Genomic DNA, 144,179 nt, shown 5'->3' on the forward strand with positions numbered 1-144,179 from the left:
CCCACAACCTCTGACTCCCAAGCCCGTGCTCTTGCCACTAAGCCATGCTGTTTGTGATGATGAGACCGGTGACAAAACTAAAGTACAGGACCCCTGTGTGGAGAATGGAACCCTTTGCCAGTGAGATCCCAAATGTTTTTGGTGCCTCAGATCACAGTTACAAGCCTAAAGCTGCCATTGCTACAAATGTAGACTCCCAAACATTTAATACAGTGGTCTCCACACAATAAGTGCTGAATAAATACCACTGATTGATTGATGTGGCACTAAAGTGGTCTACCAGGATTAGTGGTGGAGGAACCAGAGAAAAATTCACAAAATCGCCAAACATTTCTCAAATACTTGGAGCTCGAGACATAGAAGTCTAGCAGGGTGGGGGAAAAGGAGATACCTAAGCCAGGTCAGAGTGCTCTATGCAGGCTTCAACACATATGAGGTGCTCATAAATGCACTGGCAAATTTCCTTAGGTGCCCATAAAAGTTTGGAGCTTAGTAGAGCACAGCCCACAAGAAGCACTTCAAACAAAAAATTCACAGATTGAGTCTATTTACTTACAATTCAGCATGTAAAGCAAGACACCCAACAAGGTTGCTAGAGTGTAAGCCCATCGGAGAGAAAAAGAGAGAGTAGGAATTCCCTCTCCTGAATTTAAATCAATCAATTGATGGCATTTATTGAGTGCTTTCTTTGTGCAGAGCACCATCTTTAGTGTTTGGGAGAGTATAATACAACACAGTTGAAAGACCTGTTCCCTGCCCATAATTTTGACTGCCCAGTTTGCTACTTAGATTTAATTCCCAGAGGATTCTGGGAAAGTACTCCACTATCCATTAAGAAATGCACTTCCTAGGTGACAGGTGCTATAAGATGAAATTTCCTACTTACCCCTCTGGCCATTGACCTCTGTTGTGTCCCTACTAGGGCCTGAACATTGCCACAACCCAACTCTGCCCATGCTGCCTAAGTTGCAACACCCTGCCAAATCCACATTTAAGAGTCATCTGTACCCTTCAATTAACCCCAGTAATGTTGCTAGCATTCAAATAATGGCTTTGCAGGTAAAAGAAATAACTACCAACCTTCTGACATATCTATTGCCACAGTTCTTAGGCACTTAAATAAGTAGAGAATCTTAATAAGGCAAAAAACGGTAAATGAGTTGGGGCGAGGAAAGGGAAGAAAGAGACCATTGTTATTTGCTTTACATTTCAGGAGGCTCTGGGGTCAAGATCTGGAAATGCCACATAATCCTGGGGACACTGAGGTGCAACAAGCTTTGCATATCTTTTTGAACATCTGGATGACAAGACCACCATTTGGTGGAAGGCTGGGGATGGTCAAACAATTTCAAATCCAGTCTTCCACTGATCCCCTAATGCTCTCATTCCATCCAAACACACGGTCTTCACTGCTTGGTCAGGTTGAAAATGAAGATTTTGGAAGCACAGGCAGCGATTCTGACCCAGAATCTGAAGCGAAGGACGACAGATTACAGAAACTCGACTTGGAACCCTTCACAGGCATTAGGTACCGGAGATTCTTCCAAAATCTGGAATTGTGAGGTAGAGACTTTTCTCCTTTCCATTTTAAAATGCTGTGAGGCTTCAGAAGTTCCAGGGATTGAGGCAAGTAGTCAGACTCATTAAGTGGCAAGAATTCGATCAGGATGATTTGAATTTTTTTTTCCACCAGCGCATTATGAAGCCCACTGCTAAGCTCATATTTGGGCCCTCTCATGTACTTTTGACTTAGAACAATGATTAGCCTCCTGCTTTTTTCAATAAGTGACTGGACACCATCAACCACGGCTGTAAATTCAAGATGCAGTTCATTAATTATAACAGTAAGAACGCTGTCATCTAATTATGAAAGCAGGACAAACATTTCTCTCTGGACCGTGTTTCTTATTCTAACCCCCTAGAACTATGCATTCCTTTTTTTGAAGTCACAAGCATGAATATCAGCATCTCTCACTGGATCTCTCAAGGGGTCTGGGAGAGAGCACATGGAGGGCTCAATGCAATCAATCTATCAATCAGTGGTACTTAATGAGCACATGTGCAGAGCACTATACTTGGGAGAGTACAGTATAACAGAGTTGGTAGACATGTTCCCTGACCAAAACAGCGCTCACTCCTCCTCCTCTCCAATGAAAGCCCTTTGTAAGAGGATTCCCCAGTACTGGTCTCATAACCAACACTGGATTCTTTACCTCACGAAACAGCTATATAGATACCCTCTAGACTCTGCATTCTCCCAAGCACTTAGTACAGTTTGTAGAAACCGTAAGCACTCAATAAATACCATTCCTGGATTGATTGATTGATTGATTGACTGAGCCCTGTTCCATGCCACTGTGACCCTGGTGGCTGTTGCCACTCCAACTCCCTCTAAGCTATAAGCTCATTTTGGACAGGGAACATTTCTACCAAATTTTATATTGCATTCTCCCAAGTGCTTAGTACAGTGCTCTGTACCTAGTAAGCATTCAATAAATACACTTGATTGATCTGGACACCTCCATTTAGGAACATCTTCCTTAGAGGTTAGCAAAGAGGTTACAAAAGCAGTGTGCCTAGTGGAAAGAGCATGGACTGGGACACAGAGGACCTGGGTTCTAATCCTGACTCCACCATTTCCCTGCTGTATGACCTTGAACAAGTCACTTAGCTTCTAAGCCTGTTTTCTCAAATGTAAAATGAATATTCTATGCCTGTTCTCCCTCTCACATAGACTGGGAGCTTTGTGTGGGGCAGGACTGTGTCTGACCTGATTATCTTGTATCTACTCCAGTGCTTAATACAGTGCTTGACACATAGTATGTGTTTAAATACCACAATTATTATTATTACAGGTGTCATTTTTCTTTAGGGAGTATGGTTGTCAAGTCTTTCTTTCAGTGATACTCAAACATATGGATGAAATTCTACCATCAGCACCGCTATCTTCGAATAAGACAGTCCTTTTTTCTCTCGTTAATGTGTTGCCATGTCTATGTTTCCAGGGAAAAGAAGGTAGCAAACTGAAAACAACTTTAGATTATCTTTGATGGCTCTCTTAAAATCAATGCATCTTTTTTCTAGTTGAAATATGACTCTAACCATCCATTACTTATGTAAGAACTGAAGTGTTCTAAAAAAAAATTGCACAACAGGAACCAGGACCTTCTGTGGGGTTTTAAAAAAAAAAACAAACACATCTGGAAACAAAACTGAACACAACTCATTCCTCAAAGCCTGAATGTAAATTTGTATAATAATAATAATGACTGTGCTATTCTTAAACGTTTGCTATGTGTCAAGCAGTAAGCTATGCACAGGGGTTAGATACAAGATAATCAGGTCCCACAGTTTAAGTAGGAGGGAGAACAGGTATTTAGGGAACTCATTTTGAAAATGAGGGAACTGAGGCACAGAGAAGTGAAGTGCTTGCCCATGGTCACACAGCAAGCAGAGCCAGTATTACATTCCTGATCCTCTGATTCCCAGGCTGATTCCCATGCTCTTTCCACTAGGCCCACACTGTTTCACCTGCATTTTATCTGAAATCTAGAGTCAGCAAATAACTGTTAAATAATACATTCTAGGTATGTTTCTTACATCATAAACTGAATGAACTATAATATAAATGAACATTAGATCCTAAAGAGAGCTGTTCTTTGAGAGACAGCCACAGTGGTAGAGAAGCAGTGTGGCCTAGTGGATAGAGCACAGGCCTGGGAGTCAGAAGGATCTGGGTTCTAATCTCAGCTCCACCATTTGTCTGCAGTGTGAACCTGGGCAAGTCATTTCACTTCTCTATGAACCCATTACCTCATCTGTAAAATGGGGCTAATGACTGTGAGCTTCACGTGGGACATGAACTGTGTCCATCCTGATTACCTTGCATCTACCCCAGTGCTTAGTACAGTGCCTGGCACTAATAAGCACTTAACAAATACCATTAAAAAAAACTTTTCAAGGCAGCCGATCACACGATCATCACAAGATCAATCAATCTATAGTATTTATTACTGCATACTGTGTTCAGGGCACTGAATTAAGACACTGGGAAAGTACAATATAATAAGAGTTGGGAGATGCAAATCTGCCCTCAAGGAGCTATGAATTCATGGGTATAAGTGGTGCAGAAAGAATCTCTTGCAAATTTGCATACCGTGCCAAATGAAAATACCAATTCTGCACCCTTTTGCTGTCTGGGATAAGCATTACTCAGGGGTGTCTCACCATCAGCAGGACATGTGCCTGTGCTGTTTTGGCAGTAGTGTTGATTGTTAGCACTGAGCCATCCATGATCTCTCACCTGTGGCATCACAAGATTTGTCCAGTGGCAGATATTGTGAGACTACTGGTTGGGATAACAGTAGCAATGCGTATGTGGTCACAGAACAGAAAATGTGTGAGATCTAAACAGCAGAAGACTCTACTCTGCCCTCATTAAGTGACCTAGAAAGGGCCAGGGGAATTTTTTCCTCTTTCTAGCAGAAAAACAATAAAAAAAAACAAAAAAACACCCCCTTTCATGTTAGTTAGGGGTCATTGGGCAGGGGATACACTTCTCCCAAAAGCTCCTATTCCTGGGCTAAGCCGGTGTGTGAAGACCATGAAGGTGTAAAGCACCTTTCTTAAGGCTGGAATGTTTGATGGTTTTCTTTGAACTTCATGGTCTTCCAGAAATTTTAAAAGTGAAAAATGTCTGTTTATTCCTCATTTATCTGATTGCTTCCATGGTACTCAATCCCGCTAAGCAGCTAAACTGTGATATGTTCCTTTCCTAATCTGCTGCTTAGCTAGACGAAGGGAAACACGAAACAAATCAGATAAATGAGGAATCAACAATTTTCATTTTTAAAATGTTTCTTTCTATACCACATCAGAGCCCTGATTTCATTTCACCTAAAAATTAGCATGCTGGATTTCAGAGCACAGTCTACTAGACCCTCCTAAGTGCATAGTACGGTGCTTTGCACATAGTAGGCCCTCAAAATACTAACAATCAAAAGCATTTACTGTCTACTGTGGTAGTGGTAGCAATAGTAGCAGCAATTAACAAGCACATGCCGGGGTGGTCCGGTCTGGACACCCACACTTTCCTCACTATCCTGATTTTCTGTTTCTCGGTCCCACTCCCAGATTCTTAGGATTGCTAGAAAGGCAGTGAGAGGAAACTGTTGTGTGGAGGGTGGAAGGATGTTGAAAAGAGATGAGAAAGGGAAAAGACAAGAAGAGAAGGAGGAGAGGACAGAAGAGGGAGACATCTCAGCTCTTTGGTTCTGCCTGGACCTCACTGGCTAGCTCCTTATGTTGTTTGCCACGAGCAAGGCAATATATTTAGGGTTATTCCTAAATAAGAGAGGAAGCACGGCCCAGTAGATAGAGCACAGGTCTGGGAGACAGAGGACCTCGGGTTCTAATCCCTGCTCTTTAGTGCTACTCCTAAATAAGAGAAGCCACATGGCCTAGTGAATACAGCACAGTCCTGGGAGTCAGCAGGACCTAGGTTCATATCCCAGCTCTGCCACTTTCTGCTTTGAGACCTTGAGCAAGTCACTTAACTTCCCCGTGCCTCAGTTTACTCATCTGTAAAATGGGGATTGAGACTGTGAGCGAATCTAGAGTCAGCAAATAATTGTTAAATAGTACATTCTAGGTTTGTTTCTTACATCATAAACTGAATAAACTATAATATAAATGAACATTAGATCCTAAAAATAGCTGTTCTTTGATGGACAGCCATATTGGTAATAATAATAATAATGTTGGTATTTGTTAAGCACTTACTATGTGCCAAGCACTGTTCTAAGCACTGGGGGAGATACAAGGTCATCAGTTTGTCCCACGTGGGGCTCACAGTCTTTATCCCCATTTTACAGATGAGGGAACTGAGGCCGAGGGAAGTTAAGTGACTTCCCCGAAGTCACACAGCTGACAAGTGGTAGAGCCGGGATTAGAACCCATGACCTCTGACTCCCAAGCCCGGGCTCTTTCCACTGAGCCACGCTACTTCTCTAATCTGCTTCTCTAATCTGGTAGAGAAGTAGTGTGGCCTAGTGGACAGAGCATAGGCCTGGGGGTCAGAAGGATCTGGGTTCTAATCTCAGCTCCACCTCTTGTCTGCAGTGTGAACCTGTGAGCCCTATGTGGGACATGGCTGTGTCCAACCTGATTGCCTTGGATCTACCCTAGCTCTTAGTACAATGCCTGACACATAAGTAAATGCTTAACAAATATCATTAAAAAATATACTCCACCTCATGAAGCCTGTCTCCCTTTTCCCAAGCTAAACTGAGGTTGGAAGGGACAGGCAAAGTTAATATAAAATCTAATTCCTTGCCTCTACACACATAGTGGAAAGAACTACGATTATTAAAGTGTGGCTCAGTGGAAAGGGCCGGGGCTTGGGCATCAGAGGTCGTGGGTTCTAATCCCAGCTCCGCCACTTGTCAGCTGTGTGACTTGGGGCAAGTCACTTCACTTCTTTGTGCCTCAGTTCCCTCATCTGTAAAATGGGGATTGAGACTGTGAGCCCCAAGTGGGGCAACCTGATCACCTTGTATCCCCGCAGTGCTTAGAACAGTGCTTCACACATAGTAAGTGCTTAACAGATACCATCATTATTATTTCAAATTACAACCTTTTTTTTACCACATTTTAACTCTATGCCCCATATTCAGCATGGCCAAGATAACACTCATTGTGGTGAGCAAAGTAACTCCAAAGATTACCCACAAATGTAGCAAATGTGGGTTCATTTTCATTCATTGAACTTTAACAAACATCTCTGAGAAACATGTCCCTTGCTTCAGATCTTAGCTAGTGAAAAGGCAAGTTTATGCTACTAGTGGGGTGCATTCTTAAAACACAAAATCTCCTATGGGTTCAGAGAATTATTAAGCCCTGTGAAATGAGTTCCTAGAAAGGAAGCTGGGGGTGACACTTCGAGAAGTTACCCTGAGTTAAAACCACAGATAACTTGTTTTTCATCTTTTGAAGAAGCTCTGAGCATACAATCAGAGAGAGGTTTAAAAAACAAAAACAAAAGATCAATCCACTCAGAGTATGAAAGAAGAAGCAGGCTTTGGCTGCACTGTGGATGGGATGGTTCTCAGAAATAAATGCCCTGAAAAGCTACGTCTCTGACAGTCCCATTGCTTACCTCCTCCTGGAGCAACATCCCTATCAACTAGGCATAACTTATACCTAAAGTGGTCTTCTAAAATCCTGGCCAAAATCTCTAGAACAAATATGTTCTCCTCTTGATTATCACTTTGGTAGGATACGAAAGCGTCGTAGGTTTTTCCATCTGAAAAAAAGAAATTTTCCCTCTGAGTGACTAGATCACTATTGCTTGGTAGTCATGATTAATGTACAGTTGAAGGTTATTTGATAAACCACAAATGATGACAATTTCATAGCATTGAATAATAATGAAACGGCTCAATTCTATCCACCGAGACGTCCCTACATCTCTCATTCTTGTCTCTCATCAATCTCTTGCTCGTGCCCTCCCTCCGGCTTAGAACTCCCTCCCCCATAATAGCTGGTGGACCACCATGATACCCATTATCAAATTCCTATTAAAATCATAACCTCTTCAGGAAGTCTTTCTTGACTTATCCATCATTTCCTCATTGTATCTCCCCCCTACCGTGTTGCCTATGTAGTTGAGTCCATAGACCTAAAGCACTTAGGCATTCAACCTGCCCTTCCCCATCTCCAGCACTTACATACATATCTTTATGTTCTGTTACCCCCTTACTTGTAAAGTATTTTAATGTTTCTCTCCCCTGTTAGATTATAAACTCGTTCAGGGCAGAAGTTGGGTCTACTTAGTGCTTAGAACAGTGCTTTGCACATAGTAAGTGCTCCATAAATGTCATTATCATTATTATTATTATATTGCACTTTCCCAAGTGCTTAGTAGAGAAGCAGCGTGGCTCAGTGGAAAGAGCCTGGGCTATGGAGTCAGAGGTCATGGGTTCAAATCCCAGCTCCACCAATTGTCAGCTGTGTGACCTTGGGCAAGTCACTTCACTTCTCTGTGCCTCAGTTTCCTCATCTATAAAATGGGGATTAAGACTGTGAGCCCTCCATGGGACAACCTGATCACCTTGTAACCTTCCCAGCGCCTAGAACAGTGCTTTGCACATAGTAAGCGCTTAATACATGCCATCATTATTATTATTACATTGCTCTGAACAGAATTAGTGTTCAATAAATGCCATTCATTGATTGATTGCCTTTCTGATGTGGGCCTGGCTGGCTGCCCTTTGTTGACTTAGGAATGGCTCAATGGACAGTTCTGAGTCACAGGTTGCAGGGAACTAGTAATGCTGGGAGGGTTAACTAGGTAACGTATGCACCCTCTCCGTGAACTCTTTGGAGGGAAGATGCTTCAAATATCACATTTACCAAGGTTTATATTGTCATTTTATTTCAAGTCTCTTATAAATCATTTATGACAGAAAGCACATGCTTTCGGCCCAGTTAGGAAATATTTCCCGCTTCGACCCAACCCAAAGATAATACGAGTGCACAGTTCATTAGGACTGGAGGATCGTCCATTAGATTGTAAGGTCCTTGAGGGCAGGGACTGTGTCTCTGACTTCCATTGTATGCTCCCAAGTATCTGGCACAGTGCTCTACACACTGGAAGTGCTCAATAAATACTAATGACAATGACAAGAAGAGATGAAACCTAGAGTAAAATATGGGAGGCTTTATCCTTGGCTTTCCTTCTTCCTGTCTCTGCTCAGAGACTCCCGCTAGGGTACTAAGACCATACTTACTACCCTAAAATTCTTTATGTTCCGGACTCTTTCATGCTCTTTGTGCATATTCCTCTGGCTTTCACCTTTCTTTCCCCCAACTTTCCTGTCCACCTTCACCTCTTTTCATCCAGCCATGTTCAAGGAAAATCAGGGCATAAACAGGCAGCACTGATTAGAGAGAAAAGCAGGAACCTGGAAGCTGGGAGACCTGGGTTCTAGACCTAATTCTGACCCCTCCTGCCTGCTCTGTGACATCATGAAAATTATTTAACTTCTCTGTGCCTCTTTCCTCATTGAACATGGAGGATAATAATGCTGCCTCTCCCTACAGCACAAGGATAGGGGGAGGATAAAGTGACATAATTAACACCACAAGGCTTTGGAAAAATAAAAACACTCTACAAATTCTAGGTATCAAGACTTGAATATAAGGATGATTTTTAGGGTGACATTTACCAAGTGTAGAAGGACCATTCTCCCTCCTCAATCCTGGTTCTCCCACTTATTGAAACTGTGAACCTCACATGGGACAGGGAACATGTCCAACCTGATTACCTTAGATCTACCCCACCGCTTAAAACAGTGCTTGACACATAGTAAGCACTTAACTAAAATAATGATAATGACAATAACAGTCATGATAACAATAACCCTGCCCCTCCACTTCCCAACTCCCCTTGCTCTGGATACCCTGCAATTATCTAGATGATAACTGGATAAAGACAAGCAATAGGGAAAACCTTACCTGCTAAGGTCTCATCTTTTCCAGCTAGGTCCCTGTACAGTAACACTAGGTCAACTCTACAAATGACACATAAAACCACTATAAACACAAGTACAGCCGAAGAAGAAACTGCTGCGATCATTCCTGCTGTGAAGACAAATTTAGGGATGTCTGCAGGAACTTGTGGGTAGAGGGAGAAAAAACAAACAAGTTTTAAAAGCAATGATTTTAAAATCAACAGATTTCTCCAATATACTATTACAGTCAGTCGGTCATATTTATTGAGCGCTTACTGTATGCAGAGCACTGAACTATGTTCTTAGACGAACACAATATAACTGACACATTCCCTGCCCACAATGAGCTTACAGTCTTCTACAGTGAAACTGTAATTTGGCTTTGGTTACAAGCATAACTTTTTCAAACAATAATCCTGCTGTGTATTTCTAATGAAATATTTTCTAATAGAAGAACCAGATTTGGAAGTAAAAACATGATTTTTCTACAAGTGTACTAGCCACTCAAGGAGGGGAAAGGCTGAAATAAGCCTTTTGGACCTCCTGCTCCCAGGGAAACAAGCCAAGTGCTTAGTACAGTGCTCTGCACACAGTAAGCACTTAATAAATACAATTGAATGAATGAATGAAATGTATTATTAGTAATGTCCTTCCTGCCAAATCCACAGGCCACTACTCCATCCTAATCCTCCTCAACCTTTCTGCTATCTTTGACAGTAGACCATCCCTTTCTCCTGCAAATATCCAACCTTGGCTTCGTCTGCACTGTCCTTTCCTGGTTCTCCTCCTACCTCTCTAATCTCTCCTCCTCATGAGCTTCTTTTTCATGGGCTTCTCCTCTGCCACCCACCTAAGTGGGGGTTTTCCTCAAGCCTCAGTTATGGGTTCCCTTCTGTTCTCCAACTACACTCACTCTCTTGGAGAGCTCATTTGCTTCCATAGCTTCAGCTAACGTCTCTACACAGATGATTCCCAAATCAACCACTTTAGCCCAGACTTCTCTCCTCTGCAGTCTCACATTTCTTCCTCTTTCAGTACAACTCTACTTAAAATTAAAATCTTCAAAGCAGTCCTCCTCATCTTCCCACTGCAAACATTGTCCTCCCCTGGACATTCCTATTACTGTAGACAGCACTATCACTCTCCCTGTCTCACAAGCCCAAAACCGTGGAATTATCCTCAACTCATCTGTCTCATTCAATCAACATGTTCAGTCTATCACAAGATTCCATAGGATCTACCTTCACAACATCACTATAATCCACCCTTTCTTTTCCATCCAAACTGCTACTACTCTGATCCAAGTGCTGGTCATTTCCCGCCTTGCATCAGACCACCCACTGAACTTTTCGTCTCCTGTAACTCCCCCCTAGAGCCCATACTTCACACTGCTGCTTGGATCATTTTTTTCTGAAAAATCTTTCAGTCTGTATCTCCCCACTCCTTAAAAGCATCCAGTGGTTGTCCATCCACCTCTGCCTCCCACCTTCCTTACCATTGACTTAAAAGTACTCAATCAGCATTCTCTCCTTCCTCCCTAACCTCACTTATCTCCTTCTACAACCTAACCTGCACACTTCACACCTCTAATGTCAATCTACTCTTTAAATCGCAATTGCACCTATCTGGCCACTGAATGCTTACCCAAGTCCTCCCTCAGACCTGCAACTCTCTCTCCATTCCTATTCAACAGTTAATTTTCAAAGCCTTATTAAAATCTCCTCCAAGAGACCTTCTCAGGCTAAGCCCTTTATCTCTCCTTCCCACCCTCTCTTCTGTGTCACTTGGCTGTGTACCCTTAGGCACTTTGATACTCACCCCCAGCCCCACAATACTTATGTAAATATTCCTATAGTCACTATTTCCCTAATACACTTTAATGTCTGTTTCTTGTTCGCTTCATGTGGGCATGATCGTGTCTACCAACTCTGTTGTACTGTCCTTTCCCAAGCACTTAGTACAGTGTTCTGTACATAGTAAGTGCTCAGTAAATACCACTGTTGATTGATCAGCCTCCTGTTGGCCTCCTTGCCTCCTGTCTCTTCCCCAGTCAGTCTTTACTTCACTGTGCTGCCTGGAACATTTTCCAAAAAAAAATCAGTCTCTGTCTCCCCACTCCTTGAGAACCTCCAGTGGTTACTCATCCATCTCCACATCAACCAGAAATTTCTTACAATCATTTTTAAATCACTCAATTAGTTCTCCCTCTCCTACTTTACCTCCATGATCTCCTCCCTTACCCAGCCTGCACACTCTGCTCCTCTAACTCCAACCTAGCCACTGTATCTCAGTCTTGTCTATCTCATTCCCAATTCCCTACTCACTTCTCTTCTGCTCTAGAACTCTCTCCCAGATCACCACTCTCCCCATCTCCAAAGGATTACTAAAATCACATCTCCTCAAAGAGACCTTTGCCATCTAAACACTCATTTCCCTTCCACATCACCTCTGAATTAGGATCTGTACCCTTTAAGTACATATTCCCTTTAGACATTAAATTCCTTGTAGGCAGGGAATAACAATAATCATAATAAGAATGATGAGAATTATAATATTTGTCAAACACTTACTATGTGTCAATCACTGTTCTAAGTGCTATGGTAGATATAAACTAATCTAGTTGGACACAGTGCTTGGCTCACAATCTTGATCTTCATTTTACAGATAAGGTAACTGAGGCACAGAGAAGCTAAGTGACTCCTTGCCCAAGGTCACACAGCAAACAAGTTTCTAGACTGTGGGCCAATTCTTGGGTAGGGACCGTCCCTATATGTTGCTGATTTGTACTTTTCAAGTGCTTAGTACAGTGTTCTGCACACAGGAAGTGTTCAATAAATATGATGAATGAATGAATGAATGAATGAATGAATGAATGAATGAATGAATGAAAGTGGCAGTGCCGGTATTAGAATGCAGGTCCTTCTGAATCTCAGGCCCATGCTTTAGCCACCAACTCTGTTCCACTGTATTCTTCCAAGCATTTAGTACAGTGCTTTGCACACAGTAAGCAGTCACTAAATACCGCTGATTGACTAATAGTTAGATAGGCTAACAGGCAAGGACATTGGTTTACAAACTTGAAGAGATCCAACAACAGACAGTCTATCAATCTGACAGGGGTTCAGCCATACTGAGGGGAAGTTTCCAGACAGAATCTCTAGCACAAGGCCTTTGGTAGTAATGAACTCAGTGCCATCTCTGTTCTACTTTGCAGTGACAGAGCTAGGGGCCCTATGGAAAAAAAATTAATCCTAATTTACCAACTGTCATGTCTCAACTTTAATTTCTGCCCTGAGTAGATAGTTGTTTTCTAAGTCTTTTTCAGGCAAGGCCTAACATTTCTCTTCAGAATGAGAAGTGTAGCCTAGTGGAAAAAGCACAGGCCTGAGAGTAAGAAGGACCTGGGTTCTAATCCCTGCTCTGCCACTTGTCTGCAGTGGGTGATTTTGGGTGAGTAACTTTTAACTTTCCTTGGCCTCAGTTACCTCATCTGTAAAATGGGGATTAAGACTGTGAGCCCTATGTGGGGCAGGGACTATGTTCAATCTAATTACCTTCTACCTACCCCAGTGCTTAGTACAGTGCCTGGAGCATAGAAAGTGCTTAATAGCACAAAAATTTGAAAAATAAAGTTCAAATTTTGTTATCTATTTTGAGTCCTCCCCTTATACAGAGTGAACTACTGACGTGAGTCATTCAACCAGAATACTCTAGCTCATAGAAAGAAAAGAGGCAAGAACTGAGTGGGGAAACCAGCAGAGAACTTCATTTATCTCTAGCACATGGCTAACAAGCTCTCATTACAGTGCTCTGCACACAGTTAAGTGCGCAGTAAATATGAGTGATTGGTTGATTGGCTGATGGTTCCTTCTCAGATTGTCAATGCTGCTCCAGAACACAGATATAGATCTTAACAAAGGATCTGACACCACCAGTAGGCCTGATCAGAACATTAACTGAAAATGTATAGCTTCCCAGAGAAGTGTATCAAGAGCTTATTACTGCTCTTCAATGCTGTGTCTTAGACCTAGTTAGTTCAACCTGTTTCCTCACAGGCATGCTACAGGATGCAACAAAGAATTTTAGCTGGTGCCAAAATATAATTTCAAATCTGGGAAATTATTTTAATTCAACATGTTGAGAATTACTTTATCACTCCTACAGATCTTAACATATTGTCAGAGGTAGGTGCCTCAACTTCATTTTGGCACTACAATTAGGGAAGCAATGTTCCCTATTGGAAAGAGTCCGGGCTTGGGAGTCAGAGAACCTGGGTTCTAATCCCAGATTCGGCCGGCAGTTCCCTGTTGTGTGGCCTTAAGCAAGTCACTTACCTCCTCTGTAAAATGGAGATTGAATCCTCCTCCCTTTGCCTTAGATTGTGAGCCACATGTGGGACAGGAGCTCTGTCCAACCTGGTTATCCTGTATTCATTCATTCAATCATATTTATTGAGTGCTTACTGTGCAGAGCATACAGTATCTACACCAGTGCTTAGAACAGTGCCTGGCACACAGTGAGTGCTTAACAAATACCTTAAAAAATTACAGCGGCATCAGGATGGAGCTCCTGAAGGTCTATTTTAACCACCAACCATAATATCCACCTGCACTGCAAATCCCCTCTTATCAGACTCCCATAAGGGTATGGGTCTGGGAGTAAGAGGTTTGGGGTTCTAATCCTGGATCTACCAATGACCTGCTGTGTAACTTTGGCCAGTCACTAAACTTCTCTGTGCCTCAATTTCCTCATCTGTAAAATGGGGATTAAATATCTTTCTCCCTCTCCATTAGACTGTGAGCCCCATTTGGAACAGGGACTGTGTCTGACATGATTATCAAGCAGATAATCAGAGAAGCAGAGAAGCAGCGTGGCTCAGTGGAAAGAGCCGGGGCTTTGGAGTCAGAGGTCGTGGGTTCAAATCCCAGCTTCGCCACTTGTCAGCTGTGTGACTTTGGGCAAGTCAGTTAACTTCTCTGTGCCTCAGTTACCTCATCTGGAAAATGGGGATGAAGACTGTGAGCCCCACGTGGGACAACCTGATCACCCTGTAACCTCCCCAGCGCTTAGAACAGTGCTTTGCACAGAGTAAGCGCTTAGTAAATGCCATTATTATTATTATCTTTTTATCTACCCCAGTGCTTAGTTCAGTGCTTGGCACTTGGTAAGTGCTTAGCAAATACCATAATCATTATTATTAACTCTTGTTAATTAGATAATTATTATTATTATATTATTACAGTGCCAAGTGCTTAGTCCAGTGCTAAGTGCTTAGTACACTCTACTGCACATAGTAAGCACTTAATATTAATCAATCAATCACATTTATTGAGCACTTACTGTGTGCAGAGTACTGTCCTAAGCTCTTGGAAAAGTACAGTATAAAGGTTGGTAGGCACATTCCCTGCCCATAATGAGCCTACAGTCTAGAGGGGGAGACAAACATATATATATATATATATTATTTATATGTATATTTATATATATATGTATATATATATATATAAATTATGGATATGTATGTAAGCGCTGTGGGGCTGAGGATGTGGACAGCAGTTTGTGCTGTCTACATGTTTTGTCACATGTCTACATGTTTTATTTTGTTGTCTGTCTCCCCCTTCTAGACTGTGAGCCCGTTGTTGGGTAGGGATCATCTCTATATGCTGCTGATTTGTACTTCCCAAGCGCTTAGTACAGTGCGTTGCACACAGTGAGCACTCAATAAATATGATTGAATGAATCAATGAGGGAAGAATGAATAAAGTGTGCAAATACAAGTTCAAGGGTGACCCACGAAGGAAGAGGAGAAGAGCAAATGAGAATTTAGACAGAGAAGGCCTCTTGGAGATGTGTCTTCAATAAGGCTTTGAGTGGGGAGAGTGATAGATATGAAGATTGAGGGTGATACCATTGATTGATTGATTCATTGACTGATTACACTCTGAGAGCTTCCAGCACGCTACCAGTCTCGACTATGGGAGGGAGAGTCAAGCAGAGGCATATCCATGCCATTCCTAGGTTGGGCAGTGGCTAGCAAGTGGAAGGCAATCTGCTACAAGTCAAAACTCACCCATGCTGGGCAGCAGCAGCTTGGGAGAGAGTGGAGGGTGGAGACTCAAGTTTACTGAGTGGAAGGAGGCAATGGTAAACCATTTCCATATTTTTCTCAAGAAAACTCTATGGATACGCTACCAAAACGACTGCAGATGGAGGTGGAGTATTCTGGGAGAGATGTTTCCGTGGCGTCGCTATCGGTCGGAGATGACTAGACAGCATAAGGCAAGACAAGCGCTGTATTATGCTGGCTCCTTTCTCCTGAGTAGTGTCTATAGTATGTGTAGAGCCACTGTAGTAGGTTATTGGGAAGTAAAGATGCAGTCTCTGCCTTTTTTTAAAAAAATGGTATTTGTTAAGCACTTAATATGTGTCAAACCCTGTTTTAATGCTGGGATAGGTACAAGTTAATTAGGTCAGACACAGGGAGAACAGGTATCCCCATTTTACAGTTGAGGAAACCGAGGCACAGTAAAGTTAAGTGACTTGCCCAAGGTCACACAGCAAACAAGTGGCAGAAAAGAGGAATTAGAATCCAGGTCCTTCTGACTATCAGGCCCAGGCACTCTTCATTAGGCCATGCTGCTTCTCACAGGGCTGCCTTTGAGAGGGCTATCACTCTAATAGGAAAGATTGTAGACATTCAGTGACTTTAGGGACTCATTCAACTCTCTCCCTCCTACCTATCCACTTTCTTCTCTCACTCCACCCCAACTTGAACTTTTCATTTCCCTCATGCCAACCTACTCACTGGGCCTCATTCTCTTCTTCCTCCTTGCCAATCTCTTGCTCATGCCCTTGTTCTTGCCTGGAACTTCCATCTTTGAATTTGTCAGATCACAGTTCTCTCCATCTTAAAAGCCCTTCTAAAATCGCATCAATTTCAGAAGGCCTTTCCAGAGACTGAAAGCTCCTTGAGTGCAAGAATTGAGTCTACCAACTCTAGCATTCTGTACTCTCCCAAGTACTAAGTTACTGTGTTCTGCACACAGTAAGTTCTCAAAATGTACCGTTCATTGATCAATTTCTAAACTCCCTTCAATCTATCCTCCAACTGCAGTAAAAGTACATTTGCACAACCCAAGCACTGCTGTACTCACAACCTGCTTAGCACTGTCAGACAATCATATCTTATGGATTTAATAACTTAAGCATTATCTCATGAACATACCCCCATTTCTTCTTTCTCCTGCAATTATTTTAGTGTCTGACACCCACACTATATTTTCATTCATTCATTCATTCTATCATATTTATTGAGCACTTACTGTGTGCAGAGCACTGTACTAAGCGCTTGGGAAGTACAAATTGGCAACATTTGGCAACATTAGAGAAGCAGCATGGCTCAGTGGAAAGAGCCTGGGCTTTGGAGTCAGAGGTCACAGGTTCAAATCCCGACTCTGCCCCTTGTTAGCTGTGTGACTTTGGGCAAGTCACTTAACTTCTCTGGGCCTCAGTTACTTCATCTGTAAAATGGGGATTAAGACTGTGAGCACCCCCGTGGGACAACCTGATCACTTTGTAACCTGCCCAGCGCTTAGAACAGTGCTTTGCACATAGTAAGCACTTAATAAATGCCATTATTATTATATAGAGACGGTCCCTACCCAACAACGGGATCACAGTCTAGAAGGGGGAGATTTTAAATTCAGGGATCACATGTAGTTTATTGTAGTTTCTTGAGTGCTTAGTAGGGTGCTCTGAACACAATAGGCACTCAAATACTATCATTTGATTTGATTTGCCAAGTTTGGCCTGGGCTGAGAGCATGGGATCAGAAGGATCAAAAATCTATGAGCATGATTTACAGTGAATCATTGACTTTTCAAAATAATATTTTTAGGTCATACCTTTTTTGATCAATCTAAATATTCTGACTTGCGTAGTTGATGCAGACAGCAAAGTGCAATTAAAGTCAGTATTAAAGTCCTTCTCTTCCACATGTTTAATTCTCAGGATACTTGAAGCATAAATTTTGTCATTCATATACCTGTAAGAAAGGTGAAGCTAAGGTGAACAGTATTTTTCTGGATTTTAGTTTAAATAAAGTTATATCAGTATGCAAATCTTCAACAGAAGGAGACTATAGATGCCCCAACAATAGGCTTTCTGGTCTCTTCATTAAGACTCATCTCTGCGTAGTCCTTGGTGTCAATAGTGTGTCTGGAAGTCAGAGGAACTGTGTTCTAATGTAGGCTCCACTATTGTCTGCTGTGTGACCTTGGGCAAGTCACTTAACTGCTACTCTGACGACAGGACTACCACTGCATCTATTCCCACAATGGTCCTTTGCCCTGTTAAGGATGCACCTAGCTTTTGTTCAATGTATTTGTTAAATGTTTATTCTATGCTGAGTATTGTACTAAGAGCTGAAGTAGGTACAAGATAACCTTCACAGTATTGCTAAAATCTGCCCTTTCCTCTTTATCCAAACTACTTCCATGCTGATCCAAGCACTTAACCTATCCTGCCTTGATTACTACATCTGCCTCCCCACTGAACTCCCAGCCTCCTGTTGCTTCCCACTCCAATCCATACTTCATTCTGCTGCACGAATCATTTATCAACAAAAATTTTCAGTTCATGTCATCCCATTCCTCTAATGGTTGCACATTCACCTCCATATCAAACAGAAACACCGTCCATTGGCTTTAAAGAACTCAATCACCTCATCCCACCCTACCTCACCTCATTAATCTCCTACTACAGCCCAGTCTGCAAACTCCACTACTCTAGAATCAGCTTACTCACCGGACCACCACTTTCTCCACCTTCAAAGCATTACTAAAGTCACATTGCCCCATCACCCCATCTCTCTCCTACCATTCCTCTCCAAACTCTTTGATCATATTGTCTGCACCCATTGTCTCAAATTCCTCTCCTCCAACGTTCTCCTTGACTTCCTCCAATCTGGCTTCCATCCCCTGCATTCCACAGAAACCACCCTCCCAATGGTCACCAATGAACTCCTTATTGCCAAATCCAAGGGCCATCCTAATCCTCCTCAACCTCTCGGCTGCCTTGGACTGTTGACCACCCCCTTCTCCTGGAAACATTATCCAACCTCAGCTTAATTTACCCTGTCCTCTCCTGGTTCTCCTCCCATCTCTCTGGCCACTCATTTTCAGTTTCTTTTGTGGGCTCTTCCCCTGCCTCCCACCCCGTAACTGTAGGGGTCCCTCAAGGTTCAGTTCTGGGTCCTCTCCAACTTCATCCATACCCACTATTCTCCCTCGAAACCCATTCCCTTGGAGAGCTCACTCATGGCTTCAACAACCACCTCTATTTGATACCCAAATCTACATCTCCACTCCTGATCTCTCTCCCTCTCTGCAGTCTCACTTTTCCTCCTGCCTTCAAGACAACTCTACTTGGATGTCCTCCTGTCACCTCAATCTTAACATGTCTAAAATAGAACTTCTTATCTTCCCACCCAAATTCTCTCCTCTCTCTAACTTTCACATCACTGTAGATGGCACCACAATCTTTCCTGTCTCATAAGCCCATAAACTTGGGGTTATCCTTGACTTCAATCTCTCATTAACCCACATATTCAATCCATCACTGACTCCTTTAAGTTTGACCTTCACAACATTGTTAAAATCTACCTTTCCTCTCCATCCAAACTACTACCACATAAATCCAAACACTTATCCTATCCCACCTTGATTACTGTATTAATTTCCTTGCTGACCTCCCTGAATCTTTCTCCACTCCAGTCCATACATCACACTGCTGCCAAGATCATTTTTCTTTAAAACCATTCAGGCCATGTTTCCCCACTCCATGAGAAACTCCAGTGGTTACTCATCCACTTCCACAATAAACAGAAACTCCTCGCCATTGGCTTGAAAGCACTCCGTCACCTTGTCTGCTCCTACCTCACCTTGCTACTCTCCTATTACAACTCTGCCCGTATATATTGCTCCTCTAATGTTAACCTTCTCACTGTACCTTGATCTCATCTATCTCTCTGCTGACCATTCGCCCACTTCCTTCCTTCCTTCCTTCATTCAAGTCAAATCGTATTTATTGAGCGCTTACTGTGTGCAGAGCACTGTACTAAGTGGTTGGGAAGTACAAGTCAGCAACATATAGAGATGGTCCCTACCCAACAACAGGCTCACAGTCTAGAAGGGGGAGACAGACAACAAAACAAAACATGTAGACAGGTATCAAAATAATCAGAATAAATAGAATTACAGCTATATGCACATCATTAACAAAATAAATAGAATAGTAAATATGCATTTTCTGCCACTGGCCTGGAACACCTTCCCTCCTCATATGTGATAGACAATTTCTCTCCCCCACATTCTAAACCTTATTGGAGGCACATTTCCTCCAAGAGTCCTTCCGTGACTAAGCCTTCCTTTCCTCTTCTTCCATTTCCTTTTGCATCACCCTTACTTACTCCCTTTACTCATTCCCCCCTCCCAACCCCACAGCACTTATGTACATATCTGTAATTTATATTAATGTCTGTTTCCTAGACTGTAAGCCCATTGTGACAGGCAGAGAATATGTCTGTTTATTTTTACATTGTACTCTCCCAAGTGCCTAGTACTGTGCTCTGCACACAGTAAATGCTCAATAAATACAACTGACTGACTGACTTACATCTCCTCCAAGAGACCTTTCCCGATTAAGTCCTCTTTTCCCTGGCTCATTCTCCCTTCTGTATCATCTATCTCTGACCTTTGGACACTTGATATTTGCCCCACTCCTAATCCCACAGCATTATGTACAAATCTTTAAATCATGTATTATAAATTACTTATATATAGTCCTATTAATGTCTCTCTACCCCTCTAGACTATAAGCTCATTATGGTCAGAAAATGTGTCTACTAATTCTCTCCCAAGCACAGAGTTCAATGCTCTGCACATAGTAAGTGCTCAATAAATATGAATGATTGACTGATAATCATAACAGACACAGTTCTTGTCCATGAGAGACAAAGTTTAAGGGGAAAGAACAGGTATTTAATGCCCATTTTCAGACTAAAGTACAGAGAAATTAGTTGATTTGTCCAAGGACACACAGCAGGCAAGTGGCAAAGCTAGAATTAGAATCCAGGGCTTCTAACTCCGAGGCCTTGCTCTTTCCACTGGGCTATGCTGCTTCTCTATAAATTTATAGAAGTGCTGAAGATAGGAATGAAATAAAGGTGAATGTTAGGATGATGTGCTTTAGGGTGGTGTGAAAATACTGGGAACAGCTCAATGGAGGAGGCAGGATTTTAGGAGGGCTTTAAAGGCTGGTGATCTGTGGTCTGGTGCATTTTATAGGAGGAAGAAGCTCCAGGATGATAGCACAGTGTGAACAAGGGGTTGGAGGTGGAAAATTGAGAGCAAGTTACCATTAAGAAGGTGATCTCGGGAGCACCAAGAAGAGCATGCTGGGAGTAGAAAACCTCTGTGGACTTTCAACGGTCTGCTCTCTTCCAATTCAAGAAGAGATTGAAAGCAATCAATACTTGTTCTTACAAGAATTCACCAGTTTGCTTTGGACTCGACTGGACTACCACATAAAGTCAGTGATGGCCCATAAAACTGCTCAGCACTATTATCATACATACGTGTTGTTCAGATTAATCTCTTCCAACCTCGTATTGTTGGGAAATGGAATCCAGTAAATGAAACAGTCGCTTAAATCACCTCCGGAAACAGTACAGTTGAGCACTTCCTCTTTTCCTAAACAAATAAAAATATTCATAAAGGCAACAGGTAAAAATAATACAGACTTTCCTAAACCTGTGCCAAAAAACTGGAACCTGTCTCACAGTCATCGAACCTGGCAATATTTATTAATTAACCAATTCATTCATTCATCCATTCATTCAATCGTATTTATTGAGCACTTACTGTGTGCAGAGCACTGTACTAAGCGCTTGGGAAGTACAAGTTGGCAACATATAGAGACAGTCCCTACCCAACAATGGGCTCACAGTCTTGAGCCCAGCATTGGCCAAGCCTCTAAAGTGGCAGGACCCAGCCTTCTGTTTGTGGATTTTATGTCTATCATTATAATTTTAATCAAAATGGAAAACAGGATTCAGAGCCTCAATTCTGGACTTCTATCAGCATGACAACATATAAGCTCATTGTGGGCAGGAGTGTGTCTGTTTATTGTTTTATTGTACTCTTCCAAGTGCTTAGCACAGTGCTCTGCACACAGTAAGTGCCTGATAAATATGATTTAATGAATGAATGAATGAGTTAAGGAAAAAATTAAAGTCTTGAATCTTTTTTTCCCCCGATAATCTTGATCACCTCTTCTTCCCCGCTTTATTTACCTGATCATTCCCCACTCTCAACCTTTTTTTTCTGTTACAGGAAAAGGAATGTTTTTTTTTTCTAGAGATAGAAAGATTGAGATATCAACAAAGAAAGAGAACCAGGGACTGCCATCAACTGAGAGAGAGAGAGAGAGAGAGAGAGAGAGAGAGAGACAGAGAGTGAGACAGAGAGGAGCCCTCACATCTGCCTTTTTCGATGATCATTACTAAATAAGCGAAGTCTTATATTAAGCCAATCACTTTTGAAAGCTCTTAGATAACCTTGATAGATGATAAGAAAGAAATTCGTAGTCTTGGCTAAATAAAATAGTCAAATGAAATAGTGCTTCCCCACCAAATATCAAAAAAAATGTGCAAATGAAAATATACCTAATTCAACTTCAACTTCAACAATTTGTGGACCAAGAATTGTTGGATTTACCAACTGGTTAGCTGAAAAGAAGAGAAACAGATTAGTTGTAAACTCTGCTTTTCTAATGCATCATAGTGTAGAAAATGAACTTTTCATTTTAAAAGAATCAGACATTGTATTTGGAGTTTACATTTTTGAATACCATAACTACTCAGTCAATTTCTTTAAAAAAACTTCATTCTCAGAGGCTCTAAGCACATTCAGCAAAAGAGAGACCATATTTAAAACATAAATAAATATTTTTGATAGTTATTCTCTGAACCCTAGGTGCCAGGTAGATTAGCATTTTTCAATTTTCCCTCCATCCATTGAAGCCAATTGACCCTGAAATGGGAATTAAATGCCAATGGAGTTAGTCTGTGTCTTGTCAAGAAGGGAATTTCATAGGTAGACAGCCACTTCCAGCGAAATAGGTCCTTCAGCTCTCAAGCTTGAATATCAGTTTTGTCCTTCAAATGACCTTAAGTTACCAGTAATAAGAAGTCAGGCAATATCTGCCAGAACTGTCATCCTGCCCCAGCCACATTTCCACAAAGGAACTCTGTGCTGTTCCTCCAAATTGCATAGTTACATTCATTCATTCATTCAATCATATTTATTGAGTGCTTACTGTGTGCAGAGCATTGTACTAAGCACTTAACACTGTACTAAGCACTTAGCACAAAATCTCAGGAATCCATATCCCACAGTACTAGAGCTTGTAGTACAGGTAGCAAATACCACAATTATCATTATTATTATTAGTAGCAATCTAGACTGGTGTTTTTCTCTACAGTGCAGGGGACTTACGGAACAAGCCAACTAGAAAACAGTTACACCTGGAAGGGAAGATGGCTACTTGGGAGGAAAGGCTTGGGAGGAAAGGTGAGTTCTGCCATGGGAACAGTAGTCTGATGCCAATGACACTAGAGCAGAAACAGGAAGTTGGGAATTTTCAAATGCAATTAGCTTAGTGGGGTTTACCGAGGGTTAGTTGAAAGGGAAAGAGGGACAGAGGGAGAGGTGAAGTACTATCTCATTAGTTTTCTTGCTGAGAAAGACCTCCTCTAGTCTTAAAATGTCAGGACATCTTAATGTTGCTCTGGACAACCTGAATTTTGGGGAATAACAAGGGGGATACAAATGAAAATACAATTTCAAAAAGGTTTTATCATTCAGATTTTTCATAATCTAGCCCAACATTATCACTGCTAGTTTAAATTTGTTAGACTAACAGGCAAAAATGAAAACAGTGGCCAGTGCCATAAACAGCAAACTATGTAGGAAGCAATGATTCTTGCAACACTGTCCAGAGAGAGTGGGAGAAGTTGAGGCAAGGACATGGGCTTGTGTATGTGTGTGTGTGTGTGTGTGTGTGTGTACGTGTATGTGTGTTTACATGCACACACATGTGTCATGGAAATGGTCTGAAAAGGGATGAGGTGATTGGAGAAGAGCCAACAGGGCACAGGGCTTTTTGAAAAAGCCATCCCTCTCTATCCTTCCCTCAGCTTTATCTGACAAAACGCTATAGATTTTGTACAGAAATGCTCTGAGTATGTCACTCCCCTCCTCAAAAATCTCCAGTGGTTGCCTATCAACCTTCAAATCAAGGAAAAACTCCACACTCTTGGCTCCAAGGCTCTCCATCACCTCGCCCCCTCCTTCCTCACCTCCTTCTCTCCTTCTACAGCCTGCACACTCTGCTCCTCTGCCACTAACCTCCTCATCGTGCCTCATTTTCGCGTATCCTGCCATCGACCCCTGTCCCACATCCTACCTCTGGCCTGGAATGCCCTCCCTCCACACATCCACCAAACTAGCTCTCTTCTTCCCTTCAAAGCCCTACTGAGAGCTCACCTCCTCCAGGAGGCCTTCCCAGACTAAGCCTCCCCTTTATCCTCTCCTCCTCCTCCCCTCCCCATCGGCCCCCACCCTCTACCCTACCCCCTTCCCCTCCCCGCAGCACTTGTATATATTTGTACATATTTATTACTCTATTTTATTTGTACATATTTACTACTCTATTTATTTTATTAATGATGTGTATATAGCTATAATTATATTTATTCTGATGGTATTGACACCTGTCTACTTGTTTTCTTTTGTTGTCTGTCTTCCCCTTCTAGACTGTGGGCCCATTGTTGGGTAGGAACCATCTCTATATGTTGCCGATTTGTACTTCCCAAGAGCTTAGTACAGTGCTCTGCACACAGTAAGCGCTCAATACATACGATTGAATGACAATGAATATAGATTGCCTGAAGGCACAGCGTGAACAGCGAACAGTCTGCTAATGTACAATGCCCAGAACAGTGAAAATGTCTTCACTTTATTAACTGGCCTTTTCTGATTGGTTCCCTCAGTCAAGTTGTGATTGGTGGCCGACTTGCCTGTTGAGTGTTCCCCACGATCCAGTTGGGTAGGAAAATCTTCCTGTCAAGTCCCAAATGCAAGTGGAGAGTTGGGAATGGTTTGGTACTGACAGCTTTGGGAAAGCCTAGGTATATTTTTTGCCCCTAGTGCAGAAACTGTGGGAGGCAGTAAGCATGGGGTGGAGAGTTTGGATGTGATTGTATGCTGCCGCTTGTCCTAGACTGGAGCCTGGCTCTGTTCCAAACCCCAGGGGGTGAGGAGGGGTAAAAGTGTAGGTCTAGAGAAAGGTCAGGACGGGAGGGAGCCTATGGAGGAGAGGGTAAGCAAATTCCCAGGGGAAATGCAAGGTATCCCTTCAGAACCCCGGGCCTGGCTGCAGAGGAAGTCCCACCCTGCCTCCTCTCCCACCCTATGCTTCTTCCCTAGCAGTGCTGAAACTGACGCTAAATAGACTTAACAAAAGGAAGAGTCTCTTGGATAAATGCCTTGAAAATGGTCAGTCTTTGAGGAATTCACCAAAGAGGATTTCTGTCCAACCAGTCAATCAATCATATCTAATGAGCACCTCCTGTGTGCAGAACACTGTACTAAGCACTTGGGAGTGTACAATACAACAGAACTGGTAGACACATTCCCCGCCCACAATGACTTCACAGTCTAGAAGGGGAGACAGACATTAATACAAATTAAAAGATTACACATATGTACAAAAGTGCTATGGGGCTGAGGGAGGGAAGAATAAAGGGAGCAAATCAGGGGGATGCAGAAGGGAGTGGCAAAAGAAATAATCATAATAATTATTTGCTATTATTATTGATTAATTAATTATTAATAATTGATTATATTATTAACATAATAATTGTTAAGCGCTTACTATGTGCAAAGCACTGTTCTAAGCACTGGGGGGATACACGGTGATCAGGTTGTCCCATGTGGGGCTCAAAGTCTTAATCCCCATTTTACAGATGAAGGAACTGAGGCCCAGAGAAGTTAAGTGATTTGCCCAAAGCCACACAGCTGACAGTTGGCAGAGCCAGGATTTGAACTCATGACCTCTGACTCCAAAGCCCATATTATGAGTTGAACTGGCTTCATGGCACTCTGAAAGGAAAGGTGGGCCATCTATCATCCCAAAGGTAAAGCAGGTGCCCCGGCCCCTCCTTTTAGGAACTCCACAAACCCTCTTACCTTGGTTTATGGTTACTTCAAATGTTTTAGTAGCATTGTAGATCTTTCCCTCATGATAAAAGAAAAAAAAACAGGTATAATATCCAGCATCTTCCACCACTCCATTTTTGCCCAAAACGGCATTGACATTTGCTGTATTGGTCTCTGTGAAACTGGAACAGTTCTGCTTAAGAAAAAGCAAGTTAATGGTAATTCTGTAAGTAAAAATTCTGCCTATGTTAGGCCAACCAGGAAAATTCTCAAGAAATTATTTTGAAGGGGAAAGGAATAGGCAATAAAAAAAACAATAAATTCTGAATCAAAGCTTCCGGATATTGCATCTACAAGGGGACGGCATGGAGAATTATCTGCAAATTTGCCTACAAGTCTAAATACCTTTTATACATAGACATAATATTATTTTTTGGCAAATGATCCACTGTCCCTATTTTTTAAATGCTTTTGTTAAGCATGTACTATGTGCCAGGTACTATATTAAGGGCTGGGATAGGTACAAGCTAATCACATTAGAAACAGTTCATTTCCCACATGGGGCCAACAGTTTTAATCCCCATTTTACAGATGAGGTAACTGAGGATCAGAGAAGTTAAGTAACTTGCCCAAGGTCACACAGCAGATAAGTGGTGGAGCCGGTATTAGAACCCAGGCCCTTCTGACTCCCAATTTTGTAAATAAAGAACCTGTTCTCCTGTCTGGAGCATTCTACTTCTTAAGAGTAGTAATGATATTTTTAAGTACTTACTGTGTGCAGAGAATTGTACTAAGCTATTGGAAAAAATGTGCAAGTGGGAGTTAAACACAGTCCCTGGCCCTCAAGGAACAAGCAATCTAAAACTATAAGGGGGAAGAGGGGACCAGAAATGGTCGTATAACTAGGTCCCATTCCCAGCTGTATGCAGGAGAGAGGAAGAAAGGAAGAGAAGGTGGGAAGAAAGGAGAGAGGAGGAGATTGGGAAATGGACACACAAGCAGGTGGATGAAGTGAGGAGGAAGCCAACTCCAAATTTCCAAGAAAGGTTCATAGATGCCAGCTAGTTTGCACAAACCTACTTTGGCAATGGAGTGCTCACCATCAATTTACTACCGTGAATCAGTCCTACTCCAGAGGAATCTCTCTGTTCCAACAATTACCGTAATCAGTGACTTGTTGAAGGCTGTTTCTTGGTAGTAATCATTGGTACAGTCGATGTTCAAGGCCTTTCCGACTTCCACAGGCTTAGAAGTTATATGAGTTGAGTTAAAACACCTGTCTTTGTCTCTTCTGATTACTTTCAAATCCCAGGGTGCTAATTTGGAAATGTGATCTCCATTTCTAGGGAAGACATGTTGTGCAGATTAATAACACAATTCATGTTGTTTTTGCTGAGAAGCCAAGGGGAGAGGAAGGGGAGAGGTGTGTTGGTGTTTAAGATGTTAGCAACTCTACTGGATGGAGTGCAATAGGTCCCAGAGCTGGGAATAGGGAATGATCCAGAGGGAGGAACTGCACTTTCTTGGTGGAAGGCATTGTTGTGGCCATTTTGGAAATGACTGGAGCCATCCTGAGAGGAAGGAAATCCTTCTACAAGCCCCAACCAACCTTCGAGTCAAATTAACACCAAGTTACTAGCACTCTAGCCCTCCTTCACACTAGTGATTAGCAGGTCAGTCATATTTGAACCCAGAACACACCCAAACCCGCTGAATTTATGTTTTCAGATTGAAACAAACTTGGCTCTAACTCATTGCAACTTCTTTCCTTTTTAGTGCAGCCGTCTTAAACTATGGTAATGTCTCATTAAACACCTCTTCCAGAAGGCCCCCCTGATTAGCCCTCCACCTCCCCAATCATACCATTTTCTCAGCCACTTTAGCCACTTATCTTTTTATTAGTTATTGATTATTTACATTTGCAATTACCTATTCTGACATTCTTTGCTATTGAATATTCATCAATTTATGTTGTCTTTCACATTATACAGTAAACTCCCTGTAGAAGCCTAGTATAGAGTTTTGATTATAGTAATTGAAGGCACATTTCCTCCAAGAAGCCTTCTCTGACTAAACCCTCCTCTCCTCTTCTCTCACTCCATTCTGCACCGCTCTTACTTGCTCCTTCATTCATCTTCCATCCCATGTCCACAGCACATATGTATATACCTGTAATTTATTTATTGATTTGTCTATTTATTTATATTAATGTCTGTCTCCCCCTCTAGACTATGAGCTCACTTTGGGCAGGAATGTGTCTGTTTGTTGTTAGGTTGTATTCTCCCAAGTTCTTAGTACAGTGCTTTGTTCACTGTAAATGCTCAATAAATACTATTGAATGAATAAATGAATGAATGCTAAAAATGATTGGTGGTTAACTGTCAAAAAATATTAATGTAAGCATATACAATATATTCTGAATAATCAGTAACATTGTCCTGGAATTCATTCTGTTTTTTTCTCACCCAAGTCCAATCAGTCTTTGGTATTGTATTGTACTCGCCCAAGTGCTTAGTACAGTACTCTGCACAGTATGGTTTATATTTTCAGCAATACTCATTCTCTCCCTCAACTCTCTCCCACTAAAATACAAGGACTGTGGCCAACCTAATTACTTGCTACCTACCCCAGCACATAGTACAATGCTTGGCACATAAGTTATTATTTTATTATTATTATCATTTTTATTTCATATTCTGTCCCAGTCAAATATACTAATGCGTACTTCTCAGGAACCAATTTCACCCTTCCACCCTTACAAACCTCTCCTAACTAGGTGCCCTAATTACTCCCCTTTGACACACAATGCCTGAGTGCATGAGTCCAGAAAGTCTTCCCAGTTTAGCTCCAACTGATTATAGTCACTCCACGACCTTCAGTAACCACCCCCACTTACTATTTTATTCTTTACACTTTCTTGTCTGCTTAGCTCTTGTGTAACTGCTTTACAAATGCAACCACATATGGTTATTTCACTTGTTTTTAAATAACAAGCTTCACCTTCTTTGGAACACCCCACTGACTTCTGCCCTGTAGAAGTCAGAGTTCTGGGGTCCCAGACACTCCTATCCTCACTTCCTCCCATATATATTGTGCTGAGTACTTTAGACATTCAAGATGTTGCTACCAGTTTCACAGGCAAGAGGGATTCAGTTGCCTGCCAAATGCTGTAAACTCGTCATGGGCAGGGAATGTGACTGTTATATTGTTGTGTTGTACTCTCCCTTAGTAAGCGCTCAATGAATATGACTGACTGATTTATCAATTGCTGTGGGTAGAATCAGAAAAGGATTTGACTGCTTAGAAAAATTTGCTCCTGGAAGTTCTCCATCAGGGATCAATTCTCCATGGGTCCTGCAGTGGGCTGCTTACTGGTCAACTCAGCTGCCTCCTTAGAGGATACTTGTACTCTGATGGGATTCTGGGAATTTCCCAGTTGGATCCCTTTCCTAGTGCTACTCTTGGCCTAGGCCAAGTAGGCCTTAAAGACTTAGGAAAGAGTGAGTTTTCAAACTAAAGTCATTTGGATGTTGATTTGTACTCTCTTTCCCAGGACAGATAAGCATTCTTATTTTGTACCTTATTAATTCTGTCATGTCTATTTACTGTCTTGATAGGGGTGGCCCCCTGAACCAGCCTGGCACTGACACTCATATATTTTTTGCATGATGCTGTATCAATAAATAAATCAGTGGTATTTATTGAACATGTACTGTGTGCTAACCACTGTATTAAGTGGTTGGGAGATTCCAATACAATAGAGTTGATTAAATAGGAAGGATGCTGTCTTCTCCGTGCATGCAACACCTCAGTGGGTTCCATTTCCCCTTTTGCCAACAGGGAGGCCGGAGCTAAGAGCCTGCTGAGCCCAGAGAGGAGGAGATGGACTGTTTACTATCCTACATTTCCCCTCTGAATGATTTTCTAGCTTCCAGTCGGGCCACAGAAAGAAGGTTAGCCTCCTAGGTAGCCGGGGCTGGATCACATGACTTCCAGGACATGAAAAAAGGCTTCTTTTACCTCAGACGAGCAGAGAGGTAGTAAGAATAAAGATATTATTTATTAAGTGCTGACTACGTGCAGTGCACTGTATTAAGCACTGGGAGAGAATGCACAGGTGGGAATTAGACAGGGTTCCTGTCACCCCGGTGGGCTCAAAATCCGAGCTGCTTCCCTGTGTGTTGAAACAAGGCAGCGAGTTTTTATGGAGCAAACACAGGGCACAGAGCACTTGAGGCATGGGGTGGGCAGAATGTCTAGGTCCAATTTCTTATTTAAGATTGGGTTACAATTCTGTTATTCATTCATTCATTCATTCAATCAATCATATTTATTGAGCACTTACTGCATGCAGAGCACTGTATTAAGCACTTGGAAAGTACAATTTGGCAATAGTTAGAGACTATCCCTACCCAACAACAGGCTTACAGTCTAGGAGGAGGAGACAGACAGCAAAAAAAACAAGTAGACAGGCATCAATAGCATCAAAATAGATAAATAGAATTATAGATATATGCACATCATTAATAAAATAGAGTAATAAATATGTACAAATATACACAAGTGCTGTGGGGCAGGGAAGTGGGTAGAGCAGAGGGAGGGAGTAGGGGTAATGGGGACGGGAGGAGGAGCAGAGGAAAAGGGGGGCTCAGTCTGGGAAGGCCTCCTGGAGGAGGTGAGTTATGGGGGGCATGAACATGTCATGAATGCATCATGAACATGAAAGCCAATAGACATAGTATATTTTCATGAGCAATACATTTTGTCTTTTCTATTTTGAGGAGCATGTGGACCTTACTTATACAATGTTGATGTGGCCTCTGTAACAGAAAGCTTACAATTTAAGGGTAGAGAAAAAATAAACCTACATTGTCTAACTCGATATCCTTCAAACTTTCCCCCATGTTTAGCGCAGGCGCTTGCCCTAGGAGCCCCCAAACCATAAATTAACAAAATTCTAACTAACATTCAACATAAATATATAGACATAATGAACTTGATGACACCTCCCTTTTTTATGGAATTTGTTAAGCGCTTACTTTTGGCCAGCACTGTAATAAGCACTGGGGTAGATACAGGCTAATGAGGTGGACACAGCCCATGTCCCAAAAGGTGCTCACAGTCTCAATCCCTAATTTACAGGTGAGGTAAGTGAGGTACAGAGAATTTAAGTGACTTGCCCAAGGTCACATAGCAGACATGTGGAGGAGCCAGGATTAAAACCCAGGTCCTTCTGATTACCAGGTCCGTGCTCTATCCACTAGACAACACTGCTTCTCACAGAGAGGGAAGGCAGGTCCATGTTTTATCCAGCAGGTCATGCTGCTTCTCTCTTCAGGGACACTGTATGAGTCTCAGACTTGAGGCTTCAGAACTGAGACTATGAGCTGAGGGATTTATTTTAGGGTTAGAAGCTCATGGAGTACCATTCATACTTTCTCTCCCCTGTTTACATGTTCCTTATGAGGATGCGGGCAAGTGTGCAGCATATTTCAAAGGGCATGTGTGATCTTTGTCCTTGTTATCCAGGTACAGGAAGAACTGGGCTAGAACTCATGATTCCTGAATTCCCAGGGCAGTCATCTATCCATTAGGCCAACATCAGGGCTTGTAGACCAAATACACAGAAGAAAGGTTGGACGGGAAGAAGATGCTGCTTTGTATACTGCATATTGAGAAGTAGGATGGCCTAGTAGAAAGAGCATGGGCTGGGAGTTCAAATAATGAGGGTTCTAATTCTGGCTCTGCCACTTTTTTTTTTTCTAAATGGCATCGTTAAGCGCTAACTATGCTCCAGGCACTGTACCAAGTTATGGGGTAAATACAAGATAATTAGGTTGGACACAGCCATGTTTCATACAGGGCTCACAGTCTTAATCCCCATTTTGCAAATGAGGTAACTGAGGTACAAAAAGGTTTGGGATTTGCTCAAGGTCACACAGCAGACATGTGGTGGAGTTGGGATTAGAACCCAGGCCCTCTGACTCCCACATCCTTATTCTTTCCACTAGGCAATGCCACTTGTCTGCTGTGGCACCTTGGGCAAGTCACTTTTCTTCTCTGTGCCTCAATTTCCTCATATGTAAAATGGGGATTCAATGCCTGTTCTCCCTCCCCATTAGACTCTGAGCCCCACGTGAGACAGGAACTGTCCTGGACCTGATATCTTCTATCTACCCCAGAGTTTAGTACAGTGTGTGGAACAAAGTAAACACATAAATATCACTATTATTATTATGATTATTGTCAATAACCATAGTCATTCAGAAGGATGTCAAGAAGCTAGTTCAGTAACAGTAAATCACACATTTCTCTGTTAATTTTTAGATAAGGGAATTTATGATCCAAAAATTTAGCTCTCCCTTCAGAACCTAGGGAATGCTTGAGTTATCACCTCAGACCCTTAGTTGTCTCAGTCTGCACGTGTGATCATTAGGTCTTTTCTTTTGAAGTTTAGGAAGGGAACCTAATAAACCAAGGAAATTAAAGTAGGTTCATCTCAGCTCCAGCGAGAGTCCCAACATTTGAAGTGAAAGAAGCATCTTAACACCTGTAAGGGATTTACTCTCATCTAATGGGGTCGGAGAAAGGGCTAACAGGTTAGATCCATTTGGAGACAATCATAGATCCACTTTCTGACCAACCAGGTTGCTAAACTGGCAGTGACTGTCTCTATTGCTGAACTGTACTTTCCAAGTGCTTAGTACAGTTCTCTGCACACAGTAAGCACTCAAGTAAACACACTTGAAAGAATGACTAAATGAACATGTATCTAGAGTGGTATGCATAACTCACTCAATTCCAAGGCATCATGTACTCACTGGATGGTGCAGTAGTAAGTTCCACGGTCACTCATTTCCACTGGCCAAAACTCCAAAATGTCTTCTTTAAAAGCCAGTCTCTTCATTGACCTGGAATTCAGCTCCACTGAATCGTTCACTGGTCCTTTATACCATTTTACCAGCTTTCTTCTAATCTGAGGAGATGGAGAGCTTGACTCCTGGCAGCACTTCAAGTAGAAATGTTCCCCTTCTAGTACGGTAATGGATTCACGTGAAGTACATAGTGCTTCTTCAAAGAGGAAGACGATAAGAAGGGAACAGGGTTAGAGAGCACAACTGGATTCTTTACAGGGGAAGGAAATGTTATGGGAAAAAAAAATGGAAGTGGGTGTTCTGGAAAACGGATGATGGAGGAAAACTAGCCAGAGATAAAAGGTATCTTCTCAAGATCTGTGAGGGACCTGTTCAATCTGAGAATGAGGTCCTTAAAAAAGGGATAGGGCTAAAATGGGCCAAAGAAAAAACCATAACCAGATATTCCTCTGGTTGTGGGACAGGAAATCCCTGCAGACAATGTAATCCAGAAGGAAAGCAGAGGAAGAGCCCTTTTTCCAAGACCCACAGAGGATTCAATGTTGACCCAAACCAGTTACAAAGGAGAGAATTGACCTGTCTATTAACGATCCCCAATGATCAGTGGCATTTATTAAGCACTTACTGAGTGTAGAGCACTATACTAAGTGCTTGGGAAAGTACAACAGTCGGTAGACACGTTCCCTGCCCACAATAATAATAATAATGGCATTTATTAAGCGCTTACTATGTGCAAAGCACTGTTCCAAACACTGGGGAGGTTACAAGGTGAACATGTTGTCCCAAGGGGGGCTCACAGTCTAAATCCCCATTTTACAGATGAGATAACTGAGAAGTTAAGTGACTTGCCCAAAGTCACACAGCTGACAAGTGGCGGAGCTGGGACCTCTGACTCCAAAGCCTCTTTCCACTGAACCACGTTGCTTCTTAGAATGTGAACCCCATGAGGCAAAGGGTCGCTATCCAAATTAATTAGCATCTTCCCCAGCACTTAGAAAAGCACTTAGATACAACATAAGCACTTAACAAATACTAGTATTATATTTTTTATTATTGTTATAAAATCCAGCTGTTTTCTGATTCTTGGGGTTACCAACAACTCTGCCTCTCCACCCAGACTTTTTAATCCCTTTCCCAATATTATGACATGCGTTACCATCACCAAGTGATTGGCCAACCAAGTATCACTAGGTTTAGGTGTGTTGCCCCATTTCTCCAAGTCCTGCTTACCTAGTTTTACTTGTCCTCTCTCCTAGATTCTTCAGATATTATGCATTTGTTCACTTAGATGGTCTGTCCCCTCTCCAGTCTCTTTGGCCCAGCTAATAATGTGAAAGGCCATCGTCCCAATTAGGGTATAAGTTCCTTGTGGGCTGGGAACTTGCCTCATGCTTCTGAGGCACTTTCCCAATGCTTACTACAGTGCACTGCACACAATGGGCACCCAAATACCTTCACTCCTTCTACAAAAATTCCTGGACTGGTGCACATCCCATCTGCTTCCCCTCAATAATAATGATGGCATCTGTTAAGTGCTTACTATGTGCCAAGCACTGTTCTAAGTGCTGGAGCAGTGTTCTAAGTGCCTAAAATAAAAGTTGAACATTTTATTGAACACTGAACATTTATTAAACATTTGGGACTGTTTCAAATCTCTGTACAAAATACTGACAGCAGACATGATAACAGCACATAATGTATATGCAGTCTCCCTCAGCACACAATTTCATGATTCCATACTAGTGCACTTCATTACTTGTTGAATCTATTTTTCCCTCTTTTTCCAGTATTTGTAAATGATCAGTGTCTGCCTTACTCCCCCACTGAATTGGAAGCTTTTTAAGGGAAGAAATGGTTTCTTTTTAGTTCTATCACACTCTCCCTAGTGCTTAGAAAAGTGCCCTATAAAAAGATGGATTCCAAAAATAACAACAGTGGAAGTTGATAAGTGCTTATTATATGACAAACACTGTACTAAGTGATGGGACAGCTATAAGATAATCAGGTTGGGCACAGTCCCTGTCCCACATGGGGCTCACAGTCTAAGGGGAAATGAAAACAGATATATTTAATCCCATTTTACAGATGAGGAAATTGAGGCTCAGAATTTAAGTGATTTACCCAAGATCACCCAGAGGGCAAGTGGCAGAGCTGCGATTAGGAGAATGGCCTAGTGGAAAAACACAGACCTGAGAGTCAGAGAACCTGGGTTCTAATCCCAGGTTGGCCACTTGTCTGCTATGTGACTTTGGGCAAGTTGTTTTACTTCTCTGTGCCTCAGTTCCCTCATCGGCAAAATGCGGATTCGATACCTGTGATCTCTCCTACTTGGCCTGTGAGCCCCATGTGGGTCCTCATTGTCTTGTATCTGACCCAGAGCTTAGCACAGTGCTTGGCATATAGTAAGTGCTTAACAAATACCACAATTACTATTATCCTATTATTAATTATCCTCTGATTCCCAGGCCTGTGCTCTTTCCACTAGGCCATGCTGCCCCCCTTGAATACCACTGATTAATAGATTAATCATTTAGGTGAAATCAGTCAGTGGAAAAAAATACTCATGGAAGTAGAGGATTTAAATTTTTCCAATGGCAAATGGCTAATCTGTTTTGCTAAAGCACAGAAAAGTGAAAGGAGATTTGCTTTAGACTAGAGAATGAGCAAGATGTGAAAAGAGAGAACAAGGTTGGTGGAAAAAAGGGAGGTCCCTTAGATGTTTTACACTGCCTCCTGCAATGAATAAGGGAGGCTAGAATTGTTGAGTGGTGGTGCAGGGAATATGTGCTTCTTGTTCTGAGAAAGAGGAAAAAGCAGTACTCTGTAAACAATGCATCATGGCAGTGTTCAGTTAAAAATGAGAGACAAGGAGAAAAGAAAGGATATTTCTTGGGAATTTTCAATGCAGGTTCAGAACTGAAAATTAAAGATTTCCTCTTATTATGCATGGTGTAGAGGGCCAGGTATAGCCCAGATAAATGAAAATCATAGAGGAACTTGATACCTCATTTTAAACAGTACACTGAAACACTTTCTCATCTCTCATTAACCTTCTCCTCCCTCTGCCTTCCCCCTGCCTCCTCTCACTGCCTTGAGGGAAATGGGGTGGGAGTGGAATGATAACCCAAAGTTGGACATTTGATCCATTATATTTAAGGGTTTTTTATTTAAATGCATTCCCAGAATGTGAAATAACATTTGTTTTAAGTCCAGAAGTCACCTGAGTCATTCTGGAAGAATTAATCTACTTCATCTGAGGTTTGATGGCTGCTAGGTTTTATTCTCTCGGGTGGTTGACACAAGTTCCTTTTGTGGTGGTTAAAAGGTCTTTTGGCTTCATTTCAGTTGCTTCTCTTTTGCACAAATGGTTAACAGTGAAGATCAGTTTAAACACAACTGATTCTTAGAGTAATAAATCCAAGTATCATTAGGCTGATCACAGGGCTAGGAGTTTAGATTTAAAGACAGACCATTCTGTTGCTAATTCTGATGAAAGTGGGGCATTATGCACAGTAAACCCTCAACTACCACAGTGTTTATTGGGGTTTGCCACCCCATGATTGCCTGCCTTCCCTCTCTGTGAGGTGCAGTGTTGCCTAGTGTATAGAGCACGGGCCTGAAAGTCAGAAGAACCTCCTCCAGTTGTTTGCTGTGGGACCTGGGCAATTCACTTAAATTCTCTGTGTCTCAGTTATCTCATCCGTAAACTGGCGATTGATATTGTGGTCCCATGTGGGACATGGACTGTGTCAAACCTGATTACTTTGCATCTACCCCACAGCCCTGGATCACTGCCACTGTTCGTCTCCTTCGCTCTTATGCTCGAGCTGCCGAACGCTGCTGGCGAAAGTCACCATGCGAACCTCATTCACTTCAAGTTTATCCTTTCCTGCTTTAACTCAGCCCTCTCCTCTGCCAGACAAAACTATTTCTCCTCCCTTATTGACACCCATGCCCATCATCCCCGTCAGCTCTTCCATACATTCAACTCCCTTCTCAGGCCCCTGGTTCCTCCCCCTCCTCCTTCCCTCACCCCCAATGATCTGGCCTCCTACTTCATTAACAAAATTAAATCCATCAGGTCCAACCTCCCCAAAGTCACTCTCCCCACTTCTCCAACCCCCTGGCTCTCAGCACTCTCTGCTACTCTCCCATCCTTCCCAGCAGTATCCTCAGAGGAGCTCTCCTCCCTCCTCTCAAGTGCTACTCCAGCCACCTGTGCTTCTGACTCCATTCCCTCTCATCTCATGAAATCTCTCACTCCATCCCTTCTCCCCTCCTTAACTTCCACCTTCAACCTCTCACTCTCCACTTGTTCCTTCCCCTCTGCCTTCAAACATGCCCATGTCTCTCCCATACTAAATAAACCCTCTCTTGACCCCACCTCACCTTCTAATTATCGCCCCATATCCCTCCTACCATTCCTTTCCAAACTCCTTGAACGAGCTGTCTACACGCACTGCCTCGAATTCCTCAACACCAACTCTCTCCTCGACCCCCTCCAGTCTGGCTTCCGTCCCCTACATTCCACAGAAACTGCCCTCTCAAAGGTGACTAATGACCTCCTGCTTGCCAAATTCAATGGCTCATACTCTATCCTAATCCTCCTCAACCTCTCAGCTGCCTTCGACACTGTGGACCACCCCCTTCTCCTCAACATGCTATCCAACCTTGGCTTCACAGACTCTGTCCTCTCCTGGTTCTCCTCTTATCTCTCCGGTTGTTCATTCTCAGTCTCTTTTGCAGGCTCCTCCTCCCCCTCCCATCCCCTTATGGTGGGGGTTCCCCAAGGTTCAGTTCTTGGTCCCCTTCTGTTCTCGATCTACACTCAGTCCCTTGGTGACCTCATTCACTCCCACGGCTTCAACTATCATCTCTATGCTGATGACACCCAAATCTACATCTCTGCCCCTGCTCTCTCCCCCTCCCTCCAGGCTCGCATCTCCTCCTGCATTCAGCACATCTCCATCTGGATGTCTGCCCGCCACCTAAAACTCAACATGTCCAAGACTGAACTCCTTGTCTTCCCTCCCAAACCCTGCCCTCTCCCTGACTTTCCCATCACTGTTGATGGCACTACCATCCTTCCCATCTCACAAGACCGCATCCTTGGTGTCATCTCGGCTCCACTCTCTCATTCACCTCTCACATCCAAGCCGTCACCAAAACCTGCCAGTCTCAGCTCCGCAACATTGCCAAGATCTGCCTTTTCCTCTCCATCCAAACCGCTACCCTGCTCATTCAAACTCTCATCCTATCCCATCTGGACTACTGCATCAGCCTTCTCTCTGATCTCCCATCCTCGTGTCTCTCTCCACTTCAATCCATACTTCATGCTGCTACCTGGATTGTCTTTGTCCATAAACGCTCTGGGCATATTACTCCCCTCCTCAAAAATCTCTAGTGGCTACCAATCAATCTGCGCATCAGGCAGAAACTCCTTACCGTCGGGTTCAAGGCTCTCCATCACCTCGCCCCCTCCTACCTCACCTCCCTTGTCTTCTTCTACAGCCCAGCCAGCACCCTCTGCTCCTCTGCCGCTAATCTCCTCACCGTGCCTTGTTCTCACCTGTCCCATCGTCGATCCCCGGCCCACGTCATCCCCCAGGCCTGGAATGCCCTCCCTCCCAACATCCGCCAAGGTAGCTCTCTTCCTCCCTTCCAGGCCCTACTGAGAGCTCACCTCCTCCAGGAGGCCTTCCCAGACTGAGCCCCCTCCTTCCTCTCCCCCTCATCCCCCTCTCCATCTTCCCCGTCTTACCTCCTTCCCTTCCCCACAGCACCTGTATATATGTATATATGTTTGTACATATTTATTACTCTATTTATTTATTTATTTTACTTGTACATATCTATTCTATTTATTTTATTTTGTTAATATGTTTGGTTTTGTTATCTGTCTACCCCTTCTAGACTGTGAGCCCACTGTTGGGTAGGGACTGTCTCTATATGTTGCCAACTTGTACTTCCCAAGCGCTTAGTACAGTGCTCTGCACACAGTAAGCACTCAATAAATATGATTGATTGATTGATTGATCTACCCAAGCACTTAGAACAGTGGCTGGCACATAGTAAGTGCTTAATAAATACAGTATGTACATACCTGAAATTTATTTATTTATATTAATATCTGTCTTCCCCTCTAGACTGTAAGCTCAATGTGGGGAGGGAATATGTCAATTATATTTTTATACTGTACTGTGACATTGTACCCTTGTATAGTGTTCTGCACAGAGTAATCGCTCAATAAATATGATTGACTGACTGACTAAAATACCATTAAAAAAAGAGAGAGTGGATGGAAAACCGTGTAGGGTTAAAATTCCCAGCAGTCTGCAGTACTACAAGTCTCAGAATGTTAATGGGAACAAACCTGAGCAATCAATCAATTGTATATACTGTGTGCAGAGCAGTGTACTAAGTGGGAAACTACAGTGTAACAGAGTTAGAAGACTTGTTCTACCAATTACCAAGTGAGAAGCATCAGTTACAGATTACACTGAACAACAAGTGGCAAACAAGGGTCACAAACATTGAAGAACTGAAAGTCAGTGTCCTAGAACTAAACATAATATGTTATATGTAATTATAGTATTATAATTAATGCTGCTGCTGCTGCTGCTGCTATGTGACTTTGGGCAACTTGTTTCATTTCTCTGTGCCTCAGTTCCTTCATCAGCAACTGATCAGATAGGATACTCAGATACTGTTTCTAATACTAATACTACTAATACTAGTGATAATAGCATTTGTTAAGTTCTGGGGTTGAAATACTGCAATTAGATTGAACACAGCCCCTGTTTCACATGGGACTCACAGTTTAAGGGGGAGGGAGAACAGGTATTAAATTCCCATTTTACAGATGAGGCAACTGAGACAAAAAGAAGTGAAATGACTTACCCAAGGTTACACACCAGGAGAATGGCAGAGCCGGGTTTAGAACCCAGGTTCTTTGTTTCCCAGGCCTGCACTCTTTACACTAGGCCATGCATCTCCTATTTTCATCTCAAAACAGCTATATCAGGTAGGACATGAGAAGAATGGATTACAGTAGGATACCTAAAATTGCCTTAGTTTGGTAAGGTAAAATTGGATAACTGAAAGCACAAAGGACAAAAGAAATATCTCGAGGATACAATAACATGAAGCCTTTGACAATGCTGCGTTCTGCCTGAAAGCTTGAAGTCAAATGCCACAGAGAGACCAGAAGCATTGAAATAAAGAAAGGAGCCATTCTTTTCTAGCAGAAACCTCATAATGATCATAAAACATGAAAGCAAGAGTGGACAATGCTAGAGACAACAAACATCAGACATGACAGCATAGCAAGAGGCAGTTTTGGGGTGGTTACACACTGTAGTGATGACTGTGACCATGCCAGTTTGGCTTTTTCTCTCTTTCACATACACATGCGCATAAACACTCCCATGAATTGAAATGTCAGGGGCATCTTCTTTGAGGATGAAGTTCATATGTGTATATGCACTCACCTCCTCCTCCTCCCTGCCCCTTCTCTTTCTCATACCTGCATACACACTCTCTCTCACACATATAATCTACTGGGTGTGGTCCTGTTTGGCCTTTGAAATCCAAAGGTTTAAAACGGCTAGAAATTGGTGCAAGATCAGTTGACCAATTGAGTCAGTACAACCCCTCCCAATCCTAAAATTCCTTGAGGCAGCCTACAAAAATCTGAGCCTGTCTCAGTTAGGATATAATATCAGCCTAAGGTTAAATAATATGTTGAGACCTAAAGTGGAGGCTACAAAGAGGTTTTCAAACTGAAGCTGTGCAGGATCCCAGGAGGAAAGATTGGGATTGGAAATCCATCTCCTCAAATTGAAATCCCCTAAGAATGGGCTGGAGATTCCAATCGTATTTGGGCAAAAGATAAAATCAGATCTTCAAAGACCGTTAGCAGAATTTGTGCTAAACCAATGGCAGTGAGGGAAGATGAAGACAGAGAGGAGGTGGAGAGAGGGAGAGGAGAGAAGTGTTTAATACAGTGCTTTGCACACAATAAGTGCTCATAAATATGACTGAATGAATGAAAAAGTAACACCAAATTATGCGTCAGATTAGGAAACTGTGAAATGTGCAGTTTTATACATGTGGTAAAATTTTAATTGGATTATTTCTGGAAAGTTGGCGCAGCTATAGGCTCTGATTTTGTAGCTCACTAGAGAATAAAGCATCTTTTAACACTGCACAAATTAAAGTCTAACTACATTAGAAAAAAACAAAAATCCTCAAAGATTGACTGTTTCCTCACATTATCCTGTGTGATACTCATTCATTTACACAGTAACTGAAGATTCCCTGTGACATCTAAAAGTCTTTCTGCCAGTACCTCAAAATCCAAACCATAACATAGTAATCCAGTAAGGAACGGTCAGATTTATCCTGAATTTTATGTGAAATGTCTAATTATACACCCAGTGAACAGGTAATGCTTTGAATGCTTTGAACTACTATCCTTTCTGTCTCACAAGCCTGTGTCTTAGGCACTATCCCCAATTCATCTTCCTCATTCAACCCACATATTCAGTCTGTCACCAAATCCTGTTGGTTTTACATTCACAACATCACTAAAATCTGCTTCTTCCTCTCCATACAAACTGCTACTGCACTTACCCTGCCTTGACTAATGCCTCAGCCTCCTCGCTGACCTCTCTGCCTCATGTCTTTCCCCACTCATTCATTCATTCAATCAGTCATATTTATTGAGCGCTTACTGTGTGCAGAGCACTGTACTAAGCGCTTGGGAAGTCCATACTTTGCTGCCTGGATCTTTTTTTTTAAAAAAAACCCTCCTCATTCCACATCTCCCCATTCTTCAAGAAACTCTAGTGTTTGCCCATTCATCTCCAAATCAAAAATAAACTCCTCACCATCAACTTTAAGGCACTCAATCAGCTTGTTCTCGCCTACATTACCTTGTTGATTTCCTACTATAACCCAGGCCCCATACTTCACACCTCTAATGCCAATTTCCTCTACCTTAACCTCATCTATCTTGCCACCTACTCCTAGCCTTAGCCCACGTCCTTCCTCTAGCCTGGACCTCCCTCCCACTTCATAAATGACAGATCACCATTCTGCCCACCTTCAAAGACATATCAAAATCACTTGTACTTTTCCAAGCACTCTGTACAGTACCCTGTACACAGTAAGGGCTCAATAAATAAATTGATTGATTGATTGGATTTAAAGGACTGCTATATTATTACTGAGTTGCGAGCTGATTCATCCTTAGCAGCAATATAAACATTTCTTCTCTTCAACGTTAAAGCTCAATGCACCTGGCATAAATGCACATGTGGAACCTCTCTAATCAGCCATAAAGCTGTGAACCTATCTCAGGATTCTGTGTTAATTTTTTTCTGAGTTTCATATAACGGGAGCATCAGCAATGTCTCTTCTTCTTGGGACAGGGTCTCTCAAGCCCCTAAACTTCATATCCTAATGAATAGCCCTGAAGCAACCAACATCCCCAGACCCTAGTGGATTTCTACATCACTAAAAATTTCCTTAGTAACAACAAACCATTTTGTTCAGTCATAGAATCTGTGCCTGGAGGGTAATCTAATCTCAATCTAAACCCAATGCAGTTTTAAGGCAAGTCTAAATTTGGGTCAGTAATTTACCTCTGGGTTTCTGATCAAAACTGTTTAACTCTCATGCCTACAGATCCAAAGAGTTTTTTCTGAGTTACTCATTACAACTTCTGAGAAACACTAAAGTAACATCAGCAGAGACTATGAACCCATCTGGACAGTTGAAGCAGCCAAGAGTAATTCCACCTGGTAAATGTTCCTCTCATATAGAAGCAGCATGGCTCAGTGGAAAGAGCGCGGGCTTTGGAGTCAGAGGTCATGGGTTCAAATCCCAGCTCCACCAATTGTCAGCTGTGTGACTTTGGGCAAGTCACTTAACTTCTCTGTGCCTCAGTTACCTCATCTGTAAAATGGGGGATTAAGACTGTGAGCCCCCCCATGGGACAACTTGATCACCTTGTAACCTCCCAAGCACTTAGAACAGTGCTTTGCACATAATAAGTGCTTAATAAATGCCATTATTATTATTATTATTATTATATAGATCCATTCTATTTCTAGCTAACAACAAACCTGGGCTGATGTCACAACTGGCTCCTGAAAAACTGCCATTATTGGTCAGAACCAGTTTTCCTATGGGGACGATACTGGACAATACTGAATTTCCCTAACCAAAGCTGTTTAAAGCAGGGCATCCAGAACAACCCAGAATATTGTACTTAATTATAAATGAGTAATATTGAATTTATTTCAAGTCATTGAGGATTAACAGTAGGCTAGCAAGTGTTAGTTCATCAGAAGTAAAATAGATCTATTATTGAGACTATCTGGTGAACAGGTAAGCCACCCCCCTTGAAAATTACCCCCTTATTTCCAGGTCTAATTGTGACTTTTAGAGTTATTTTGCCATTTCCCCACTTGGCTCCTTTATGGCTTCCTTCTCTCTACAACCTCCAACAAAGTCCGGGAAAAATACTGCCTCCCAGAAGTCAAGGGACCTAAAGTGCACTTTAGGACTATTACCCTAAGTCCACCCTACTGAAATCACCACCACTTAACCCATCTTCAAAGCCTTACTAAAATTACATCTGCAGAAAACCTCCCTCTCTCACCTCCCCACCTTATTCCCCTTCCTACTGCTTATTCCCTAATCACTTGGGTACTCACCCTATCCTCTCGGTTAATTCCCCCTAACTGTAATTTACTTCAGTGTCTGTTTCCCCCACTAGACTGTAAAAACCTTGAAGGCTGGGATCACATCCACACATCCTCTATGGTATGCCTGTGCTCTGAACACAGTCCGTGCTTAGCAAATACTTTTGATTGACAAAAGTCAAAATTGATGTGTTGAAAAGTTAAAACAGGGTGCAAATTTTGAAGTTTTCTGAGTGTCATTCATTGTAACTTGAAACACTTTCTGTTCAGGACTGCCTGAGGTATCCAACCATACATGTTGATTCTGATGACTGAGCAGTGTAATTTCAACATGTAGTTTTGCCCCAGGACCAGAGGAAAAGTTATATTCATCATTATATATTTGGGAGTTAACGATAAAATATCCTCAGAAAATCAGCCCGAGAGGGATTTGAAGGAGATCTCCACATCACTCAGTAAATGACTAGAGATATAACTTCCTTTCCGAAAACAGCCCAAAACCAAAAAAAAAAAAAAAAAAGCCCAGAATTCCAGAAGTCTCTCCAGCCCACCATCCTATCCGGTGTCATTGTCAAGGAAGAAGCCATTTTATGAAGCAGAGAAGGTCTTTTTTTGAGGGAAGAAATTCATTCATTCATTCATTCAATCGTATTTATTGAGCACTTACTGTGTGCAGAGCACTGTACCAAGCGCTTGGGAAGTACAAGTTGGCAACATATAGAGATGGTCCCTACCCAACAGCGGGCTCACAGTCTAGAAGGGATGACTGGTGATACTCAAAAATGCTATTGATTGATTATCTGGGAACTAATTATCCAATTGGTGGATGATCTAATCTGGCCTCTTTGTCTTTCCTTCTCTTTCTCCTGCCTCCTATAATCTGGCTAATTCACTGGTTATTGGCACCTCTATTATGCAGGATGAGTAGGGGAAGAGAGCAGAGTGAAATTCAATTTCTTCAATATGACCATGCAAGAGTTCAAATTTGGTGGCATTGAAATAAATAAATATGAGGTTTGATAGATTCCCTGGGCATTTAATTTAACCGAGCTATCACTATCCTTTAATTACCACAGGTCATGGAGAGGCACCACCTTTCTGTGTTACTTATCCTCACTGCTTCCTTGCTTTCTTCATGCTCATACTTCCTCCTGGGCCTGAGATTCATACTGCTACAGCCCTTCCCTGCTGAGTTTCTCAAAATATTTTATGAGGGTGGATGAAACTGAGGCAGGAGAGAAAATAAAAAAGTGGAGCATGAATTCAAGGCTATAGCCATCACAGATTCAGTACCGAGTTCTTTCACTCGTCATCCTTCTCCCTGACCCTTCTAGCCAATTTAAGGTTGCCTGAAATGTCCCGTCACTCCTGAGTCATACTATTTCCTATATGGGGTATCTCAGCATATATGGAATACCCTACCTCAGGACCCACTGCAGACTAAAGGAAGAACAAGAAGCAAATTCTGACCCTTCAACTAGCTTGTTTTCCTTACTGCACTGCATTGTTCCTCACTATTAGTGCCACTGCCTAGCTAGACTGATCTAGTGCTTGAGGAACTGGGCTGGTCTGTGCTTACTTTCTTTCTCCATTTCTTTTCTGTTTCTCATTTCTTTACACCACATTGTTTCTGGAGATGCTGAAATAGGAGGAGCTATTAGTCTCAGAATCTCACCTGGAACACAAACTATTTCACAGAAGAATGAGGAATCAGAGGAGTGAAAAGGATCTTAAGAGGCAACATACACTAAGTTCCCATTTGGACTATTTGTACCTAAGGAGACTCTTCTAAATACACATTTCATACATTCTACCAGGAAGTTCTTCCTCATAGCTAACCAAATCCCCTTTTGCTGCAACTTAAGTCTATTTTTCTCTTACTCTGTCTTTGGAGGGTTTGCAAGGGAGCTGTAGTCTTCAATAAGGAATGGAGGGTGATTAGAGGGGAGAAAGAATAGGTGATATCATACTCCCCTTCTAGATAGTAAAGCTCACTGAGGGCAGGGAATGTGTCTATCAACCCTATTTTATTGTATCAACCAATCAGTCAATGGTATTTATTGATAGCTTACTATGCTCAGAGCACTGTACTTGGAAGAGTACAACAGAACAGAATGAGCAGACATGTTCCCTGCCCATAATGAGCTGACAGTGTAGAGGGGGAGACAGAAATTAATGTGAATAAATAAATAATTCATAATATATAATTTAAAGATATGTACAGAAGTGCTGTGGGATTGGGGGTGGGGACTAATGTGAAATATCTAAAGGTCATAGATCCAAGTGCATAGATAATGCAGATGGGAGATTCAGGGAAAAGATGGCTTAATCGAGGAAGGCCTCTTGGAAAAGATGTGACCTTTACAATGCTTTGAAGATGGAGGGAGTGGTTGCCCGGTGTGTGTGGAGGGAAGAGGGAGTCCCAGGCTAGGAATAGGATGTGGGATAGGGGTCGGCGATGAGACAGATAAGATTAGGGCACAGTGAGTAAACTGGTGCTAAAGGAGCGGAACGTGCGGGCTGGGCTGTAGTAGGAGATTAGTGAGGGGAAGTAGGACGGGGCAAGCTGATTGAGTGCTTTAAAGTCAATGGTAAGGAGTTTCTCTTTTATGCAGAGGTGGATCAGCAGACTTCGGAGGTTCTTGAGGAGTGGGAAGGCATGGACTGAACATTGCCATTGATTGCATTCTCCCAAGCGCTTAGCCCCATGCTCTGCACATAATAAATGCTCAATAATTGATTGAGTGATCGACTGATTGGTGCATACATGGAGGCCACACAAGACTAGTAGTCAGGAGATCTGATTCTGCCACTGGTCTACTCAGTTTCCTCATCTATAAGGTAGGGATAAGATACTTACTTCCACTGAGAGCCCCGTGTAAGGTAGAAACAAGATCAGAACTAAATATCTTGTATGTAGGACAGCTTCTAGCTCCATGTTTTGGCACACAATAAGCACTTCATAATACCATTATTATTTGTAGCACTCAAGATGATGCCCATTTTGTTTCACGATTTTATGAAAGATAATAACACTGATGAATGAGGATTAGCTTGTGGTCTCCCATGTACCCTAGGTAATTTTCTAACATTCTAAATACAATTGGAAGCCTTGACAAATCTACCCACTTTTATTACTCACCAGGGGTGGCTTTGTGCATAAGCATGAAAAGGAAAGAGATCAGCATTCTCCAAGGCATGGCTGCCATCAGTTGGCAGCTGCTTCTCAAGGAAAGCAGGCACTAGAGGTTCAACCTTGATGGAAAGGGCCCCTGGAAAATACAACAAGATCATAAAATCTTGGACTCTCCTTCTCTCAAATTTTTATTGGACTTCACTAGCCCTGGTCTGTCATTCAACAACAGTCACCCAAAAGAATCTACTCAGGCTCAACATGTGCATAAAGTCACTCTATTTTCTGGCCTCAAACAGTTGAGTCATATGATAGGTGTGAATATCAGAAGCCTGGAAGAGCAAAACCATAAATGCTGCAGATTAAAATTTCAATTAAATTTTTATAACACAGTCTTAACATTCCAGGGTCCAATTGATTTTAAATCTAGAGTAACTTCTCCTGGATCTTGAAGAAAACTGAATCTTAAATCTCTAAATAATGCCACCAAGAAGTAAACCCAGAATAGAACCTTGAGCACTCAATAGACCAGTGGCAGAGTCAGATCTCCTGACAGCTAGTCCTGTGTGACCTCCACGTATTGTTGTAGTGTCCTCAAGGATTTTCCCTCTGTGACCCAGATTATCCTGCCATCCATCTCTCAGACAGTCCAGGACCTGAAAAGAAGCAGCATGGCTTAGTGGAAAGAGAACGGGCTGGGGAGTCAGAGGTTTTGGGTTCTAATCTATCTATCTCTCTAATCTATCCTAATCCCCCTCGACCTCTCAGATGCCTTCGACATTGTGGACCACCCCCTTCTCCTCAACATGCTATCCAACCTTGGCTTCACAGACTCCGTCCTCTCCTGGTACTCCTCTTATCTCTCTGGTCATTCATTCTCAGTCTCTTTTGCAGGCTCCTCCTCCCCCTCCCACCACCTTACTGTAGGGGTTCCTCAAGGGTCAGTTCTTGGTCCCCTTCTGTTCTCGATCTACACTCACTCTCTTGGTGACTTCATTCGCTCCCACAGCTTCAACTATCATCTCTACGCTGACACCCAAATCTACATCTCTGCCCCTGCTCTCTCTCCCTCCCTCCAGGCTCGCATCTCCTCCTGCCTTCAGGACATCTCCATCTGGATGTCTGCCTGCCACCTAAAACTCAACATGTCCAGGACTGAACTCCTTGTCTTCCCTCCCAAACCCTGCCCTCTCCTGACTTTCCCGTCACTGTTGACGGCACTACCATCCTTCCTGTCTTACAAGCCCGCAACCTTGGTGTCATCCTCGACTCCGCTCTCTCGTTCACCCCTCACACCCAAGCCGTCACCAATACCTGCCGGTCTCAGCTCCACAACATTGCCAAGATCCACCCTTTCCTCTCCATCCAAACCACTACCCTGCTCGTTCAAGCTCTCATCCTATCCCATGGACTACTGTATCAGCCTCCTCTCTGATCTCCCATCCTCCTGTCTCTCTCCACTTCAATCCATACTTCACGCCACTGCCCGGATTGTCTTTGTCCAGAAACGCTCTGGGCATGTTACTCCCCTCCTCAAAAATCTCCAGTGGCTACCAATCAACCTGCGCATCAGGCAGAAACTCCTCACCTTTGGCTTCAAGGCTCTCCATCACCTCGCCCCCTCCTACCTCACCTCCCTTCTCTCCTTCTACAGCCCAGCCCACATCCTCCACTTCTCTGCCGCTAATCTCCTCACCGTGCCTTGTTCTTGCCTGTCCCGCCATCAACCCCCAGCCCACGTCATCCCCCTGGCCTGGAATGCCCTCCCTCCCCACATCCATCAAACTAGCTCTCTTCCTCCCTTCAAGGCCCTACTGAGAGCTCACCTCCTCCAGGAGGCCTTCCCAGACTGAGCCCCCTCTTTCCTCTCTCCCTCCTCCCCCTCTCCATCCCCCCACCTTACCTCCTTCCCTTCCCCGCAGCACCTGTATATATGTATATATGTGTGTACGTATTTATTACTCTATTTTACTTGTACATATTCTATTTATTTTATTTTGTTAATATGTTTTGTTTTGTTCTCTGTCTCCCCCTTCTAGACTGTGAGCCCACTGTTGGGTAGGGACCGTCTCTATATGTTGCCAACCTGTACTTCCCAAGTGCGTAGTACAGTGCTCTGCACACAGTAAGCACTCAATAAATACGATTGAATGAATGAATGAATAATCCCCGCTCCACCACTTGTCCCCTTTGTGACATTGGGCAAGTCACTTAACTTCTCTGTGCCTCAGTTCCCTCATCTGTAAAATGGGGATTAAGGCTGTGAGCCCCATGAGGGACAACCAGATAACCATGTATCTACCCCAGCGCTTAGAACAGTGCTTGGCACATAGTAAGTGCTTAACAAATACCATCACTATTATTACTATTAAAGAAACTGGTAACATGCCGAGGTAGGGAATTCCAGGTGCAAAGGGGGAAGCCGGGAATGGTATTGCTTGCTTTGCCTTTGATGTCCCTCTGGGGGAGAATGACAGGAGCCAGGGGTGGATAGTGCAACCATCACAGAAGGGGGCGGCAGGGACAGGAGAACAAGACTGGGAGAAGGAGAGGAGAGGGAGGAGAGAAGGAGGAGGAGGAAGAAAGGAGGAGGAGGAGGAGGAGGAGGAGAGGGAGGAGAGAAGGAGGAGGAGGAGGAAGAGGAGGAGAGAAGGAGGAGAGGAGAGAGGGAGAGGAGGAGGAGGAGGAAGAGGAGAAAAGAAGGAGAAAGAGGAGAGGAGAGAGAGGGGAGGAGGAGAAGGAGGGGGAAGAGGAGGAAAGAAGGAGGAGGAGGATGAAAGAGGGAGAGGAGGAGAAGGAGGAAGAGGAGGAAAGAAGGAGAAAGAGGAGAGGAGAGGGAGGAGAGGAGGAGGAGAAGGAAGAGGAGGAGGAGAGGAGGAGGAGGAGAAGGAGGAGGGGGAAGAGGAGGAAAGAAGGAGGAGGAGGAAGAGAGAAGAGGGAGAGGAGGAGGAGGAGAAGGAAAGAAGGAGGAGAAGGAAAGAAGGAGGAGAAGGAAAGAAGGAGGAGAAGGAGGAAGAGGAGAAGGAGGAAGAGGAGGAGAAGGAAGAGGAGGAGAAGGAAGAGGAGGAGAAGGAGGAAGAGGAGGAGAAGGAGGAAGAGGAGGAAAGAAGGAGGAGGAGGATGAAAGAGGGAGAGGAGGAGAAGGAGGAAGAGGAGGAAAGAAGGAGAAAGAGGAGAGGAGAGGGAGGAGAGGAGGAGGAGAAGGAAGAGGAGGAGGAGAGGAGGAGGAGGAGAAGGAGGAGGGGGAAAAGGAGAAAAGAAGGAGGAGGAGGAAGAGAGAAGAGGGAGAGGAGGAGGAGGAGAAGGAAAGAAGGAGGAGAAGGAGGAAGAGGAGGAGAAGGAAGAGGAGGAGAAGGAGGAAGAGGAGGAGAAGGAGGAAGAGGAGGAGAAGGAGGAAGAGGAGGAGAAGGAGGAAGAGGAGGAGAAGGAAGAGGAGGAGGAAATGAGGAGGAGGAGGGGGAAGAGGAGGAAAGAAGGAGGAGGAAGAGAGAAGAGGGAGAAGAGGAGGAGGAGAAGGAGAGAAGGAGGAGAAGGAAGAGGAGGAGAAGGAAGAGAAGGAGTAGGAGGAGGAGGAGGAGGAGGAGGGCGAGGAGTGGGCTCCGCTTACCTGAGCCCCCGCTTCGGGGAAGGAGCAGAGCTGCCTGCAGACAGCCGGGGAGACGGCGGAGAGAGGCGACAGGCTCGTGCAGAAAGGGAAAGGAAGCAGCGCTGAACGCCGCCGCTCCGTTGGAGAAACCCATTCTCCCCCGGGGCCTGGAGGGGCGGGGGCTGCAAGGGCGGGGCCTGGGGGGCACAAGCCCCGCCCACCCCCCGCCTGGCGAGGTGCCCGCCCGCCACCTGCTGAAACCACCTGCCGGGGACATTCCCTCGCCCTGCCCCTCCGCAGCACCAGTTTTCTACCCCGTCTCCATCCTCCAGTTTTTTTGCCTTCCCCATCCATTCACGCCCAATCTGGGCCCTTCTATTCCCCTTCCACCATCCGCCCTCCATCCCTCTCTCACACTGGCCATCTCTTCCCAGGCATGCTCCCACCCAATCCAAGCTCCATCTCCCTCACCCTCTCACTCCTTCCCAATCCTCCCCTTTGCCACTCTTTCTCCTCAGTCGTCCCTTTGCTGCCTCCCAATTGCCCCTACTCTCACCCCTTCCATCCTATGCCCCCCTCCTCTCCTTCTTCAGTCAATACTTTCTCATTTTCCTCATCCCCTCTCGATCTCCCCTCCAGTCTTCCATCTCCCCGTTCCAACCTTCCTCCTCACCTCCCCGGTTCAGACTCTTCACACCGGCAATCTGGGTCCAATTCCTGCTGCATCACAGTGGACAAAAACAGTGGAGAGAAATTCACAAACAACCCTGTGCCTTCTGTACTGTAGATTTGGGCTTTCTTTAAAGTGCTGGTATAAACTGGCATGCTCACTGCAGCCATCAATCAATGAATCAATCAGCAAAATTATTGAACATCTATTGAACATCTAGAAGCAGCATGGCGTAGTGGATAGAGGACAGACCTGGGAATCAGAAAGTCATGGGTTCTAATCGCAACTCCACCACTTGTGTGCTGTGTGACCTTAGGCAAGTCACTTCACTTCTCTGGGCTTCAGTTACCTCATTTATAAAATGGGGATTGAGACTGTGAGCCCCACGTGGGACTGGGGCTGTGTCCAACCCTACCTGCTTGTATCCACCCCAGTGTTTAGTACAGTGCCTGGCACATAGTTAAGCACTTAACAAATACTATATTATTATTATTGTGTAGCGAGAGCACCGAACCATACTAAGCACTTGGGAGAGCTTAATAAAGAGCTACTGATGATCATCAATCCTAACCAAGACAACCAGGAGCATCAACAGACTTACATCTCTAAGTAGTGTGGAGCAGCAGTGTGGCTTAGTGGAAAGAGCAGGGGTTTGGGAGTCAAAGGTCATGGGTTCTAATCCCAACTCCGCCACTTGTCAGTTGTGTGACTTTGGGCAAGTCACTTAATAATAATGATAATAATGATGGTATTTGTTAAGTGCTTACTATGTGCCAAGCACTGTTCTGAGCACTGGGGTAGAAACAAGGTAATCAGTTGTCCCACGTGGGGCTCACAGTCTTAATCCCCAATTTACAAATAAGGTAACTGAGGCACAGAGAAGTTAAGTGACTGGTCCGAAGTCACACAGCTGACAAGTGGCAGAGCCAGCATTAGAACGCATGACCTCTGACTCCCAAGGCCACGCTCTTTCCACTGAACCACGCTGCTTATCAACTTCTCTCTGCCTCTGTTACCTCATCTGTAAAATGGGGATTAAGACTGTGAGCCCCACTTGGGACAACCTGATTACCTTGTATCTACTCCAGCACTTGGAACAGTGCTCGGCACACAGTAAGTGCTTAACAAATACCATCATAATCTCTAGACTGTAAACTCATCTCTATACTGCAAGCTCATTGTGGGAAGGGAATGTGTCTACTAACTCTGTTGTATTGTACAATCCCAAGCACTTAGTATGGTGCTCTGCACACTTAGTATGGTGCTCTGCACACAGTAAGTGCTCAGTAATACCATTGATGGATTGATTGATTGGTCAATACCATTAATTGATCATTGATTGAAGCCTACACAATTTTTTAAAAATAATAGTAAAAGCATGGAAAATGTAATAAGCAAGTGAAGTATTGCATTGAACTATACGTGAGTGCGCTGAGTGGCCGTTGGTATAACATAAAAGAGGGTGATGGAAAGTAGTGATCACTTCCTGGAGTAGGTGGGATTTCAGAAGCATTTTGAGAATGGAATGGTGGTGGCCTATCTTAAGGAAGAAGGAGTTCTAGGCAGGGGGAAAGGAGTAAGCAAGGGGTTGGAGGTGGGATTGCTGAGATTGGTGTTCAGTAAATAGGCTATTTTGGGAGTGAAAAAGAGCACTGGATGGGCACTAGAGGTAAAGACGGGGTGAGGGATATTGCTAGGGGAAGTCTTGGAGGGGACAAGATGGAATCACTGAATATCTTTTAGGGATTCTCCAATGTGGCTGAGAGAAACATCAGGCAATTTGCAGCCTTGCCTCCATGAGTGATCTCAGCCTCCACTACTCAACTGCCTGCCCCTGGCATGCTGCAAGAAGGAGAGCAGACACTACAGCAGGAGGCCTCATATAACCATATGTGGTAGCCATTGCCTAGGCTTCAGGAATGACATAGACCCTGCCCTGAATCACGAGGAGCCTGAAATTCTTCTTTCTAGGCAGAGGTCCCAAAATAATAATATTAATATTAATATTAATAATAATAATAATAATAATAATATTTGTTAAGCACTTACTATGTGTCAAACACAGTTCTAAGAGCTGGGGCAGGTACGAACTAATTAGATTGGACACAGTCCCTGTCCCACATGAGGCTCACAGTTTTAGTCCACATTTGACAGATCAGGGAACTGAGGCACAGAGAAATTATGTGACTTGCCCAAGGTCACAGAGCAGACTAGTGGCAGAGCTGAGATTAGAGCTCATGTCCTTCCTACTCCCAGGCCCTTGCTTTATCCAATAGACCATGTGTATCATGCATTTGTCCTTGTCCCCTAGGCTGTTTTAAACATGCTTTGTTGTTTCACTGCTCTGGATGCGTCTCTCTCCAGTCCCCTCTCCCAGCAATATTCCTACATTGGGGACCCCTAGAGGGATAAGGTTCATATCTAATTCCCACATGTATGCTCTTTCTCAGGCACAGTACAGTGTTTAACACATGGAAGTACTTAGTAAGTACTACTTCTACTACAAGGGTGAGCTGCTGGCTCACAGCCCTTAATTATCTTGGCTATAGAAGCTTTTTTTTTACCCCTTGCTAGAGGATAACATGCTTTCACAATCAGAGAATGCACAATTGCAGTTTGAACTACGTCAAAGTCACCTTTGACAAAGGACTAACAAAGATTCAGTGAGACCATTGCTACATCTGGAATCAGGAACTGAATCAGAGAACCATTCAACGTTTTTCCAACTCTGACACAATCACCCCAATCAATCATTGGTACATACTGAACACTTACTGTGTGCAGAGCACTGTAATAAATGTTTGGGAGAGTAGAGTACAACAGAGTCAGTAGACACATTCTCTACCCACCATGAGTTTACAAGAACGAGAGACAGACATTAATATAAACAAACACTTTTTGGATTTGTACTTAAGTTCTGTGGGACTGAGAGTAGGGTGGATACCAAATGCCCAAAGGAAATGGATCCAAGCACAAAGATGGCACAGAAGGGAAGGGAGTTGGTTTAGTCAGGGGATGACAGAGTACAGTGTCTTAGAGCCCGAACAGAGTCCATCCAACCATGGTGAATCCAAAGACCAGGATTTAGAGATAGCTAATATTGCGTCAACAAACCACAAAAAATATTCTAAACTTCTGGACCTACACTTCCTCCTACCATTTATGTAAACATTCCTTAAGGATTCAAATATTGCCAGCACCCAGACTTTGTGACTGACATCTGCAAAGGTGTCTCTGAAGATTTCCACTTGAGCACTCATAATCGAGTTGCCTTTGGTTCCACCCCATATCTGGCATTGACACCAACTGAATCAGGGCATCCTTGTTTCGAAGCAGGCAGGAAAGTGGACCCTGGAGGAAGGAGGAATATAATCAGGCTACTCTTTCCTGCTCTGTAGGCTTAGGTCAGAGCCTAGATTCCTCAAAGGGTGGCTTCTTCTGTTTCAAACACTCCTGCTTTCACTCCCCAGGGGTGGAAGAGGATAATCTTAAGGGCTGTGGAGACAGAGAGTTTTCCCTATTGACTGAAGAATGAATACAAGCAATCAGCTTCTGCCATTCAATATTGCTCTGGCTTAATACCTAGCAACCACCATTATTGAAATGAGTTTTCAAGGGGAACCACAGGAACACAAAACAGTCCAGAGTTTTCCAATATGAATATGTTAAAGAGCATTCTGATTGAACTATTTCCTGGGTGGAGTCAGTTTCTGTTTAGGCGGTCATTAGGATTAATGATACTGATTTTTCATCCCACTCATCCAGTTCCAGGAAACAGCTGACATTTTACAGGGTAGAAGCCCTTTGTGAGCTTGTGTTTTTCCCATAAAATTTACTGAGGGCCCACACAACACTGCACAGTCATATCTAGGGAAAAACCACCCCATGATCCAACCACCCAACACCTATGCCCAAACAGCCTCGAAGTTCTAACATGTCTACTTGTTTTGTTTTGTTGTCTGTCTCCCCCTTCTAGACTGTGAGCCCTTTGTTGGGTAGGGATTGTCTCTGTTGCCAAATTGTACTTTCCAAGTGCTTAGTACAGTGCTCTGCACACAGTAAACGCTCAATAAATGCAATTGAATGAATGAATGAATAATAAGTAAATCCTTTCCCAATGCCTCCTAACCATGTTGATATTAAGCAATCATAAAGAATGAGTCTTGGATCAGGGTCTCTCTGCTCACAATTTAAGTGCTTAGTATAGTGCTCTGCACACAGTAAGTGCTTAATAAATATGATTGAATGAATTTGCATGAGATTACAGAACATTGATAAGAAAAGCAGATTTTGAACTGGAAAGGCATCTTCAATTAGAAATGGATGATGCAAACAATAATAAATTCATCACATTTCATTCTGAAGAATTGCCGTCAACAGGGACCGCAGTGACTGTTCAACAAAGAATTGTTGATCTTCTACCTCATTATAGATTCTCAAGCCTGAGGAAGAAGTAGTTAGAATTTCTCTGGCACAAAAAAAATTTGCATTAATTTTCAAGAAGTCAGATTAATTGAAAAGTGTGGTGGTCTCAGAAGTGGTGGACTCAGAAGAAACAGATGGAAAGGAGAGTTCAGTAGTGTAGAGAATTGAATTATAAAGGCTTCTGCTCAACCTGAACTGGACAAATCTATTTTCTAAAACTAAAAATCCACTTCCCATTAAGTATAACTAGCATCATCATCACTGTGGTATCTGTTAAGCACTTACTATGTCCAGGTCTGGGCTAAGACCTGGGGTAGATCAATTAATCAATAATTCATTCAATGGTATTTATTGAGTGCTTACTTTGTGCAGACCACTGTGCTAAGTGCTTGGGAGAGTACAACACGACAGAGTTGGTACGATCAGATTTGACACAGTCCCTGCCTGACGTGCGACTCACAGCCTATGGTGAAGGAAGAACGGGTATTCAATCCCCATTTTACAGATAAGAAAGCTAAGGCACAGAGAAAGAGAAGCAGCATGGCTCAGTGGAAAGGGCATGGGATTTGGAGTCAGAGGTCATGGATTCAAATCACTGCTCCACCACTTGTCAGCTGTGTGACTTTGGGCAAGTCACTTCACTTCTCTGTGCCTCAGTTACCTCATCTGTAAAATGGGGATGAAGACTGTGAGCCCCCCATGGGACAACCTGACCATCTTGTAACCTCCCCAGCGCTTAGAACAGTGCTTTACAAATAGTAAGTGCTTAATAAATGCCATCATTATTATTATAATAATAATGAATAATGATAATGAACGGCATGTCCAATCTCACACAACTGGCAGTTAGCAGAGCCAGGATTAGAACCCTGAAATTGAAATTAGAGGTAAAGTTGAAATTTGAACTCAGGTCTTCTGACTACAAGGCCTGTGTTTTTTACCTCTAAGCCACACTGTTTCTCTTTGTAATTTATACTGAAGGACAATGCCTTAATCATATATGCATATGCCTATTAATGTACATTCTCCATCTATCTATACACAAATTATTTTCTTATTCTATCCTATTCTATTCTATTCTATTTTCCATCTATACCCACTCCCTTGGAGAACTCATTCACTCACATGTCTTCAACTACCACTAATATGCGGATGATTCCCAAATCTACATCTCCAGCCTGATCTTTCTCCCTCTCTCAAGTCTCATATTTCCTCCTGCCCTCAAGACATCTCTATTTGGATGTCCTGCCATCACCTCACACTTAACAAATCAAAAACAAAATTCTTCCTCCTGCCCAAATCTTGTCCTTCTCCTGACTTTCCCATCACTGTAGACAGCACAGGTATCATCCTTCCTGTCTCACAAGCCCATGAACATGACATTTTCCTTGACTCTTCTCTCTCACTCAACCCACATATTCAATCTATCACTAAATCCTGTCGGTTCAACCTCCACAACATTGCTAAAATCTGTCCTTTGCTCTCTATCCAAACTGCTATCTCATTAATCCAAGTATTTATCCTATCTTACTTCATTGTAACAGCCTCCTTGCTGACCTCTCTGCCCCCTGTCTCTCCCCACTCCAATCCATACTTCACTCTGCTGCCCAAATCATTTTTCTACAAAAACATTCAGTCCATGTTTCCCCACTCATCAAGAACCTCCAGTGGTTCCCATTCACCTCTGCATCAATCAGAAACTCCTTACCATTAGCTTTAAAGAACTCCAACACCTTGCCCAATCCACCTCACTTAGCTACTCTCCCACTACAACCCAGACCACACACTTCGCTTCTTTAATGCCAACCTACTTATACCTCAATCCCATCTATCTTGCTGCCAACCTTCATTCAATCATATGTATTGAGCACTTACTGTGTGCAGAGTACTGTACTAAGCGTTTGATCTCTCTCCCATATCTTGCCTCTGGACTGGAACACCCTCTCTTTTCATATCTGACAGGCAATTTCTCTTCCCCCATTCAAAGCCTTATTCAGGACATCTTCCCCAAGACTTCTACCCTGACTAAGCCTTCATTTCCTTTTTATCATTCCCTTCTGCATCACCCTGACTTGCTCCCTATATTCATGTCCCCTCCCAGCCCCACACCACTTACATACATATCTGTAATTTATTTATTTATATTAATGTCTGTCTCCCCCTCTAGACTGTAAGCTCATTGTGGACAGGGAATGTGTCTGTTATACTGTTATAGTATAGTCTCCTAAAAGGCTTAGTACAGTGCTCTGTGCACAATAGGCACTCAGTAAATATGACTGATTGATAGTATATTAACCCATGTTAATGATAATTGTGATATTTGCTTACTTTCTGCTAACCACTGTGCTAAGTGCTGGGATAGATACACAATAATCAAATCGGCCACAGTCCCCCAAGTTTATTAACATGGAAGCCAAGCCTAAAGGTCAGTGGAAGCAATTGTCTCTATGACCCAAAGATTGGGGTGGGAGAAGCTGGGGGAGGAAACACTATCATATTCATCCCTTCCCCTGTCACTTAAACCTCTCACTTCTTTACCGTCTGGCCTTCTCCCCTCCCTACCACAAATTATTTTTGAAAGACAGTGCCTACCTAGTTGACCTTCTACAATCAGTACCACAGAAGGGAGGCTCTGAGTGAGGCCAAGGTGACGGAGGTCTAGAATGGAGGGTGGAGCTTGTACAAGCTTCCTTATGTTTGAAGGCAAAATGATTACCTCAACTCTAGGGCTGAGAGCCGAAGGATGGGGGAAGTAGGGAAGGGAACAGAGAATGGGCAGGGGATGACATTCAGAAGTTAGTGCTCATGGGATTTAAATATTATCTGAGAAACAGTGTGGCTTAGAGAAGAAGTGTGGCTTAATGAGAAAAGCCCTGGCTTGGGAGTCAGAGGTCATGTGTTCTAATCCCAGCTCTGCTGCTTGTCAGCTGTGTGACACTGGGCAAGTCACTTAATTTCTCTGGGCCTCAGTTACCTCATCTGTAAAATGGGGATGAAGACTGTGAGCCCTACATGGGATAATCTGATTACCTTGTATCTACCCCAGTGCTTAGAACAGTGCTTGACACATAGTAGGCACTTAACAAATACCAACATTATCTGAAACAAGTACATCTATAGGAGAAGATATGTTCTGGAGAATCTGGAGTAAAATGGGACAAACAATAAACATACCAGCTCTTCACAGCATGCCAAAGAATTGGAGGGGAAGGGTAAAGTCTGGGCCATGAGGTTGCTCTGTGGCCAAGCACAAGACATCCTTTCAGGCTGTATCTGAGGTCTGTGGGGTCAACAGTCCATCCTGCCTTGGGTTCCTTTACATGGACCAGAAATGATGGGGGCAAGAAAGCCAGCATCCTGGCTATCTGGGAACACAGAGGATCATCAGTCCCAGCCTAGGGTCTTCCTGGGGCCAGTTTCAGGACAGAGCAGGCACAATCAGGGCAGCCACCTGCCCTGAATCTTCAGGGGTTAGATCCCCAGAAAGCTCACTATCCTAGGTTCAAAAGCACCCAAGGCCATGCATGAGAATCTGGAGCAAACCAATTCCCAACGAGGCCCAAAAGAGCTTAATCATTCTTCTTGAGGAAGCTGGGATCAGGACCTGTGACCCTCTCCTGAGGACTCTTTCTGCCAGTGAACCCCTGAAACTCCACTGAGCTCAAAGAGCACGGTCCCACACTTCCATTTAAGGCTTATAGCTTTAAATCACCTGTTACGTATTATTTCAAAAGATTAGTTTCAAAAGTCCAATCCTCTTTGGCTGAGAACCTTTTGTGTAACATCCTCTTTAGTGTCATGCTGTAACCACAGACAAAATTTCCCTAAAAGCAGGTATGGGGCTAGAGCATAGACGCTCAGACACTGCCACCTTCTGCCCAAATTCAGCGTTTGGAAGCAGAAAGAAGGAGCCATGTAGAGAGAGAGAAACCCTAAATCATTTCCGTTGGGAAAGTTTGAAAAAGTGTAAAGGGCATAAACCATGGGGAAGAACAATATCTTGGGGTATGGAATAGGCTAAAAGAGTTACAAGCAATGTCTACATGGTGACAAACAGTTACAGACAGGTTAGAACAGCCTCACTGGACAATAAGCCATCCAGCTACAGTGCAACCTGGAAGGCAGGGAACATGAACTCCTCCATCAAGATAGCCTTGTAAAATAGAAGAGAAGCAGCATGGAGAAGAGAAGATAGAAGAGATAAAGAGAAACTTCTAAGTAAGATAGAAGAGAAGCTGCAGAGAAGCAGTGTGGCTCAGTGGAAAAGAGTCCGGGCTTTGGAGTCAGAGGTCATGGGTTTGAATACCGGCTCCGCCAATTATCAGCTATGTGATTTTGGATAAGTCACTTGACTTCTCTGTGCCTCAGTTCCCTCATCTGTAAAATGGGGATTAAGATTGTGAGCCCCCCGTGGGACAACCTGATCACCTTGTAACCTCTCCAGCGCTTAGAACAGTACTTTACACATAGTAAGCACTTAATAAATGCCATCATCATTATTATTACTATAGAAAGGTGCAAATTGGGGAAAAGGACTAAAAGGTGCTATACCCTATGGGGTAGAGGGAGTTTCCTGATGGTGCCTTATAATGTTTTATACAATCATTTAGAATGCCGATATGTATATGCAGTATGCCCAGTGAGGTTGCGGGCAGTGTGGCTTAGTGGAAAAGAGCCCGGGCTTGGGAGTCAGAGGTGATGGGTCCTAATCCCGGCTCCACCACTTGTCAGCTGTGTGACTTTGGGCAAGTCACTTAACTTCTCTGTGCCTTAGTTGTCTCAGCTGTAAAATGGGGATGAAGACTATGAGCCCTACGGGGGACAACCTGATTACCTTATATCTACCCCAGCACTTAGAACAGTGCTTGGCACATAGTAAGTGCTTAACAAATACCAACATTATTATTGTTATTATGTAGAATGTTATTCAAAGACTGAATTGGTACTATGGATAGAGGGCTGGTATTTCAAGGGTAAGTAGATACCAGTTTGTGATAAATGGAAATGAGGTACCATCTATTGAATGGTCTGAGATTTCTTTGTTTCCTTAAATAACGTTTAAAAAAAAGCAAGGTGTCCCTAATCCTTGCTCTCAAGAACACATTCATCTTTCTGATGCTTTTGTAAAAAATGGCTGGTAATTTGCCCCAGTTTTAGTGGCTGAGGTGAGGTTTTCCAAGTAGGTGTAGAAGCCACAGGTTATGAAACCAGGCTTACAGGGGAGCCCATTTTCAAATGAGAGTAATCACCTTCTGGATATTCTCCTACTACAACACAGGTTGCACACTTTGCTCCTCTAATGCTAATCTTCTCACAGTACTTTGATCTCGACTATCTTGCTGCTGACCCCTCGTCCATATCCTCCCTCTGCCCTGGAACTCCCTCCTTCCTCAAATCTGAAAGGCAATTACTCTGTCCTCCTTCAAAGTTTTATTGAAGGCACATCTGCTCCAGGAGGCCTTCCCTGACTAAGCCCTCCTTTCTTCTTCTCCCACTCTCTTCTGCATTGCCTTGACTTGCTCCCTGTCCATTTCTCCTTCCAGCCTCAAAGTACTTATGCACATGCTCATTAATACGATTGAATATCTGTAATTTATTTATTTACATTAATGTCTGTCTCCCTCTCTAGATTGTAGGCTTGTTGTGATCAGAGAATGTGTCTGTTTCTTGTTATATTATGCTCCTCAAGTGCTTAGTACAGTGTTCTTCCCACAGTAAGTGTTCAATCAATACCATTGAATGAATGAATGAATGAATGAATGGATATGAAACATGAGATTCTCTTATACCTTATCTGTTGGCCAGGCCAGCAACATTCTTGGTAAGTCTTTTTCAACATCCACAGAAGATATTTGCCTCATAGAGATTTAAGAAGAGGCTTTTATGGCTGAGGACAAAGACTATCATCTGCACACACCTCCTCTGAAGGCAAAATGATTCTGTCATTTTTAAACTCACAATCAAACTTTCATGCAAATGTGTCATTGGTCCAATAATGTATAAGATTTATTTTCACACCTTGCCAAATGCAAATGTTTCAGGAATATCATTATCATCACTGTAACTGGAAATTGGAAATTCCATTGACAACAGCAAAGCACTGTTCTAAGCACTTGGGGAGGTTACAAGGTGATCAGGTTGTTCCACTGGGGGCTCACAGTCAATCCCCATTTTACAGATGAGGTAACTGAGGCCCAGAGTAGTTAAGTGACTTTCCCAAAGTCACACAGATGACAATTGGCAGAACCAGGATTTGAACCCATGACCTCAGACTCCAAAGCCCGTGCTCGTTCCACTGAGCCACGCTGCTTCTCTAATTTCATGGTGCTGAGATAGCCCTCAGGAGCCAACGTGATGGGAAGGAATGCCCAGAGCAATTTCAGGAAGAGCTTTAGTGTCCACTCTTAAAGGCAATTAATAGGAACACAGGAATAGGATTCTCAGGACTTTGAAGAATGCTGAAGACATCTCCAACTTAAACATTTCTCCTTCTCATCAAAATACCTCAGGAATCCAGGCCTTGGACAGAATGAAGAGCTGAATTCCTTGTGGCCCTTAACGTGATGCATGTTATTATGTTATTAACAACAACAACAATAATAAAAATAACAATAATAATAATTGTAGTATTTGTTAAGCATTTACTATTGGCCAACTATTGCACTAAGCTCTGGGTAGGTATGAGCTAATCAAGTTCCACATGGGGCTCACAGTCTAAGTAGCAGGGAGAGGAGGTATTGAATCTTCATTCAATGGGAATGAATTCAATGAGAATCCTTATTCTCCTTCCTACTTAGGTCATGAGCCCCATGTGGGACAGAGACTGAATAATAATAATCAGTCCAACCTGGTTGATTTGTACCTATGAATCAGTCAATCAATCAATTGTATTTATTGAGCACTTACTGTGTGCAGAGCACTATACTAAGTGCTTGGGAGTACAAGTTGGCAACATATAGAGACAGTCCCTACCCAACAGTGGGCTCACAGTCTAGAAGGGGGAGACAGAGAACAAAACCAAACATATTAACAAAATAAAATAAATAGAATAGAAATGTACAAGTAAAATAAATGAATAAATAAATAGAGTAATAAATATGTACAAACATATATACATATATACAGGTGCTGTGGGGAAGGGAAGGAGGTAAGATGGGGGATGGACGGGGGGACGAGGGGGAGAGAAAGGAGGGGGCTCAGTCTGGGAAGGCCTCCTGGAGGAGGTGAGCTCTCAGTAGGGCCTTGAAGGGAGGAAGGGAGCTAGCTTGGTGGATGTGGGGAGGGAGGGCATTCCAGGCCAGGGGGATGATGTGGGCCAGGCGTCGACGGCGGGTCAGGCAAGAACGAAGCACGGTGAGGAGATTAGTGGCAGAGGAGCAGAGGGTGCGGGCTGGGCTGTAGAAGGAGAGAAGAGAGGTGAGGTAGGAGAGGGCGAGGTGATGGAGAGCCTTGAAGCCCAGGGTGAGGAGTTTCTGCCTGATGCGCAGGTTGATTGGTAGCTACTGGAGATTTTTGAGGAGGGGAGTAACATGCCCAGAGCATTTCTGGACAAAGACAATCCGGGCAGCAGAGTGAAGTGTAGACTGAAGTGGGGAGAGACAGGAGGATGGGAGATCAGACAGGAGGCTGATGCAGTAGTCCAGATGGGATAGGGTGAGAGCTTGAACGAGCAGGGTAGTGGTTCGGATGGAGAGGAAAGGGCGGATCTTGGCACGTGTCTACCAACTCTGTTATATTGTTATGTTGTACTCTCCCAAGCACTTAGTACAGTGCTCTGCAAAAAGTAAGTGTTCAGTATATACATTTGATTGATTGATAGATCTATTCCAGTGCTTAGTACAGTCCTTCGAACATATAAGTGCTGAACAAATACCACAGTTATTATTATTGTTGTTATTGTTAATAAAGAGGAATCGAATGGCACCCAGGAATGCGGAGAAGGAAGGGGAAAAAGAGGGTGAGCTGACCACAACTCGTCAGAGAGGGTGAATTAATTCATTGAGAATTAACACAGTTCACAGATCTGCACTAAGCACTTGGGAGAATACAATCTGAGTAAATAAGTGCCCTTGTGCCTTCCCTTCCCTTCTCTTTCACTTTCTTTCTCTCCCTCTGTAAACTATGCACTGTGTAACCCATTAAATACCTTGATACTCACCACAACTCAGAGTACTAATGTTAATATTTTTATATTCTACTATTTCCCCTCTCCCTAGTCTAATGTCTGTCTCTCCCTGTAGACTGTAAATTCCTGGTGTGCAAGGATCACATCTACAACAGTGCTCTGCACATAGTAAGCACTCAATAAATACGATTGAATGAATGAAAGCTCTGTTGTATTGGACTTTCCCAGGTAAGTACTCAATAAATACCAGTGATTGATTCCTCTTTTCCCCTCCTCTTTTTCTTCTCTCTTGTCTATTTCTTCCCTTCTTTTTCTTTGTCACTCTTCGATGTCCTGTGCAGGGATTGGGAGCTGGGTTCTGCCCTTGCAGTTGGTTATATAAATGAGGCCCAAAACATTTCACCTCTGAACTTCATAATAGTCTGATTGTCTTGTGATTACCAAATGTCATTCCATAGTTTAAGTCAATGTAGTCTTTGGTTTTCTAAAACCAACTGTTTCCATCTGAATCCTCGATTTCGGTTCCAGAAACCTACCCAACACCTCAGATGGGGCTCACCCTCAGGCTCATGGGAAAGTGGGAGTGGGCAAAGATAGGGGCGGGTAGAGGACAGGCACTTGGAAACTATTTCTAAAGTTGATGTCAGTCCACAGCCAGAACTGGGTTATCAACAGTTACATCAAACTGAAACCTAGATGCTTCCGTTTTTTATTCAGACTTGAAAGCATTAGATCAAAACTAAACCAAAGGAACCATTTCACCAGTGGGTGGGAGGGCATATGGAACTCATTTTCACCCCCACCTGGAATGTCAGCAGGCTCAAAAGAGATTTGGATAAATTCATCCATAGGTCCATAACAAGTTAATGGAAGGAAAGTTAGGGACATGGAAGGAAAATTAGGGATATAGAAGGGAAGTTTAGGGCTGTTAAATGGAACACTCCATATATACAACCATCACACATTTCTTCCCAACAATTAATTAAGGTGCAGAGGCAATAAACTGTAGTATTTCCCACTAAAGGGAAGGCGGCAAACTATTTCCTTAAGAACAGAATTATGCCACAGCTATCGGTTACCTAGGCCCCTATGTGCCTTAGTAGATATAGTCCAGGCCTTAGAGTCAGGAGGACCTGAATTCTAATCCCAATTCTGCTGTGTGTCTGCTGTGTGACCCTGGGCAAGTCACTTAACTTCTCTGGGCCTCAGTTACCTCATCTGTAAAATGGGGATTAAGGGTGCTAGTCCCATGTGGGACAGGGACAGTGTCCAACTGATTAACTTGTGTTTACCCAAGTTCTTAGGACAGTGTCTGGCACATTTATTGTGATAATGTACTCTCCTAAGCATTTAGGACAGTGGGGAAGCAGTGGGGCTCAGTGGAAAGACCACAGGCTTGAGAGTTAGAAGTTATGGGTTATAATTCCAGCTCCACCACTTGTCAGCTATGTGACTTTGGGCAAGTCACTTAACTTCTCTGGGACTCAGTTACCTCATCTGTAAATGTGGATTAAGACCGTGAGCTCCACGTGGGACAATAAGATTACCTTGTACCTACTCCAGTGCTTAGACAATGCTTGGCACAAAGTGCTTAGTAAATACCATCATTCAGCACTTAGAACAGTACTTGGCACATAGTAAGTGCCTAACAAATACCATCATTATTATTATTTCAGCACTCTGCACACAGTAAGCACTCAATAAATATGATTGAATGAATGAAGGAAGGAGCCCTACTTATCAATCAGTCAATGGTATTTACTAAGACCTTACTATATGCAGAGCACTGTGTGTACTAAGTGCTTGGGAGCATACAATAGAATGGAGTTGATAGACATTTTCCCTGCCCACAGGGAGCTTACAGCCTAGAGGGGGAGGTATACTATATAAATGAACAAAATATAGATATGGTCATCTTAAATGGGGGCACTGGGACTGGAAAAAGAGGATAATGATGATGATAATAATAATAATAACAGTTAAGTATTTACTATGTGCCAAACACTGTACTAGGCACCAGGGTAGATAGAAGATAATTGTCAGACAGAGTCCCTGCCCGACATAGGGCTCACAGTCCAGAAGTGAAGGAGAACAGGTATCTAGTCACCCATTTTACAGATGAATAAAATGAAGTACACAGAAGTTAAGTTACTAGTCCAAGGACCCACAGTAGGCAAGTACAGTGCTCTGCACACAGTAAGTGCTCAATAAATACGATTGAATGAATGAATGAAGCAGCAGAATCAGGAGTAGAACTCATGTCCTTTAACTTCCTGGCCTGAGCTCTTTCCACTAGGTTATGCTGCTTTTCTATAGCTGTATAGATACACTTTATAGAGAGTAGAGGGCACGCCCAATATTGGTTTGGCCAAAAGAAGTGGCATGGCTTATCAGAAAGAGCACGAGCTCGGAAGTCAGAGGATGTGGGTTCTAATCCTGGCTCTGCCTCTTGTCTGCTGTGTGACCTTGGGCAAGCCATTTAACTTCTCTGTGTCCCTGTTACCTCATCTATAAAATGAGGATTAAGACTGTGGGACAACCTGATTACCTTGTATCTACCCCAGTTCTGAGAACAGTGCTTGGTACATAATAAGTGCTTAACAATTACCAGAATTGCAGCATTGAGTACAGTGCCTAGCACATAGTAAACACTTAACAAATGCCATTATTATTATTATCATTATTATTACTATTAAATTATTTATTTTTCATTTGGGCCATTGTAAATGTAGCTACAGCTATATTCAGGGCTGTATTCAGAGTGCTGGGAGCCAGGAGAAGAGCTAAATTGAAAGACCCTAAGGAGTCAATGCTATTTGAGCACTTACTGCGTAGGGGGAAGAAAAAAGAACTAAAAAGTTAAGTAGTAAAGTAATAATAATGATAATAACAATATTTGTTAAGCACTTACTATGTGCCAAGAACTGTTCTAAACCCTGGGGTAGATACAAGTAATCAGGTTTTCCCACGTGGAGCTCACAGTCTTAATCCCCATTTTACCAATGAAGTAACTGAAGCACAGAGAAGTTAAGTGGCTTGCCCAGGGTCACACAGCAGACACGTGGCAGAGCTGAGATTAAAACCCATGTCCTCTGTTTCCCACGCCCATGCTCTTTCCACTAAGCTATGCTGCTTCTTTAATAAGAGGGGGAGTTAAGAAGCAGAAGTTTCTTTACTTTCACAAGCCCTATAGCTCCAAGCCAAAGACCCACTTGAAATTATCTCTCATATCTGAAAATTATCATCATCATTGATAGTATTTATTGAGCATTTACTAAATGCCGAGCACTGTACTAAGCACTTGGGAGAGAACAATACAACAGAGTTGGCAGATACAACCCCTGCCCCCAACAAGCTTATGTTCATGTCCATCTCTCACTGTAAACTGTAAGTGATATGTGGACAGGGATTGTGTCTACCAATTCTAGCATATTGTACTTCACCAAGTGTTTAGCATAATGTTCGGCACATAATAAGTGATCAAAAAATACTGGTGGATTGATTGACTGATTGTGGAGGAGAGTGGTGACTTGGCTGAAATCCAATTATAGTGTCAAGCAATCAAGGAATTGTTGGGAGTCAGTCAATTGTATTTATTAAGTGCTAACTGTATGCAGAGCACCATACTGAGTGCTTGGGAGAGTACAGTAGAACAATAAAACAGACACATTTCCTGCCCACAGTGACCTTATAGTCTAGTCCCTACATCACATGCTCTGTCTGTGCACTATACACACCTGTGTGCATCAGCAACTGTCCGAGGTTCTTAGAGGTGTGGGGTTTCTGGGCACCAGGATTAATCCAGCTCTGGTTGCAGTGTAAACCTCCAAACTTCAGACAAGCAGAGCGGCAGAAAGGTTCAATGACTTATTCAATATTATCCAGGAAATATGTTGGTTTATATGCCAATCCACTCCTCTTGTCTTGTCTTTTGCTGTCGAGTGGTCTCTGACCCATAGCGACGCCATGAACAAATCTCTCCCAGAATGGTCCACCTCCAACTGCAATCGTTCTGGTAGTGTACCCACAGAGTTTTCTTGGTGAAAATACAGAAGTGGTTTATCATGGCCTCCTTCGGTGCAGTAAACTTGATTCTCTGCCCTCGACTCTCTCCCATGCTGCTGCTGCCCAACACAGGTGAGTTTTGACTTGCAACAGATTGCCTTCCACTCATTAGCCACTGACCAAGCTATGGATAATAATATTAATAATAATAATAATAATGGCATTTGTTAAGTGCTTACTACATGCAAAGCACTGTTCTAAGCACTGGGGAGGATAGAGAAGCAACATGGCTCAGTGGAAAGGGCATGGGATTTGGAGTCAGAGGTCATGGATTCAAATCACCGCTCCACCACTTGTCAGCTGTGTGACTTTGGGCAAGTCACTTCACTTCTCTGTGCCTCAGTTACCTCATCTGGAAAATGAGGATTAGGAATGTGAGCCCTCCATGGGACAACCTGATCACCTTGTAACCTCCCCAGCTCTTAGAACAGTGCATTGCATATAGTAAGCGTTTAATAAATGCCATTATTATTATTATTATTACAAGATGATCAGATTGTCCCACGTGGGGCTCACAGTCTTCATCCCCATTTTACAGATGAGGTAACTGAGGCCTAGAGAAGTTAAGTGACTTGCGACTCTCCCTCTTATAGTCAAGACTGGTAGAGTACTGGAAACTCTCCAGGTGTGACCCTGAAAGGGGAATCCTCTCCCATCTCCCCTTAATTTGAATGGAATTCATCACTCATTCCCAGCACTGGTCTTAAGCCATTTAAAGCATTCCTCCTGATTTTCCTCTCTTATTTACTAGTTCTCTTCTCCCACTATATCCCAGCTCACACTCTAAGCTAAATTAACGTCATTCTATCTCATTCTTCAATCTGTCACCTCCAGAGCAAGGGTTTGCCACAAAGAAATTCAAATGGCTTTGCCACATTTCTTTTCATTTTATATTCAAAATTAATAAACCAACGATTAATAGAGACCGTTGGATTGCTAATTCCTTAAAATCAGGAATCGCATCTTTTACTACCTTTTTGTATGTTCTATAATAAGAATAATAACAGTAATTATGGTACTTGTTCAGAGCTTCTAAGTCCTGCGGCAGATACAAGTTAATCAGACACAGTTCCTTTCATTCATTCCTTCAATTCAATCATATTTAGTTAGCACTTACTATTACAAAACACTGTACGTAGCACTGTACAAAGCACTTGGGAGAATACACTACAACAATAAACAGACATATTCCCTGCCCACAACTCACTTACAGTCTGTCCCACTTGAGGCTCAAACTCATATCCCCATTTTACAGATGAGGTAACGGAGGCACAGAGAAGTGAAGTGACTTGCCCAAGTTCACACAGCATACATGCGGCAGAGTTGGGATTAGAGCTCAGGTCCTTCTGACTCTCAGGCCTATGCTCTATTCACTAAGCCATGCTGCTTCTCTAGACACCTAGTACAGTACCCGTCATGTAGCAGGAGCTCAATCAATACCATTGATATTGAAAGATATTCACATGAGATACTTCAGATTGGAACATTCTGGATGGCAGATGAAAACCCAATATTTAAAACGTTACTAAAGTTGAAGGCAATGAAGGGGTGTCAAGATTGGAAAGTTCCAATATGCCTAGGAAATCATTATATCTCTATAGATGCTGCAATCCTGTACTGGCCAGAAGAGGGGATTGGCAGGCAAATTTCACAGCTAAATAACTATTGCAACATTTTCCCCAGTGGAAAGAGCCAGGGACTGGAAGTCAGGAGAACTGGGTTCTAATCTATCTCTGTCACTGCCTTGCTGGGTGATTTGGGCCCAAGCTCTTAAATTTTCTGAGTGTCGGTTTCCTCATCTGTAAAATGAGGATTAAATCCTGAGAAGCATGTCTGCTTGTCTGCTGTGTGACCTTGGGCAAGTCACTTAACTTCTCTCTGCTTCAGTTTCCTCATGTGTTAAATGGGGATTAAGACTGTAAATCCTATATGGAACGGGGACCGTGTCCAACCTGATTGTCTTGCACCTACCCCAGTGATTAATTCAGTGCCTGGCCAATAGTAAGCACTTAATGAGTACCACAATTATCATTATTATTATCAATATTACTACTCCCTCTTACTTAGATTGTGAGCCCCATATAGGTCAGGGCCTGTGTCCAACCTGATTATCTTGTATCCACCCCAGGGCTTAGTAAAGTGCTTGGCACATAGTAAGCCCTTAACAAATGCTATAATTATTCATTATTATGAAACTGGGAGTTAAATGCATCATGAACCACACGTGCAACAGGCTGTATGTTTCTGATCTCATAACCTTGTATCTACCTTAGCGCTTAGCACAAAGCATTTAGTAAAGGCCAATAATCTTCATATCAAAGGTGACCAACCAAGTCAACCTTGTATCTACCTTAGAGCTTAGCACAAAGCACTTAGTAAAAGCCACAATCATCGTATCAAAGGTGACTATCCAAGTCAACCAATGTCAGAATCCCACTTGTCTCTTCTCCTTAGACACTCTTCAACCTCAGTTACGAAACTGTCTTTCTCAAAGGCATCTGGCATCTTATTTGCTTCCAGAACTTAGAGTTCAGGGAGCGTTTATCTGCCACGTGGTCTTCCTTCCACTTGATGGTGCCTTGCCGTTTAATAATGTGCCTGAGGGACTCCCGCAGCCCACTGTAGTCACCGGCTCCCTCCATCTCGATCACAATCACTTTGGAGTCATTCTGTATCATGGCGCTGTGCAGGGCGAGCTCTTGCTCATAGGCAAACTCTTCACAGTGCATCACCTGATGGTCTAAGATGATCATTTGCCTCCGGCTCTTGTGAATGCTCATTTCCACCGCACTGGCCGCATCTGGTGACAGATAACCACATTGGCGGGGCAAGGGCTGCTGCAGCTACCCAGCAACAGCACTGACCTCGTTCTGTTCCCAGACTAGAGTCAGTCCCTAATAGAGTCCATTCTGAATGCAAAGCCTTCAAATTAAATCATAGGATGGCCCTTTTTATGGTTTTTTTAAGTCCTTATTATGGGTCTTAGTGGCTAGAGCATGGGCCTGGGAGTGAGAAAGACCTGGGTTCTAATCCCAGCTCAGCCACTTGTCTGCTGTGTGACCTTGGGCAAGTCACTTCACTTCTCTGGGCCTCAGTTCCCTCATTTGTAAAATGGGGACAATAATAATAATAATAATAATGATGGCATTTATTAAGCGCTTACTATGTGCAAGGCACTGTTCTAAGCGCTGGGGGGTTACAAGGTGATCAGATTGTCCCACGTGGGGCTCACAGTCCTAATCCCCATTTTACAGATGAGGGAACTGAGGCACAGAGAAGTGAAGTGACTTGCCCAAAGTCACACTGCTGACAATTGGCGGAGCTGGGATTTGAACCCCTGACCTCTGACTCCAAAGCCCATGCTCTTTCCACTGAGCCATGCTGCTTCCCAGACTGTGAGCCCACGTGGGACAACCTAATTACCTTGTATCTACCCCAGCGCTAAGAACAGTGCTTGGCACATAGTAAGCACTTAATAAATACCAATATTATTATTATTATTATTATTATTATTCTCTGTGCCTCAGTTACCTCACCTGCAAAATGGCGATTAAGAATGTGAGCCCTATGTGGGACATGGATTGTGTCCAATCTAATTTGCTTTTATCCACCCCAGCACTTAGTACAGTGCCTGGAACATAGTAAGCACTTAACAAATACCATTATTATTGTTATATGTCAAGCACTGTTCCAAGGGTTGGGGTAAATAGAAGATACTCAGGTTAGAGACAAAAGCAATGAATCCTAGTGGAAAGAGCATGGGCCTGAGAGTCAGATGACCTGGGTTTTAATCCCACATCTGCCAGTTGTCTGCTGTTTGACCTTGGGCAAGTCACTTAACTCATGCCTCAGTTTCATCAGTTATAGAATGGGGATTCAATACCTGTTCTCCATCCTACTTGAAACTGTGAGCCCCATGTGGAACATTGACTATGTTCAACCTCATTAACGTGTATCTACCCCAGTTCTTAGAAAAGTGCATGACATGCAGTAAGTGCTTAACAAATACATTAATAATTTTTTAAAAGTTCCTGCCCTGGATGGGACTCATAGTCAAAACTGGAGGGAGGAAGATTTAATCCTCATTTTACAGATGAGGTAACTGAGGCACAGAGAAGTTTAGTGACTTGTCCAAGGTCACTCAGCAGATAAGTTTTAGACTGTGAGCCCACTGTTGGGTAGGGACTGTCTCCATATGTTGCCAACTTGTACTTCCCAAGCACTTAGTACAGTGCTCTGCACACAGTAAGCGCTCAATAAATACAATTGATTGATTGATAAGTGGTGGAGCAGGGATTAGAACTCAAGTCCTCTGACTCCCAGCCCATACTTTTACCACTAGGCAACATTGCTTCTCTAGGCCCTTCTTGACAAAGAAGAGGGGTGTGTGTGTGTGTGTGTGTGTGTGTGTGTGTGTGTGTGTGTGTGTGTGTGTGTGTGTGTGTGTGTGTGTGTGTGTGTGTGTGTGTGTGTGTGAGAGAGAGAGAGAGAGAGAGAGAGAGAGAGAGAGAGAGAGAGAGAGAGAGAGAGAGAGAGAGAGAGAAGAGGCTCCTCATCTGACTTCATGGATTAAATAAGGCTGGATTCAAGAGGAACTATGGACAGAACCTGGGGAAAAGCTTTCCCACCCTGAACATTATCTTCTATTTTCTCAACCCCACAAGCCACCTGACCTGAGGATGAGAAGAATGTGAGGCCTTATCAGCCTAAAGCAGACATGGGGAAAGAAGGCCCATTTACTGGGGGAGCACTTATTTATGGGGCTCAGCAATCCAGCAAGAGGGATATGCAGAGTTTCTGCCTACCATCTGGATTCGAGGCCCTGGAGAGCCTGTCAACTTCCCTACAGCGGTCCCCTCTTAGAATTTAAGGAGTGATCAAATTTCAGGAGTGTTTCCAATGAGGAAAGCACACAAGAGCCACCCAGCAATGGAGCACAATATGAAGCTTCTCATTTAAAATGCAAAGAATCCCCTTCAAAACAGGAGTGTATTAAGAAGGATTTGTGGTTTGGTTTGAAGGTAATGCTGCCAAGGGTGAGACTGGTATCCAAGGGTGTGAGTGCCCTTTGATAGAGAATTCCTTGGACACTTGCACACCACATCTGATAAAATGCAGGGATGAAATTTTTTCTCGCCTTCTGACAATCAGGGTGCTCAGAAAACGAAGGAGCTTTTGAATGACTCCACTATTTCTCTCAGCAAGAAGTCAGGCTGGGACTGATTGTGAGGAAAGATATGTCCCACCACCAGAAGGACATGGATTTGATTCATTTATGTAGTAATGTGATGGTCTGTGCTAAGCCATCCATACTATCTTGCGGGCCCCTTCCTGTGCCCAGTGGCACAAATTGTGAGTTGGCTGGTAAGAATAATAGGTGCAGTATGTGGACTTGGCACACATTTGCTTTGGGAGCTCAGTATCCACAAGCACTACTGTACCCTCCAATATTCTGAGTGTCATTGATGAATGTGTCACTTCAGCACAAGTATGTAGATTGGAGATTGGAAAGTGGTAGGAATTTCAGGGCACTAGATTGTAAGCTCCTTGAGAGCAAGGATCATGTCTACCAACTCAACTTTATTGTTGAGCTTTTTTACAACCGATAGTAAGGAGTTTTCAGTTGATGTGGAGTTGGATGGGAAACGATTGGAGGTTTCTGAGGAGTGGGGAGATGTGAACTAAATGGATTTTTAGAAAAATGATCCAGGCAGCAAAGCGAAGTAAGAAATGAAGTGGGGTGAGCCAGAAGGCAAGGAAGTCATATGTGAGGAGGCTGATGCTTTAGTCAAGGTGGGATATAAGTGCTAGGATCAGCATAGTAGGAGTTTGGATGGAAGAAAAGGGTGGATTTTTAGCAATGTTGTGAACACAGAAGTGACAGGGTTTGGTGACAGACTGAATATGTGGGCTGAATGAGAGAGATGAGCCGAATATAATTCCAAGGTTATGGAATTGTTAGAAAGGAAAGTAGTGTTGCCTACAGTGCTGGGAAAGACAAGGGGAGGATGGAGTTTGGATGGGAAGATGAGGAGTTCTGTTTTGTACATTTTAAGTTTGATATAATGTCAGACATCCAAACAGAGATGTCCTGAAGGCTAGGGAAAATGTGAAATTTCAGAGAAGATGAGTGGTCAGGGCTGGAGAGGTAGATTGGGTAATTATCTGTAAAGAGATGGTAGTTGAAGCAGTGGAAATTTATTCAATCATATGTATTGAGCACTTACTGTGTGCAGAGCACTGTACTAAGTGCTTAGAAAGTACAATTCAGTGACAAATAGAGACAATCCCTACCCAGCGGGCTCATAAGTTCTTCAAGGGAGTGAGCATAGATGGAGAAAAGAAGGAGACTCAGAACTGAGCCTTGAGGGACTCCAACAGTTAGGTAGTGGGAGGTAGTGGAGGAACCTGGAAAAGATACTGAGAATGCGTGCCACATTTGCTGTGTGAACTTGGACAAGTCCCGTAATAATAATAATAATGTTGGCATTTGTTAAGCGCTTACTATGTGCAAATCACTGTTCTAAGCGCTGGGGGGGATACAAAGTGATCAGGTTGTCCCATGTGGGGTTCACAGTCTTAATCCCCATTTTACAGGTGAGGTAACTGAGGCTCAGAGAAGTTAAGTGACTTGCCCAAGGTCACACAGCAGACGTGTGGGGGAGCCGGGATTCGAACCCATGTCCTCTGACTCCAAAGCCCGTGCTCTTTCCACTGAGCCACGCGTAACTTCTCTGTGACTCATGGGAAATAAGGCTGTGAGCCCCATGTGAACATGGACCAGTCAGTCAGTCAGTCAATCATATTTATTGAGCACTTACTGTTTGTAGAGCACTGTACTAAGTGCTTGGAAGAGTACAATATAACAATAAACAGATACATTCCCTGCCCATAACTTCAATCTGAATAGCTTGTACCTACCACAGCGCTTAGTACATACAGGGTCTGGCACATCATAAGTGCTTAACAAATACCATTTTAAAAAGTACTTAACTCAGCGCTTAGAACAGTGTCTCAGCACTTAGAACAGTGCTTTGCACAGAGTAAGTGCTTAACAAATGCCATTATTGTTATTATTATTACAGTGCTCTGCACACAATAAGCGCTCAATAAATACCCCTGATTGATTGCCAGAATGATACATTTTCAAATTGTCAAGAAAGAAGCAGCTTTCTTCAAGCAAAAATTCAGTGAGAACAAAAAGCAAGAAGCAAAAGAGAAAATAGTTCCAGGTGTTGCAAATATGAACTTGGCAGCACACGACAGTCATTTTGTGTGCACAGTGTGGTCAGAATGATGAGTCACCCAGGCATTCACTGTCACAGGTGAATTTCACTGTCAGTGGTATCTGCTTTGAATGTGAGGGCCAAATATAGATCTAGACAAGACCTGTTGTTTTAGAGGCAGTTCAGATCACAGATTACCACTTTTTTTTTAATGATATTTGTTAAGTGTTGCCATGTGCCAAATCACTGTATTAAGCACTGAGGTGGATACAAACAAATCGGGTTGGACACAGTCTCTGGCCCACGTAGAGCTCACAGTCTCAATCCCCATTTTATAGATGAGGTAACTGAGGCCCAGAGAAGTGAAGTGACTTGCCCAAGGTCATACAGCAGACAAGTGACGGAGGCAGGATTAGAACCCATGACCTTCTGACTCCCAGGCCCATGCTCTATCCAATAGGCTGCACTTAGATGACCTGCAGTTGTCTGACTGCAAAACTTTTAATAAAATGCCAAAGTCTCTTATAAACAAATATTATAACTAAATTAGAATTAGTCACCTAAAGATTGATTTGAATCCACAGTCTCATATATCTATAAAGCCTACTGAGTGACTTACCTTCCCCAGGTAGCAGATCTCGTCCATAAATACATAAGTTGTAGCCACATTTACTTTCCAGAACATCCGGGAGGATTTTGTGAACAAAATATTCCATAGAATTTGCGCCATCAGTGCTAATTTTGTCATTTCTGGGGTAAACAACATAAGCATCATAGATTTTCCCATCTGAAAGCACAGAAGCACAATTCGTGGTGGATTAAAAGGGCTATTGATCAATCAGTCACTGGTATTCATTGAGCGTTTACTAGGTGTGGGGCACTGAACCCCTCCCTCTTGGAAACACTCTCTAACATTGGCTTCAATCAATCAATCAATCAATCAATCAATCATCTGACACTGTCCTCGCCTGGTTCTCCTCCAATCTCTCTGACCTGTCTACTTGTTTTGTTTTGTTATCTGTCTCCCCCTTCTAGACTCTGAGCACGTTGTTGGGTAGGGACTGTCTCTGTATGTTGCCAATTTGTACTTCCGAAGGGCTTAGTACAGTGCTCTGCACACAGTAAACTCTCAATAAATACAACTGAATGAATGAATGAATGATTCATTGCCTGCCAGCTGTCATTGCGATATGGCTTCAGAGAAATTCTAACTGCCTAGATTAGTCTAGACTGTAAATTCCTCTCTCTACATTGTAAAATGAGGCACAGAGAAGTTAATTGACTTGCCCAAGGTCACACAGGAGGCAAATAACGGAAATGGTATTACAACGCAGATCTTTTGACTCCCAGGCCCATGCTATTTCCATTAGGCCATGCTGGTACAAAAATTGCCTTTAATAAAGCAAATTACAGATGTAAGGGTGGAGGAATTGGAGAAATTTGGGAAGAAGAAGACTTTTGTGGGGAATGGATCTGATTTCCCTGGCCTGCTACAAATCAGTCTTGAAGTTAGTCTACAGCAGGAATCCAATCAATTAATCAATAGTATTTATTGAGTAATTACTCTGTGCAGAGCACTGTACTAAGCACTTGTGAGAGTACAATAGAGTTAGTGGCATGATGCCTGTCCTCAAGGAGCTTAAAATCTAGCAGGGGAGTCAGACCTTAAATAAGTTACAGAAGCAACAGAGTTAAAAATATATACATAAGTGCTTTGGAGAAGGGAGAGTCAAGTGCTTCAGAAGCCCCTGTCTCTAGGGCTCAGGCAGTGCCTACTCTAGGCTAACTGGCAACAAACTCAAGATGAGAATGTTGCCAAAATGCCAAGCAGCTAAATGACAAGCAGCAAGAGAAAGAACCCATAAAATACATAGTGGAGAGACAACAGGCCTCGGATTCAGAATTCCATGGGTTCTAATCCCGGTTCTGCTACTTGTCTGCTGTGTGACATTGGACAAATCACTGACTTTTCTGTGCCTCAGTTACTTCATATGTAAAATGGGGTTTGAGACTATGAGCCCCACATGGAACAGGGACTGTATCCACCCTATTTGCTTAGAGAAGCAGCATAGCTCAGTGGAAAGAGCCCGGGCTTTGGAGTCAGAGGTCATGGGTTCAAATCCCTGCTCCGCCAATTGTCAGCTGTGTGACTTTGGGAAAGTCACTTAACTTCTCTGTGCCTCAGTTACCTCATCTGTAAAATGGGGATTAAGACTGTCAGCCCCCTGTGGGACAACCTGATCACCTTGTAACCTGAAAAGTGCTTTGCACATAGTAAGCACTTAATAGATGCCATTATTAGAGAAGCAGCATGGCTCAGTGGAAAGAGCATGGGCTTTGGAGTCAGAGGTCATGGGTTCAAATCCTGGCTCTGCCAACTGTCAGCTGTGTGACTTTGGGCAAGTCACAGAACTTCTCTGTGCCTCAGTTACCTCATCTGTAAAATGAGGATTAAAACTGTGAGCCCCTGGTGGGACAACCTGATCACCTTGTAACCTCCGCAGCGCTTAGAACAGTGCTTTGCACATAATAAGTGCTTAACAAATACCATCATTATTATTATTACTATTATTATTATTGTACAAGAGGTTGAACTAGTGCAGAAAACATTAAGTATTTGCCCAACAACTCATAGGGTAGATGCACATTTGTTTCCTCTCACAATGCCTGGAATAAATCCATTTTTCAAAATTTGTTCTTGTAATATCAATGAGAAGGGATGTATTTCTTCACCAAGCAGGGATTTCACTGGAAATGGTCACTGAAATTCAGTTTTGATAGAAAGTCAAACTAAGGAGAGTGAGCCCTCCTTTCCTCTTCTTCCATTTCCCTTCTGCGTTTCCCTGACATGCTCCCTTTATTAATTTCCCCTCCAGGCCCCACAGCACTTAGTACAAACTGTAATTTATTTATTTATATTGATGTCTGTCTCCCCCCCTAGACTGTAGGCTCACTCTGGGCAGAGAATGTGTCTGTTTACTGTAATATTATACTGTCCCCAGCACTTAGTACAATGCTCTGCACACAGTAAGCACTCAATAAATACAATTGATTGATTGAGTAACTGATAACCATGGAAGCAGAGAAGACCAAGAAACCTGAGGAGTATGAGAGATGGGCCTGTTGGGTGTGCCTGGGAGAAAATCGTTTACAGCTCTGGATGTCCACAATGTTTTTGCGGTTAAAAAAGGAAAAGGAAATGATCCCAGGCAATAAGCCAAATTGGGAGAGCTGAAAAATCTTCCTTCCTCCTTACCCATCCCCTTCCTCTCTTCTTTCCCTCATCTCCCCTTTCTTATCCCTTAACCAACAAGTAGAAAGGCTGTCTTTTTAAAAAAAACAACAACTGAAAATAAATTTCACACTTACCTTCTCTAGATTTATGTGGTCTAGCTACTTCTCGCCACAGAAGGATAAAATCAATCCAGAACATTTTTAACAATATAAATAGGACAGCTAATAGGGCGAATAATATAAGAAGCCCCATGAGCAAGTAGATGGTGCTCCAGTGATAAACTGTGAAGAAAAAAAAAAGGATGGGGAGAATGAAAGAGAAAGAGTGTATCAGTGAGCCAGGGAAGGTGGGGCAGTTTGATAATTGCTATGATTCTCTGGCTGTATGCCAGGGAGAGAGATCAGAGCTCATTTCAAACAGAAGTGTCATATGGATCATAAGATAAGGAAGCCAAAGCAAAAACAGTGCCAGATTTTGCAAACAACAAATATGACAGCACAACAAAGGCCAGTCTTTGTGTGTGTATGCACTGTGTGGTCAAGATTCTGGGTCTCACACTAGTCTTTTCACTCCATACTCATCCACTGATGAATTTCACTGCTGCTGATGTCTTCAACTATGAAGGACAACTGTACACTATAATTAATCCTACACATAAATTCTTCATTTCATAAAACCTGCAGGGGCTGGGTTGCCTCTCAGGGAAGAAAAGGAACCCAGAGGATCATGGGTAGCTATATGGGACATGAGTGGTTTTGGAGGAGGAGAAGAGAAGGTGGGAAAGGAGTAGAGGAAAGGACTTGGGTTATGGCCGCAACTTCCGGCTAGGGTGGCTCTCCTGAATATTGGACAGGGAGATACCTGTGATGTCATGTAATTTATGCAGGACAAGTAACAAAATTAGGGGCTATAACTCTAGAACATTTCCCCAGAGAGAACTGCCCCCATTAAGTATACAGCCTTTGTGTTCCCCTCCCAGGTTAGTGTGAATCTAGCACGGCATCCAAATCATAGAACTTGGTGGTCCCGGTTTGCTCAATGCCAAAATTTAAAAGGAGACCTAAAGATTTCCAGTTGGGACAGATCAGCTAAAAATTGGAGAATTGACTACCCTCCAGCTGGGGAAGTCCTGCCCCCAGCCCCACCTTACCTGGATTTAGAAGTGCCAGGACATGACTTCCCTATCTCTGTTCCCATGTGCCCTAACTCCCCCCATTTCCTACCCACTCGTAGCTCCTGTATCCCTTCAACTGGGCCAGACTAGTAACCAAAACTGGTCCAGATTTTTTAAACTGTTGCTTTAAGTGTATCTTCATGGTCCGCTCCCAGTCCTGTGCCCCAGTCACCTCCAGTATTCGCCACACAGGTGGGATGCTTCCTTAGCTTTGACTGGGACTGGAAGGGGCCTCCAAGCCAGGGAAGGAAATGAAGGTGGTTGTCGAGTTATTAAAAAATGGTATAATAAAATAAAAAGGCCTGACTGGTTTTGGACAATGGGCAAGCCTGCTGGAGGGGACCAAAGAGCATATGTGGAGAGAGTGAATTTGAAGTGTAAACTCATCCCCTAGACTGTAAGCTCATTATGGGCAAGGAATCTTTCTGGTAATTCTGTTGTATTGTACTTTCCCAAGCAGTACAGTGCTCTGCACATCTTGTCTTATGATGTTGAGTGGTCTCCGACCCATAGAGCTGCCATGGACACATGTCTTCCAGAACGCCCCACCTCCATCTGCAATCATTCTGGCAATGTATCCCTAGAGTTTTCTTGGTAAAAATATGGAAGTGGATTACCATTGCCTCCTTCCACATGGCATCCTTGAGTCTCCACCCTTGATTCTCTCCCATGTCACTGCTGCCCAGCACAGGTGAGTTTTGACATAGAAGATTGCCTTCCACTCACTAGCCACTGCCCAAGCTAGGAATGGAATGGATATGCCTCTGCTTGAGTCTCCCTCCCGTAGTAAAGACTGATAAAGCACTGGAAACTCTTCAGGTGTAGCCCTGAGAGGGGGGCTCTGCACATACTAAGCACTAAATAAATACCACTCATTGATTGATTGACTGAGGGGAAAGCAGGAGAGTTAAGTCCTGGTAACTCTAAGGTGGCAGGGAGGGGGCAGGGGTGTCTGGGAGGGGGCAGGGAGGGTTTACTTACCTTGGCAAGAGGGCGGCAGGTTCAGAGGGCTTCATCCGACAGTGCAGCAGAAGTGGCTGCGCTGTCGGCTGTCTGAAGGGATCACCTGATGATTTCTGTAAGGTGGAGACTTCTATAGCAGCCTGAGCTGGATGAATACAAAGTGGCAAAGAGAAAGAAAAGCCTAAGGAAGTTGAGGGAAAATGTGGCATCGGCGGGCTAAGATAGAGACCTGACAGAGAGCAAAGGTTGAAGGCCTTCTGGAGGAGAAAGCAAAAAATTGAACTAGGATGATTCGCTGGATCATGCTGCCTCTGCAAAGAACTGATTGCTGCAGCAGGAGGTGCAGCTCTTTCTTTGGTGCCATTTTGTCTCTGTGATGACACATGCAAAATGAGCTTTTTCACATTCCACCCCTTTCGTCCACCTGTTGACTGGCCCTCTGTGCCCTCCTCTCTCCTCTCACCCTTCCTCCTACAGCGTAGGCCTGGGAGTCAATCAATCAATCCTATTTATTGAGCGCTTACTGTGTGCAGAGCACTGTACTAGTCAGAAGGTCATGGGTTCTAATCTCAGCTCTGCCAATTGTCTGCTGTATGACCTTGGGCAATTCACTTCTCTTCTCTGGGCCTCAGTTACCTCATCTGTAAAATGGGGAATAAGACTGTGAGCCTCATGTAGAACATGGACTGTGTCCAACCCAGGTTACTTGTATTCCCCCGCTGCCCCAAGTGCTTTGTACAGTGCCTGGTATGTAGTCAGTGCCTAACGTATACCACAGTTATTATTATGTCCTGGGAATCAATATGGTCTACTGCATAGAGCAAGAAGTCAGAGGACCTGGGTTCTAATCCTACTCCACCACTTGACTGTGTGACTTCGGGCAAGCCACTTAACGTCTCTGTGCCTCAGTTACCTCAGCTCTAAAATGGGGATTAAGTCTGTGGGACATGGACTGTGTCAAACCTGATTAGCTTATATCTGCCACAACACTTAGTACAGTGTCTGGCACATAGTAGGCGCTTAACAAAACACCATAAAAAATAAAAAATGTCCTGCCCTCCACCACAGATCATTGAAATCTCTGTCTCCATGGCTCCCTGGTCCCTTCCGGCCCTATTCTTCACTCCCTTGTGAGCTGCATAACACTCATTGTCCCCAACACTCGTTGTCCCCAACCTGTGCCAGGCCAGACCCACCCACCTTGTCCTTGATGCAGCTCCCCAAACTGCCTCCTTTGCCTTTCAGTTTCCCTTTACAATGGGCACCTTCCAGTACCTGGGAGCCATGGGGGCAGAACAGGGACTTGGGCAGCCATGGCCTCTTTCCCCTCCTGGTTCAGTCCTGGCATTAATAATAACGAAAATAATAATTACAGTATTCATTCAGTGCTTACTACGTGCCAAGCCTCTCCTAGGAATCGATGCCTTAGAGTGGCAGGAGAGTTTGTGTATGCTGATGAAGCTTAGAACTATGCAATATAGTGAGCCTACTGTTGGGTAGGGACCGTCTCTATATGTTGCCAACTTGCACTTCCCAAGCGCTTAGTACAGTGCTCTGCACACAGTAAGTGCTCAATAAATATGATTGAGTGAATGAATATAGAGTTATCCATAATGGAAAGGCCTAAGCTGAAGCATTAGACAAGGTTGATTCACCTGTATTGGACAGCAGCAGCATGGTAAAGAATCAAAGGCAGATGATCGAGCAATCAAGTTGTCGATCAAAGACAACAGCAGGGTCTCAAGTTTTTACTGCACAGAAGAAGGCAATGGTAAACCACTTCTGTACCTTTACCAATAAAACTCTATGGATACACATATCAGAATGACTTTATAGCAGAAGATGGGATGTTCTGGAGAGGGTGTGTCCATGGAGTCGCTATGGGTCAGAAACGACTCGACGGCATTTGAAAAAGAAGAAGATGTGCCAAGCACTGTTCTAAGCACTGGGGTAGATACAGTTTAGACATGGTCCCTGTCCCACACATTCACACTCACACTCGGGCTCACACTCTTAATCCCCATTTTACCTATGAGGTAACTGAGGCCCAGAGAAATCACTTGCCCAAGGTCACACAACTGACACGTGGCAGAGCCGGGATTAGAACCCAAGGCCTTCTGATTCCCAGGTTTATGCTATCTCTTTGGGAGTCTGTACTGTGGACTGTAAATGAACCACATGTCACGGAAAGGATGGAGAGCCTGGGCCAGGACAAGCCTGAAAAGAAAATGCCATATGGGCATATCCAAATGGGCAAGGGTTGGGACAGGGAGGTGGGACATGGGGAGATGATGCTTCGAAGAGCTGGGTGGTGGGGGTAAGTATAGGCAGAGTGAGAGGAGGGAGGCACAGTTAGTAGAGGACAGACTGGGTGGAACAAGGATGACAGATTGGGAGAAAATGTAAAAAGCCTTCCGCACGTGTCTTCGCAAAGTCAAAGACGACACACTATCGCACATCTGTTCTAGGGACCTCTGACATTACCCATGTGTGGGAGCTCCTTATGTGGTGCTCTGTGAAGGGGATAGAAGAAGGGAGGGGAAATAAGAAACTCTACGGAAGAAGATACACCAATAGTCTCTGGTAAGAGGCATCAGTATCAGAAGGATGGAAACAAAAATACTTACATGGTGGGGGTGGAGGAAGCCAGGTGATTTTTTTAGAGCCTCGATTTTTTGAGCTATAAGATGGAACATGTAGCTAAATGTTTGATTCCACAATCAAAAGAAAAATAAACGTGTGAGAGAAGCAAAAGCAGGTGTATTAGAGGAAGAGATAGTGGGTAATAAGGGACACAGAGACCAAGGAGGCCACAAGAGGTACAGAGGGACACAGAGGGAGACAAGGCCAGATAGGAGATGATGACAGAAGGACAAAGTGATGGGAAAGTCTGGAGAGAAGGAGTACTCTGTGGGAAAGAAAGATGGGAGACCGACATCGACACAAAACACAGAAACAGTAACACTGTAAGAAAGACTGAGCTACTTGCTCACCGAGACGTCCTTAGCACCAAGCAGACTTGTGCAGCATCAGCAGAAGGATAAGAGGTAAGTGAAGCAGCTGCTGAAACTGCGAGAAGTGTAGCTTGCTGGCCGGAATTTCAGACATAGATCCTGGAAGAGTAGGAATCAGGCAGGGTGGGAGTTTAAATCACTCAATCACCTTGCCCGCTCCTTTCTTACCTCTCTGCTTTCCCACTATAATCCAGCCTGCACTGAACTCTCTCCCACATCCTGTCTCTGGCCTGCAATGTCCTTCCTCTTCATATCTGACAGATGATCACTCTTCCCCTCTTCAAAGCCTTACTGAAGGCACATCTCCTCCAAGGCCTTCCCCAACTAAGCCCTCTATTTCTCTGCAACTACTCCCTTCTGCATCACCCTTGCCCTTAGATTTGCACCCTCTATTTACCCCTCCTTCAGCCCTACCGCACTTATGTAATAGATCCATAATTGATTTATTTATATTAATTTAGGTCTCCTTCTCTAGGCTGTAAGATCTGTGTGGGTAAGGAATGTGTCTACCAGCTCTGTTACACTGTACTCTTCCCAGCACTTAGTATGGTGCTCTGCACACAGCAAGTGCTCAATTAATATGATTGATCGAATGGGGGAAGTGGCTTCAGTTTCTTACCTTGTCCTGTAGCTGCTCTAATCTACAGTGTTTTTTACCTGCTGCTAGCACTGTCCTTGTTCTGGTGGTTTCATCTCTCGCACTGGCTCCTTCAGTCCAGACAATGACACTAGAGGCACCTCTGTGGTCCTCAGACAGAACAAATAGACTACAGATAAGTAGACTCTGGCTCCTGGATATAGCTTACCTCTCTTCTGCAGCACTGAGGGCTGGGGAAGGGTTGCAGCTGTGCCAATTGCCATCAAGAGGCAGGGGAATATAACTGCCTTCTTGTCCTTCTCAGGGCCATTTTGGCTACAGCTCTGATCCCCAGGTTCTGGGGCTGTGACCGGTGGGAGAGGATTACCCTTCTATCAAGAGTGCTAGAAAACTGTGGGGTGCATCATAACTTTCACACAAAACAACGCAACGTAAAAGCAACAGTAAACACTGGCTGCATCGACTTTTATTTATTGCATACATCAGAAAAAGAATAATACTGAATTGCACAGGAATAGAGAGGAATCGGTAGATGGAGACAACCCAATTCATTAATAACACAAGAGCAATTTTCTGCCCTGAATCAGGGAGGTAGAAACAGGATAACAAGTCATCTTAGCATCTGGGTAAAACTGAACCAAACCAATCCAGACAGACACTTGTCTAGACAAACAAAATAGTTTACCCCCAAACTTATATGGCACTAGAAATGGAGATGGTTAAATAGGAAATCCCTGATGGAGTGGCTGCCTAAGCAATGAGAAATGATCACAGGATACATCTGAAGGAGGGGTCAGGAGGTGACCACATTGGCCTCCTTGATTTCACCACTCAGAGTCAGGGGCAGGGTGAGATCAGTGGCTTCAGAAAGGCCAGTTACTGGTGGTGGGACAGTTGGCTTGAACTGTCTCCATTGGCCTCAGGAGGTGGCCCCAGTTGGACCCTTCAGATAATTGAAATATCCAGGGTTAAGTGAATTCTCTAGTTTATGCGGTTGTGTTGTAACCAGATCTTCCCAGAAATAGGTGAATTTGGGAAGAGGCAAGGGAAGGAGGGAGAAGCAGGAACAAGAGGAAGCAGAATTCTGTCAGAAGTTAGGAAGGGGAGTGGTGTAGTGGATCAGGTAGAGAGTCAGGGGTTCCCCAAATTTGGAACTGCTATCCTGAACTTGGGCTGCAGCTAAACAGGTTGCATGGGGGAATGGGCTGTTTCCAGACTCCATTCCTAAATGTCACACCCCAAAGCTTTGAATTGGTCCAGTTTCCTAGGGTGTTGTCTGGAGATGACCCAACCCTCCATTTAGGAAACAGAATCAGAAACCCAGGGTCCTTGCCCCTCTACTTCAAGATCACTTAAGCGCACCCTCTCCCCTCCCTCAAGCAAAATCAAGGCCTTTGCTTCTTACATGACTCTTTCTTTTTTAATGTAATATAGTGTGCTGTCCATCCATGCTGGTTTATGGCCACACATTGAAACTCAGAAGAGAAATCATTGTCTTCCACTCGTGTGATTTTTAATGTGTTGTTCATGCAAGAGAGTTGATTGCTAAGATTAGTGGAAAGGAAAGAAAACTTGTTATATTTCATGGTTTCTTAAAAGTTTTAAAAACACTGGGGAGGAGAAAGGGACAGAAATTTTCAACATTTGTAATCCTACCTTGCTGAAAGCATTTCTTCTGGATACTCATGAAATCTGGAGTCCTTGAAGCTATGAATAATGGTGTCATCAACAAGCCACTTGAGAATAGCTATCTCCTGGGGACCTGTCCCAAAGCAGGCTGAACAGGAAATGGCTACAGGGGCACCTAGACAGGAATTGAAAGAGTTAAAAGCCACACAGTGTTCAACTTATTCCACATAGGATTTGATGTACCCTGGAAACCCTTTGGCCCCAAATGAGGCTTTTATTCTTCTACTCTCCCACCACCTCATTTCATTCTCCTCCCAGCTTACTCTCTCCTCCCACAATAGGGAGTCATCACTATATTTTATACAAGTGTTTTGTCCTAAGCAGTCCCTGAGCTACAGAGACAAGAACAAACTCCTGGTTGCCTCTGTTTATTCTCCTCTTGAAGCACGCAGAGGCTTACCCTAGGTTAGCATTAGACTGTAGGATCCTTGAAGGAAGGCATCATGTCTTCAACCTCTATTGTACTGTACTCTCCCAACCTCTGCACGTAGTAAGCACTCTATAATAATAATAATGGCACTTATTAAGTGTTTACTGTGTGCAAATCACTGTTCTAAGTGCTGAGAAGGTTACAAGGTGATCAGATTGTCCCATGGGGGGCTCACAGTCTTAATCTCCATTTTACAGATGAGGTAACTGAGGCACAGAGAAGTTAAGTGATTTGCCCAAAGTCACACAGCTGACAATTGGCGGAGCTGGGATTTAAACCCATGACCTCCGACTCCAAAGCCCATGCCCTTTTCACTGAACCATGCTGCTTATTTGGGCAGATTTTTTCGGTCAAGGCTCATAATTTTGCACTCCCATTCCTTCTCCTCCCTGGATAATAATAATAATGATGATGGTATTTGTTAAGCATTTACTATGTGCCAAACGCTATTCTAAGCACTGGGGTAGGTACAAGATAATCAGGTTGTCCCATGTGGGGCTCACAGTCTTAAATCCCCATTTTACAGGTGAGGTAACTGAGACACAGAGAAATTAAGTGACGTGCTGAAGGTCTCACAGCAGACAAGTGGTAGAGCTGGGATTAGATCCCAGGCCCTTCTGACTCCCGTACCAGTGCTCTTTCCACTAAGCCATGCTGCTTCTCTAGACTTTTGAGATTCACTTCAAGCTCACCTCCTGTTTATTCCATACCTCCCACCTCTAAATTGATAGAGACAACTTTATCTGCATGTAATAGGCACTCAATAAATGCCATCAATTGATTTATCAAAATAAACATGGCAGCCAATCACTTACCAAGTTTCACTTTTTCCACAGCATTGTTAGGAGGGATTTTAATTTTGGGATGAAGTGAGGTTCGTCTCTCTGATGAAATGAAGGATAAAAAAAGAGAATAAGATATTCATTATAACAAGAAGCATCCACAATGTTAAACCCAAAAGCACCAGGGTAGAAGCAGAAAAAGGTTCCCAATTGTTACAACACAGCCAATCCTGGGCATTCGCCGGTTCCCAAACACGGAGCCCCCATCTGCATAGCAAGAAACAACACTGACAAACCTAGAACTTCCACCTTTATGGACTTTCAGGTTGGCACTTGCCTAGTTAGATTAAAAAGTGCCATTTTCTCCAACTACAGCTGTATAAATACTCTGCTCAGGCTACCAGATTAAATTCATTCATTCATTCAATCGTATTTATTGAGCATTTACTGTGCGCAGAGCACTGTACTAAGCGCTCGGGAAGTACAAGTCGGCAACTTATAGAGATGGTCCCTACCCAACAACGGGCTTGACTCTCCATTAGGCTAATATTCTGGCTGCACAGGTATCTTTTGCCCATGGTCTAAAGCACCAATCTGGGAGTCAGAAGATGTGGGTTCTAATCCTGGCTCTTCTACGTGCCTGTTGGGTGACCTTGGGCAAGTCACTTAACTTCTCCAAGCCTCAATTTCTTCATCTATAAATTGGATATCAAATACCTCTTCTACCTCCCTCTTTAGATTGTGAGCCCCATAAGGGAAAGGGACTGGGTCCAACCTGATTATCTTTTATCTAGCCCAGAATTTAGTACAGTGCGTGGTACAATGTAAGCACTTTTCAAATATCACCATTTAATTGGACCCCTCTCCATTCTCTTCCTTCTGTATCCCTTGCACCCCACTTTCAGGGAGTGGCTAGAGTATCTGAGCCTTTTGTCACTAGGGATATGCTAGGAACCAGGAAGGTGGGTTTCACACATTTAGCTTTGTGAGCCTTAGCAAGCCTGCAGCCCCTGGATTCATTCATTCATTCATTCAATCATATTTATTGAGTGCTTACTGTGCGCAGAGCACTGTACTAAGCACTTGGAAAGTACAAGTTGGCAACATTTAGAGACGGTTCCTACCCAACAACGGGCTCACAGTCTACAAGGGGGAGACAGACAAAAAAACAAAACATGTGGATAGGTGTCAAGTCGTCAGAAAAAATAGAATTAAAGCTAAATGCACATCATTAACAAAATGAATAGAATAGTAAATATGTACAAATAAAATTAATAGAGTAATATATCTGTACAAACAAACAGGGAGGGGAAGGAGGTAGGGTGGGGGGATGGGGAGGAGGAGAGGAAAAAGGGAAGCAGCGTGGCTCAGTGGAAAGAGCACGGGCTTTGACGTCAGAGGTCAGGGGTTCAAATCCCGGCTCTGCCACTGGTCAGCTGTGTGACTTTGGGCAAGTCACTTAACTTCTCTGGGCCTCAGTTACCTCATCTGTAAAATGGGGATTAATCAATCAATCAATCGTATTTATTGAGTGCTTACTATGTGCAGAGCACTGTACTAAGCGCTTGGGAAGTACAAATTGGCATCACATAGAGACAGTCCCTACCCAACAGTGGGCTCACAGTCTAAAAGGGGGAGACAGAGAACAGAACCAAACATACCAACAAAATAAAATAAGTAGGATAGAAATGTACAAGTAAAATAAATAAATAAATAAATAAATAGAGTAATAAATATGTACAACCATATATACATATATACAGGTGCTGTGGGGAAGGGAAGGAGGTAAGACGGGGGGATGGAGAGGGGGAGAGGAAAGAAGGGGCTCAGTCTGGGAAGGCCTCCTGGAGGAGGTGAGCTCTCAGCAGGGCCTTGAAGGGAGGAAGAGAGCTAGCTTGGCGGATGGGCAGAGGGAGGGCATTCCAGGCCCGGGGGATGACGTGGGCCGGGGGTCGATGGCGGGACAGGCGAGAGCGAGGTACAGTGAGGAGATTAGTGGTGGAGGAGCGGAGGGTGCGGGCTGGGCAGTAGAAGGAGAGAAGGGAGGTGAGGTAGGAGGGGGCGAGGTGATGGAGAGCCTTGAAGCCCAGGGTGAGGAGTTTCTGCCTGATGCGCAGATTGATCGGTAGCCATTGGAGGTTTTTGAGGAGGGGAGTAATATGTCCAGAGCGTTTCTGGACAAAGATAATCCGGGCAGCAGCATGAAGTATGGATTGAAGTGGAGAGAGACACGAGGATGGGAGATCAGAGAGAAGGCTAGTGCAGTAGTCCAGACGGGATAGGATGAGAGCTTGAATGAGCAGGGTAGCAGTTTGGATGGAGAGGAAAGGGCGGATTTTGGCAATGTTGCGGAGCTGAGACCGGCAGGTTTTGGTGACGGCTTGGATGTGAGGGGTGAATGAGAGAGCAGAGTCGAGGATGACACCAAGGTTGCGGGCTTGTGAGACGGGAAGGATGATAGTGCCGTCAACAGAGATGGGAAAGTCAGGGAGAGGACAAGGTTTGGGAGGGAAGACAAGGAGCTCAGTCTTCGACATGTTGAGCTTTAGGTGGCGGGCGGACATCCAGATGGAGATGTCCTGAAGGCAGGAGGAGATGCGAGCCTGGAGGGAGGGGGAGAGAGCAGGGGCAGAGATGTAGATCTGGGTGTCATCAGCGTAGAGATGATAGTTGAAGCCGTGGGAGCGAATGAGGTCACCAAGGGAGTGAGTGTATATTGAGAACAGAAGGGGACCAAGAACTGAACCTTGGGGAACCCCCACCGTAAGAGGATGGGAGGGGGAGGAGGAGCCTGCAAAAGAGACTGAGAAAGAACGACCGGAGAGATAAGAGGAGAACCAGGAGAGGACGGAGTCTGTGAAGCCAAGGTCAGATAACGTGTGGAGGAGAAGGGGGTGGTCCACAGTGTCAAAGGCAGCTGAGAGGTCGAGGAGGATTAGGACAGAGTATGAGCCGTTGGATTTGGCAAGCAGGAGGTCATTGGTGACCTTTGAGAGCGCAGTTTCCGTGGAATGAAGGGGACGGAATCCAGACTGGAGGGGGTCGAGGAGAGAGTTGTTGTTGAGGAATTCTAGGCAGCGCGTGTAGACAACTCGTTCAAGGAGTTTGGAAAGGAATGGTAGGAGGGATATGGGACGATAACTAGAAGGTGAGGTGGGGTCAAGAGAGGGGTTTTTTTTAGGATGGGAGAGACATGGGCATGTTTGAAGGCAGAGGGGAAGGAACCAGTGGAGAGTGAGCGGTTGAAGATGGAAGTTAAGGAGGGGAGAAGGGATTAAGACTGTGAGCCCCCCGTGGGACAACCTGATCACCTTGTAAACTCCCCAGCGCTTAGAACAGTGCTTTGCACATAGTAAGCGCTTAATAAATGCCATTATTATTATTATTATTATTAAGGGGGCTCAGTCTGGGAAGGCCTCTTGGAGGAGGTGAGCTCTCAGTAGGGCTTCGAAGGGAGGAAGAGAGCTAGCTTGCCGGCTGTGCGGAGGGAGGGCATTTCAGGACAGGGGGAGGATGTGGGCCAGGGGGTCGATTGTGGGACAGGCAAGAACAAGGTACAGTGAGGAGGTTAGTGGCAGAGGATTGGAGGGTGTGGGCTGGGCTGTAGAAGGAGAGAAGGGAGGTGAGGTAGGAGGGGGCGAGGTGATGGAGAGCCTTGAAGCCGAGAGTGAGGAGTTTTTGCTTGATGTGTAGGTTGACAGGCAACCACTGGAGATTTTTGAGGAGTGGAGTAACATGTCCAGAGCATTTCTGCACAAAAGTGATCCGGGCAGCAGCGAGAAGTATAGACTGAAGTGGGGGGAGACAGGAGGACGGGAGATCAGAGAGGAGGCTGATGCAGTAATCCAGTCGGGATTTATTCCAGTCGGGAATTTATTTCTGAATGGCATTCAGATTCCTGAATGGCACTGCAATCCAAGAGGAGCCCAGGAGTGTGTGGGGAAAGTAATTTATCCTATCCTGCTTTGATTATTCATTCATTCATTCAATCGTATTTGCTGAGCACTTACTGGGGGCAAAGCACTTGATTACTGTATCAGCCACTTTTCTGAGCTCCCTGCTGCCTGTTTCTCCCCACTCCAGTCCACACTTCACTCTGCTGCCTGAATCATTTTTCTACGAAAAGGTTCATGCCCTTTTCCCCACTCCTCAAGAACCTCCAGTTTGTGCCCATTCACCGCCACATCAAACAAAAACTCCTCACTTTTGGCTTTAAAGCATTCAATCACCTTGCCCCCTCCTACCTCACTTCACCACTGTTCCTACTAGAACCCAGCGCTAATACTTTTTTCCTCTAGTGCTAACCTTCTCACTGTCCCTCGATCTTGTCTATTTCACCACCAACCTCTTGCCATGTCCTGCCTCTGGCCTGGAATGCCCTCCTTCCTCATATCTGACAGACAATTACTTTCCCCCACTACAAAGCCTTACTGAAAACAGACATCTCCTCCAAGAGGCCTTCCCAGACTAAGCCCTCCCTTCCTCTTCTCCCACTCCCTTCTGTGTCACCCTGACATGCTCCCTTTATTCATCCCCACTCCAAGCCCATCACACTTATGGACAAACCTGTAATTTATTTATCTATATTAAAGTCTGCCTCCCCTTCTAGAGTGTAAATTCGTTGTGGAAAGGGAATGTGTCTGCTTATTGTTATATTGTATTCTTCCAAGTGCTTAGTACAGTGCTCTGCACACAATAAATGTGATTGAATAAATTGAGTGAATGAATAAATTAATTAAAAGGGAAGATCAAATCTGGGGTGAGAAGAGGGGTCTCAGTCTAGAGAATTCCCAGGAAGATGTGTTTTGAACCCCAGCCAACTCCATTAATCCGGAGAATTGGAGGAAATGGTGAAATTCCCTGAGGAATCCAGTCTGTTCCAAGAAGGGATAGAATTTTAAATCCTTGGTGCATGTTGAGGGACTTTCACCAATTCACTCAAGTGTGGCTACTGGATTCAGAGGATATCTCACCATTAACAGACTTGATTGGGTCCTTCCTATGTCCAGGGTGCTTTACTAGGCTCTGGAAAACAATCAAAACAAGTACAAGACACAGTCTCTAGACTTAAGGAGCTTGCAGTCTAAAGGGGAAAGCAGATACAAAACAGAGTATAGATGTGAGGTACTTGTGGGCAGAGAATGTGTCTGTTGCTGAATTGTACTCTCCCAAGTGCTTAGCACAGTGCTTTGCATGCCGTAAGTTCCCAATAAATACAACTGAATGAATGAATTTAAAAAAACTAATCAGTCAATGCTATTTATGAGCACTTTCTCTGTTCAGAGCACTGTACTGAGCAAATGGGAAAGGACAAGCAGTGCCTACTGAGTGCCTACTGTGTGCAGAATACTGCGCTAAGAACTTGGGAAAGCACAATATAATTGAATTGGTAGACACGAACCCTGCCCACAAGGAGATTACAGTCTATGTGAGGAGGTAGAAATTAAAGTAAATTACAATAATAATAATTGTGGTATTTGTTAAGCATTTACTGTGTGCCAGGCACTGTACTAAGCACTGCGGTGGCTATAAACATATAAGGTTGGACATAGCCTCCGACTCACATGGGGCTCATAGTCTCAATCCCCATTTTGTAGATGAGGTAACTGAGACACAGAGAAATGAAGTGATTTTGCTCAAAGTCACAAGAGCCAGGATTAGAACCCACAACCTTCTGACTCCCAGGTCTGTGCTCTTTTCATTTGGCCATATTGTGCCACTTCTGAGGAGTGAAGGAGGGACAGGACTACCGAGCTCTGTCTCTCCCACCACAGAGAAAACTGTGTGCAAATGTCACCGGTGGTACAGACAGCTTGGCAAACCTCCCTGCAGATGTGGGGCCCAGGGCAATGAAGCCTATTGGGAAAGTGATCTACTCAAGCTCTGCTTCTCTTATCTTTTCCATTTAGAACCTAATAATAACAATAATGAAATAATAATAATAATAATTGTGGCATTTGTCAAGCTCTTACTATGAGTCAAGTACTGTTCTAAGCACAGGGTAGATACAACGTAATTAAGTCAGACACAGTCCCTGTCATCATCATCAATCGTATATATTGAGTGCTTACTATGTGCAGAGCACTGGGGCTCACAGTCTTGATTCCCATTTTACAGATGAGGTAACTGAGGCACAGAGAAGTTAAGTGACCCATGTGACAGAACCAGGATTATAACCCATATCCTCTGACTCCCAGGTTCATGCTCTTTCCACTAGGCCATGCTGCTTCTATAGAAATCTAATGGAAATCTAGTTTGTGGAGAAGTTGTATTTAATGAGGGCAGGTGTTGGTATATTTTTTTCCTGACTGTTGGAAACAGAGGGAGAAAATGACAGTGGGTGGACCAGGAATCAGATGGCTAGAATAGGAAAGGGAGTGTTTATACATGGAGAAATAGATGTCATGGAAATTCTGTAAGCTGACAAAAAAAAAATCTGTAGTACTGAAAATGTTTTGAAATTCCCTCTGTCATATCCTCCGTAAAACATCACAGACAACCAATATGACACAATTTGACTCTATAACTTGTGGAGACAATGTGGGCTACTGGAAAGACTGTGGGCCTGAGTGTTAGGAGACTTAGATTCTTGTCCCAGATCTGCCACTTGCTTACTGCATGATGTTGATGAGTTACTTAACATTATTGGGACTCATTTGTAAAGTGAAGATAATCAGACCTGCCTCTCCTTACCTTAAAGTCTTGTTGTGAGGTTTAAAATGAGACAACAGCTATAAGAGTAGTTTGGAAAAATAAAAGCACTCTACAAAAATGGCATTAACAAACACAAGTTGAGTTGACATCTAAACAAACTCTTGTAAACCAGGACCTCACAGAACCCAATGGCATGCATACACATACACACATGCACGTATGTACACACACACACACACACACACACACACACACACACAGCTTCTGGACAACAACACACTGATGGAATGACCAATTAATGACAAATTTTATTTTATTTTTTTAAATCAAGGTTAGCACCAGTGAACTTTTTTTTGTTTTATTTAGCGTACCAAAAAAGCTTCCTTGCTTTTCTTCCACAAAGACTCAGAAATAAATGCCAGATGGTCACCTTACCTTTAAATTTGAATTCTACTGTTGCAGTCACTGGATAAATAGTTCCTTTTTCATTGTGGACAAAGTGGCAGGTGTAATTTCCTGAATCGGCTTCAGTTGCACCTATGATCAGCAAGAAGTCCTTCCTTGAGAAATATTTTGCGTCACGCAAGGGTTTGCAGTTCTGAGGGGGAAAATTCCATTCAGTGTTGGAGAGCAACCTTTAAATCACTCAATTTTAACAATGACTTGATTTCTATGTATAGCATTATTGGTTTATAGTTACCTGAAACCACTGAATGTCACCTGAATTATTATAGGTATCAAGATTAGGGCAATAGATGGTTGATAACTCATTTGGAAACCGATAGATCAAATCATTTGGGGTGACACAGCCAGCTTGTTTGGGGTATATCTTCACATTCACCAATGCAGATTCCCTGGAATTGTTGCTGATAAAATAAGACAAGTCATTTAAAAAAAATGCAGCATTCCTGAGCAATGCCTTCCATAAGGTTTTTATTCTTTGGAACTGAAAGCAACGGGATTTGAGAAATTCAGTTAAATGAGAGAAGTGTCCCAGCAAGAGTGCTAACCCGAAGAGTAAGTTAAAGAGGGAAAGTGATTTGTTCTGATTCTGACCTATTGAATGCTCATGCTCTTTTAATCAATTTCAAGTCGTCAAAATCTTCCTGGGATATTTCTCCCCCCTTTTTTTTTGTCTTATGCCATCGAATCATCGCCGACCCATAGTGATGCCATGGACACAACTCTCCCAGAATGCCCCCCTTCCATCTGCCATTGTTCTGGCAGTGTATCCATAGAGTTTTCTAGGTAAAAATGCAGAAGTGGTTTACCATTGCCTCTTTCCCCACAATAAACCTGAGTCTCTGCCCTCGACTCTCTCCCATGCTGCTGCTGCCCAGCACAGGGGAGTTTTGACTTGTAGCAGATTGCCTTCCCCTTGCCAGCCACTGCCCAAACTAGGAATAAAATGGATATGCTTCTGCTTGACTTTCCCTCCCATAGTCAAGACTGGTAGAGTACTGGAAACTCTCCAGGTGCAGCCCTGAGAGGGGCTTTCTCCATTTGCCACTGCTTTATTTTTCTTTTTGAGGGCTACGATGGAATCTCCCAGAATAAAGAATTGTGGAGCCCTAGTCCCATCATGAAGATCTTGAGATTGACTAGGCCAGGAAAATGATTTAAGTGAGAGTAATTTACACCCACCTCATATTGTCTGGTGCTTGTCAGGCATGCTTCTGGTGGGGCCCAGAGTGCACAGAGTAGGCAGGCTTTATTATAGTACTTCTTATGCCACGTGTGAAAACCATTTTCCAAAAGGGTGAGACTTGGTCAATGCCTTCTGTGACCTTTCCTTATATTTGGAACAATCACATTTGTAATCTTCTGTACTAGTTTGGATCTATTTCTACAGTATTTATTATTATTATTAATAATAATAATAACAATAATAATAATAATAGTATTTGTTAAGCATTTATTATGTTCCAGGCACTGTTTTAAACATTGGGGTAGATACAAGATAGTTGGGTTGGACACAGTCCCTGCCCCATATGAAGCTCATAGTAATCCCCATTTTACAGGTGAGGGAACTGAGGCCCAGAGAAATGAAGTGACTTGTCCAAGGTCACACAGCAGATGAGTGGTGGAGTCAGGATTAGAAACCAGGTCCTTCTGACTTCCAGACCTGTTTGCTATTCACTAACTCATGCTTCTCTATCCACGAGGCCAAAAATGTCCATTAGTATTATTCTTATTTTAGCAATTTACTCTTTTTTCTCCATGTATCAAAGAATGAACTTTTTTCATAGGCTTGTCAACTTTGTGTTTCCCCTTGCAAATCTGATGTGTTCAAATCCTTTTTTTGATTGACAACGATTAATTGGTAAAAGCTTTTTCCAAATGCAGAACATCGTGGTGTTGGATGCTGTCATTATATATTTTTATTGTGTAATTCCTTTCTCTATTAAACAATCAGTTTTATTTATCAGTTTATCAATCAGTAGTATTTACTGAGAACCAACTGCTCAATAAAGAACTTGACAGAGTATAATCTAACTAGACTATGTGATCCCTGCCCTTAAGGAACTTACATTTTATCACAGTTTCCTATCTGATCCACATCAAACCAATTTGAGAAGACAAATAATAGGGTTTTTTGGGTATACTCACTACCTGCTTCCTGCTACCAACTTTCTGACACTTCCTGCCCAGTAAACACATAAGCTATTGGTTAACTGATTGAGGAGCAGAAGCAAGATATGGAGGCTCACCTGCAGGGAAAGAGGGAAGTTCAAAGCAGAGATCATAGTTCCATGTCCTTGAAATGACTGATTTATCATTTGGTATTTCAGTCCATCAATGGTATTTACTGAGCACTTGATGTTCATTCATTCATTCATTCAATCATATTTATTGAGCGCTTACTGTGTGCAGAGCACTGTACTAAGCGCTTGGGAAGTACAAGTTGGCAACATATAGAGATGGTCCCTACCCAACAGTGGGCTCACAGTCTAGAAGGGGGAGACAGAGAACGAAACAAAACATATTAACAAAATAAAATAAATAGGATAATTATGCACAAATAAAATAAATAAATGAATAGAGTAATAAATTCATACAAATATATATACATATTTACAGGTGCTGTGGGGAGGGGAAGGAGGTAAAGCAGGGGGGATGGGGAGGGGGAGGAGGGCTAGAGGAAGGAGGGGGCTCAGTCTGGGAAGGCCTCCTGGAGGAGGTAAGCTCTCAGTAAGGCCTTGAAGGGAGAAAGAGAGCTAGCTTGGCAGATGTGCGGAGGGAGGGCATTTCAGGCCAGGGGGATGACGTGGGCCGGGGGTCGACGGCGGGACAGGCGAGAACGAGGCACGGTGAGGAGATTAGTAGCAGAGGAGTGGAGGGTGCAGGCTGAGCTGTAGAAGGAGAGAAGGGAGGTGAGGTAGGAGGGGGCAAGGTGATGGAGAGCCTTGAAGCCGAGGGTGAGGAGTTTTTGCCTGATATGTAGGTTGATTGGTAGCCACTGGAGATTTTTGAGGAGGGGAGTAACATGCCCAGAGCGTTTCTGGACAAAGACAAACCGGGCAGCGGTGTGAAGTATGGATTGAAATAGGGAGAGACAGGAGGATGGGAGATCAGAAAGGATGCTGATACAGTAATCCAGACAGGATAGGATGAGAACTTGAATGAGCAGGGTAGCGATTTGGATGGAGAGGAAAGGGTGGATCTTGGCAATATTGCAGAGGTGAGACCAGCAGGTTTTGGTGACGGCTTGGATGTGTGCAGATCACTGAGCTAATAACTTGGGAGAGTACAGTACAACAGAGGTACTAAACATGTTCCCTGCCTACAGTGAGCTCACAGTTTAGAGGGGGAGACAGACATTAATATGAATAAATAATTTACAGATATGTACATGTGTTGTGGGGCTAGGGTGGGGTTGAATATCAAGGGCCCAAAGGGTACAGATCCAAGTGCCTAGATGACACAGAAGGGAGAGGCAGTCAGGAAAAGAGGGGTTAATCAGGAAAGGTCTCTTGGAGGAAATGTGACCTCTATAAGGCTGTGAACATGAGGAGAGTGGTGGTCTTGCAAATATGGAGGGGGAGGGAGATCCAGGCCAGAGGGAGGTTGTGAGAAAGGGGTCAGCAGTGAGATAGATAAGATTGGGACACAGTGAGCAAGCTGGAGCTAGAGGAGCAAAGTGTGTGGACTGGGCTGTAGTGGGAAATCAGTGAGGTAACGTAGGAGGGGGAGAGTTGATTGAGAGCTTTAAAACCAATGTGGAGGTGGATAGGCAATCACTGGAGGTTCTTGAGGAATGGGGATACATGGACTGAATGTTTTTTTAGAAAAATGATTTGCACAGAAGAATGAATTATGGTCTAGAATGGAAAGATACAGGAGTCAGAGAAGTCGAAATTATTATTATGCAAATGCAGGAGAGGATAAGTGCTTTGATCAGAGGAGTAGCAGTTTGAATGGAATCTCCAGTGATTGCCTATCAACCTTCAAATCAAGCAAAAACTCCTCATTATCAGCTTCAAGCCCCTCCATCATCTCGCCACCTCCTACCTCACCTCCCTTCTCTCCTTCTACAGCCCAGCCCGCACACTCTGCTCCTCTGCCACTAACCTCCTCACTGTGCCTCGTTCTCACCTGTCCTGCCATTGACCCCTGACCCACGTCCTACCTCTGGCCTGGAATGTCCTCCCTCCACACATCCACCAAACTAATTCTCTTCCTCCCTTCAAAGCCCTTCTGAGAGCTCACCTCCTCCAGAAGGCCTTCCCAGACTGAGCCCCCCTTTTTCCTCTCCTCCTCCTCCTCCTTCCCTCCTCATTGCTCCCCTCCCTCCCTCTGCCCTACCCTCTTCCCCTTCCCTAAAGCACTTGTATATATTCGTACATGTTTATTACTCTATATTTTCTACATATTTATTACTCTATTCATTTTATTAATGATGTGTATATAGCTATAATTCTATTTATTCTGATAATATTGACAACTGTCTACTTATTTTGTTTTGTTGTCTGTCTTCCCCTTCTAGACTGTGAGTCCATTGTTGGGTAGGGACCATTCTCTATGTTGCCGATTTGTACTTCCCAAGCGCTTAGTACAGTGCTGTGCACACAGTAAGCACTCAATAAATATGATTGAATGAATGAATGAGTGAATCAGAGGAGTAGCAGTTTGAATGGAAAGAAAAGGACTAATTTCAGCTTTGTCGTGAAGGTTGAACCACAGGATTTGGTGACAGATTGAGTATGTGGGTTGAATGAGAGAGATGAGTTGAGGATAATGCCAAGGTCATGGGCTTGTAAGTCTAGGAGGATGGTGGTGCTGTCTACAGTGATGAGAAAGTCAGGGGGAGGAGAGGGTTTATCTGGGAAGATGAGTTTTGTATTCATCTTACCTTTGCTGGATACAAGTGTAGTTTTCAGCATCTTCTACCAAAGTTGGTAGGAACTTGAGCATATCTCTGGAGGAATATCTGCGTTCTCCTTCTCTGGCAGGAATGCTTTCATTTGTTTGTGTAACATACCAATCAATTTGGAAGCCAGCTTGTGGATATAAAGGGCAAGCCACAATCAAAGCTTCACCTTCTTTTGCCACATAGTAATGAACTGCAAATGAACAATACATAAGCCATTAAATCTGCTTGAGAAAAACCCCAGTGCTTAGAACAGTGCTTGACACATAGTAAGCACTTTACAAGTATCACAATTATAACTTAGTGGAATGCGCTTGAGAGACAAGTATATACCATAAACTCTGCTTCTCCTGTGAAATTTTGTTCTTTATAGCATGGTCATCACCAAAGAACAAACACTTCTCCAATTATGTTAGGAAAATATTGATGTGAACAGAATGTAAAGTGAGACTTACTATTGTAGTCTGCTGTGCAGTGGGTGAGGAATATACATAGAAGGACCAGGGAACAGGACTGCATTGTCTATTTCTAAAACAAAAAGAAAAGACTGCCAGTTCTATATCAAGGAAAACTATGACAAAAATTTTCATCACCAAATTGATTTTCATAGTTTTCTAACTGAGAAATAGACAGCATTTGTGTGCCTAAAAACAAAACCCAAGAGCTATTAAGAGTTATGAGGCTTGCTTTGTGTATATTCAACTACACAAGGAAACTATGCCAACAATGATTCCTGCTATCTTTTCTTTCCATGTCAGTGTTACAATGTCAGCTCTAGTTCATAATTCTTTTTTTTTTCACTTTTGGGAAAACGTCTTGATGGGTTAAATTCTATTCCATTCTAGAACTTAGGTTTTCTTCGGAAGACTGCATGAGTATTAATGATCAATAAAGACATTGTAAAATTTGAGAATCCTTGACATTCGATGAGATAGAGTCTTCCAAAAGGTTCATAAGCTAAAATCCTTCATGACTCCACCACTATTTCTCTAGTGGCACCTACTAAGTGGTGTGAATATCTGTTACCCTCTCTATGACCCCAATATTTCCTGTCTCCTATATCTGAGGGGTACAAAAGGCAGATGCAGTCATTAACTGACTCTGATCTCTCTCCCTCCTTCCTTCTGGCCTACAGTTCTTTCACATGCCTCATACTAATGAGAAGCTTGATCTCTCTGCTGGTATTTATCCAAATTCATTTCAAACAGTGTGGCAATCACATAAGTTGCACCTTCACTCGGAGGATAGGGGAAGGAGAAACTTTAGAGGTTGCCAAAGGCTGAAGAAACTCTTCCTTATCGAGACTGTAAGCTCGTTGTAGAAAGGGAACATGCTCACCAACTCTGTTATATTGCACTCTCCCAAGTACTTACTACAGTGCTTTGCATATAGTAAGCACTCAATAAATGCGATTGATTAATTGATTGAATCTAGGTATCCCCTGCTGAGAGAAACAGCTTGGCCTACTGGATAGAGCACAGGCCTGGGAGCCAAAAGAACCTGGATTCTGATTCCAGCACCACCACTTGTAACCTTGGGCTAGTCACTCAGCTTCTCTGTGCCTCAATTACCTTGTCTGTAAAATGGGGGTTAAGGCTGTGAGCCCTATGTGGGTTATGGACTGTGTCCAACCTGATTAGATTGTAACTGCCAAAAAACTTGTTACAGTGCTTGACACATAGTAAGAGCTCAACAGATACCACTAAAGAAGAAAAGAAAAGAAGTATAGAGAGACCTTCCAGCTGGAACAGCCAATCTGAGAAAAGGGTTGGAAATGGTGGAATGGGGGGCGGGGGAGCTAGAATGAGAAGCCCCTCATCCACTTTGAGGAAGAAGCTTCAGAGATGTGATCCTGATATGTCAGGACAGAAGATGGAGAAAGGTTTTCCATATAGAAATCCTGAAGAAAGGATCCCTGTGGGACAGGGCTACTAGCCCAAAGGAGGTGAACCAATCAGATACAACTCTATTCCAGCATCCACAGATCCTGAAGGAAGGATTCAGAAGGGGGAACACGAGAACCTGGGATAGCCCAAGAGAGGAGGGGAGAGAACCACAAGAGCATGTGCAACAGGACCCCTATAGGAAAGTAGAAAGAAGCCTGGGAGAAAGTGTAGGGAGGAAGTATTCAAGAAAGGGAAAGGTATTTTGGATCAGAATTTGGCTCTAATTGTTACCTAACTGATGTGTTATTAAAACTTTCCATACAGAAGCAGCCAGGCCTAGTGGATAGAGCACGGGCCTGTGAGTCAGAAGGATCTGGGTTCTAATCCCACCTCTGCCAATTTTCAGCTGTATGACTTTGGACAAGTCACTTCACTTCTCTGCACCTCTGTTACCACATCTATAAAATGGGGATTGAGACTGTGAGCCCCTGTGGACTGTGTCCAACCTGATATGCTTGTATCCACCCAAGTGCTTAGTACAGTGCCTGGCACATAGTAAGTGCTTAAAAAAATATCATAATTATTATTAGTATTATATTATTAAAAACTGTTCATAACTCTAAGCTGTGCATGTCTGCCAGTGGTATGGATTTAGGCATTTCCGGGGAGATGTGTTTTCCTGGGAAGCTGAAGGAGAGGCAGAAATCTTCTCTCCCCCAAGCTTCCTGTCACCAGTCTTGGGAGACAGCCTGCTCCCAAGGTTGAATCCTTCCTTCAGTGATCTCTTTGCCTTTGGGGAAAGTGCAAATTTGAAAGACAAACATTGGTGATAGTAGCCCAAAAGTGTGTAGGGGTGGGGTTCGCTAGACAGAAAAACCATATAGTGTTGTTCCCCAGAAAGGAAAATCCAGAGAACTTTAAGATCCAGTGGATATTATAAGTAATCCTAATTGCCCCTGGGATTCTAATGCTGAGAGTCCCTGTATTGTCACAAATAGAATGCACTGAGCATATGCACATTGAAGTGCACTATTCAAATAAGGCTGATCTAATCCTCTAGGCATTGATCCCCTCTCCATCACCCCCCTAGCCCCCCACCCAACAGCACTTGTGTATTCATTCATTCAATTGTATTTATTGAGTGTTTACTGTGTGCACAGCATTGTACTAAGCACTTGGGGAAATTACAATTCAGCAACGGATAGAGACAATCCCTACCCAACAATGGGTTCAAAGTCTAGAAGGGGGAGACAGACAACAAAACAAATAGACATGTTGCCAACTTGTACTTTCCAAGCACTTAGTGCAGTGCTCTGCACACAGTAAGCGCTCAATAAATATGATTGAATGAATGAAAGTAGACAGGCATCAGTAGAATCAAAATAGATAAATAGAATTATAGATAATAATAATAGTAATGATGGCATTTGTTAAGTGCTTACTATGTGCAAAGCACTTTTCTAAACGCTGGGGAGGTTACAAGATGATCAGATTGTCCCACGGGGAGCTTACAGTCTTAATCCCCATTTTACAGATGAGGTAACTGAGGCACAGAGAAGTTAAGTGACTTGCCCAAAGTCACACAGCTGACATTTGGCAGAGCTGGGATTTGAACCCACGACCTCTGACTGCAAAGCCCATGCTCTTTCCACTGAGCTACGCTGCTTCTCATATAGATATAGTTATAGATGTGTGTAGATACAGATGTATATATATATATATATGCACATCATTAATAAAATAAACAGAATAATAAATATGCACATATATATGCAAGTGCTGTGGGGAGGGGAAGGGGGTAGAGCAGAGGGAGGGAGTAGGGTCAATGAGAAGGAGAGGAGGAGCAGAGGAAAAGGGGGGCTCAGTCTGGTAAGGCTTCCTAGAGGAGGTGAGCTCTCAGTAGGGCTTTGAAGGGGGAAGAGAGCCAGCTGATACAGTAATCCAGTTGGATAGGATGAGTACTTGGATTAATTTCTGCCATTTGTGAATTTTTATTAATGTTTAGTGCCAGCAACCTGCTTGAATGTACCATGGCTTTAATGCCCTGGATTTCTCACTGTGTTGTGAAAGTAGTGAAGAATGCGGTATTCATTGGTGTGAAGTAGAGTACTATTAGCCTGGGCCTAAGGTAATTGTAGTATGTAGGCAAATTGGAAGCTTTCCATAGCTTTCTTTCATGCTGGCCCTTTGACCTCCATTTTGCATTCTCAAATAATCAGTCAACTAGACTGTAATCCTAATTACCCCTTTCCCTTACAGAGTAGTTACTATTATTTCTCTAAAAATAACTGTCCCCGCCTGTTTCCATCTCTAAAACTGTAGGTTCATGGTTTTCTTTTGCTTTTTCCATTTTTGGGTTTTCTCATCCCATTCCTTACCACTTATACACAATGACCATCTAAATAAACATTGTTGTGGCCATGTTTCCTCCTCATCTAAACTTTTAAGCTCCAATTTTTTACAGAAGAGCCCAATAGGCACTGAGAGTCTTTTGAAGTGTAATTTATGAGCACATTAAACATGAGGATCTTAAGGATGCATCCTGGGTATCATAACCAAGAGTACTTTTAATTGTACACTGAAATAAAACATGGGTTTAAGGGCATAGCAGAGAGCTTTGGGGTTATAGCTCCAAACCTCAAAATTTCATGCCCCTTTGGGTGTCCATTTCTCATTGGAGGGAAAAATGAATGAATAATAGTACATATGAAGTAGGGCTGGGGGAGGTAATAAAAATCAGTAAGGGACATAGATAACAAGACATTAATATGACCAACAGAAACTATTCCTGTAAATACATATAATCTTTCATTTAAAATGGGGTTTCTTTAGCAATGTAACAATGCAATATAGTGCACAGTGCATACACACACACACGTATATAAATAAATATATAAACATATATTTGTTATAGTTGTCATATAGTAATTCTGGTATTTGTTAAGCGCTTACTATGGGCCAGGAACTGTACTAAGCACTGGGGTGGATGCAAGCAAATTGGGTAAAACACAATCCCGGTCCAATGCGCGGCTCACAGTCTCAATCCTCATTTTATAGATGAGGTAATGAACTCACAAAGAAGTGAAGTGACTAACCCAAGGTCACATAGCAGACAAGTGGTAGAGCTGGGATTAGAACCCATGACCTTCTGACTGACTCCCAGACCAATGGTCTATCCACCTCACCACATTCCCTGCCTATATATATATATATATATATATATATATATATATATATATATATATATGAGAAGCAGCATGGCTCAGTGGAAAGAACATAGGCTTTGGAGTCAGAGGTCATGGGTGCAAATCCTGACTCCACCAATTGTCAGCTGTGTGACTTTGGGCAAGTCACTTAACTTCTCTGTGCCTCGGTTCCCTCATCTGTAAAATGGGGATTAAGACTGAGCCCCACGTGGGACAACCTGATCACCTTATATCCCCTCAGAGCTTAGAACAGTGCTTTGCACATAGTAAGTGCTTAACAAATACCATCATTATTATTATATTTGGAGAGAGAGAGAAAGAGAGAGAGAGAGAGAGAGAAAGAGGTGTTTGTAGAGGTGTGACTCAAGTGCCAGTACCAATAAAACTAATGATGTACCCTTTCCTTTGTGCTGTACCAAACTATATATACTGATACTCAAATACACCTATTGGAGCAGGGCCAATGCGGGACTTAGAGGCAGCATGGTTCAGTGAAAAGAGCATGGGCTTGGGAGTCAGAGGTCATGGGTTCGAATCCCCCTCTGCCACTTAGCTGTGTGACCTTGGGCAAGCCACTTAACTTCTCTGTGCCTCAGTTACCTCATCTCTAAAATGGGGATTAAGACTGTGAGCCTCACGTGGGACAACCTGATCACCTCGTATCCCCCCCAGCGCTTAGAACAGTGCTTGGCACATAATAAGTGCTTAACAAATGCCATAAAAAACCCTACAGCCCCTACCAAAAGACATACCTTGTGCAGCTACCACCCTATTGGATAGTCTCTATAAAGGATGTGTTGGCCACTAAAGTGAAATAGATACTAATACTAACTATAATATTATTATTAATAATAATAATAATAAATAATAATGATGGTATTTGTTAAATACTATGTGCAAAACATTGTTCTAAGCGCTGGGGAAGTTACAAGGTGATCAGGTTGTCCCACAGGGGGCTCATAGTTTTTAATCCCCATTTTACAGATGAGGTAACTGAGGCACAGAGAAGTTAAGTGACTTACCCAAAGTCACACAGCTGACAGTTGGCAGAGCCAGGATTTGAACCCATGACCTCTGACTCCAAAGCCTGTGCTCTTTCCACTGAGCCACGCCACTTAATAATGTGCAATATTACTATTTGTTGAGCACTAACCATGTACCAAGCACTGTACTAAGTGCTGGTGTAGATAGAGAGCATACAGATTGACATAATTCCTGTCTCACATGAGGCTCACAATGTAAACAGGAGGGAAAACAGGTATTTTCATCACCTTTTACAGATGAGGAACTTGAGGCACTGGACCACACTGATTCTTTAAATCCTTTGTAGACAGAGAATGTAATAATAATAATAATAATAATAATAACATAATTTTGGAATTTGTTAGGCACTTACTATGTGCCAAGCATTGTCCTAAGCGCTGGTAGAGACTCAAGGTAATCAGGTTGTCCCCATGTGGTGCTCACAGTCTTCATTCATATTTTACAATGTGTGTAATGTGAATGTGTAACTTCATTATTCTGTACTACCCAAATGTCTAATAGAGTGCTCTGACTACTCCATTAATGTTTTGACCACTACTACAGCTATTAACTTTGATTTTCTTCTCCCTGGCTTATTGAGGTATCTGGGCTTAAAAGGGACAATAAGCCCTCTTTGGGGTCAGATTCAAATAAGGCAGATGAAGACAAGCAAGCATTTCTTTCTTCATATTGCCTCTTTTCTTTTGAGCTCCATGTCCCAAGATTGGCTTGAATAAGGGAGGCTTCTGAAAAAATGTAATCCCTTACCTATTTAACACGAAACTGAGTGAACACATATTTTACTCTTTTCCATTCCACTTTAACACAGTGACCAACTGGAGATTCCACAGCCAAATTCCCTTTTGTTTCCAGCACAATGTCAAATCTAATTGGGGCCATAGTTGGGTCTACTGTTGAGAGGGCACAAAGAGATAATATGGTCCATAGCCACAGACTGTACCCATGCTTCTACCAATTGTCTCATAATGGGTATTGTTGGCTATGTGGCACTGGCCAGAGAGTGAAAATGGTCCCAATGCAAAGAAACCATTATCACGAATGAAAAGCAAATCTAGCCCACATTTACAGATGGAAGGACACTTTCTACTTCACAGTCTATTACCATTGTAATGCAGATGGATATCATGATGGAGTTTAAACTATTATTCCCCTTTACCTTTCATTCATCAACCCACACACATATTAAGCATCTTGTCTTTTCAGATGAAGACTTTCAAAGAAGACATCTTCAACTTATAATTAAGGGTTTCTTTACAAAAAAGTAGGTATGCGAAGAATAGGGATTGTTTGTAGAAGTGTGATTCAAGTGCCAGAACCACTAAAGCTAATGATGTACTTTTTTATTGACTCCGATTGCATACAGAAACTCTCATCCAATTTTCCAAATATTTAGGGATAAATATTTTGTACTGGCAATTATACACAGACTATTCCATTCTTGTTCAATGGTGTAAATATCTTCTTCAGTGTGCGGCCTCATTTGAACAGTGAAAATATTTTCTAAAAATTCACTTTTACTTTGTAACAAGGCAAATTAACAAAGAAACGTTTTTTTTTTTAAAAGATACTCATATCAAAATAGTTATTTAGCCTGTGTGACTATTCTCTTCAAATCAACTTTAAATTTCTTACAAATATGTTATAGTTTATTATAGTTTGTTTTCACCTGTCTCTGAAATATTTGCTTCCCTAGGTCATTGATTTACCCCATTGTATACCTAAACTATTAGTAGATAGAAAAAATATTTCTACTGCAATGTTTAAATATATTTTCAAATTAAATAGTTTTAGCAGCCTTTAGCAGCCTCTTTTTGTGCAAGCATATATTTGTACATATTTATTACTCTATTCATTTTACTTGTACATATTTACTAGTCTATTTATTTTATTAATGATGTGCATATAGCTATAATTCTATTTAATCTGATGGTTTTGTTTTGTTGTCTGTCTCCCCCTTCTAGACTGTGAGTCCGTTGTTGGGTAGGGACCGTCTCTATATGCTGCCGACTTGTACTTCCCAAGTGTTAGTACAGTGCTCTACACACAGTAAACACTCAATAAATATGATTGATTGAATGAATGAATGAGACCAAATCATCGGTTTCTTCACACAACATTGATGAAAAGACAAAACATTGACACTGGCCTGGAAGCTCCAAAATAAGGCTACAGAGAAAGTATGGGCAACTTATAAAAATGGACAATGCTTTGAGAGGCACTCGCAGCGAGGTACCGACAGATAGACTTCCAGATAGCCATGAAAAGACCTGCAGATAGAAAGTCACAGGCATGGGTGAAAACGGAAAGACATGGAATGGGTAGATGGGATGTGGAATTCCTTCCGCATCCTCCACACGGAGCTGGAGCCTGTGAAGGAGAGGCTGAGACAGACAGGAAAGAAGCCAGACCCCGAGCTGCTTTGAACTGCTCCTTCCCACTTCTCTGACGGTCACAAGAGCTGAAAGTGCGATTCATTCAATCGTATTTACTGAGCAGAGCATTGTACTAAGTGCTTGGGAGAGTACAATACCACAATGAACAGTTACATTCCCTACTGACAATGATCTTAGAGTCTAGAAATCTCTCTTACAGTCTAGGGATCTCTTGGCAGTCCTATTCCTAAGGAAAGGAGAGCCCAAGCTGCCCCTGTGATAACAATAATAATAATAATAATAATGGCATTTATTAAGTGCTTACTATGTGCAAAGCACTGTTCTAAGTGCTGGGGAGGTTACAAGGTGATCAGGTTGTCCCATGGGGGGCTCACAGTCTTTATCCCCATTTTACAAATGAGGTAACTGAGACACAGAAAAGTTAAGTGACTTGCCCAAAGTCACACAGCTGACAATTGGCAGAGCCAGGATTTGAACCCAAGACCTCTGACTTCAAAGCCCAGGCTCTTTCCACTGAGCCACACTGCCCCTCCAGTGTGTGGCTAAGATGGCTCAGTGGGTGGCTAAGAAGGGACTAGAAACTCCCCAAACTCCTTCCCAACCCTTGGGCTATTTTCACCCCAAGCCACTTCTCTGAAAATTAGGGCCTCATCCTGAGGAGGACACGATTACTAGCCTGAAAGAGTTCTAGTCCATCCAGCCAACAATCACCCAGGAATTGCCTGGTACCCAATCAGAATATAATAATAATAACAATAATAATAATAATGGTAATAACAATGGTATTTGTTAAGCACTTACTATGTGCAAAGCACTGTTCTAAGCGCTGGAGGGATACAAGGTGATCAGGTTGTCCCACATGGGGCTCACAGTCTTAATCCCCATTTTACAGATGAGGGAACTGAGGCACAGAGAAGTTAAGTGACTTGCCCAAAGTCACACAGCTGACAATTGGTGGAGTCGGAATTTGAACTCATGACCTCTGACTCCAAAGCCCATTTTCTTTCCACTGAGCCATGATGCTTCTCTATAAGAGCATTTATTAAGCACTTACTATGTGCAGAGCACTGTTTTAAGCCCTGGGGAGGTTACAAGGTGATCAGGTTGTCCCACGGGGGGCTCACATTCTTAATCCTCATTTTACAAATGAGGTAACTGAGGCACAGAGAAGTTAAGTGACTTGCCCAAAGTCACATAGCTGAAAATTGGCAGAGCTGGAATTTGAACCCATGACCTCTGACTCCAAAGCCAGTGCTTTTTCTACTGAACCATGCTGCTTCTCCACAGGTGACATCCCAGAGGCCCTTTCATATATATATATATATATATATGCAAGCACATATAAATATTATATTAGTTCACTATTCCCTTAGTAAATTCAGCGAGTCCCTTCAAAGCAAGATTGTATCTATTATTCCTTGCCAAATAAATCTCATCCCTGAATCAAAAGCTACTGCATTAAACAACGTTCTCAAGTACATCAGAAGCAGTCTCTTACCAGAATGAAAACGGTCACAGAAACCTAGAATGCCTTCAATTATTGAGGAGTGAGAAGCTCCGGCTCCAGGAGCGCAAAGAGTGAAGCAGATGAGATCTCACCTTTCTAAACACTGTAGACACATTCAGCACCCAAAGAAACTCGGAGTCATTTGCGCCTGTTTAAGAGAGATGAAAATCCTTTGAGTCCTCAATTTTTTATTTGTTTAGGCAGATATTTTGTTGAGCTCTTATAAGGTTAGAACAAGACAGTTATCCCCGCCTCCTCCCTGGGGGAGCATGGAGACAGTTTGTACCTGCTCAGTGATATCACAGCAAGAACTTTAAATATTTGTGACAGACTGTCCTGGAACAGCAGTCTCTTTCTTACTCTTAATTCATAAAGCCTTGTCTTCCAGATTTCCCAGAACAGCTCCTGGAGAGGGGACCCAGCCAAAATGTGATTCTCCTATGCCTCTGTACTGTGAGGAATCTAGGGATCGAGTTTCCAAATAGGGACAGTTCCATCTGGCTTTCCTCCCTCCCTCCCCATCCCCTCTGAAGCACACCCCGCCCCCATCGCTGGATTTCTGCCTCATGAATCATGAACTAAACAGGGGCGATGAACCGTCCAGAGCCCTGATAATCTAGGGGTTACTTTGGCCCAGTGCCACTGAGAGGGTGTCAGGAAGGTTTCAGAAAGGTGACAAGTTTTGTGGTCATTTTAGGAGGGTTATGGGTGTGGCTTAAAAAAACCGTGAGAAGCTTGGGGAACAGGGAGAGGGGAATGGAGAGAAGAAGAGGAAAAGGAGAGAGGATAGGGGAAAAGGACAAGGAAAAGGGGGAAGGGAGAGTAGATGGAGAAGAAGGGGAAAAGAGTCTTAGGATGAACAGTCTGTCTAATTCCCACCTATCTATCATTTCACAGCACTTAATACAATGCATAGCACACAATAAGCTCTTAATAAACACTTCAAAGCACTCAATCACTTTGCCCCCGCCTACCTCATCGCACTATTCTCCTATTACAGTAGCAGCATTGGAAGCAACACGGCCTAGTGGATGGAGCATGGGCTTGGCAGTCAGAGATCACGGGTTTTAATTCTGCTCTGCCACTTGTCTGCTATGTGGCCTTGGGCAACACACTTAAGTTCCCTGTGCCTGAGTTACCTCATCGGTAAAATAGGGACTAAGACTGTGATCCCCTTGTGGACATGAACTTTGTCCAACCTGATTTGCTTGTATACACCCCAGCACTCAGGCTATGTGCCTGGCACATAGTAAGTGCTTAACAAATTCCATAATTATTAATTATTATTATTACTACAACCCAGCCCACACACTTCATTCCTCTAATGCTAACCTTTTCACTGTGCCCCGATCTCATCTATTTCAATGCCAACCCCTCGCCCACAGCCTGCCTCAGGCCTGGAACATGCTCGGCCTGGAACATGCTCCAGAGGAAAGACCCCTTTCCTCTTCTCCCACTCCCTTCTGAGTCACCTTGACTTCCTCCCTTTGTTCTTCCCCTCTCACAGCCCCACAGCACTTCTGTATATATCTATAATTTATTTATTTATACTAATGCCTGTCTCTCCCCCATCTAGACTGTAAGCTTGTTGTGGGCAAGGAATTGTACTCTCCCAAGCACTTAGTACAGAGCTCTGCACACAGTAAGCACTTAATAAATGTGACTGAACGAATAAGATGAATTGTACTTCTATTTTTCCTTCTGTTCTAGCTGGACTCTTGCTATGGCCAAGAGTCATGTTAATTGAAAAAGTACTAAAAAGAGAGACTGATGATTTAAAAAAAAATAACCAGAAGTAGGGAAACAGCGTGGCCTAGTAGAAAGAGCACAGCCTGAAAGTCAGAGGACTTGGGTTCTAATCCCAGCTCTGCCACTTGGTTATCTGATTTCGGGCAAGTCACTTAACTTCTCTGTGCCTCAGTTATCTCATCTGAAAACAGGGATTCAATCCTACTTCTTTCTACTAGAAAAGCAGCATAATGTTGTGGATAGAACAGGGGCCTGGGAGGCAGAAGATCATGGGTTCTAATACTGACACTTGTCAGCCGTGTGATTTTAGGCCTCTGTGTCTCAATGACGTCACCTGTAGAATGGGGACTAAGATTGGGAGTCCCATGTGGGACAGGCTGTGTCAACTTGATTTGCTTGTATCCATTCTATCTTAGTACAGCCTGGCACACTGTAAGTGCTTAACAAATACAATAATTATTATTACTTAGACTGGAGAGCCACATTTGAGACAGGGACTGTGTCCCACCTGATGATTTTGTATCCGCCCCAGCACTTAATACCTACCGTGTCTGGCACATAGTATGCACTTAACAAATATCATAATAATAATAACATTTATTAGGAAGAAAAAAGTAAATTTGTCTTCTTCAGATCAGGAAAACTGTAAGCTTGTTTTCAAGTGAAAGGAAAGGTAGAGGGGAAGGGGAGGGGAGAGAAGGAAGGGAAGGAAACCCCAAGTTCTCTCCTTAGCTAAAATTATCCTCCTTAAACACTTTTAAGAGGTCTCAGATCCCCAGAGGTGTACTCATAATCCTAAATCAGTAAATGCTATTTATTAAGCACTTACTGTATGCAGATCACTCTTCTAAGTGCCTGGGAGAGTAAAATACAACAGAATAATTAGACACATTTCCTGTCCACAATGAGTTTACAGTCTAGAGGACTGTAAGTCTACAGTCTGATGTTATGGGGTCTTTCCTTCCAAGGAAGAGTGTGGTTTCTAGAACTCACAGTAATGTCACCCCATGGATTCATCCCCTCTCATGTCCTCCTTCTCCCTTTGCCTAGTTCTGATTCCCTAGAACTGGTTGTTGGAGCTCAAAGAAGTTTCTCTCACTTTCTCTTACCCGCACTGTAGTACAGTGTCTTCTGACTGATGCAGAGCTTCCCTACTCAAACGGGATTTGTGTTTAGTTATCTTTGTCAGTGTTTTAATAGCTTTTGACCCAAGTATCAACAAGAACATTCTTGATTAGGTAGGAGCTATAAGCAAAATTCCAGATTTGAAACCATCTTTCCCTAAATTTATACATTCATCTCTGGGGTAAATCTGAGGTAAATATGGGAAGCAGTTTGGCCTAATGGATAAGTCATGGGCCTGGGACTCAGAGGACCTGCGTTCATTCATTTAAACATATTTATTGAGTGCTTACTGTGTGCAAAGCACTGTACTAAGCACTTGGAAAGTACAATTCAGCAACAAATAGAGACAATCCCTGACCACAACCTGCTCACAGTCTAGAAGAGGAGAGACAGAAATCAAAACAAGTAAACAGGCTCAATAGCATCAATATAAATAAATAGAATTATAGATATATACTAGCATTAACATAAATAAATAGAATATAAATATGTACATAAATACACAAGTACTGTGGGGTAAAGAGAGGGGTAGAGCAAAGGGAGTGAGTCAGGGCAATGGTGGAGGGAACAGAGGGAAGGGGGGGCTTAGTCTGGGAAGTCCTCCTGGAGGAGGTTGGCCTTCAATAGGGCTTTGAAAGGGAGCATAGTGTGATTGTTCTAATCCAGGCTCCACCACTTGCCCGCTATGTGACCTAGGGCAAGTCACATAACTTGTCTGTGCCTCAGTTTCCTCAACTGCAAAATGGAGATTCAGTCTGATCTCTCTCCCCCTTAGACTCTAAGCCCCATGTGGGAGTATCTCCACTCCCATGACCCCCCTTAACAGTTCTGCCCTACTCCAGAACTGCCATCCATAGGACTCCATCCTCCTCCACCTCCAAGACAATTTTGCCAAGAGCCCCTGGACTCTGCTTTCCATTAACCTCTTTGATCTGATTTGACCTGCTGAAGATCGAATGGGAGGAGCCTAATTGCAGTGGGATAGAAATTTGATTCTTCAGTAAAAGTTCTGCATCAAACAGAAACTCCTTACCATTGACTTTAAGGTACTTAATCAGCTTTCCCCCTCCTACCTTACCATACTGATTTCCTACTATAATTGTACTGGCAAACTTTGTTTCTCTAACACCAACTTACTCTACTTTGAGATCATATTTCTTATTGCTAACCCCCTGCCTTCATTCATTCAATCAATTGTATTTACTGAGCACTTACTGTGCACAGAGCACTGTACTAAGCACTAAGCTTCATCCTCTCTCTGGTCTGGAACTCCCTTCTCATTCATATTAGACTCTCTCCCCATCTTGATTTAGCCCGACTAAAATCATAACTCCACCAAGAGGCCTTGCCTGACTATGCCCTCATTTCCCCTCTTGCTCTCCCTCCATGTTGTCTATACATTTGGCTCTGTACTTCTTAAGCACTTTGATTTTCACCCCACCCCCACAGCATTTATGCACACATCTATTTGTAATTTATTTTAATGTCTGTCTCCCCCTATAGTCTCTGGGTAGGCAGGGATTATGTCTAACAGCTCTGAAGAGGTTAATACAATCAGTCAATCAATCAATGGTATTTCTTGAGCACTTACTGTGCTCTTGGGAGAGTACAGTATAAGGGAATTGATAAACATGTTCCCTGTCCACGAGGAGCTTAAAGTCTAAAGAGAACTCTTAACCATAGTAGCGCTCAAAAAATACCACTGATTGATTAAATTTAGGAGAGTTCCAGACTTTCTAGCAATAGGTAACGTCTATTGAAAAGAGTTTATTCTGGGGCCTGATGATCCTGTATCTATCCCAGCACTTAGTCCAGTGTTTTGCACATGACAAACATTTAACAAAAACTGCAACAAATATTTCTGGCACCAGAACTGGCTCCAGACATTTGGCCACCATTTGAGGGGAAAAAATATGCATGTTCCCCAAACCTCAAACTATGGGACTCTGTGTATTTATCTCACTGGGTACATGGCATAACAAAATCACTTGTTTCACAACACTTTTCAGAAAGCCACCCAACCCACCAGACTTATGTCCAGAGGTATTAAACCTTGCAACTTAAAGCATTTACTACCTTCCAGCTTGCTTTTAAGTCAACTTTCCCTCAAAGATTTTTAGTTCCCCAGTAGTGAAATAAATGGCATCCATCACCACTTACCCAACAATAGACTGTTAATTCCCTCATCAGAGTGGGCAAGGCTGCATCCAGTAATGTTAGAAGATTCAAAAAAACAGGCTGGCAAAGGAGATCAAAGAGAGCACCACCAGCTTCCCAAAGGACAGAATCCAAAATGTTTGTCGGTTTCCCTGGCAAACAATATTTCTAAGGGCTTTACAAATCACCCTCCATTCACTTCTAGAAAGGGAGTCCAAAATTTCAAGATACTCCCTCAACACATAATAAGAAATTAAAGAAAAAGAAAGTTCTGGGAATGAAAAAGTCAAATCATAACATTAATTTCTAGCACTTTCACATCAGATACTCATTTTATCTTCTCAACATCCCTTTCAGATAGGAAGCGAAAAAGGGTCTATTTTCCCCATTTTACAGATGGGGAAACCAAGGCTCAGAGAAGTTTAAGACACATCTCAGGCCTCCCAGTGGGTGAGTGACAGAGCTGGGATCAGAACCTAGGTCTTCTGGCTTCCACAGTTGTGCTCCTGTCTCTAGATCGTACTACTTTCCCCAGTAGCTATAGAGCCTAACATAGGCAGCAAATGGAAATGAGAGCTCAGAAAGTTTCCATGACTGTGATAGTATTGGCAACAGGAGAGGTAGAATTATTTCAGACATTTATGAAGACATTTCCACTCACGTGGGTCTGCCAACATATTTCTTAAGGGAGGCTGAAGGTGGATATTCTGGAGTAATTTTCTCACACTAACCTCGACTGTACAACTGGTTGGGGTGGAACTCTGTCTTGAAGAGTCATCACAAACAGGCCTTTCATAAATGGGTCCTTAAAGCAGAGCCAGCCAAATGATGGCTCTTCATCATCAAGATCACCAACAACGTTGACTAAGCATCTGTCTCTGGCACAGCACTACACTGGGCAATTACACTGTGGCTGCGTGCTGCGCTGGGCACCTACTGTGAGCAGAGCACTAAATCAATCACCTACTCTAAGCAGTACACTGTGCTGGGCATCTAATGACTGGAGAGCACTGAACTAGGTACTTGGAAACACAAAACAGAAAACTAGTAATGGAATTGTTATTATTATGCTGTTTGTTAAGTACTTATTCACCCTCTCAGGATTGCACACGGTGGGTTTCCAGAACTCTACCAGTTTCAGCTACAGGAGGGAGAATCAAGCAGAGGCATACCCATTCCATTCTTAGATTGGACAGTGGCTAGTGAGTGGAAGGCAATATGCTATGTGTCAAAACTCATCTGTGCTGGGCAGCAGCAGCATGGGAAAGAGTAGAGGGCAGATACTCATGTTTACTGTGCAAAGAGGGCAATGTAAAACCACTTTCATATTTTTACCAAGAAAATTCGATGGATACACTACCAGAATGATTGCAAATGGAGGTGGGACATTCTGGGAGAGATGTGTCCATGGAGTTGCTTTGGGTTGGAGGTGACTTTGACAGCATAAGACTAGTGTTTACTATGCAACAAGCATTGTTCTAAGCTCTGGGGTAGATGCAAGTTAATCAGATCTGACACAGTCCCTGTCCCACATGGGCCTCAGAGTCTAGGTAGGAAGGAGAATAGGCATTGAATCTCCATTTTTTTATGGTATTTGTTAAGAATTTACTATGTGCTAGGCACTGAACTAAGCATTGTGTTAGGTACAAGGTAATCAGGTCGGACACAGTCCCTGTCCCACATGGAGTTCACTGTCATAATCTCCATTCTTTACCTGAGGAAACTGAGGCACAGAAAAGTTAATGATTTGCCTAAGTTCACACAACAGACAAGTGGTGGAGGCAGAATTAAATTCCAGGTCCTTCTGACTCCCAGGCTCTATCCACTAGACTAGGCTGCTTCTCCATTTTACAGATAAGGATACTGAGGCTCAAAAAAGTTAAGTGACTTGCCTAAAGTCACACCACAGTCAAATGATAGAGCTGGGATTAGAATCCAGGTCCTCTAACTATCAGGCCCATGCTCTTTCCACTAGGCCACTTATCTCCATATTTCACTTAATTTAATGTGACTACTTTGTGCTGAGCCTTTTGCTAAGTCCAGATGTGGGTACAAAGTAAACAAATTCTGACAGGCCCTCTGTCTCACAAGGGACTCAGGGTGGCTGCCCATCCACCTCTGTAACAAACAAAAACTTCTCATCATTGGCTTTAAAGCACTTAATCACTTTGCCCCCTCCTACCTCACCTCACTATTCGCCTACTACAACCCAGCCCACACACTTTGCTCCTCTAATGCTAACCTTCTCACCGTACCGAAATTAAAACACAAGAATCAATAGAAAATGGAGTAGAAAAAAATAAGACAAATGAAGAGTCATTTGAGGGGCAGTGCTGGTGTCTTTCTCCATTCCAGGCAGAGTTCCATGAACCAATCTGCCACAGTCTCCCCAAGGTTTGAACATTTTTCAGAGGCGGGTCCAAGTTCCCAATTCCCAGAAAAGACACTGTCCCTGCCCCTCCAAGAGCTTATTGGGGTCTTTTTATAAAAAGAAATGGCATTTGTTATGCACTTACTAAGTGCAAAACACTATTTTAAGCACTGGGCTAGATACAAGTTAATTAGGTTGGACACAATCCCTGTCCCACATGTGGCTTATAGTCTAAGTTGGAGGGAATAGGATAACTGAAGCACAGAGAAGCTAAGTGACTTACCCAAGGTCACCAACAAACATTTGGCTGAGCCAGTATTAGAACCCAGGTCCTCTGACTCCCAGGACCATGCTCTTTTCCACTAGGCTTCACTCTTCCAAACTCTCTATTTCTTTAGCCTTTTGAATTTTGAATTACTTCAGATCTTTAGATTCAATGTGGGTAAACAGCTCCTCATCTTCCCTACCAAACCCACTTCTCCTTCTAACTGTCTTATCAGAAATAGCAACACCTCTATCCATCCTGTACCATAAACCCACAACCTTGGGATCACCTTCAGCTCCTCATCATCTTTGAACTCTCATATCCATCTACTGCTTAAATCCTGCTGGTTTTTCTTCCACAACATTTGGTGGATCTGCCCCTTCCTCTTTATCCAAATGGTTACCACCCTGATTCAAGGATCCATCATCTCCAGACTACGCTTCTGGTTCAGGCTCCTCCCTGCCACCAATCTCTCCCTTTTTCAGTCTACACTGTACTCTACTGTCTGGATCATCTTTATTAAACATTTTCAGAAACACATCTCCCCTCTCCTCAAAGACCTTCAGTGATTATTCATTTTCTGCTACATTAAGGAGAGACTCCTGACTACAAACTCTCCACCAACTCTCTCCTTCTTTTAATTAAGCTCTCATCACCTTTCTCCCACCTTGAGCATTTTACCCTTTTTTACTCTTAACTTTCCCAGCTCCGACCTATTTTGCCTGCCCTTCTTGCTACCTGGAACTCTTTCCCTCTCCAAATCTTCCAGGTTTCCACCCTTGCCCACTTTATCCTCTTCTGAAAACATGGCTCTCAGATTATTTTCCACTTCTCCAGATCGACTGTCCTCACTTCAACTGCCCTTTTGTAGCATTTGTGCTCCTAGAGCAATCGTAGTGTTGGCAGGGTGGCCCAATAGAAAGACCATGGGACTATGAATCAGAAGACCGGGATGGTATTCATTCATTCAATCATATTTACTGAGCACTTACTGTTTGCAGAGCACTGTGGTAACTGCTTGGGAAAGTATAATACAACAATGAAGAGAGACAATCTCTGCCCACAATGAGTTCACAGTGTAGAAGGGAGGGATTCAGACATCAATACAAGTAAACAGACATCAATATAAATAAATGAAATTACAGCTATATACATAAGTGCTGTGGGGTGGGGAGGGGGAGAAGAGCAAAAGAAGAGAGTCAGGGTGATGTGGAAGGGAGTAGGAGATGAGGAAAAGTGGAGCTTAGTCTGGGAAGGCCTCCTGGAGGAGATGTGCTTTCAGTAAGGCTTTGAAGAAGGAGAGAGTAACTGTCTGGTGGATTTGAGGAGGGAGGGATTTCCAGGCCAGAGCTAGGATGTGGGCCAGGGGTTGGAGATGAGACAGGCAAGATCGACGCACAGTGAGAAGGATAGCACCAGAGGAACAAAGTGTGAGTGCTGGGTTGTAGAAGGAGAGAAGGGAGGTGAGGTAGGAGAGGGCAAGGTGATGGAGAGTTTTAAAGCCAATGGTGAAGAGTTTTTGTTTGATATAGAGTTGGATAGGCAACCACTGGAGATTTTTGAGGAAGGGGTGACTTGCCCTGAAGATTTCTGTAGAAAGATAATCTGGACAGCGGAGTGAAGCATGGACTGGAGTGGGGAGAGGCAGGAAGTTGGGAGGTCAGCAAGGAGGGTGACGCAGTACTCTAGTAGGGATAGGATGAGTGATTGAACTAACGTGGTAGTGGTTTGGATGGAGAGCGTGGCTTAGTGGAAAGAGCACAGGCTTGAGAGTTCATGGTCAGAGGTCTAATCCCAGCTCTGCCATTTGTCTGCTGTGCGACTTTGGGCAAGTCAGTTAACTTATTTGTTTCTCAGTTACCTCAGCTTAGACAGTGCTTTGCACATAGTAAGCGCTTAATAAATGCTATCAAAAAAAAAAAGGGATTTAGACTGTGAGCCCCACATGGGACTATCTGATTACCTTGTATTTACCCCAGTGCCTGGCACATATAAGCACTTAACAAATGCTATTATTATTATCATTATTATTATTATCGAGATGAAAGGGTGGACTTTAGCGATGTTGTGAAGGTGAGACAGACAGGATTTGGTGATGGATTGGATGTTTGGGTTGAATGAGAGAGCCGAGTCAAGGATGACATCAGGTTGCAGGTATGTGAGATGGGAAGGATGGTTGTGCCATAGACAGTGACGGGAAGGTTCAGGAGGGGACAGGGATTGGGAGGGAAGATAAGGAGCTCTTTTTTGGACATGGTAAATTTGAGGTGGCACAAGCACATCCAAGTAGAGATGTCTTGAAGGCAGGAGGAGATGTGAGCCTGGAAAGAGGGAGAGAGATTAGGGGAGGAGATGTAGATTTCAGTATCATCTGCCTAGAGATGGCAGTTGAAGCTATGGGAGTGAATGAGTTCTCCAAGGATATGAGTGTCGATGGAGAATAGAAGGGGACCGAGAACTGAACCTTGAGGGAACCCCCACAGTTAGGGGGTGGGAGGGAGAGGAGGAGCCCGTGAAGGAGACTGAGACTGAATGGCCAGAGAGATAAGAGGAGTACTAGGAGAGGACAGGGTCAGTGAACCCAAGGTTGGATAACATAACCAGGAGAAGGGGGTGGTCCATAATGTCAAAGGCAGCTTAGAGGTTGTGGAGGATTAGGATGGAATAGGAGCCATTGGAGTTGGCAAAAAGGAGATCATTGGTGACCTTTGAGAGGGTGGTTTCAGTGGAGTCTAATTCTAATCCCAGTTCTTGTTCTGCTCTGTGACTGGGTAAGTTCCTTGCCTCAGTTTTCATCTTTATGATATTTACATCTAAGTTCCTAGTAGAATGCTCTGCACCCAGCAAGCACTCAAGAAATACCTTTGATTTATTGCAATATGGGACAAGTCAGTTGAAAACTAGATTGTCTGATATAAAACCAGATTATTATATACTCTCGGCATTGGGGACACCCAAGTAGAGCAAGGGACAGTGGACCTTTGGTCATTCATTCATTCACTAAATCATATTTATTGAGCGCTTACAGTGTGCAGAGCACTGAACTAAGTGCTTGGGAAGCACAAGTTGGCAACATATAGAGACAGTCCCTACCCAACAATGGGCTCACAGTCTATGCATGGTCCCACAATCTGCAGACCTAGCTTGCCCAGAATACAGAGGAGCAAGAAATGGCACCGTTACCTGCTCTATCTCCCTTCTGACCTCAGAGAATTCCACACCCTTTACTCATTGCTTCTAGAAGTATCCTTTACATTGTCCTCCTGCTTTACCACATTCTTTCTTCTACCATGGACCACCAAAACTCTGAACTGGGAATTTTTCCAAAGCCATAGCTTCCTATGCAGTACAACTTATGTTATCAGAGAACCTAAATGCTGACATCAACCAATGCTATTGTCATCTTCGCAGTTAAGGTAACCTTATTTTCCAAGATGCTGCCATTTCCTGCTCTGTGAGAAAAAGCAAGGTTGGCCCCCGTACTCTTACTTCCACTCAAGATGGCAGGCTTAGTGAAGAATTCTCCTAAGCTGACCCCGGGGTACCCACCATCTCAAATGCTATCTCGTGATCCCCCGAGCCAGCAGGCGGAACTCGGAAGTGTGGGTGAGATACCGCCCCCAGAACCAAAACTGCTTGCTTAGCCCAAGCCGGGAATACAGAAAGTGTCCCTCGCCCTCATTCATTCATTCAATCATATTTATTGAGCACTTACTATGTGCAGAGCACTGTACTAAGTAGAAGTACATGTCCGCAACATAGTAGTAGGAGGAGTAATAGTAGTAGACAGACAGCAATACTGGGGTAGTAAACTGGTGTACATTGGCAAGGATAATTGCTCATTTGTTCCACTGGTTAGTGCCACCTTAAAAACTTACCTCATATGCCAATCGAATTAGGTATGGGGGAGGTGGGGAAGGGCGGAGATTGCATAAACTGAGGGCAGAAGCTGGAATGGCCTAAGACAGCAGTTGATAAATACCTGCAGCCTCTGACCTTCTGTTCAGTGGATCGAGACTTGCAGCAGCCAGTTGCAGGCTGCCTTTACCTGGAGCATGAGAAGCCCACTTTGCCTGCACCCAGTGAGGAACCATGGGATGGGGGGACTGTCCCATCCTGCTTAAAGTTCGTGGGGCTGAAAGCCAGGCGCTTCGCCATGGGTGTGTAACGCTTAAGTGGATTCCTCCCAAGTGGGAAGTGCTCACGGGTAGGAACTTCCCACCTCATCACGTGCGAACAAACCATAAATGATTTCCTCCTGCATGGGACATGCAAGTAACATATAAGTATATTCCTCCCGATAGGGAAACTCTAATATCATTAAATGATCGTATTCCTCCCAAAAGCAAAGTTTAATTCACTGCGTCTAAAATAATTGAGTAATTCACTTTGCCTCACGGGAATAAATTTTGTATAAAACCAGCCTTTCCATCTCTGGTCTCTCTCTCTCCCTCCCTCTCTCGCTGCACCGATTCCTGAATGAACTCATCCCCAGGCAACTGGTGACAGGAATCTGCCTTGTTTTGAGGGTCTCCACAGAGGTAGGGGTGTCAATGGGTGAACCACGTGACCATTTTGAATTTTTCCAAACAAGATCCCCCTGGGGTTCCAGGTCTCCCCACTGAGCACACCTCCCATTTTGGGAGACTAGGCTGCTTTGAACACTAGCTGAGAGTTGCCATAGTGCCACCCCCAAACTCTTGCATCAGCACACTCCCCTGTTCAACAGACTGAGTTTCCAAGTTTTCCCACCTCGATATCCCTGGCTCCCCGCTGGAAGACTGGAAGGTTTTTCAGCTACAGCCAACTTTCCCTGGACATCAACAGCCGACCATACAGATACCATGCTGCTCAGGTGCTGCGAGGTTGCAGTTGCAGGCTAAACCCTGATTGCAGGAGCATCACCTTTCACTTCTCATTGTTGGCATCAATGGGACCTACGTGAATCTCATTCACATAGTGGTATGTCCCGGACAAGCCAGGTGATTTTAAACAGGACAGGCACCATTTATTGATAGATCAATGGTACTTATTTGGTGGCATCTAGAATCTACATTCATCCTCTAAACCATAAGCTTGCTGTGGGCAGGGAATGTGTCTACCAACTCTGTTATATTGTAAAAAATTATTATTATTATTATTATGGTACTTGTTAAGCACTCACTATGTGCCCAGCACCCTTCTAAGTACTGGAGTAGATACAAGTCAATCAGGTTGGACATAGTTCCAGTCCCAAATGGGGCTCACACTCTTAATTCCCATTTTACAGGAGAGGTAACTAAGGCCCAAAGAAGTTAAGTGACTTTCCCAAGGTCAGACAGCAAAGGCGTGGCAGAGCCAGGATTCAAACCCAGCTCCTACTGATTTGCAGGTCCGTGCTTTTACATAGTACAGTGCTCTGCACACAGTAAACCCTCAATAAATATGATTGATTGATTGCTTATTGGTGCAGAGCACTGTATCAAGCACTTGGGTGAGTACCAAACAACAGAGTTAGTAGACACAATCCCATCCCATAAGGAGCTTGCCGTCTGAGGTAATAGCTGCTAAGATTCTTGGTCTCTTATGCAAGCTAAATGCCATTCCTCCCCTTGGAAGGCAGGGATTCTACCCCACTGGACAAGCCAGTTTCTGGATATTGGCCAAGAAACTCATAGAATCCCAGTACCCAAAGCAGCTCAGGAACCAGCATGAACCAAGGAATGTATAACCTGAGAATCATACGGGATCTTTCACCTTTACTCTCTCACTAGGAATCAGAGCCCAGTTCTAGAGCCTCCAAATTACAGCTACTCAATTCCTTGAACTCTCTAGGTCTCCATTTCCTCTTCCACAAAATAAGCTGTTTATATTACCCTAATTACAAGCACAATGGAACTCTGAAAAGCAGGAATACAAGGTTATTATATATTAAAACCACTTTTAGCTTGAAAAGCCCTTTATGAATCATAAAAGAAGAATGTACTTACAGCCCAGAGTCAAAATCAAAGGTAATGAGGGGCTTCCCGTTTCTGCTTCCTTCTAGAGATGTTTATAAACTCTCAAAGCAAGCGTCTGTAATTCATGCCCTTTTAAGAGTCACCCTCAGTTCAATACCCACCCATTGATCTTATCAGTTATAAAACACAGGAACTACTTTCCTGATAACTGTGAAGCTGATAAATAGCATTGTCAGCAACTGCCAAATTGCATGTTCTCTTTCTTTAAAAGATTTTGTGTCTTTTATACCAGTTTAACAACCTCCCATCCTTGTCTGGAACCCCCTCCGTATATTCCAGCCCACCACTCTCCCCACCTTCAAAGTATTATTAAGGTCATATTTCCTCCAAGAGGCTTTCCCCCAATAAACCCTCTTTCCCCCAGTTTCTTCTCAATCAATCAATCAATCAATCGTATTTATTGAGCGCTTACTATGTGCAGAGCACTGTACTAAGCGCTTGGGAAGTACAAATTGGCATCACATAGAGACAGTCCCTACCCAACAGTGGGCTCACAGTCTAAAAGGGGGAGACAGAGAACAGAACCAAACATACCAACAAAATAAAATAAGTAGGATAGAAATGTACAAGTAAAATAAATAAATAAATAAATAAATAGAGTAATAAATATGTACAACCATATATACATATATACAGGTGCTGTGGGGAAGGGAAGGAGGTAAGACGGGGGGATGGAGAGGGGGACGAGGGGGAGAGGAAAGAAGGGGCTCAGTCTGGGAAGGCCTCCTGGAGGAGGTGAGCTCTCAGCAGGGCCTTGAAGGGAGGAAGAGAGCTAGCTTGGCGGATGGGCAGAGGGAGGGCATTCCAGGCCCGGGGGATGACGTGGGCCGGGGGTCGACGGCGGGACAGGCGAGAGCGAGGTACAGTGAGGAGATTAGTGGTGGAGGAGCGGAGGGTGCGGGCTGGGCAATAGAAGGAGAGAAGGGAGGTGAGGTAGGAGGGGGCGAGGTGATGGACAGCCTTGAAGCCCAGGGTGAGGAGTTTCTGCCTGATGCGCAGATTGATCGGTAGCCATTGGAGGTTTTTGAGGAGGGGAGTAATATGTCCAGAGCGTTTCTGGACAAAGATAATCCGGGCAGCAGCATGAAGTATGGATTGAAGTGGAGAGAGACACGAGGATGGGAGATCAGAGAGAAGGCTAGTGCAGTAGTCCAGACGGGATAGGATGAGAGCTTGAATTAGCAGGGTAGCAGTTTGGATGGAGAGGAAAGGGCAGATCTTGGCAATGTTGCGGAGCTGAGACCGGCAGGTTTTGGTGACGGCTTGGATGTGAGGGGTGAATGAGAGAGCAGAGTCAAGGATGACACCAAGGTTGCGGGCTTGTGAGACGGGAAGGATGGTAGTGCCGTCAACAGAGATGGGAAAGTCAGGGAGAGGACAAGGTTTCTGCATTGCCTATCTACTGGGATCTATGCCTTTAAAGCATTTGATAGTCACCCCACCCTCAGCCCCACAGACTTTATGCACATATTAGTAATTTATATTATTGTCCGTCTCCCCCTCTAGACAGTAAGCTCTTTATGAACAAGGAATGCATCTAACAATTCCGTTGTATTGTACTCTCTCAAGTTCTCTGTTTCCCCCTTCTAGACTGTGAGCCCACTGTTGGGTAGGTACCGTCTCTATATGTTGCCAACTTGTACTTCCCAAGTGCTTAGTACAGTGCTCTGCACACAGTAAGTGCTCAATCAATATGATTGAATGAATGAATAATAATAATAATAATGACATTTATTCACTGCTTACTATGTACAAAGCACTGTACTAAGTGCTGGGGAGGTTACAAGGTGATCAGGTTGTCCCACGGGGGACTCACAATCTTAATCTCCATTTTACAGATGAGGTAACTGAGGCATGGAGAAGTAAAATGACTTGCTCAAAGTCACACAGAGCTGGGATTTGAACCCATGACCTCTGACTCCAAAGCCCATGCTCTGTCCACTGAGCCATGCTGCTTCTTAGTACAATGCTCTGTACACAGTAAGTGCACATAAAGTACCATTGATTGACTGACTGATTGATTGATTGGTTCAAAGTCTAAGTAGGAGGAAGAACAGATATTTTAACCCCATTTCACAGATGAGGAAATTAAAGCACAGAGAAGTTAACTGACTTGCCCAAAGTTACACAGCAGGCAAGTGGCAGACTTGGGATTAGAACTCAAGTCCTATTACCCCCAGGCTTGTACTCTGTCCACTAGACCATGCTGTTTATTCCCTCATTCACCTATCTCATCCTAACATATTCATGCTACTATCCTGGTCCTTATCCCTGCTCCCTCTCTTTGTAAATTATTTAAACTTGCCTGTCTCCTCAGTTAAGCTGTAATCAGTCAGTGAATCAAATTGATTGAGTGCTTACGGTGTGCAGAGCACTGTACAAAGCACTTAGGAGAGTACAATATAACGATATAATACACATATTCACTGCACAAAAAGAACTTACACCCCAGAGGGGGAGGAACACATCAATAAAAACAAAATTACAGATATGTACATAAGTGCTGTGGGGCTGGGAGGAGGTATGAATAAAGACAGCAAGTCAAGGAGATGCAGAAGGGAAAGGGAGAAGAGGAAAGGAGGGCTTAGTCAGGGAAAGCTTCTTGGAGAAGATGTGCCTTCAGTAAGGCTTTGAAGGAGGGGAGAGTAACTGTCCATTAGATATGAAGAGGGAGAGCTTTCCAGATCAGTCAGGACATGGGAGAGGAATGAGATAGATGAGATCGAAGAACAATGAGAAGGTTGGCCTTAAAGGAGCAAAGTGTGTGGAATGGGCTGTAGTTGTAAATTGGTGAGGTGAGGTTGGAGGGGGTGAGCTGATTGAGTGCTTTAAAGCTGATGGTGAGGAGTTTGGTTTTAACAAAGCTCTTTAAGCCTTTGAAGGATTTTATGAAGAAAATACTGCTCAGTCATTCGCTTTTTCAACAGACGACCGAAAAAGTAAAATATTCTCACACTAAAGCAAGTCATATTTCATTGGTTATTTTTAAGAATAGACCAGTCTTTATATGTCCTATGTGGTTTAAGTTTGTTTTTTGCCTGGAGATAGGAGCTGGATCAGATGACCCACTGGAAAATATTTGAGCCTTGTGACTCCATGATTCTATTTTGGTAAATTAAAATTATTCCACATTTACCCCAGTTTTTTTAAAGCTATAGCTAATCCTAAACATCTTGGGAAAACATTGAGTCTTCAGAAGAACTCTTCACTTTCCATCATTAATTTTGTTCCCTAACTCTAACATCCAAATCCCAAGTGAAGCCATTTACAACTAAGCATGTGCCCCTCTGACCTTAGTGTCAGTGATGCTTATGGCTACAGAACAATCTGAATTTGTGCCTTCAGAGGGAGTTTGTGGAGAGCAAGTGTCAACCAACTCAGCCTTTCCATGACTGCTTAGAAAACTACTTCATAACAAAGTTAGTAGTGAGTTGCAAATTCAGGGTTCTAAATGGGTTTAAGGCAGCAGCTAATTGAAAGAGGAATACATGAAAAAGCCTTACAAGTGGTGATTTCTTAGGACTTTGAATGTGTTTTGGAATGTTCCTTCTTTAATGGAGGAAGGAAAAACTTCAGCATCCTTAGAAAGTCTGTTATATAAACAGCTCACAATGTCCCTCTCACTCCAATTTCCTGGCATTCATTCAAGGAAGAGGAATAACATGATGCTTATTGTAATCAACCAGATTGATTGAATGGCTACTGTAAGCTGAGCACTGGACTGAGTTGCCTCCATGTGTAGAACACCAAGCTTAGGTACATGGGACTATATAATAGAAATAAAAGTTATTGTTCTAGTCCTGACAAATATACCCTAGTTAAAAGGAGAAGACAGATATTGATAGCAAACACAACTGAATGAATAAACAAAAACAATAATCCAATGTTGCAAAGAAAGCCACTAAGAAGAAATCATCAATTGAGAAGCAGATTTCCTAGTGGAATTAGCAGCATTGTCCAGTATCTGAATATTCTAGCCTAGGGATCAAGTACTTCAAAAGATCATTTAGTTAACATAGGCCAGGCCCCTTCCTGTAGGCAGAGCCACCCCAGACCTGCTTCAAAATAACATCTTACCCTCCTTCGCAAATTTATTTCACCCAGAACAGGGCTCACTGACTAGAAATGTATTTCTGATGTAACTGAAATTTTACGCAAGGCGATTTCAATTAATTGCTTCTCATTCTATCCTAAAGAGTGATGGAGAACACATAACCTTACCCCCTCTCTACAAACTAAACTTTCTTCTGCATGGAGGAGATTACATTCATTAGGATTCAGCTACTACCACTGTGTTTATGACCTTCACATCTCTAAAATCCACCCTTTCCTCTCCATCCAAACTACTACCATGTTAATCTAAGCACTATCCTATCCTGCCTTGATTACTGTATCCGCCTCCTTGCTGACCTTCAAGCAAAAGCTAACTCACTGTTCCCCTATCTCATCTATCTCAACAACCCCTTTCCTATGTTCTTCCCCTAGTCTGGAACTCCCTCCTCTCCATATGTGCCAGACTACCACTTTCCCCACCTTCAAAGAATTAGTAAAGTCACATCTCCTCCAAGAGGCCTTCCCTGATTAAGCCTTTTTTGCCCTGGCTCCCTCTGCCTTCACTCCATTTGAATCATCTGCTCCCTTGGATCTGTGACCTTTAGGCATTTGATATTCACAACACCCTAAACGTCACATCACTTATGTACATATCTTTAAATTATATATTATAAATTTTTTCATATTAATGTCTGTCTCCCCCTAGACTATCAGCTAGTTGTGGCCAGGGAACGTGTCACCCAAGTCTGTTGAATTCTACTGTCCTGAGTGCTTAGTACAGTGCTCTGTACATAATAAATGTTCAATAAATACCATTAATTGTTTGATTGAGTAACCAAACTTTCTCTTTTCTGGACCGAAAAACTAATCCCTTAACTTTTTTTGCAAATTAAAATATACTAAATGAGAGTTTTCCTTAATGCAACATTCTTCAAGAATGTACCCCCACATTGTAGAAACTTGACTAAACCACTCTCCATAATAAAGTACTAAATAAATACCACTGATTGAGTGAATTTTGAGACTCTTTTGTGCGACCTCTCCTGCTTCTCCAAAATCTCTTTTAAATGTGGTGACCAGAATTCTACGCAGTTCTCCACTGATATCATCCATACAAGCTCAAAACACTCCCCAGCTCTCCAGGAAGTCACATTTCCTGGCCATCTGTGTTTTTTAATCAGATTCCAAATCAGTTACAATGCAGCTAGGATTCCTTTAATTTGTACATAATGTTTGTCACCACATATTCTAAATACAATGATCACTTCTTTCTAGAATTAACTTCAGTGTCAAAGAACAAACTCATGATGGGGTGTGAGTGAATATTATCCCATGACATGAATCTGCTATCACTATCCATAAATTGATTCAATCTAGGAAGAAACGCTTATGAGAATGCCTGTAGAACTGTAAAATCGTGGTGCAGCTGCACTTCCCAGCCTGTATCTCAGTCTTATTGTGCTACAACATACTTTTATTTTGTGTAATTTTGCAGAGTTGCACTATTTAACAATTAGTGGCAAGGGTAGAAAGCATTCTTCTAGTGGTGTACAATAAAAAAAAGGAATTTGTATAGGAAATGTCAGTTATGAGGATATCCTCAGACTAATTGCCCTCTCTATCATTAAATCAATAGGTACTATGAAATGATTTCCCCATAATCCCAGGTACTTTAAGAAATAACTCAACAACTTCATTATGCTAGAAGTACTCCACTTATTTTATCAATGATGTGTATATATAATTCTATTTATTTTGATGGTACTGATGACTGTCTACTTGTTTTGTTTTGATGTCTGTCTCCCCCTTCTAGACTATGAGCCTATTATTTGGTAGGGATTGTCACTATCTGTTGCCGAATTGTACCTTCCAAGTGCTTGGTACAGTGCTCTGCACACAGTAAGCACTCGATAAATACGACTGAGTGAATGAAAGTTACTGTACCTTTAATTGATCAGAGGTATTTATTGAGTGCCTCTGAGTGCCTAGCACTGTGCAAAATGCTTGGGAATGTACAAGCCCACAGAAGGTGGGGAGCAGGCCAGATACTTCCCCTTTCCCTGAAAGAAGAGAGGAATGGGAGAAAGTGAGACCCCACCTTGAGGGACAGCTGCAGGGAAGATATAACCAAAAATGGCAAGGAAAAAGTAAAGCAAGCCAGTCAATCAATCAATCAATCATATTTATTGAGTGCTTACTGTGTGCAGAACACTGTACTAAGCACTTGGGAAGTACAAGTTAGCAACATATAGAGACAGTCCCTACCCAACAGTGGGCTCACAGTCTAGAAGACTTTCATTGCTGACTGAGGGTAGGCCTAAACTGAAGGAGGGATTCTCCGAGCCACAGTAGGGTGGACTAATTGATGGTGTTTACTGAACACTTACTATGTGAAGAGCACTGTACAAAGTGCTTGGGAGAGTACAATACAACAGAATTGGGTAAACACATTTCTTCCCTGCAAAAACATAAAGTCTAAAGGGGGAATCAAGAGAAGAGAAGACAAAGGAGTGGGGAGTGCAATGGGAGGTGATCCTTGGGGCAGAGAGCAGATGTTGGATGGTATTTTGGCGACAGAAGGTTTGGGAGAGCAGTGGGAGAGGAGAACTGGGATTAAAGGAAGAGAGGTAAGGAAAGGATGGATGGAACTAGGCAGGTAGATGACGAGTAAGAGGTTCCTTCTTCCCTCAGTACCAACCACTGTTAACCTTCACTCTTCACACTTCTCTGTATTGGATTTCCTTCTGTTCCAGGAATTGTATTCCTGTCTCCCAAATCTCAACTAATCATGACTCTGCACACAGTAAGCACTCAATAAATATGATTGAATGAATGAATGAATGACTAGATTCAGTTCCATAATCAATCCCAGTGGTACACGCAACATGAACCCCAGTTTGATGCCCCCTAAACTTCAACACACTACTCTATATGTGCATCCCTTATGTCAGCTATGCACACACCTAGCAATAGCTTGGACAAGTTTATTCTCCCCTACTTTCCAATGGGAGTGTCACAAAGGAGAGAATCAAATGCCTTATTGCAATTTAGCTAGATTTTACCCCCTGCTTCTTGCTGAATTTAACCTTCATCTAGCTCAGAGATACATACTAATGAGGTCAGACACAGTCCCTGTCCTACATGGGGCTAACACGGAGGACAAGTATTGCATCCCCATTTTACAGACAAGGATACTGAGGCCTAGAGAAGTGACTTGCCCAAGTTCACACAACCTGCAAGTGGCAGATCCAGGATTAGAACCGAAGTCTTCCAACTCCTAGGCTCATGCTCATTCCACTAGGCCATGCTGCTAATCGCTCCGTACACCCAAACACTGTACTGTTCCCGAAATTTCCTAGACAGAATCAAATTAAGCAAATGCCAAAGTCTCTCTGAACCCCACAGTTCATTTGGTTGATGCAGGTTGAGACAGAGGCAGAAATACTCCTTCCAGAGTGAGATTTCTGAACCAGAGTCCACAGGCTATGAGGGCCTGTTGGAGAAGGAGTGGATAAATGAATCTCCTTGGATGTTCAGGTAAGTTAATAAAACTAAGAAGCTGCATTACAGGAGTGTAGATGGAAGTAGATTGAATAAATCCATGGATTAGTGCTCCATTATAGATTATGAGAGACAAAACCACCTTTTTATGGTATTTGTTAAGTGCTTACTAAGTTTCAAGTGCTGAGATAGATACAAGTTAATTAGGCTGGATACAGTCCCTTTCCAACATGGGACTCACAGTCAAGTAGGAGGAAGAACAGGCATTGAATGCACATTTTTTGCATTTGAGGAAACTGAGGCACAAAGAAGTAAAGTGACTTGCTCAAGGTCACACTGCAGGCAAGTGGCAGGACTGGGATTAGAACCCAGGTTCTCTGGCTTCCAGACCCACACTTTATCCAGTAGGCATGCTGCTTCCTGACATCCCTAAACACGTGGCTGAAATATGTTAAAATGTGGCACATAAATGAAAAAGTTAATTCTGTAGTTAAATGCTCTAGAGAGCTGGAGCAATAGCTGATGTTCTTGTTCCATGTAGGTTGAATCCCATTTGTATGGAATTGACTCTCGAATTTTGTATTTCCCTAAGTTGTTTAAGCCCATGCCCTAGTGGAAACAGCAAAGAGCATGGACCTGGAAGTCACGGGATCTGGGTTCTAATCTTGACACCACCAGTTGTCTACTGTGGGATCTTGGACAAGTCACTTAACCTCTTGGCCCTGTTTCCTCATCTGTAAAATGGGCTTTTTACAGATGGCATAGTGGATTTTTTACAGAAGCAGCGTGGCTTAGTGAATCCTCTCCCCACGGCACCTGCATATATGTGTATATGTATATATGTTTGTACGTATTTATTACTCTATTTTATTTGTACATATTTATTCTATATTGTCAATATGTTTTGTTTTGTTATCTGTCTCCCCCTTCTAGACTGTGAGCCCGCTGTTGGGTAGGGACCGTCTCTATATGTTGCCAACTTGTACTTCCCAAGTGCTTAGTACAGTGCTCTGCACACAGTAAGCGCTCAATAAATACGATTGAATGAAATACGATTGAATGAATGAATAGAGCGCAAGTCTGGGAGTCGGAGGATGGGCTCTAATAATAACAATATTGGTATTTGTTAAGCGCTTACTATGTGCTAAGCACTGTTCAAAGCGCTGGGGTAGATACAAGGTAATCAGGTTGTCCCAAATGGGGCTTACAGTCTTCATCCCCATTTTACAGATGAGGGAACTGAGGCCCAGAGAAGTGAAGTGACTTACCCAAAGTCACACAGCTGATAAGTGGCGGAGCCGGGATTAGAACCCATGACCACTGACTCCCAAACCCGGGCTCTTGCCACTAAGCCACGCTGCTCCCAGCTCCGCCACTTAGCTGCTGTGTAACCTTGGGCAAGTCACTTCTCTGGGCCTCAGTTTCTTTACCTGTGGAATGGGGATTGAAACTGTGGGCCCCACATAGGACAGGGACTGTGTCCAGCCCTATTTGTTTATATCCATCCCAGGACTTGGTACAGTGTAAGCGCTTAACAGATACCACAGTTATTTAAATCCTACTCTCTTCTACTTCTACTGTGAGCTCCCATATGGGACAAGGGAAGGTGTACATCTGAGTTATCTTGTATCTACCCCAGGTTTTAATAAAGTGAATGCTTGGTAAATAATAAGTACCATAACTATTATTGGTAGTAATAACAACCTAAGGATGCTTTCTTACCAGAGGAGAATATGCTTCATTCATTCATTCAATCAACCGTATTTATTGAGCACTTACTGTGTCCAGAACACTGTACTTACCACTTGGGAAGTACAAGTTGGCAACATATAGAGACGGTCCCTACCCAACAACGGGCTCGCAGTCTAGAACGGGGAGACAGACAACAAGACGAAACGTAGAGAGGCGTCAAAACCATCAGAATAAATAGAATTATAGCTATATGCACAGCACTAATAAAATAAATAGAGTAGTAAATATGTACAAGTAAAATAATGCTTGGAAACCAATTCATCTTTCTAACCCATGCCCTTCTCTGAAGTAAACTGTACTTCTTTTGAGGGACAGGCCATATCTTGCACTGCTTGAATCAAATTATGAGGCCCTTTGGATAATATTATGGTTTCAATAAAACATAATTTGAAGAAATCCATTACCTACTGCTATTAAGCTAAGTCATTTTGCTTCCCAAGTTCCACTGTGACCTCTGGTGTGTTGTGATAGATAACTCACATTAACCCAACTGCTTTGGGGCATTAGCTTTTAGTCTAGATCTGCAGTCCAGGCAAAGAAAACATCAGTGGTTTTTCAAGTTGTTGTTTGTGTTTGGGTTAGTGTAAAGTTGTGTACACTAGTCATAATGACTGCTGATATTTGTCAATATCAATACTGTATTTTGCTTTATGTTTGGGTTAGTGTAAAGTCGTATATACTAGTCATAATGACTGTTGATGTTTGTCAGTGTCAATAGTGCATTAACTGCCAGACTGCATTGCACTTTGGGAGAAATTTTTTGAGTCAGGTATACTCTCCTTTCAACCCATGCATTGAGAGGTGTCAACTTCCCTAGGCCATCAACTGGCTTCATCAGGTCACCAGCCTGGATCACTCACTGAGTGATTGAGAACAAGCTCCAGACAATGGAGTCCTTGATTTCATTGAAACTTGGGAAGAAGAGGTTTTCTGGAGACAACTCAGCTCTTCTTGAGTTGCCTCAAAATGAAGGAAGATGGATCTAACACAAATAGAAAGTTTACCCAGTGGCTGATTTGCTCTCATCTGCCAGAGATCGATCCCCTCAAAACAGTTGTATGCTATTTCAGCAGGTCATCATACTCCCGTTGAAAGGTGGTGGAATTTGCATAGCCATGGTGGAAGGATGTTTCTGGCAATCAAAAAAAATCTCCCATCATTAAAGGCTACATCTTGGTCCTTTAAAGCAAGCAGATGCTTATTGCAGTGGACGCCTGCAGTTTAGTTCAAATCTGAGGCTCCATAATACTACCTACATAAAACCCAAGAACTAAACACAGTGGGCTTCATAGATGAGGACTAGGTCTCTCTGTGAGATTCCTACTTTCATTAGGTGGGTGACGGATCTTATTTTGAGTATAAGGACTACAGAACTTAGGCTCATTCAAAACTTGTATTGAAATATGTTAAAGAACTAGCATGGCTCAGTGGAAAGAGCACAGGCTTGGGAGTCAGAGGTCATGGGTTCAAGTCCTGGCCCTGCCAACTGTCAGCTGTGTGACTTTGGGCAAGTCAATTAACTTCTTTGTACCTCAGTTATCACAACTGTAAAATGGGGATTAAGACTGTGAGTCCCTCCAGGACAACCTGATCACCTTGTAGCCCCCCCAGGGCTTAGAACAGTGCTTTGCACCTAGTGAGCACTTAATAAATGCCATCATTAAATACTCCATTAGATGAAGAGAAAACTGGGGATTCGGTGCCAAGAAATGACCTCTTTGGTCAAGAGAAAATCTGCTGTGTCTATAAGTCATGCTACAGTGTTATCTAGGTCGTACTTCTTAAAGATTAAGTTCATAAGCAAAGTTTTAACCAGAGAGGAGCTTTTGACTACACTAGTTATACTGAGGTTAATTGTTAGTCAAATCAGTGGATAGTAATTTAGTGCTTACTGTTCTGGTAAACACAGCCGTGTGCCAAAACCATGATCCCTACTGCGGGCCTGGTGGGGCAGCAGATGTCAATCATGTAGCTATAGCAGGAAAATGAACGAGGATGTAGTGGTTAGTAACATCAGTATATTGGGGTGAAGTGACCAAATGAATAATTGAATATTATCGTCTATCTCACCGCCGACCTCTCGCCCATATGCTACCTCTGGTCTGGAATGCCCTCCTTCCTCATAGCAGACATATAATTGCTCTCCCCCACTTCAAACCTTATAGAAGGCACATCTCTTCCAAGAAGTCTCCCCTAACTAAGCCCTCCTCTCCTATTTTCCCACTCCTTTCATTCATTCATTCATTCAATTGTTATTTATTGAGCGCTTACTGTGTACAGAGCACTGTACTAAGTGCTTGGGAAGTACAAGTTGGCAACATATAGAGATGGTCCCTACATAACAACAGGCTCACAGTCTAGAAGGGGAAGACAGACAACAAAACAAAACAAGTAGACATGTGTCAAAACTGTCAGAATAAATAGAATTATAGCAATATGCACATCATTAATAAAATAAAAAGTAGTAAATATGTACAAGTAAAATAGAGTAATAAATATGTACAAATATATACAAGTGCTTTGGGGAGGGGAGGGGGGTAGGACAGAGGGAGGGGGGGCGATGGGGAGGGAAGGAGGAGAGGAAAAAGGGGGCTCAGTCTGGGAAGGCCTCCTGGAGGAGGTGAGCTGTCAGTTGGGCTTTGAAGGGAGGAAGAGAGCTAGTCTGGAGGATGTGTGAAGGGAGCGCTGTCCAGGCCAGGGGTAGGATGTGGGCCGGGGTTCGATGGTGGGATAGGTGAGAATGAGGCACAGTGTGCCACTCTTACTTGCTCCTTCATTCATCCTCCCTCCCATCCCCAAAGCACAAATGTATATATCTGTAAATATCTGTAATTAATTTATTTATTTATATTAATGTAAATATAATCAATCAATCAATCAATCAATCGTATTTATTGAGCGCTTACTATGTGCAGAGCACTGTACTAAGCGCTTGGGAAGTACAAATTGGCATCACATAGAGACAGTCCCTACCCAACAGTGGGCTCACAGTCTAAAAGGGGGAGACAGAGAACAGAACCAAACATACCAACAAAATAAAATAAGTAGGATAGAAATGTACAAGTAAAATAAATAAATAAATAAATAAATAGAGTAATAAATATGTACAACCATATATACATATATACAGGTGCTGTGGGGAAGGGAAGGAGGTAAGACGGGGGGATGGAGAGGGGGACGAGGGGGAGAGGAAAGAAGGGGCTCAGTCTGGGAAGGCCTCCTGGAGGAGGTGAGCTCTCAGCAGGGCCTTGAAGGGAGGAAGAGAGCTAGCTTGGCGGATGGGCAGAGGGAGGGCATTCCAGGCCCGGGGGATGACGTGGGCCGGGGGTCGATGGCGGGACAGGCGAGAGCGAGGTACAGTGAGGAGATTAGTGGTGGAGGAACGGAGGGTGCGGGCTGGGCAGTAGAAGGAGAGAAGGGAGGTGAGGTAGGAGGGGGCGAGGTGATGGAGAGCCTTGAAGCCCAGGGTGAGGAGTTTCTGCTTGATGCGCAGATTGATTGGTAGCCATTGGAGGTTTTTGAGGAGGGGAGTAATATGTCCAGAGCGTTTCTGGACAAAGATAATCCGGGCAGCAGCATGAAGTATGGATTGAAGTGGAGAGAGACACGAGGATGGGAGATCAGAGAGAAGGCTAGTGCAGTAGTCCAGACGGGATAGGATGAGAGCTTGAATTAGCAGGGTAGCGGTTTGGATGGAGAGGAAAGGGTGGATCTTGGCAATGTTGCGGAGCTGAGACCGGCAGGTTTTGGTGACGGCTTGGATGTGAGGGGTGAATGAGAGAGCGGAGTCGAGGATGACACCAAGGTTGCGGGCTTGTGAGACGGGAAGGATGGTAGTGCCGTCAACAGAGATGGGAAAGTCAGGGAGAGGACAAGGTTTGGGAGGGAAGACAAGGAGCTCAGTCTTCGACATGTTGAGCTTTAGGTGGCGGGCGGCCATCCAGATGGAGATGTCCTGAAGGCAGGAGGAGATGCGAGCCTGGAGGGAGGGGGAGAGAGCAGGGGCAGAGATGTAGATCTGGGTGTCATCAGCGTAGAGATCATAGTTGAAGCCGTGGGAGCGAATGAGGTCACCAAGGGAGTGAGTGTAGATTGAGAACAGAAGGGGACCAAGCACTGAACCTTGGGGAACCCCCACAGTAAGATGATGGGAGGGGGAGGAGGAGCCTGCAAAAGAGACTGAGAAAGAACGACCGGAGAGATAAGAGGAGAACCAGGAGAGGACGGAGTCTGTGAAGCCAAGGTCAGATAACGTGTTGAGGAGAAGGGGGTGGTCCACAGTGTCAAAGGCAGCTGAGAGGTCGAGGAGGATTAGGACAGAGTATGAGCCGTTGGATTTGGCAAGCAGGAGGTCATTGGTGACCTTTGAGAGCGCAGTTTCCGTGGAATGAAGGGGACGGAAGCCAGACTGGAGGGGGTCGCGTATTAATATAAATAAATGTTGGTCTCCCCCTCTAGACTGTGAGCTCACTGTGGGCAGGACTGTGTCAGTTTATTGTTATATTGTACTCTCCCAATTTCTTAGTATGGTGCTTTGCACACAGTAAGTGCTTAATAATATGATTGAACGAATGAGTGAATGAATGAATTGAATGCATATATATGTTAGTGATGAAGGTGGACGGCAAGAGCGCGGAATCAGAGGATGTGGGTTCTAATCCCAGTTCTGCCCTTGTCTGCTGTGTGACAGGCAAGTCACTTAACTTCTGTGCCTCAGTTACCTCATCTGTAAAATGGGGATTAATGTGAGCCCCATGTGGAACAGGGACTGTGTTCAACCTGATTACCTTGTATCTACCCCAGCTCTTAGAACAGTGCTTAGCACATAGTAAGCACTTAACAAATGCCATTATGATGATGATGATGATAAAGGATTCCCAGAAAGGCAAATATCATGTGATTCCACCAATCAGACTTTATATTCCTTTTCCAAGATAGAAACCTATGCTGGAGGGGCATTAGGCCTGACACAGCTTATGCACTTTTGCTCGTTTGAAGAGATGACAACATACTCAGATAACTCATTTCTGAGAACATGAAAAGGAAAGCACTATCAGATAACCTTCTTTCTTAACGGTTTCATCAGCTCCTCTTTGGTATGAAAGGGCCTCAAACCTAGTTGAGTCTTTATCTCATTGTTATCACAGTGGCAGCAGCCAGCAGTGACAGCTGCAAAAGCAGCAAATAAATTATCCTTGCTAAATTTATTGCCAAAGGTATAAATCCTCTACTAGTCTACTCAAAATCCCATATAAAGAGTGCCAGACTTTTGCCCCTATGTATTATTGAGTTCCCACCTATTTATCAGTATTTTCAGTCAATTATGAGGGGTATATTTGCCTGAGGTTTTACCCAAACCCAACTGGAGAAGCATGGAATTCTCCCCTTTCTAGGTGAGCAGAGATAGAGTGGGAGAGGGAGGCACTTGAAGTTGTACCCTACAGAAATAATAGTAATAATGATAATAATAGTAATAACAATGGCATTTGTTAAGTGCTATGTGCTAAGCACTGTTTTAAGCTCTGGGGTAGATACAAAGTTATCAGGTTGGACACAGTCCCTGTCCCACAGAAATGACCTTTGCCCACCCTGAAAGGAAAGGGGACAGACTGGTAGGGCTCTGCTTTGAATCATTCTGCTCCCACTTACACTCAACTGTAGACCCATCACCATGGGGGTCATGAACCAATCAATCCAATAATCAATATTTTTGATTATATAAATATATAAATTAGATTGGATTAGATATATTATTATAGGTAATTTATTTTTAATCAGTGTATTTACTGAGTGCTTACTGTGTGCAGAGCAGTATTAAGGACTTGGGATAGTACAATACAGCATTGTTGGTACACACGTTCCCCGCCCACAAGGAACTTTTGATCTACAGAGGGAGACAGACAGTAATAGAAATAAATTACAGATATGTACATAAGTGATGTAGGGCTGAGGATGAAGTGAATGTCAAGTGCCTAAAGGGTACAGAGCCAAGTTCATAGGCAGCACAGAAGGGAGAGGGGGTTGGGAAAAAGACACCTTAATCAGGGAAGGCCTCTTGGCAGAGATGTGACCTTATTAAGGCTCTGAAGGTCTAATGGCCCACAGAGCTGCTAAGTTGGCAGCTCTGTCTACACTGCTACCATTGACCTCATAATCCTCCTCAGAACTGATTGAGCATCTACTATATGCAAAGCACTGGACTAGAAACTTGTATATAGAAGTAGTATTAAGAAATGATCCCTGTCCTTATAAATGATCGGGAAAGATAAGCACATAAAGCTGATATGCGATAGTTAAGAGAAGATGGAAAGAAACTAAAAACAAATAAGCAAAAATGAATGAAGATATCAAGAGCTAATGGTAAATAATAATAACAATAATTCTAGATATCTTCTAGACTGTGAGCCCACTGTTAGGTAGGGACTGTCTCTATATGTTGCCAAGTTGTACTTCCTAAGTGCTTAGTACAGTGCTCTGCACACAGTAAGTGCTCAATAAATACAATTGATTGATTGATTGATAATTCATTATTAAGGCATTGGTCAAGCACCTATATGTGCTCAACACTGAAGAAGATAAATACAAGGCTATGAGATTGGACACATCCTCTCTCCTACAGTAACTAATGATCTATCTTTTTCCCGTTTTGCAGATGAAGAAACTAAGGCCTAGGGAAGCTGCGTGACTTGTCTGTGATCTAACAGTAGGGGATAGATTTGGAACTCAAACCTAGGTCTCCTGCTTCCCTATCCTGTGCTCTTACTATTAAGTAACAATGTCTCTAGACTGAAAGCCCTTGGGAGCAAGGAATATGTCTATCAATTCTGTTGTACTATGCTCTCCCAAGAGCTAAGTACAGTGATCTGAACATAGTAAGTGCTCAGTAATTCATTCATACCTTTGAATGACTGAAAAGTATGAATTGGCAAGGCTGAGAAAGGAGGGCATTCCAGGTTGGGGGATGGCATGAACATTGGCAGGAGTCAGAGCTTCAAGAGTTGGCTTCTTTTCCCTCCACCCCTTCCCCAACCTCGTGACCCTCATATAATAATGATGGTATTTGTTAAGCGCTTACTATGTTCCAAGCACTGTTCTAAGCACTAGGGGGATACAAGGTGATCAGGTTGTCCCACTTGGGGCTTACACTCATATTCCCATTTTACAGATGAGGTCACTACAGCACAGAGAAGTTAAGTGACTTGCCCAAAGTCACACAGCTGACAAGTGGTGGAGTCTGGATTAGAACCTATGACATCTGACTCCCAAGCCCATGCTCTTTCCACTGAGCCACACTGCTTCTTCGCTGCCATCGTATGATGGCACCTGCCCAGAGTGCTGTTTGGCAGGATGGACAGGGTCTCCTACAGTGCCTAACCCAGGGGTTCTGGGAGCCCCTCAGGAAGGGAGGAAGGAGTAGATTTAAAGGCAGAAGCTCCCCACTTTAATCCTACCTTCCCTTACACCAGGATGCCATACCAAGTTATTATCTTGGGTTTCACTCACAGGAATGGTCCTACTAAGAACACATTGCCAGGATTTAACAGAGGAAGAAAAAAATGTCTGCATCGCCAGTTCATTTTGTCTTTGTTTTCTCCTCCTTATTCATGCTTCTTTCCAACTCTAGGGTCTGTCTCTGCTATTTCCTCTCATCTCAAGCTCCCACCCTTACTCTACATGATTAAAACTGCCATATCTACCTTTCTTATTCTGTGAATTTTTTTCTGAACAAGAGCGTTCTTGCTCAACAGAAGGTTGAACCACTATTCCAGTAGACTTAGTTCCATACCAAAACATAGAGAGTGTGAGGTCAGAGTGTGAGGAAGAGGCTGTTGTATAGTGTTGATCAGCCTAACAAATCTTCCACAAAATATCTCAGAGAGTGCATGGAATCCTGAGAGTCTACCTGGTCTGTTCCCTACCTAGATGAAACCATCCATCCATTCATTCAATCATATTTATTGAGCATTTACTGTGTGCAGAGCACTGTACTAAGCACTTGGAAGTACAATTTGGCAGCAAATAGAGACAATCCCTACCCAACAGTAGGCTCACAGTCTAGAAGAGAGGAGACAGACAACAAAACAGAACTAGTAGACAGGCATCAATAGCATCAATATAAGTAAATAGAATTATTTATATATACACATCATTAATAAAATACATAGAATAATAACTATGTACATCTATACACAAGTGCTGTGGAGCAGGGAAGGGGTAGATCAGAGGGAAGGAGTAGGGGTGATGGGGAGGGGAGGAGCAGAGGAAAAGGGGGGCTCAGTCTGGGAAGGCCTCCAAGAGGAGCTGAGCTTTCAGTAGGGCTTTGAAGGGGGGGAATGTGCTAGCTTGGCACATGTGAGGAGGGAGGACATTCCAGGCCAGAGGTAACATGTGGGCCAGGGGTTGACAGTATTACAGGTGAGAACGAGGCACAGTGAGGAGGTTAACAGCAGAGGAACAAAGTGTCCAGGCTGGGCCGTAGAAGGAGAGAAGGGAGATGAGGTAGTAGGGGGCAAGGTGATGGAGAACTTTGAAGTCAATAGTGAGAAGTTTTTGCTTCATTCAAAGCCAATAGTGAGGAGTTTTTGTCTATCAACCACTGGAGATTTTTGAGGACGGAGGTGATATTCCCAGAGCATTTCTATAGAAAGATCATTCAGGCAGCATAGTGAAGTATAGAGTGAAGTGGGGAGAGACAGGAGCTTGGGAGATCAGAAAGGATGCTGATGTAGTAATCCAGTCAGGTTAAGATGAGTGATTTTACTTGTACATATTTACTATTCTATTTCTTTTGTTAATGATGTGCAAATAGCTTTAATTCTATTTGTTCTGACGATTTTGACACCTGTCTACATGTTTTGTTTTGTTGTCCTCCCCCTTCTAGACTGTGAGCTCGTTGTTGGGTAGGGACGTCTCTATATGATGCAGACTTTTACTTTCCAATCGCTTAGTACAGTGCTCTGCACACAGTAAGAGCTCAATAAATATGATTGAATGAATGAATAACAAGGTAGCAGTTTGGATGGAGAAGAAAGGGCGGATCTTGGCAATACTGTGAAGGTGAGACCGGCAGGTTTGGGTGACAGATTGGTTATATAGGGTGTATGAGAGAGCAGAGTCAAGGATGACACCAAGGTTGTGAGCTTGTGAGATGTGAAGGATGGTAATGAAGAAGCAGCATGGCTCAGTGGAGAGAGCATGGGCTTTGGAGTCAGAGGTCATGGGTTCAAATCCCAGCTCTGCCTCTTGTTAGCTCTGTGTGACTTTGGGCAAGTCACTTAACTTCTCTGTGCCTCAGTTCCCTCATCTGTAAAATGGGGATTAAGACTGTGAACCCCACATGGGACAACCTGATCACCTTGTAACCTCCCCAGTCTTAGAACAGTGCTTTGCACATAGTAAGCACTTAAAAAATGCCATTATTATTATTATTATCATTATTGATGTCATCCACAGTGACGGGAAAGTCAGGGAGAGGACAGGGTTTACACTATCCCTGACACACAATAAATAACCCATCCAATTTTTAAAGAAGAAATTCCACACCAACTGTCTCAGGAATAGAGTTGTCATTTGGTTTGAAGGCAATTCAGCTGTCAGTGATAGTAATAATAATAATAATAATAATAATAATAATAATAATGGCATTTATTAAGTGCTTACTATGTGCAAAGCACTGTTCTGAGTGCTGAAGAGGTTACAAGGTGATCAGGTTGTCCCACAGGAGGCTCACAGTCTTAATCCCCATTTTACAGATGAGGTAACTGAGGTCCAGAGAAGTTAAGTGACTTGCCCAAAGTCACACAGCTGACATTTAGTGGAGCCAGGATTTGAACCCATGACCTCTGACTCCAAAGCCTGTGCTCTTTCCACTGAACCACGCTGTTTCTCTACATCCACAAGGGTGAACATTCTTGAAAGGGAATCTCATTCCTTCTTGCACTCTGTGCCCTGGAAAAAAATATCTTTTCTGGATATTTGCCTTTTCAGATGTGTTTGCTGAGTCATCAGTGGTTAAGAAGGGGTTGTTTTGGCAGTAATAGCGGTGGTTTGCACAGGGTCTGCCTCAACCACTCACATGATGCCCTGTGTGCCTGCATCTAGAAACAGCTCACAGAGAATGCAGAATTTGGCCATATAGAATAAAATGTCTCCTGATATCTTATTAGCAGCAGTCATCTCCAAACCCTCATCTGTTTGAAACCCACTGTTGCCTGTAGCTGAGTGGCTTAATGAGAGGGGAGGGAAAATCAGAAGGAAAGCAAATATACATGAAGGAATGATAAAACCAAGAACAACAATGACAAATACACATTCCCTTCATGTAACTATAGAATGGGGAGCCAGGAAACAATAGAAGAATCAGGGCTGGGCACTGATACACCCTGGCTAGGGCACTTAATTGGTTCTATGAAAACAAAACACTGATTAGACTGCTAAATGAAGTATATTTTCCCTAAGAAATAAAAAGTACAGTGGTGTGTTCCTAGGATCCTAAAAATGATCAAAGAAATGTCATTGTATTTTAAAAGTGAAAAAGACACAATAAATAGTGTTACATGGTCAAAGAGCAGCATAAATATGAACCAACAGAAGATTATAATAATAACAAAAATGGTATTTGTTATGTGCTTACTATGTGCCAAGTACTGTTCTTAAGGCTGGGGTAGTTACAAGCTAATCAGATGGAATGCAGTCCTTGTCCCATGTGGGGCTCACACTCTTAATCCCCATTTTACAGATGAGATAACTGAGGCCCAGAGAAGTTAAGTGACTTGCCCAAAGTCACAAAGCAGACAAGCGGTGGGGCCAGGATTAGAACCCATGACCTTCTGACTCCCAGATCTGTGCTTTATCGACACTGCTCCATATATGCATGGATTATATTATTTTTCCATGCATTTGTGTAGATATTTAATTGTCCCAATGTTTAGCTTTCACATCCTATTTGGAAAAGAGTTTCTTTGTACTACCATTCTTCAGCTTTCACATTAATGCCACTAAAACCAGCTTTTACTCTTTATATTAAAGTTCTTGAAAGGTAGAGGAAAGTTTAGGTTTGAGGGAAACATTACTTGAAGGAGAAACAGTCTGGACAGGGGCATGCATGTGATGAAAAGCAGCTCATTAACAGGTAGGGGCAAGACATGGGTCCTTGGACTAAAGGGAAGCTTTTCTAAAAGAAGACTTCTCTGCCTGATGCAAATAAATCAAGGTTAGATGTTGAGCACACACCCTTCGTTTGAATGCCCGTCATTTCACTTGAAATGTGCATAGCTGTTCAGTAACAGAGGATGTACAGAGAGTGAGGTGTTGGAAACCTGTTACATTCAGCACTGACTGAAAAACCAGAGTGTTATCTCGAGTGAGAAAGTGCTAATGCAGGCAATATTATTCAATCACACTGGTGCAAAGGAAGTGTTAAAAGAAGAGCATTACACCAGGGGTAGGGACTGTCTCTAAATGTTGCTGACTTGTACTTCCCAAGCACTTAGTACAGTGCTCTGTACACAGGAAGTGCTCAATAAATATGATTGAATGAATGAATCTGTAAATAGGAAGGCAAAAGTGGTTCTTTCAAGGAGTCATGCAGCATCCCTAGACACTTCTAAACCCTGGTACCTCTGGGCAGACTTGGAAGGCCTACTCTCAAGTGATTGTTTGACTGTAATCCACCTCCTGTTGATAAACCACCACTTCAAGGAAACAAGACCTCTGCCAAACAAAGAGGATCCAGTGCCTCTCTCCTTGAGTCATCTCCTTGTTGACCTCCTTGTCTCCTGGTCTCTCTCCACTCTAGTCCATACTTTGCAGCCTAGATCATTTTTCTCCAAAATATTCTGCCCACTCCTCGAGAACCTCCAATGGTTGCCTATCCACCTCTGCATCACATAGAAACTCCGTACTTTAACTCCTGACTTTAAGGCTCTCTAACACCTCTCCCATTCCTACCTTATCTCACTGATCTCCTTACTACAGTCCAGCCCGCATACTTAGCTCCTGTGACTCCATCCTACTCTCAGTGCTTCAATTTCATCTTTCTCACGACTGAAACCTGGCCCACTCCCTCCCCCTGGCCTGGAACTTCCTCTCCCTTCATGTCCAATAGAATACCACTCACATCATCTTCAAAGACTTCCTAAAATCATATTCATTCATTCATTCAATCGTATTTATTGAGTGCTTATTGTGTGCAGAGCACTGTACTAAGTGCTTGGGAAGTACAAGTTGGCAACATATAGAGATGGTCCCTACATATCTCCTCTAAGAGGCCTTCTCTACTAGTCTCTCATCCCCTCCACCTTATCACCCTCCCTTCTGCTTCACCTATGTACTTGGGATTAGTACTCCCCAAGTGCTTTGATACTCAACCCACTCCCAGCACCACAGCACTTATATATGTATTGTTTTACTCTACATTTCCCCTATCTGTAATTTAGTTTAATGTCTGTCTCTCCTCTTTAGACTATAAGCTCATTGAGGATAGGGATAATACCTACCAATTCTATTATACTGTGCACTCCCTGTAATAATAATAATAATAATAATGGTATTTGTTAAGGACTTACTATGTGCAAAGCACTGTTCTAAGCATTGGGGGGATACAAGGTGATCAGGTTGTCCCACGTAGGGCTCACAGTCTTAATCCCCATTT

General features: G+C 43.2%; 2 protein-coding genes across 2 annotated transcripts; both read right to left on the bottom strand.

Moving 5' to 3' along the window:
- Window positions 1-738: 738 nt before the first annotated feature.
- IL18R1 (interleukin 18 receptor 1) lies at window positions 739-50,172 on the bottom strand. The gene is made up of 11 exons (XM_038770280.1): window positions 50,120-50,172; window positions 46,522-46,651; window positions 32,614-32,863; window positions 26,954-27,134; window positions 25,823-25,985; window positions 22,237-22,299; window positions 21,148-21,262; window positions 17,417-17,556; window positions 9,517-9,675; window positions 7,157-7,303; window positions 739-1,809 (listed from the first exon to the last, which is right to left on the bottom strand). Exons 2-11 carry the CDS (start codon window positions 46,586-46,588, stop codon window positions 1,418-1,420), a joined length of 1,677 nt encoding a protein of 558 aa, XP_038626208.1. The 5' UTR covers window positions 46,589-46,651; window positions 50,120-50,172; the 3' UTR covers window positions 739-1,417.
- An 11,360-nt stretch (window positions 50,173-61,532) lies between these two features.
- On the bottom strand, window positions 61,533-98,731 carry IL1RL1 (interleukin 1 receptor like 1). Its single transcript, XM_038762837.1, has 11 exons — window positions 98,502-98,731; window positions 93,849-94,014; window positions 93,584-93,746; window positions 86,528-86,596; window positions 85,250-85,397; window positions 84,999-85,138; window positions 75,229-75,396; window positions 69,864-70,183; window positions 67,056-67,149; window positions 63,998-64,121; window positions 61,533-61,596 (listed from the first exon to the last, which is right to left on the bottom strand). Exons 1-11 carry the CDS (start codon window positions 98,729-98,731, stop codon window positions 61,533-61,535), a joined length of 1,686 nt encoding a protein of 561 aa, XP_038618765.1.
- Window positions 98,732-144,179: the final 45,448 nt, after the last annotated feature.

The sequence above is a fragment of the Tachyglossus aculeatus genome, chromosome 2 (assembly GCF_015852505.1).
Source record: "Tachyglossus aculeatus isolate mTacAcu1 chromosome 2, mTacAcu1.pri, whole genome shotgun sequence".
In the NCBI taxonomy this organism is placed as follows: Eukaryota; Metazoa; Chordata; class Mammalia; order Monotremata; family Tachyglossidae; genus Tachyglossus; species Tachyglossus aculeatus.

What these genes read in the sequence shown, in the direction of transcription:
- IL18R1 (XM_038770280.1), bottom strand. Translation starts at nt 46,588, where the DNA reads ATGGCAGCCATGCCTTGGAGAATGCTGATCTCTTTCCTTTTCATGCTT. An exon ending in TGAAGTTGAAGTTGAATTAG is followed by an intron (nt 21,263 to 22,236) that starts GTATATTTTCAT and finishes TTATTTGTTTAG; the next exon opens with GAAAAGAGGAAGTGCTCAAC. An exon ending in GAGATTAATCTGAACAACAC is followed by an intron (nt 17,557 to 21,147) that starts GTATGTATGATA and finishes CCTTTCTTACAG; the next exon opens with GTATATGAATGACAAAATTT.
- IL1RL1 (XM_038762837.1), bottom strand. Translation starts at nt 98,731, where the DNA reads ATGTATTGTTCATTTGCAGTTCATTACTATGTGGCAAAAGAAGGTGAA. An exon ending in GTGACATTCAGTGGTTTCAG is followed by an intron (nt 93,747 to 93,848) that starts GTAACTATAAAC and finishes TTTCCCCCTCAG; the next exon opens with AACTGCAAACCCTTGCGTGA. An exon ending in CATCTAGGTTTCAGTTTGAT is followed by an intron (nt 61,597 to 63,997) that starts GTAACTGTTGAT and finishes ATTGCCTTTAAG; the next exon opens with AGTGGACACTAAAGCTCTTC.